The sequence below is a fragment of the Sceloporus occidentalis genome, unplaced genomic scaffold (assembly GCF_023333645.1).
Source record: "Sceloporus occidentalis isolate IW3139 unplaced genomic scaffold, rSceOcc1.0.p SCAF_4, whole genome shotgun sequence".
In the NCBI taxonomy this organism is placed as follows: Eukaryota; Metazoa; Chordata; class Lepidosauria; order Squamata; family Phrynosomatidae; genus Sceloporus; species Sceloporus occidentalis.
This window is the reverse complement of record NW_028316984.1, coordinates 197,765,628-197,887,523: the sequence shown is the minus strand read 5'-3', so window position 1 is coordinate 197,887,523 and position 121,896 is coordinate 197,765,628. Positions and strand designations below refer to the sequence as shown.

General features: G+C 41.6%; 2 protein-coding genes across 4 annotated transcripts; one reads left to right on the top strand and one right to left on the bottom strand.

Annotated features, from left to right (window-relative positions):
- The first annotated feature begins 480 nt into the window (after positions 1-480).
- Positions 481-23,696, top strand: CCDC198 (coiled-coil domain containing 198). Of its 2 annotated transcripts, none has more exons than XM_089523629.1 (6): positions 481-706; positions 7,006-7,088; positions 14,759-14,845; positions 18,922-19,011; positions 21,460-21,622; positions 23,461-23,696. In XM_089523629.1, exons 1-6 carry the CDS (start codon positions 481-483, stop codon positions 23,694-23,696), a joined length of 885 nt encoding a protein of 294 aa, XP_089379755.1. The 2 variants fall into 2 exon arrangements, with proteins under 2 accessions (XP_089379755.1, XP_089379754.1); XM_089523628.1 differs by having other exon boundaries at positions 18,919-19,011.
- An 11,671-nt stretch (positions 23,697-35,367) lies between these two features.
- Positions 35,368-65,816, bottom strand: NAA30 (N-alpha-acetyltransferase 30, NatC catalytic subunit). 2 transcript variants are annotated; one of them, XM_089522839.1, is made up of 5 exons: positions 65,752-65,816; positions 61,668-62,564; positions 51,050-51,173; positions 47,941-47,996; positions 35,368-37,195 (listed from the first exon to the last, which is right to left on the bottom strand). In XM_089522839.1, the coding sequence occupies exons 2-5, from the start codon at positions 62,559-62,561 to the stop codon at positions 37,058-37,060; spliced, it is 1,212 nt and encodes a 403-aa protein (XP_089378965.1). In that variant the 5' UTR covers positions 62,562-62,564; positions 65,752-65,816; the 3' UTR covers positions 35,368-37,057. The 2 variants fall into 2 exon arrangements, with proteins under 2 accessions (XP_089378965.1, XP_089378964.1); XM_089522838.1 differs by lacking the exon at positions 65,752-65,816 and adding an exon at positions 62,749-62,910.
- Positions 65,817-121,896: the final 56,080 nt, after the last annotated feature.

The following is a 121,896-nucleotide window of genomic DNA, read 5'->3' as shown; positions in this document are numbered from 1 at the left end:
AGCCAGATGCCAGTTCTTTCATGTGAGAGAGTTTTGCCAGGCCAGGTGAATGTTTAACTGGTTTTACCAAGTGTGGAAGAGAGGAAAGAAACAGAGGAGTTACCATGGAAATAGAGGCCCATTTGACTCTTGGAATGTGCATGAGAGAAAAATACTATTGGAGAACCTTCTCAGGTTGACTCTAGTTCATTAAGAAGAACTGGCTCTGCAAAATGATAGCAGTCACCTTTTCAAGTCCTGCTTTCCTTGAGGAACATCTTGAGTGTGGACTCTGCATTTTAGATCTCATCTAGGTAGCCTTGCGTCCTTCTGATGGTGCCACCCAGATGCTACTCGGATGGACTGTGTGTTTGCAATGCAGCGCCATTCTGTGAACTAGATATCCCACCTTTTTGAGTCAGAGGATTTCAATAATATATTGTTTTCACCTGTAGAGGATTTCACGTTCCTTTCCTTTGTGACTCAGTGCAACTCAGGAAGATGGGACTGAGTTCTTCGAAGGGTCATCGAAAAGTGACCAAAGTCACCCCAGTGGCATGCAAAGAGGGAAAGCTGACAACTCAGGGGAGTATGGCTGTGTACAATTTCCAAAGTCCTCTGCGACAGACGAGCCCAAACATATTTGTTTCCCCAGCAGGGAGAAACCCAGTAATGGAAGGACAGCTTCCACCACTAAGAGAAGCACGGCATGGAAGATATCCCACAGGTAACTGCACAATTTCTCTTTCTTTGCCTGTTTAGGATCTAACCAAGCCAAATAGAAGAGACATTGATTTTAAGGCACAATTCAATCTTCTGTTGCACACATACAAATGCACACAGTGTTTATTGCTCTTCACTGGAATTGTCTATCCTCTGAACATACTTTGCCAAGAAAACCCCAAGACAGGTTCACCTTACGGCTGCTGTAAGTCAGAAATGACTTGAAGGCACACAACAACAGATGTACCCTAAGGGTACAGCTACAAGTAGAGGGGGAAATGAAGGCACATTCCCTCCAAATAAGAATTCTGTTCCCTCCCACACCATGTTCTTTCAGTCCTCAGATTTCTAGCTTTATTCAAAACTTTGGCTGGGCATTTAGATGTAATAATAATAATAAAATGGTGGTAAGCACCCAAAGAAAAGAGTCAGGCAGATTTCCCCAAGGAATATGAACGGTGCAAATAGCAATGTTCTCGGTACTTTTGATTATCATTATACTTTCACTCTCTACAATGATAAGAACTTGGGAACTGAAGGGAAATTTCATTTTGGGGATAGATTTCTTATTTTGAAGAGCAATTCCTGAATCCTCCCCATTGCTACTTTCCTAGTTCACTGTTGTTATAGTTGTGCAGCTGTCAACGTGTGTCACACTTTTCAGAGTCCTGAATTTGGAATCTGAGACGCTGACAAACCTTTCAAAGATGTTTCTACAGTGGCAATGTTGTTTTGTTGCACTTCAAGGGTTTTTCTTTTTCTTTTTGGTGCCTCAGAATTATTTTCTAAGCTTTTCTTTCACATTCTTTCTTAAATGACTTTCTTAAAGTTGTTCTTTTTTAAAACTTCATAGATATTGTCAAAGTTGATTTTTTTTTCCTTTCTTGTAAGATGGGGCTCAAGTTATGAATTTACATTCTACAATTCAACAATTCCAGAATCATTGCTGAAAAGAGAATAAGGGCCTTGACCCCCCAAATAAGAATTCTGACCCCCAAATGAAAGTCCCCTCCAGTCCCCAAATTTCTAATGTTAATATTTTTTGTAGGTTTTTTGGGCTATGTGGCCATCTTCTAGAACATGGCCACACAGTCCGAAAAAACCCACAAAAAACTATGGATGCCGGCCATGAAAGCCTTCGACTTCACATTCTGATGTTAAGTTGAGCCATTAGAACTGCACTTGAGGCACCCAAAGAAAAGAGGTAGAAGTTACCAAGGGAATGCAAACATAGCAAATAGAAGAGTTCAGTGCCTCATTCTCTGCAATCCTATAAGGCTGAGGAGTGGAGGAAATTTTCAGGGGTGTGTGTGAATTTTTATGGGGGACAACAACAACAACAACAACAAGTGTTTCTTTCTCACCTCTCCTCAAAACCCTTATTCTCCCCATAGCTTTTGTTTCTGGATACCTTCAAAATTTCTGACTTATGATGCCTCTTAGGTGAACCTGTCATGGGGTTTTCTGATCCAGATTTGTTCAGAGGGGGTTTGCCTCTGCCCCCCCTTCTGAGGCTGAGAATGTGTGACTTGCTCAAGGTCACCCAGTGGGTTTCCACGGTTGAACAGGGATTCAAGCCCTGGTCTCCAAAGTCATAGTCAACCACTACGCCATGCTGGCTCTCCTCCAATACAATTCTGTCTTCTCACCCCCAATCCATTTGGTATAAATAAATGGTTTAATGTGCTTTTTGATCTTTTTATTGTACTTCTGATATTTTTATTTCTATAGTTTTAAAATCAGGTTGGCATCCTGACTGGGACCTTGTTGTTGTTGTGTGCTTTCAAGTTGTGTCTGTCTTATGGTGACTCTAAGACAACCCTATCACAGGTTTTTCTGGGGCTGAGAGTGTGTGACTCACCCATAGTCACCCAACAGGTTTCCACAACCAAGCAAGGAATTGAACCCTGATCTCCAGAGTCCAAGTCCTATACTCGAACCACTATGCCAGGCTGGCTCACTGACCTACATCTTCATTTAAAAAAAAAAAAAAAAATTCATCTCCACAAAGTTGAATTGAGTAGTTGATCTGTTCCGGACCCCCCCCCCCCCCCCCGGGTAAGGCAAATTCCGTGTATGCTGGAACCCCATTGAAAATAATTGGGCTTGTGCACGTGCTGCAGTGCATGCACCACAGGCACACACACCATTTCCTGTTTGAAAGCTGTGTGTAGCACCCCAGCATATGATGTGGGCACACTGTATAACATACAAGTGTCTGTTGCTGATTGGTGGATTAACCGATGCACCATGGCCTGATGTGTAGTGTGCACTTATGCACATCGAAGCACTCGCCAGTGCACATCCCAACACTGGCTAGGTAGTGAAGGAGCACAAGAGAAGCACCCAATGTGCATCAGAAAAGCAGAAGAGAAGAATGCTGAGGATACTGTGAACAGTCAAAAAGAAAGCAAGTGGATCCTTGAGCAGATCAAGCTGGAAAAACCCTTAAAAGCCAATATGACTAAATTGAGGCTGTCGTACATTGACCACATCATAAGAAGGAAGGATTCACTAGTAAAGCAATGCTTGGGAAGGTTGAGGGACGAAGAAGGAGAGGAAGACTGCACACGAGATGGCTGCACTCAGTTAGGGAGGTCATTGTGGAAACAACAGGCAGATGAGAAACTTGGTACTAGTGAAGCCAGGAAAAGATGGGAACTGCTCCCAGGAGTGAGTATATAAGAGGGAGAAGCAGATTTGAAAGAGGTTGATGTTTTAGTGTGCCCTGAGGGGTGAAGAGATGTTGAGGCTAGGTTAGGCTGCTGTGAGGGCAGTGAGAAAAGGTTTTAGGTACCCAAGAAAGGGCCGAAGAGTGTCCTTAATTATATTGTTGTAGTGTCCTGCGGGAGACATAGTGTTTGGTGACTAGTGGAGTCACAGATAACCAGAAGGGTTATAAAATACAAAAGTTTAATAAAGATTCCATCAGAACTTAAGTCACTTTGGAAGTGTGCTGTTTAAATGACGCATGTGTCCTAAGAGGCCAGAAGCTGCACCAAAGCCAAGTCCTAAGGTCTGGAGTGCAGCTTTGGCGCAACTTCTGGCCTCTTAAGATACATGTGTCGTATAAACAGCATACCTCCAAAGTGACCCGAAGCAGCTTTATTTTGACCTGTCCGTTTGGGCCCTTAGTCTGTAAGGAAACATATATAAAGTTATAGGGAAACAATTTACAAAGACAAGCTAAAGAAACTGTTAAACTGTGTAATTAATCAAGTATTTATACAGCGTATCCATTTTGGCACCATCCACTAATAGAGACACTACATTCAGCCTGACTTACAAATAAATTTCTTACATTGTTTCAACAAGAAGCTGTCTGAAGTGATTTCAGAAACACATTAAAAATGCTACCAACATTGAGAAAAGTCTTTTAGGCTTGGGACACATTAGATAGTGGGTGTGTGGCTATCAAAGAATAGTTGGTGCCAAGCTGGGGGGAAGATTTGAAACCCAGAGGGCTGACATCTAAAAAGAGCTATAGTGCAGGAGACACTTGAGAGAATTCTGAGTTCGAGTCTCACAGTGAAGAATTGGTGGGATAGTGACCATCACTGTCACATTCATGGGCATGAGTCTGGAGGACTTGAGCAGAGTAGTGGAGGACAGGGAGCCTTGGAGATGTCTCATCCACAGGGTCACCATGAATTGAGGCTGACTAGAGGGCAATTAACAACAACAACAACAAGAAGAAGAAGTGTGAAATATTTTCAGTCTCACTCTGTGGGTTTCATTTGGGAGCAACAATGCCCTCATTTCTCTCCCTGCCTCATAGTTATTTTGATGTTGTTGTTGTTGTGTGCCTTCCAGTCTTTTCTCACTTATGGCAACCCTAACCTATATCTTTGTACAATTCTATTTTCTCTCCTCTCTTCCCAGACACTTTTGCTATAAATAAATGTTTTAATAAATGAAGAAAAGAGGGTGTCAATACTCTAGGGCACCATCAGATCCTGTCTGATTTTGGAAGCAAAGCAGGGTCAGCCCTGGTTAGTTCTTGGATGGAAGACTGCCAATGAATACCAAGTGATGCAGGCTCTGTTTCAGAGGAAGGAACTGTCAGAACCACCTCTGAGCATTCCATGCCTAAAAAACCCCTACAAAATTCATGGGCTCACCATAAGTCAACAGGCGACTTGAAGGCACATGAAGGAAAAATTCATTTTGCACAGCAGAATTCTTATGGGGCAGCAATGCCCTCATTTTGTCGCTCATTGCTATACCCTTGGGGTTACTGCTGTCATATCTCCTCAGAGGCATATTGTCAGCCGCTGAGAGAGACAGGACTGGCTCAACCTCTGGACTGATCCAGCACACTTTTGGATCAGGCACTAGGCTGATCCAGCAGATTTCTTAACATTCCCAAGCATTTACTTGATGGTTGTGCTTCTAGGGATTTAATAGAAAACAAGATTTCCTTCAATTTTTTTAAAAATAACTAATTTAGCTTAGAGGGTCAGGAGATGACTCTCCCTGGATCACCTTGCAGTAATTTACAGTCTTCTGAGCAGGAAAGGAAATTTACCTCCACTTTGAGAGGCGAGGAAGATGCTGCAAGGAATACAAATGAGGCCTGGGCATTTTGGCAACACATCTTGAGCATTTTATGACAGCAGGAGTGCTTACATAAACACCTGGTTTTGGCAAAGATGATACAAAGTGGATCCTGCCAGGTATTTGGAAAATGACATTTCCTTCCTACAACACACACACATTTTTTTCTATTTTTATATAGCCGTTTTCACGCTAATTACTATACCAAAGCAGTTAAATTGTAAAAGCATCTAGTAGTGACTAGTGGCTAAATTAGTCAGTGTGGCAGTGTATCTCTTCTGGGCTTTAGTTTGAATTTTAAAGATATTGTCCAAGTCTGGAAAATCACTATGCAAAGGGATCTTGTAGCTCCTTTGAGAATGTGGCTGCAGCCGCAATGCACAAATAATCCAGCTTGACACCACTTTAACTACCGTGGCTCAATGCTATGAAATTCTGGGAGTTGTAGTTTGTCGCCTTCTCTGTCAGGTAGCTCTGGTTCCACAATGAACTACAATTCCCAGGATTCCATAGGATGGGGCCATGGCAGTTAAAGTGGTGTGGATTGTTTCTGAAGTGCGGATGCAGCCTACTTGCAAGTAAGAAGCTGGCACCCTGAGCTTTCATAGACTTGCTACAAGATCCCTTTGCATTCAGTATTTTTAAAATTTTTATAAACATTAAAAAACACACAACATAAAAAATACAAAACTTTGCTTCTTCACACTCCAGTTATTATAAGCTCATTGCAATGACTATTTGTCATTTTTATCTATCTTATAGCTCCATTAGTACTTCCCCTTGTTTATCTGATTTTTATAAGACATTAGTTCATTTATTATCATCCACTTCTGATTAAATTAGTTTGATTCCACCATTGCCTCCCTAGTCATTAATCACAAATTCATGAATTCTATTGTTTTGGATCTGTTTTAATTTAATTATTCTTGCTTCCTGATCTTTTTCCACAAGTTTTTACAGTAATCTATGGCCAGTGGCCAGTCATTCAGTATTGCAGTTATAGAAGCAGGATACCATTTAGTTACACAGATGTTCTTTAGTTACACAGATGTAACTCTGCAGCCGATGTAGAATAACGGTGATTATTATTGAACACTCTCCAAGGAAAACCATTGTGGGAGAAAATATGAATTAATGGTATGGACAATGGATGGCAATTGTAACCTCAGTCTGATGAAATCAGGGTGACTAGACATCCTCCTTCTCCAGGACATGCTCTACATCTCAGTCTTCTGTCCCAAATGTTCTCCATTTTGAGCATGACAAAGAAGCATAAATTTACATTCATATTGGTGTTTTTAGCTTTTATTTGGTCATGCCCAACATTTTTATTGAAGGGCCTACAATTTGCAATGCCTTGCCCTCCTTTGCAGTTAGGACATCTGGTCACTTTGGATGAAACATGCCTAGAAAATCCAATGATCGGCTTGCCTCAGGGTGGCCATAAGTCAGAAACGACTTGAAGGCACACAACAACAATGGAATGGAATGGAACACATTATCTCCTTAAAATCTCATTTCTTACATGACTTCAATACTCAAACCACTAACCACATGGGCTCTCCAATATAAAATTATGCAATATCATTTTAAAAACTGTACAAAAATATATGAATTCCTTTTGATCAGTCAAAAGGGACAGTAAGGGTTGCTCCACCCTATTTCATGACAGCTGGCTGAAACAGTTGCGCATGTGCATGTCCATACAACTCCTTTTAAAAAGATGTACCCTTCCTCCCCTTCAAGTGCCCCAGACAGCTGCATGTGACCTTTCGACGGAGGGACGAGAAGCAAGCATCATCAAACAACACCCCCCTCGAAGGCTTCAGGTAAGGAATCTTCTTAGCAGCCATTACTAAGGATTCTGCCTTAACAGTGAAAGCCTGTGATGTTCAATCAGTAACTAAGAGGCTGGTTTAGAAAAGTGGCACTAGGGTTGGCATCACCCAGTGCGGTAACTCATAGCGTCACCCCCTGCCCCGAGCTCCCATACAGAATCCTTAATAATATTTTATGTACTAATGTTACTAATAAATTATTTATTTTTAGCCTGCCCAATCACAAGAAATCCAGGTGGGTTACAACAGTAAAAATACATTTAAAATACAAAGCATCCCCAACAGATGCCCATTCAGCCTCTATTTAAAAACTTCTAAAGAAGGATACTCTACCACACTCCAATGCAGCATCTTCCACTGCTGAACAGCTCTTACCATTAGGAAGTTCTTCCTGATGTTTAGGTGGAATCTCTTTTTCTATATCTTGAATCCATTGCTCCATGTTCTAGTCTTTGGAGAAGCAGAAAATAAGCTTGCTCCATCCTCAATATGACATCCCTTCAAATATTTAAAAATGACTATTATGTCACCATACTACTAGCAGAAACAACTACTAAGAAAGCTCAAAGAAGAAAGTGCAAAGGTGGGCTTACTGCTCAACATAAAGAAAACAAAAATAGTGACCACAGAGGATCTACGCAGTTTTAACCTAGACAATGATGAAACTGGAATAGTAAAAGAGTTCCTATACCTTGGGTCAAACATTGATCAGAATGGGGACTGCAGTTAAGAAATCAGAAGACTAGGAATGGGGAGGGCAGCTATGAAAAACTGGACAAAATCCAAAAATGTCAAGACATACAACTGAGTATGAAAGTTAGAATCGTACAAGCCATTGTTTTCCCTATTGCCATGCATGGTTGTGAGAGCTGGACAGTGAGGAAGGCAGATAGGAGGACAATCAATTCATTTGAGATGTGTTGCTGGAGAAGTGTGCTGAGGATACCAGGGACAGCCAAAAAGACAAACAAATGGGTGCTAGAAAAGATCAAGCCTGAAATTTCCCTGGAAGCCAAGTTGATAAAGATGAGGTTGTTGTACTTTGGTCATGTCATGAGAAGGAATGATTCATTAGAAAAGACAATCATGCTAGGAAAGGTGGAGGCATGTAGAAAGAGAGGAAGACCACATACTAGATGGATAGACTCTTTTAAGGAGCTCACAGGCATGAATTTACAGGACCCAAGCAGAGCAGTGGAGGATAAGGGAGCTTGGAGATGTCTCATCCACAGGGTCACCATGAGTTGAGATCGACTTGAAGATGGTTAACAACAACAGCAGCAGCAGCAACAACAACAACAAATCATGTCACCTTTTAATCTTCACTTCTCCAGGCTATTTATGCCAAATTGTCCTGGCCAAGTTGTCCTCCTGCTTTCAGCATCCCCTCTCAGTCGTTGTCCACTCTACAGCCCTATTTGTAATATTCAGACTTCAGCCAACTTGATGATGTTGTTGCGGCTGCATCACTGAAACCAAAGTGAGGCTTCCTTGACAGTTAACTCCCCCACCCCAACAGCAGTGCTATCTGTTCCTTAAACCACCATCAATCTGCTGGGACTGACGTTCACAGGCAGGCATTTCTGCAACATTCTGTCCCTGCAAGGCAGATCATCAACCAATATGGAGCCTGGTGGGAATCTGTTCCCTGGAGGGATCTATGTTGCCGTTTTTCTGACTTGACAAGATCCCTTTGAAGAGTTGTCTCCCTCACCCCCCATCCCACCCCAGGCTCCCTGCCTTTTCTTTGAGATAGTGTGGTGCGTGTCCGCTTTCATGTGAGATTCTGCCAGATGCTTTCATAGCTGGGCTTGTTGATGCCATTTGCTTGGCCTAGTTCTTCTGTGGGCTTTTGAAAATCTCGGCATCGGGAAGATTGAAAATGCACCTTGAGAAATGCTCCTTGTAAGATCTTCAACTCAGAATCCCAGGGAAAATTCCTACAGTTACAAATGACAACATAATTAATGAGTTAGTAGTGATGTCTGTATTTATGTGTTCAGGAACAACCATACCTGAAGGCGGACTTCCTATGGGTATTCTCTTGCTGGCAGGCTGGTTAGCGTGACAGCCTGGGAGGCAGGCCTTTCTTTGTAAAATTAACCTTCCTTCAACAGGTCCCAGTTTAGCTTCATGCAGAGAGACTAACACAGAGGGTTTCATACCCTCCAGTTTGTCCTGATTTGGCAGGGACAGTCCTGATTAATCCTCTGTCTTCCCACTTTTCAGCTGCTATTACAGTGTCCCATTCTTTGCTCTTCCTCCTTCTTTCCCCCATTGTCCTCAGCTTGCTTCAGTTGCTGCAAACTGAGTTCCAAGTCCAAAAGGAGTTTGCACTCAACTAAGGAGTTCATCACACAGCCATTTTTGCCCAGGCATGGGATGGGATTGGGACTGAATGGGGGGAAACAGGTGTTATCACACACAAAAATGTGGACTTTGTCACAGGGCTCCATGAAGCTTTCTGTCCCACAAATCTGCCGGCTAAGTGCAGCTGGGGGATGGCTTGTGGTAGCCCTGCAACAAAGTCTGTGTTTTTGTTCAGTCCCAATCCTGTCCTGTGCCCAGATTGGGCAATAATGGCTGTGTGATAAACTCCTAATTCAGCAGAAGGGAGAAGAAAGGAGGGGGAAGAAGCTTGGACTTCCCTATCAGTTCAGCCAAAAGCCTCCTCCTGCGGCCTCTCCTAGCTGCCTCATTAATAATGTTTGCCATTGCTTGCCCAGATGTCTTCCAGTTTTTATCTGAGAAACGTTGGAAGGTAGGGGTTTGCAAAGTCAAATGAAATGTGTCAAATGAGTGCTTGCTGCATAGGTGTTGAGTTGTTTGTCTCAGCATGGTGTAGCGGTTTGAGCTCTGGAGACCAGGGTTCATATCCTGGCTTGGACATGTAAGCCCACTGTGTGACCATGGGCAAGTCACACTCTCTCAGCTTCAGAGGATGGCAATGGCAACCCCCCTCAAGAAACTTGCCAAGAAATCCCTGTGATAGGTTTGCCTTAGTTTTGCCATACAGTTTGTAATTCAGGGATTTGCAGTATAGGGAGGAACTATAGCTTTCTGGCTATAACCCCTCAGTTGCATAGGATGGAACCATGGCTGTTACAGTGGAATCATAGTGCTATAATTGCATAATGTGAAAGGGCCCCCAAATGAGTGCCTCACAATAGGACTTGAGGTCTATCTATCATGAATTAGACCAGAAGACATCCAGCCAAAGAGCTGCATAACCCCATAACCCTGTGTTATAGCAGGAGTGATAGGAGAAAGAAGGCATAGCCCGCCAAGTAAGAATTCTGCTCCTCCCAATGAAATTTCGATTTAGCAGCCAAGTTTTTTTTAAGCATTGCAGTAATTTTAAATGTCAGCATTTAGAAATACAATTTAGGCAGCCAATGTTCGCTAGGGAATGCAAACACAGCAAATATTAGAGTTTCAGGTGCGGATGGCTTTCACTCTCTGCAATGCTAGAAAGTTTGGGAGAGAAGGAAAAATTAATTTGTGGGGCAGTGCCATCATTTTGCTCCCTTGCAGCTACACCTTTGGCATAGCCCAAGATGTTACACTGCTAGCAAAGCTTCTAACCCCACTTCCACATTCTATATATACTACAGGAAGATCCCCTCTTGATTGGATCCAGCCTGTTCCCACTATGATTTAAGGCGAATCACTGATCAGGTTATATGACTGTCATTCCCACTTGAAACCGGTTTAGACCCTACTTTGATCAATTTCTGTTATGATAAAGTGAGGCAAATGCAAAAAAACCTGTTTTTTTCTAGATTGTAGTTTCCTAGCAGTTCTTTTGAAAAGGATAAATTTCAAAGAGTGTTCAACAAGTGGGAATGACAGATCTGAATCTCAGCATTCTGGAGGGGAGGGACTAATGTTTATCATCCCCCCTCAGTTTTTGGTAGATCCACCATCCCCGCACCTCTCAGCGCTGCCTTTGTGCTTCTGGTGTGACCTATGGGCGCATGATTTTTTTTTTTTTAAAAAATCAAATTGATAGAAGATTTGATTGATTGATTTTGCAACTACTTGCAGTCAGTGAGGCAAGTAGTTGCAAAAGCAATGAATCAAATCTTCTATCAATTATATATATATATATATATATATATATATATATTCCAAGCTAGGCTGCCTGGGTTGCTGCTTACATCACTGATGATGCACAGATAATTGACATGCATTTTGAAGCAGTGCAAACTAGTAGAAACGGCAACCATGTCAAAAAAGAAGTGATTACAAGGGGATAATGAAAAGATCTGCTTTCATAGTGGGAACGACAGACCTTTTGATGTCCTAACCGCAAAGTAGGACAAGGCACTGCAAAATGTAGGATTATCAAGAAAAAAATAGGGCATTACAAAATGAAAGCTAAAAAATTATATAAATATAAATTCATTCCATATGATTTATTTCCAGCTACAGAACATGTGCTGTATTTTATCACATGCTCAGCTGTATTTTTCTGATGAACTTTTCATTAAAATACTTTGTTGGCTTGCAACATATTTATAGAACTCTGAGCAAGACAAATGCTTACTTTGCAACAAACCCTTGACTGACTCTACATTCAAATTATTCCTTCCAATTGTCCATTGTGCTGAAAAGAAAGGGGAAAAACCCCTTTCAGCATTTGTATTGTGTCTCCAAGCAGCCCGTTGCCTAACACATTTGCTGTCATTTTCTCCTTTGAGAAACCAAAGCTCTGGGGTCAAGTCTTGTCTGATGCTGCTCCTGTGAAAAAGAGCTGAGAAGGATCCATCTATCTCCTTATTTGCAGCAAAGACAAGCAGCCATGTTTGCAGGCAGATCTCTTGAAGAGGAACAGCAGACGTTATCCTTCCATACCATCTGAGAACAAAGACAGCAAAATGCAGTCTTATGCCTAATATCTTCAGGTTTTCCCCCCTCCTGTATGGTTTTTAACTCCTTGCCTGATGAAGAAGCCAGTGGAGCTTCGAAAGCTTGCAACATGTACATTGTGCATTTTGGTTGGTGCAATACAAATATCATTGTTTGGATGTTATGGGATTTTCTATATGGCCAACACGGCTACCCCTGGAGGATGGGTTTGTTTTTTTTAGCAAAAGAGGTAAATGTGGTTTGAGTGGGTTTTGTTTTATTTTGCCAATCCCTGTTTTCTGTGCAAATTTTTTGTTTTCTGAACAGAAAGCAGGATTCAGCACACAAACATAAAATCCGTGTGTTTTGCTCTGCAGAATAATTTTTCCATGACACTTTGGGATATCAAATACCAGGAACAAACTGTAAAATTCTTGTTGGTTTTTCTTCCCCACCAGCTTTCCTCAGTATTGAGAAGCCGGTTTTTCAATTTGGGAATAAATAATCATAAATCTTATCTCCATCCTTACCTTGCGAGAGTAAGTTCACCTAATTCCTGCCATGGCCAAAAGGCAGATAGTACATGAGCCTGAAAGATCATTTCTCATTCCATGAGCTTTTCTATGGACCACTTTGCACCCTACATAATCACAATGCTAGATTTGTCTTCAAAGAGTATCATCCCATCTTGTATCCCTCATAGGGAGACCTGCATGAAACACAGGTTTCTAAACACCTGTTTATCTCAGTCACAAGTTCATTTTTAGGTGCAGCTTGCTTGGTGTAGTGGTCAGAGAGTTCAACAGATCCTTGGAAGATCAAATCTTCTCTGAGCCATGAAACACACTTTGAGTTTCTTTGAGCCAGCCACTTTTTCTATGATTCTCATCTACCTCACAGGGCTGTTGTGTAGCTGAAAATGGGAAGGAGGACAACCATGTATGTTTACTTGATCTTATGGGAGGAAAGGCAAAGGCGTCAGAAATAATGAATGCCAGCAGCAATAAAGAGATTTATGCCTGAAAGAAGCTGAAATCAGTACCTAGAGGGTTAAAAAAAGAAGAAGAAAATTATTGTGAGCATTGTTTGAAGAACACTTAACTTTGTAGTGTTACTTGCTGCCACCTAGTGATCATATTTAGCACAGTACCCATTGTTTTAAAATGCTAATATATGGACATATGTACACCAGAATCCTATATGAACTGTTATGTTATTTAACTTTACATATATCTAGCTATGTAGCAGAGGCACCAAGAAAACCTTTACTGAATTGTGAAGCTGAATAATAGGACACTAGCAAGAGCATCTGATGTGCAATCAATATGTAATATGCATTGGTGCATGATGTGCATTGGTGCACAATGTGCACCAATGCTGTTTGTGATGTGCCTTGTGCAGCAATGTGCATTGCACACCAATTGGACAATGTTGTGCAATGTTGTGTTATGTTGTGATATGTTGTGCAAGGGTCCCAAGAGGGCACCCACACTTAATATTCAATAGGAGAATTATATTAGCTCAAATGAAAGCAGCTGAGAGGGCTCATGCAACTAAAGTGGAGATCAAACCTGTGTGTAACAGTTCTGAGAAACAGAACTCCAAAATGCAGGGTCCAAATGTAGTTTTATTTATAGACAACAGGGGCTCACCATTCACGCAAAAGCACACACAAAAACATTCAAGAATTAACAATATTAAAAGGTGGTAGGAGATAGCAACATAAAGGGCTTTGCAAAGGGTGATACAGTACTGATTCCAGATGTGTAGCTCCAATGGGGGAAACTGTAAGATGGAAAATGGCTCCGCAGCTGCCTTACAATCATTTTTGCATGGCCAGATTATCCTGAGGTGTCAGGTGAGATATGGACAGAGTGTTTGTTTAACCTCAAACAAGACCAAATTGAGGGTACCTGGGCAGGCATATTTATAAGGCAAAACATATCACAGGACAGGTTTTGGGATGTGAAAGGCTTACCAGGAGGGAAGAGTGAGCAGGAAAGTTTAGAATGAATGGACTATCAGTGCAGATGTCCTGGGACAAAGGTGTATCACTCCTGGAGGGGAGTGCACTTGAATTTCTGTTCATTTGTAAACACCAGGTCTATCGCTCACCATCACGCCTATCAGTGCCGGGATTGTGCAAATTCTGATCTTTATTGATCTATCCTGTCTAGATGCTCTTGAGCTTCCCCATGTTGAGCCTACTGGATTTCCTTGTACAGCAAGGCAATTTCCTGCACTAGGACACCCTTGCGCTTACATATCATTTCTGATACCAATTTGATTTTGGCACAGAGAAGGGGTGGATGGCTAGACCCTGGGTAACACTACTTTGCTGGTTCTGCTATGTACCAGAAGCCGTGTACTGGATACGGATGTTAATAATATTGTGCAATTCAATTTCTTGCAGACCTAAGTCCACTTACAAAGTGGAAAGGCTCCACTAGGACTCTGATGATAGACTGCAACTCCCAACAGCCCTATTCACCATAGCTAATAGTGGAGAATGCTGGAGGTTGTAGTCTAGCACCATCTGGAGGCCAGATTTTCCACACCGCTGCAAATGTTGCAACTTCTTCCAAGATTTCACCAAAATATTGAGTGAGATTTTGGCAAAAACTCATAAAAGATTGATCACTCTGAGGCAGCATCTCTGTATTACCCTGGCAACTCATGGTATGTACAGGATGCTGGAATCATGGGGAGCAGCACGTTGAGCTCTGCCTCAGGCAGCAAAATGTCTTGACTCATCTCCATGGGAAATCCAAAGAGATGTTCTTCAATATGACTCTTCTTGACTTTTTCAGAAGCTGGAGCCTTTCATTCTGGCAAAAGACGTTCCTCCTGACAAATACTCAAGCCTGCAAAGTGGGTCAGCAACATGCAAAGCAAAGGTAAGTGGTTCAGAGATAACAGGAGAGGGAGGGATAAGGCTGGGATAAATACAGGGCCATCTTAGGATCAGACATGAGGGATAGGAATTGTCAGGATGGATATGGGACAGGGTTTCTACAGCTTTAATAATTAAGATATTGTGGAGCAGGACACGGGACTGTAAAACTCAGTGAAGGTGGAAAAAGGTATGTATTCTTGATCAAGGGAAGTAATAGTACCACTCTGTTCGGCTTTGTTCTGGCCTCACCTGGAATATTCTGTCCAGTTCTGGGTACCACAATTCAAAAAGGATATTGCGAAGATGGGGCGTGTCCAGAGGAGAGAGACCAAAATGGTGGAGGGTCTGGGAATCACAAAGTCTTATGAAGAGCGAGTTATGGAACTGGGTATTTGTAGCTTGGAGAAGAGATGGTTAAGAAGTGATATGATAGCCCTGTTTAAATATTTGAAGGGGTGTCATGTTAAGGAGAGTCTCCTTCTTTGGAGGTCTTTAAACAAAGGCTGGATGGGCGTCTGTCGGGGTGCTTTGGTTCTGTGTTCCTGCATGGCAGGAGGTTGGACTGGATGGCCCTTGGAGGTCTCTTCCAACTCTATGAGTCGATGATTCTATGATTCTCTTACATTCTACCCTCCATTTTTCAGGTACAGTTGTACCCTCCCACCATAGCTCTTGTCTCCTTGGTGGAGAGGAGAGGGCACCGAGGAGTGTCTAGCTCTAGTCCTCTTGTTGGTACCTCTATGCCCTCTTCTTGCTCCCCACCATGAAGCTGTCCCGTTATATAGGCAAACAGCTGAAGGGTATAATCTTGTCTACAGGTATTTATTTATAGGCTGATCATATTTCCTTGAGACAAAAACAGGACATCGGGATGGCAAAAATGGGATGGGGTTATGTCATATTCCGTGTTCATGAAAAAGTAGGACGATAATAAAAGTTTTATTACATAGCATATCGAGCTAACAATTATTTTTCAGTGACAGAAATCATACAAAAATTTAGGTAGATGTAGAGGGGGGTTGTATTTCATCGCATTCATACCTTGAATATTTCTCCAATGAAGTAATCCTATACATCAAATTTTGGTGTTTCAACACCTTATCATAAAACGTCTACACTGCATGACATAATTTTGGTTTTGGGTTTTGTTTGTTTTTGACAACCACAGGGATTTTCAAACCATTTTTGTAACATAACAGGGCATTTTCTTGAAAATGGGACAAAATTGACATTTGTATTAAAACGACAGGACGGTTTGGAAATATGAAAAAAAATGGTACTGTCCCATTAAAAATGGTAGATATGGTCAGCCTATTTATTTATTTATATTAGATGTATATCCTACCTTTCTCTCAAACTGGGGGCAAACAAAGGGCTAATGATGTGATGGTTTTAGGATACATTTATTGGGGAGATAAGTCCCCAATAAGACCGCTTTAACTGGATTATTTCTGCAGTGTGTTTTGGAAATCAGTCAGCATCATGGATCAGCAACAGAGATCATGAGAGACAGTTGCCCAATGAGGTCTGCCGCCACATTGCAGAAATAAAAGAATATGACACCACTTTAACCTCAATGCTATGGGATTTGTAGTTTGGTGGGGGAAGAAGCTAAGGCTAAATATCTCACAAAACTACAGACGCCAGAATTCCACAGCATTGAACCAGGGCAGTTAAAGTGGCATCAAACTGCTGTATTTCTGCAGTGTGGCAGCAGCTGAGGATGACCATCTTGGGGAATAGTGTGGACGTTTTGAGATGCTTTCAAGATGAACGGCTATCAAAGTACCATGATGTGCAAGAGAGACCTGAGACTGGAGAGGCTTTGGGATCGGTGGTCAGGGTTGCTGCTGCCCGTGTGATAGAAATAAAAATAAATACATTTCCTAGCTTCAACCTGTTGCCATTACCCTTGAAGATAAGAGAGTCACATAGAGCTAAATAGTCTTTTGAATTCTGCAAAGCTTTGATTCTCCTTCCCTGCCTCCAGGCCATGTGTACTAAGACAGAGATGAGAAAAGAAACCTCTGATGAGAAACAAACAATTTCCTTTATTATCTGAATGGTTGATCTCGGATTGCAGGCAATTCTGAGGTTCCTGGCAATTTGACATTGCATCCATTAAACTCGCCATCCCCTGCAATAGACAAAGTCAGAACAAAGAAAGCCAATTCCTGGGACAATCCAGGAAGGTTAATATATGGCAAGGATAAAAGGGTATGCTTTGAACTAATAGGATGTCCTTTGATCTAGAGCAGTGATTTCCAAACTCTAGTCCTCCAGGAGTTTTGGACTTCAACTCCCAGAAGCCCCAGCCAACTTGGTCAATAGTCAGGAATTCTGGGAGCTGAAGTCCAAAACATCAAAATTTGGGAACCACTGATCTAGAGGGTTACATTTTTGGCAGTTTTTAATGTGATAAATCACTTGCAAGAAGGTATTTAAGCTGGACTCTGAAACTACCTGGTTGTCGCACTCTTTACCTCTCCAAGTGAACCGATTTCTTTCTTTTTAAAAAATAGTTTTGTTAATTTCAAAACAATTAAAAACAACATTCAACAGTAATTTGCGACATTAGTAACAGAATGACATTGACTTCCTTACCTCTTCTAGTCCATCATGAAGCATCTAATTTATATTGTTCTCTCACTAAATTCATATTTAATTGACACCATATTCTTGTACATTTTACATAATTTCTTAAATTATCCTAATTTATCAAATATTATAAGTAGTACATAAATCATAATTATTAGCACATGTTCAATCTGCTATATTTACACATATTTATTCAATCAGTTTCATCTGTTCTATAGCAAGAGTCATAAATTCACTTTTTTTTCTTTTAAAAAGATAAGCAATGGTTCCCAATCTTTTTAAAATGCTTTTAGTGATTTTTTTTCTTTATCATACATATCATCTTCTCTATTTCCATATATTCGTATAATTTCATAAACCAAATTTCTATGTTTGGCATTTCATTACTTTCCTACCTAGCAGCATATAACATTCTTGCTGCTACAATCATATGAAATAGTAATTTTCCATGTTTTCTCTCCAAACTGTCATCTTCTATCATGTTTAATAGATAGATTTAGAGATCTGTCCTATCTTTAATATCATCTCCAGTCATATTTAGTGTTCTCTTAATCTGGGAATGAATTGTTTTCCAATATTGCTTTGCCTTTTTACATACCCACCAGCAGTGAAAAAAGGCAGGTGAGCCAATTTCTGATCAGAAATAAACTTTTACCTAATTTGGACCCTCTGTGTTGGGCAATGAAAGAATCATGTGCCACATGCCTCACCATCCCTAAGGAAGCTTGGTTGCGGGCTGGAGAAACAGATCCAGACTCCTAGATTCCCATCAACATCCAAAGACTCAGAATATCGTCTGTATCATGAGTAGGAATGTTCAGCTAGTGGCATTAAGGCTTATGTTTCTTCTAACCTTGGCCCAATATGACTTAGACTTCCTTTTTGTAACTTTATACAATCAGCCCTTGGTATCCACAGATTTTTTTTATCCACTGATTCAAGCATCCACAGTTTGAAATATTTTTAGTGCATATATTTCAAAAGGCAATCCTTGTCATTTTGTAGAAGGAACCCCAAATGACTATTCTTCAGTTAAACTCCTGCACTCCTGTCTGTACCTGTCTTCCACTCCACCATAAGCATCTGAAGTAGACTAAAGTCTAGATTAAAAATTTAAAAATATATATTTTAAAAATTCCATACAAATCTTAAAATCTGAATTACACAGCAATTAACAGCCCAATCCTCATCAGTTTGAAAAAAACCTGATGGCACAAGCATGTTTTTACCTGCTGTTGAAAGGAGAACAAGGAGAGATGGGGCCATCCTGGCTGCTCTAGTGCATTCATTCCTGAGCAGATCTGAGTTTTGACAGCTAACATACTGCATTCTTTAGATAGTAAAGATGGTTCTTGTGTGTCAATGACAAATACCCTTTTATGGCTTGATCATAACAGTGATGGATGAAATAGCAATGAGACTGTGAACTTGTTTTCTAACCTATTGGTATGTCTTTTATCCCTTCACCTACCCTAGAAGGAACTAGAGAGGGGACGGCAAGCTGCCATACATCCAAATGGAAGGCGGCAGTATTTACTCCAGATGAAGATGCTAGAAATCAGAAAAGAGGTAATGATGGAGCTGTTGAAAGAGGGATAATGTTGTTTGACTTAAGACAGAGGAAATGTACAATTGTATAAAATGAGGTAGGGCCACTGCATGGAGAAGATGGCATAATGCTAACAGAAGACAGAGAAAAGGCAGAATTACTCAACACCTTCTTTGCCTCAGTCTTCTCACAAAAGGAAAAAGGTGCTCAACCTGAGGATAATGGAGCAGAGGACAGAAAAGGGGAATTTCAGCACAGAATAAATAAAGAAATAGTAGAGGAATACCTTGTTAATCTAAATGAATTTAAGTCTCCAGGACCAGATGAACTACATCCAAGGGTACTAAAAGAACTGGCAAATGTAATATCAGAGCCATTGGCAATAATCTTTAAGAACTCCTGGAGAACAGGAGAAGTGCCAGCAGACTGGAGGAGGGCAAACGTTGTCCCCATCTTCAAAAAGGGGAAGAAAGGGGATCCCAACAATTATCCTCCAGTTAGTCTGACATCAATCCCAGGAAAGATTCTGGAGCAAATCATTAAACAGAGAGTCTGTGAACATCTAGAAGGCAATGCCATAATCACAAAAAGTCAACACAAGTTTCAGAGAAACAAGTCATGCCAGACAAATCTAATTTCTTTCTTTGATAAAATTATTAGCTTGGAAGATGAAGGGAATGCTGTGGATATAGTATATCTTGATATCAGTAAGGCCTTTGACAAGGTTTCCCACGACATTCTTGCAAACAAGCTTGTAAATTCTAGCTAGACAAGGCAACTGTTCCATGGATCTGTAATTGGTTGACCGGCCGAAGCCAAAGGGTGCTCAACAATGGCTCTTTTTCATCCTGGAGAGAAGTGACCAGTGGGGTCCCACAGGGTTCTGTCCTGGCCCAGTGCTGTTCAACATCTTTATCAATGACCTGGATGACAGAATTGGGAGCATACTTATCAAATTTGCAGATGACACCAAATTAGGGGGAATAGCTAATACCCCAGAGGACAGGATCAAGATTCAAAGTGACCTGAATAGACTAGAAAGCTGGGCCACAGCTAACAAAATGAAATTCAACAAGGAGAAATGTAAGGTATTGCACTTAGGGCGGAAAAATAAAATGCACAGATATAGGATGGGAGACACATTGCTGAATGAAACTACATGTGAAAGGGATCTAGGAGTCCAAGTAGACCACAAGCTGAACATGAATGAATAGTGCGATGCGACAGCTAAAAAGGCCAATGCAATTTTAGGCTGCATCAATAAAAGTATAGTGTTTAGATCAAGGGAAGTAATAGTGCCACTATATTCTGCTTTGGTCAGGCCCCATCTGGAATTCTGTGTCCAGTTCTGGGCACCACAATTAAAAAAGGACATTGAGAAACTGGAATGTGTCTAGAGGAGGGCGACTAAAATGGTGAAAGTTCTGGAAACCTTGCCCTATGAGGAACGACTTAGGGAGCTGGGGATGTTTAGCCTGGAGAAGAGAAGATTAAGGGGTGATATGATAGCCCTGTTTAAATATTTGAAAGGATGTCATATTGAGGAGGGAGCAAGCTTATTTTCTGCTGCTCCAGAGAACAGGACCCGGAACAATGGATGCAAGCTGAAGGAAAAGAGATTCCACCTCAACATTAGGAAGAACTTCCTGACAGTAAGGGCTGTTTGACAGTAGAACATACTCCCTTGTAGTGTAGTGGAGTCTCCTTCCTTGGAGGTCTTTAAGCAGAGGCTGGATGGCCATCTGTCGGGGATGCTTTGATTGGGGGTTCCTGCATGGCAGAATGGGGTTGGACTAGATTTAGATGGCCCTTGTAGTCTCTTCCAACTCTACGATTCTATGATTCTATGAGGTAATGTCAGTATTGGAGAGGAAGACAACTACAGGGTTCAGACATATGGTTAGAGTTGATAACATTATCAATATATTCACTGCCATTACTGATAGATCTGCAGTGTTGATTAATCACTTAAATTAGGTTGAAACTCATTAAATGCTTTTAAATTGATTCAACGTATAATTTTCAATCTGTTAAACTGTAATTTAAACAATGCAGCCCAAATCCTGTTGGTGTTCCCAACTAGGGCAAACTCATTGGATCAGTTGCTGAATAGTGAGTCAACACATATGTAAATCCCCTTGATTCAATAAGTCTACGCTATTTAGGATTAACAGTAGGACCTAGCCCTATGCATCTATATTTAGTTAGAACAGGCAATTCGATCTATATTTTTGAGGAAAAAATAACAGAGTCCCAGGGCCCCCCTCAAGCATATCAAGTTGTATTATGGGTGGATATTTATTTATTTATGAATAAGCCGCTTCATCAGCAGCATATGTAATGGAAATTGGATTTTATGCCAGTTTTACTACTGATCCCATGTTCCCCTGGGAAGTGGAGATAACCGTACACACAGTTTTAGGTCTGAATCTTAGCTACATCCCATGATGAGTTCTTTATAAATCCAGGAAGAACTGAGGAGACGCCTGCGTGAAGAGGCAAGACTTCGTAAGCTTCAAACAAGGGATCTTGATATGAGAAGAGCTTTGGGGCACATGCAGGGAAATAACAGCTCTGAGGATGAAGATCTGCTTGCCCAGGACCTTCAGAAAACCTTTAGAAGAAACCAAGGTAAGCAACACCAAGGAATTCATTCCATTCCATTCATTCTTTTCCCTGGGTTATGCTACCTTTCATGGCTTACACTGCTATTAGAGCCCCAGGAGTTAAGAAAGCAGTTTACTCTTCAAGATTTTCAGGTTATTTCCTGTTGTAAAACCTGGAAGTCATCCAGTTCAGCACTTCTTTTGCCTAAAATGGCAAAAAACATTTATGAAAATGTCCTCTACTAAGGTTGATGAGGGAGGAGGCATTTGGAATATTTTTTTAAAACCCCTTTTTTTGCAAGGGTGATGGCCTTCTGAGGATTTCTGAGGGGCTATGTGGCCCCCTCACCTTTGACAGTTGCTAAGCCTGGTCCTAACATATGTGAGAGAGTGTGTGTGACGAAGACTTCTCTTCACCATGTAAAAGCTGATTGTTTTTACATGCCTACACCCTCAGATCCTATCTCCTTTTGCTAAATTCAACAGATTGCAAAGAAATGGCAACAAAAAGCTTTGGGCAGCATGAAGACTGATGAAAATGTTAGTAGTTAAGATGCCACAGGATTCTTTGGCGGCAATATATTAACCAGGCCACCCATCTGAAGAGTGGAATGACTTCCCATTTGCTCCTGGAGAATAACAAAGGTCTTGTCTGTATTTCCTGGCTCCAGAGCTGTCATGACCCTCCCTTATTGCAAAGTGTTGCAATGCCAGGAGGGTGTTTGCATGCGTGTCTCGCTGCGCCACCCAGTGCTGTCACTGCTGCCTTGGGTTGCTCCACTCTGAGGTCAGAATGAGGTGCCCATCCTCAATCACATGGCTGGGCACTTCGTTTTGACCACCAATTTTAGTCAAAAAATTGACCCCAAAAACCTCAGTCGACTAAAATTTCTAGACTTATACATGACTATATACAGTAATTCTGTAGTGTAGCAGCATCTGTACTTGTCTTCTTTTCCTACTGCCTTTCTCTTTATCAAGCACTACCATCTTTTCCAGTGATCAGTGCTATCTCATGAGATGTGCAACATACAATAACCTCAGTTTAGAGATTAAGTGCCTTTACATTATTTTGTCAGTTCTCTAGCTGGGATCCTTTTGGTGCTCCACACTGGTGTACTTGATCCAACACAGGTGCTAGAGGCACTAGGAAAAATCCCACAGCAGCACAGTGGCTGTGAAGAAAATAAGGTGCTGAAGAAGTAGTCTTTTTTGTACTGGCTGATTTTGTCTACCTCCCTTCGTCACCGCTGCATAACCCTGGAAAAAGTGCAGGTGCTGATATAGTGTAGAATAGTATTTTAGCATTTACATTTCTATACTTTATTAGTGAACTCAGCACACTCAAAGCAGTTTAGAATCTGTAATCCAACTGCCCCCAACAAGCTGGGACTCATTTTACCAACCTACAAAAGGATGGAAGGCTGAGTCAACCTTGGAACCCTGGAATCGATCTCACAACTTTGTGGCTGCATTTAACCACTGCAGCACCAGGGCTCCTAATTCCAAGAACATAGATGTGTTATGCTGGAAAATCAATATGGAAAGGGATCTTGCAGCACCTCTGAGCCTAAATGAAAGAGAAAAGTTGGTGGCATGAGTTTTTGTAGACTTGAGCCTACTTTCTCAGATGCAAGCTCAAGTCCACAAAAGCTCATGCTGCCAACTTCTCTCTTTCAGTTAGTCTCAAAGGTGCTGTAAGATCCTTTTGCATCAGAATTCCAGTCCTTGACTCTTGTGAAATTGGGCAAAGCTAGAGAAATCCAAAGGAGCTGATGTAGTGCAATTTCATCACAGCATGACTGTGCTCTCCTGGTGACTGGGTATACAACAACAAAAATTTACTTTTGCTTCTGTTCTTAGGTGATCGGTGGGATGGAGAACTTTTTAAAGAGCCTGGACCATCTGATGCTCACCTCAGTCAGAGGGGCAAAGTGGAAGCATGGCTATTGAAACAGCAGGCAAGGAGAAACTCTTCTTCAGATGCTTCAAGCAGTGACTCTGACAACTGGAAGTACCCTTGCCGGAGACCTGCCTTAGTGAGGACAAAAACAGAGAGGATCACCCTTTTTGATGAGTTTTTTGATAAAGAGTTCTGATCGAACGTTGTCATACAGAAGCTCAGCTTTCAAAACACTGGTGAGACTTTTCTATGGGAGAGAAGAGGCAGGGGGAAAAACCCACCAAGCAACCACCACAACTATTCTAGCAAGAGAATCATGGAATATTAAGAATTGGAAGAGATCACAATGGCCATCTAATCCAACCTCCTGTCAGACAGAAAAACAAAACTAAAGCACTGCTGAAAGATAGCCATCCAACCTATGTTTAAAGATCTCCATGTCTGCCTTGCTGTTGTGATCTGTTCACATTTTACAATCCTTACTAAGCAGAAGCCTTTCTAGTTCCTTGGTCATTCTTTAGCTTTGAATGTATCTGAAACCTCTCTTTTTATTACCCCTTGCTTACATAGCCACTCTCAGCTCATGTTTTAGCTTTTTTAAATACTGTTCCTGTAAGCCTGGGCAACACATCTTGACACTTCCTTGATGATTCATTCTTTCTTCCATTCTTTATTTGTTGTTAGCTGCTCTTGAGTCGATCCCTGTGGATGAGACATCTCCAAGATCCCCCTTCTTCCACTGTTCTGCTCAGGTCCTGCAAATTCAGGCCCATGACCTCCCTATTACGTTTTTCTTTTTCTTTTCACTCACTCCTTGAGTTTGCTGTCTAGTCACATTGGCTTTTTTTTAAAAAAAGATGTTTCCCATTTTTCAATCAGCTTTTCTGAAATCTAATGTCTGACTAGATTCTTCTTTGCCCTGTCATACAATAGTAAATTCTAGCATTACACGGTCACTACTCCTTAAAATATCTACTATATTGATTCCAGTGACTACGAACTCCTTGCTGTTGGTTAGGATCAATTTCAGAATTGCTAATTCCCTTGTTCTTTCCTCTAGTTTTTTCTTCTTCAAGCAAAACATATTCAGTTCCCAAAGCTGTCCTTCATAAGGCTTGGTTTCCAGACCTAGGATAATCTTGGTTGCCCTTCTCTGGATATGTTCTAGCTTGCCAATATCTTTATTGATACTGGTGCCCAGTACTTGACACAGGATTTCAGCTGAGGTTCTGTCAAATAGACTGGTTCAAATATTTTCCTTGATCTGGACACAGTACTCCTGTTGATGCAATGGGAAAGATTGCACCTAACCATTAGGAAGAACTTCTCGATGGTAAAAGCTGTTTGACAGTGGAAGATGCTGCCTTGGAGGGTGGTGGAGTCTCTTTTGGAGGTTTTTAAACAGGCTTGTTGTCCATCTGTCAGGGGTGCTTTGTGTGTTCTTGCATGGCAGGGCGTTAGACTAGATGGCCCTTGGGGTCTCTTCCAGCTCTGTGATTCTATAATGCAGCCCAACATTGCCTTGGCTTTTTCAGCTGCCACAGAGAATAGTAGAATGGCTGAAAGAAAATTGTTAAACGGAAAGCGGAGAAAGGAAGAACCGGGTTTCATTTCAACCAATCAATAAATAAATACCTGATGGCTAAGCTTGAGGAACTGTTTTCTTTCCTTGTAAGAGGTATTAGTAACCAAACACCTACTGAAGGAATAATTCAGGCCTATTATCAGATAGAGAAACCTTAGGCTAAATAGTTTAGATGGCCAAGATGACCGAGACAGGATCCCATATCCAAACTGTGGAAAAGTTACCCTTCTTGTCTTCTTCCTCTCCTATTTTCAGCCCTGTTGTTTGTCAGCACATCTCAAATTATTTTTTTTAAAAATACATTTGGTTGATGTCCTGTGGGTGGGTTTAATCCCACCATCATTCGGTTTCTCTCCCAACAGCCTGAATATTTCTCCTTGCATTTGGCACTGTCAGAAGATTTTTGCCCTAAGAGCCAAGGGAAAATAATGGTTTTGTTAAGTTAAGTGCAAGCCACAATGTTTTCTGGTGCGGTAATTTCTTGGATCCTGCAGAGGGAGAAAGACATGATATAAATAACATGAAAAAAATTAAAAATAAATTCTTAAACACATTTGAAGTCAAGACCCATTTTCAATGTCCAGATTTACCAGGTACCCCCAACTGTCAATAATTCTATGCATCCATCTGTAATATATTTATTTGGACATTCAGAAAGGAAATTCAGACATCCTTCTCTATGTAGCACATCAATTGCATGGAATTTATATTTTCCTGGTAATAAGTTGAAAATTTCATACCTTAAAATTTTCATACTTTCATACCCCTTCAATGTTTGGCACAACTCTCTACTGAGGATCAGACTACTACAAGTGCTATAGCTATATATTCTCTTCTTAGTTCATTTTGAGGATATTTTTTAAAACACATTTTAACAGAATCATAGAATCCATAGAATCCAATCCAACCCACTTCTGTCATGCAGGAAGACACAATCAAAGCACCCCGGAAAGACTCCATCCAGCCTCTGTTTAAAAATCTCCAAAGCTGTTCAACAGTGAAATATACTGTGAGGAAGTTATTCCTAATGTTTACTTTGAATCTCGTTTCCTGTAGCTTGAATCCACTGCTCCATATCCTAGTCTCTAGACCAGCAATAAACAAGATTGCTCCTTCTTACACATGACATCCTTTCAAATATTTAAACATGGCTATCATGTCATCTTTTAACCTTCTCTTCTGCAGGTGAAACATACTCAGTTCTCTAAGCTACTCCTCATAGCATATGGTTTCCAGAACTTTGATCATTTTGGTCACCTTCTTCTGGACATGCTCCAACTTGTCCACAGCCTTCTTGAATTGTGGTGCCCAGAACTGGACACAGTATTCCAAGTGAGGCCTGACCAGAATAAAGTGGCACTGTTACTTCCCTTGATCTAGACACTATACTTCCATTGATGCAGCCTAGAATCACATTGGCATTTTTAGCTGCTGCATCACATTGCTAACTCACGTTCAGCTTGTGGTCCACTAAGATTCCTAGATCCCTTTTCAAATGCATATATTTTGCAGCACAGAGATGTCATACTCTCCACCAGGTTGAGATTAGGAAAAGTCAGAGATAAGGCCATGAGTAGCTACTCACCTTGATGGTTGCATATTATTAAGGTTGCCAGGTATCCCTTATTATAAAAGGATACCCCTTATTGGCGGGCCAGTAAACCTTTCCCTTATAGGGCTCACAGGTATCTCTTATTATACAGAACGATCTCTACTTGAGGTCTGGAACATTTTTCCTTTTATATAGAAAGAAGTACCAAAAGATGCTGTATTTTTGGGTGTGGATCCTTCATAAAGACAGAAATGTGTGCACCATGAAATCTGTGAATGTGGACAATATATTACTGTTACAGAGAAGGGCATGGCTAGGTTAACTGTAGTACATGGCTAGGTTATTTTTGGTCCCTCCAGTCTTTTAAAACACTGTAACTCCCTTCTCAGAGAAATTAGATTGGCAATCTCCCTACTTTCTTTCCACAGACCAGTAAAGACTCTTCTGTTTAGACAGGCATTTGATGAATGATTTATAAGGCCTTTCTTACCTAAACAATGTGCTGGAGCTTGCTAAGAGTTCTGTTAGTGTATATATGGGTGCATGGTTAATGATGTATGTTTCAATCTGGTTTTGATTTTTTTGTTATTCAATCTCTTCTTAATTTCTGTATTTTGTGTATTTTTAACAATATTTTTAAAAAAGTTATTGCAAGCCAATTTGACTCCTAAACTGGGGCCAAAGGGTGGGGGAGAGAAATAAATATGCCACCACCACCCCATGAGGACTCAACCCAGACTGGCCCCACATTGGGGGATTAAATGGGAAAGAGTGTGGCTGGGGAGAGGTTCAAGCAGCCCTTCCTTACATCCCATGGACCCAGTCCAGATCAGTCCCGGCATATATTTATGAGTATAAAAGTACCTTTCTCAGAGTTAGATGCTATCCATTCCACATATTGTCTGGTTTTAACAGCAGGCCAGGGGTGACAGAGGAAATATTGTGAATAGAATTATACAGCGAAAGATAATGTAAATGGTTTTTGGGTGATCTTATGAAATTATTATAATCTTTCACAATAAACAACAGCAACAGAAAATTTTGTACCAAAGGCAGAAACGGCAGAAACAACATCGAAAGTGTAGAGACACACACACAAAAACACACACAGACAAGAAGAGCAGTTCAACATGTTTTGGCAAACTTTGTATTCCAAGGCTGCATCCGCACTGCAGAAATAATCCAGTTTGGACACAATTTTAACCGCCACGGCTCCATGCTATGAAATTCTGAGATTTCTAGTTTTGTTGTGTCACTCTCTGACACAGGCGGCTAAATGTCTCACAAAACTACAGTTCCCAGAAACTTTTTGCATTGAGCCATGGTAGTTAACGTGGTGTCAGGCTGGATTATTTCTGCAGCATAGATACAGTCCAGGTTAACATGCACACATGTGAGCTGGCACTCCTGTTGGTTTGCCCCAACTAGAGTAACCTAGGTCCAAAACACACTGCAAAAATGATCCAGTTTGAGACTGCTTTAACTGCCCTGGCTTAATGCTAGGGAATTCTACGAACTGTGATTTTGTGAAACATTTAGCCTTCTCTGTCAGGGAGCTCTGGTGCCATAATAAACTACAATTCCCAGTATTCCCTAGCACTGGGCCAGGGCAGTTAAAGCGGTCTCAAATTGGATTATTTCTGCAGTGTGTTTTGGACCCTATTCAATCAATTGTTGAATGGGGAGCTAACATATAGGTAAAATCCAATTGATAGAATGGCTCTACTGTAGTCAGCACCAACAACAGGATTTAGGGCATAAAATTGTTATATCATATTTAGATAGCACCATCACTGTAAATACAGGTAAAATAACAATCAAACAGTTTCCTACCCTTGAGCTTACAGTCTAAATTAAGACATGACACAAAAGGAAAAGAGGATGTTAAGTCCAGCAGATACTGCCTCTTCTTCTCTCCCTCCGATGCCAAGGCAGTGGTTGTTGGGATGGAGGGAGGGCCTTTCATCTGCTTCCATGCTTAGGCATGCTCGAGTCTTACCTGCCTCCTCCTCTCCTTTCCCCTTACCAAGTCAGGTAAGCCTTGCATTAAGTCAGCAAGAACATTGTGAACCTTCTAAAGACCACTTGCAGGCTTCCAAAATGAATCCTTGTCCGTTGTGGGTTTATCTTGCCTGTTGTGGGGAGGCACACAGAACTATAGTAGGATCAGCCAGAATCCAGCATTTTCCCCAGTACATTTTATTTATTGCATTATTTATTGCAGAAGCCAGTTTCTCCAGTTCTTTTCCACCATCTTCCTCCTGCCACCAATGCTGCTAAAAATATCTAGCTTGACAGAGGATGAGGAAGAAATGGGGGCTGGGCAGGCTTTAAATGTCTTTGTAAAAAAGAAAAAGAGCTTCATTCTTAAATATTTTGTTAGCTGGGGTACCCCTGTATTACTGTTAATATTACAGGGACAGACCTGGTACAGCCTCTATTTCTGCCAACATTATTTATTTATTTATTTATTTAGGTATTTATATCCCACCCTTCAGCCCTAATGGCTCTCTTTTATGCCACCTTTCTCCCAGAAAGTGACCCAAGGCAGCTCACAAGATTAAAAAAAAAAACCAGGCAGTCTGCAGAACCATTCAGGATCACACTCTATTTCAATGACAAAAGAGGACTGCACTTAACAGCTACAATCCAAGGAATGCGAGACCCCAAGAGTCATGCAGTCCAACCTCTTTCTGCCATGCAGGAACACACAATCCAGGCACTCTCGACAGATGGCCATTCAGCCTCGGTTTAAAGACCTCCAAAGAGACTCCACCATCCTCTGAGGCTGCATATTCCAATATCTAACAGCTCTTGCCATCAGGAAGTTCTTTCTAATGTTGAATGGAATCTCTTTTCCTATAGTTTGCATCCATCGCTCCGTGTCCTAGTCTCTGGAGCAGCAGAGCAAGGAGTTCCAGAGCAAGGGAGCAGGCATTTCCTCACCAGGAGTAGCTGTGATGGTGGTGGATACACAAAAGAACTTCCTCAGAATATCTCAGAACCTTGGGATGGCCCAGTGCAGACCGTTAGAAAGAGCTACAAATCATAAAGGAAAAGTCACAAAAGTAGCCACCACATACAGTCATTACAGCCAGGGTTGTGGATGCTTATTAAATCCAGTGGACCTTCTCCATCCGTATGGAAAGTAAAAACAACAGATGGTCACACCCTATATTATTCAATGGGTGGTGACATGCACGTATACGCATTATCGTGTGCATGTGCCGCCATTGAATAATATGGGGTGTGGTGAGCTGTGGATGCTCCAATGGTAGATTGCTAGTTCAGGGTGACCAGATGTCATTACTGCAAAGGAGGACAAGGACCGCAAAATGTAAGACATTCAAGAAAAATGTAGGACATGACCAAATTAAAAGCTAGAAACACTAATGTAAATGTAAATGCGTGCTTCTTAGTTGTCCTCAAAATGGAGGACCTTTTGGAATTCCTCCTAAACAAAAAGTTGAAATGTAGGTTGAAAGGAGGGCATCTGGTCACCATGCACTAGCTGCCAATACAGCAGGCCCACTGTATATCAAACCAATTCCTGAATAATCTGCAGTCTGTTTATACAAAAACATCTTGTGTTGTAAATACTGATCACTTACAGCTAGCATTGGGTGCTTTTGTTGAAGGCCTAATTACAGGCATGATAGCGAACAGAGAGAGGAATTAACTTCTTTCTTGGTGCTGTGTGCCTTCATGTGATATTTGACTTATGGTGACCCGGCCTAAGGTATACCTATCATGAGGTTTTCTTTTGTTCAAAGGAGGTTTGCCAGTGCCTTTCCCGAGGACTTGCCCAAGGTCACCCAGTGGGTTTCATGGATGAGCTGGGAATCAAACCCTGGTCTCCAGAGTTGGTACTCCAACACTCAAACCACACCACCACACTGGCTCTCCAACTCCTTTTTACTACAGGTGTAATGCAACTGAAGCCCTGTAGAGGAGCATATACTTCACCTCATCCAGTTATTTTCACGCAAAACAGGCCTCTACATTCCAAGAAATGACCATGAAAAACAGAAACCAACATGTCTGTCCAAACATGCCATTCAACAGAAAAATATGTTCTCGTGGGCTTAGGAGCTACAATTTATTATGCCCCCTAAGTTATGAAAGAGTGTGGGACCATTGTTAGCAAACAGCCTTATTATATTCACTTTCTTTGATATGTCAAAGTATGACTGTTCCACTTTTTCTTTGGATATACATGAAAGAATATTTATTTGGAGACACCACTTGTAACAGGTGTTCAAGTCAAGTTCTTACCCTTGTGGGGATTTCTTTATGATGAAATGGCCAAAGCAAGACTACAAGAGCATTTTTGGTCCTTGAAGACAAATCCTTTTTTATTAAAATCTTTTTAAAAATTAGACTGGAGGCAACATTAGAACCTGATGTGTGTAGAGATTCATCATCTTCATATGGGACTCTCCAACTCTTGTGACAACAGCTCTTCAAGCTGCTAAGTGTTTGAAGTGGGCTCCTTCAGAACGTCTTACATGATCTTAGCCAGACAGGAAGATAAACCAACACTACATAAAATGTAGATTCTGTAGCACCTTTGAGACTAACTGAAAGAAAGAAGGTGGCAGCGTGAGCTTTTGTAGACTTAAGTCTACTTCCTCAGATGCATTCCTCAGATCCAAATGTGTCCAAGGAAATAGTAGACTTAGATGCTGCCACCTTCTTTCTTTCAGTTAGGTCCCATTCACACTATGAAAATAATTGGGTGCGAAACTGGGTTACTTTCATGGAGTTTACACTTGCCCCGACTGCACTTGGTGCAGTTTGCGGGGTGTGTGCGTGTGTGTACCAAAAACCCACTTAAGCCAGAACATTTGATACTAGGTTTTTCCCCCGCATCTTTTTTAAAGAGCCGCAATGATCCCCATCTTCGTAGTGTGAGTAAGCTACCAAATCGATACAGATCACACTGCATCGTTCCCAGAAATGGAGGCCACACCATTTTAAACTGAAACAGTGACAAGTGTGAATGGCAACAGGGTTAAAATGCTACGGAGAGATTCGGAAACGGAAAATGTAGTAGGAACACCAATTAGGTATTGCATTACTGTGGAGATCTGCATCTTCTCGGGGCAAAAAAGTGTGAATGCCCCCTTAGTCTCAAAGGTGCTGATAAATCTCTTTACATACTGATTCAGCTATATCTTTGAATTCTACTATATACCATGTTCTGTATGCCTACAAAGCAGCTGCAGTGGTTCTTCCTGGACTAAACAGCTGTACCTGCATAACTAGTTAACAAAGCACTTGACAGTGAAACTCATTTTTACAAAAGTTTTTTACACCTGCCCAGTCCTCCTTTTTCTCCACATCCTCTGTCTAGCCAGAACCTTTTAACACCCTTAGCACTGGTATGATGATGGAAGGTTGGAGAAACATACTTTCTGGTGTTGAATTGCTGCAGGAGGTCTGCAATGAGCAATGCAAGAAACAAAGCTTACATTGGAAAGAGCCAGAATCTCACTGGTCCTACCATAACCAAGTGCACCTGCCTGCAACAGACAAGGTAAACAGTGTCTGCCTCCAGATTATCTTACTGATAATGAGCAAGCAGCAGAACAAAAAAGGGAAGAGTAGGTAAGCGTGTCTCACCACCCACCTCCAGCATATCAAAAAGCATGGATTTTTGCCACTCAAGTAGAAATCATAAGCAAAGCAGAGGCTGGTGAAAGAAAAATAATCTCTGGATGCATTTTGGAAGAAGCCTTTAAATGGTCTCTAGAAGGTTCAAAATGTTTTTGCTTACGCAAGGTTTCCCTGACCTAGTTGTTTCATTTCACAAGCCTAATAGTGTTGTTGTGTGCCTTCATGTAGTTTCTGACTTATGGCAACCCTAAGGCAAACTGATCATGGGTTTTCTTGGCAAGATTTGTTCAGAGGAGGTTTGCCATTGCCTTCCTCAGAGGTTGACAGAGTGTGACTTGTAAGGTCACCCAGTGAATTTACATGGCCAAGCCAGGATTCAAACCTTGGTCCCGAGAGTCACAGTCCAATGTTCAAACCACTACGCCATGCTGGCTCTCGCCCATACTGTTGGTTTTGCATAAGAAGTTTGTTGAAACATACTGAAAACCTATCTCTATTCTTCCCATGTAATTTCTGCCCCTTGCATCAAATCTTGTTTAAAAAGTAATGAACAGTAAAAATCTGCTTCATTAATTGAGGTATAGCTATACCACTTTTCATGGATGGTAAGACTAGCAATATCTGCTATTCACAATGGCTATACATTACCTCTAGTATCACAGGCAGTGAGAGCCAATGTGGCATAGTGGTTTGAGTGTTGGACACCACTCTGAAGACCAGGGTTTGATTCCCTGCTTGGCCATGAAATCCACTGAGCGACCATGGCCAAGTCATAGGCTCTCAACCTCACGGGAAGGCAATGGCAAATCTCTTCTGAACAAATCTGGCCACGAAAAACCCATGATAGGTTTGCCTTAGGGTCACCATACATCAGAAATGACTTGAAGGCACACAACAACAACAACGATAAGCAATATGCCTCTGAACATTCCTTCCCCAGGAACTGGAGTGGGAGGGAGCCACTAACCTCATGCTCTACTTGCAGGGTTGCCACAGGCATTTGATTGACTCCTTGGTGATGAAACACAGGACCAGAAAAGGCTTTGATCTGATCCAGAGTATACATCTTATGTTCATACAACAGCAGAAGAATGAATATACATTTGAATGGTCCTGTTTCTTAAAAAAGAAAATGTCCTGGTATGTAGAAAACCTTCATGTGAGGAAGCAGTCTAGGTCAGTGTAAAGCCAACTTCAGCAAAGCCAAAAGGCTGACTAGAGCAAGGCATAAAATAAATATTCAGGGCAAACCAGTTACAGAACACAAACAAAGAAATTGTTTTCAAGATCAGAACTAAGTTTGTAGTCCATTCAGACAAAAGTCTGTTTCTGCTTCTCCTTCTTCAAGCCTGGTTTATTTCAGTAGCCTAATTAGAATCAAAGAATCATAGAGTTGGAAGAGACTGCAAGGGCCATCCAGTCCAACCCCCTGCCATGTAGGAAATCTAAATCAAAGCATCCCCAACAGAACAGAATCATAGAGTTGGAAGAAAGAGTATTCCATACTGTAGAAGTACAGGTCTATTGGTCTACTGAGACTCACTGAAAAGATCTACCCATTGACCAAACTACTTTCTGTCTATGTGAAGGAAATATAAGACAGACAGACAGACAGACAGACAAACAATCCAAACATACAACCTACAGAAATAAAAGTCTTCAGAGTGCAATACCAGAGACCCCTTAATACAGAGGGTAAAGAATTATAGAGTTTTTCGTAGACAGGTGAGCTTAACCTACCAGCAATACAGTCAATGTCCTAAAGATCTGTACAATCTCCACCCCTTGTTTAGTACCTAGCGGTTTTAACAAAGAACATGGAAACTATACTGACTCACCAGATATGGAAATATCCAATGAGAAAAACTAGGATGCAGTTTAAACATAGAACCTCAGGAGTGGCATCAATTAGGAAACCTTCAGATTCACTTTCTGTAATGTCAGGCATACACATGAGGCAATCACAGCAAAAAGGTATTTTCACATATGTCCCCATAGGCAGGTTGACCAGATGTCCTTTACCAGGACATGTCCTACATTTCAGCCTCCTTTTCCAGGAGATATTCCAAAATGTTCTCCATTCTGAGCATGGATAAGGAGCACACTGAGTAGCACCATGTTTGCTGTTCCCCTTCAAGAGATGGGTCTACTTGGCAGCCTGAACTTGCTGAAAATAGGAGGATAGGATGGATATTTCTAAAGATCTTTTTTTGTAGAAGCAGCAGCAGACAAGACTTGCCCCCAAAGCTGAGGGTGTGTTTGTTTCTTGGAGGAGAAAAGGGCAGCAAAGGTGTTAGGCAATGGGCTGCTTGAGGACACGATGCACACGTTGGGTTTTTTCCTTAAGTTCAGCACAATGGACAAATGAAAGGAATAATTTAAATGTAGATTCATTCAAGGGTTTGCTGCTAGTAAAGTACAATTTTAAGCATCTGTCTTGCTCAGAGTTCTGTAAGTATATTGTAATTCAACAAGGCATTGTAATGATGACAAGTACATCAGAAAAATATAGTTGAGTACATAATAAATGCACTATACGTAATGTGAGCTGCAAATAAACCATATGAAATGAATTTCTATTTATATTAGTATTTTTTATCTTTTATTTTGTAATGTGCTACATTTTTCTTTAATGTCCTACATTTTATGGTGCTTTGTCTTTCTCTACAGTTATGACATCTGATCACTGTGATCACAAGCTTTTCACTGCAGAGTTCAGGATCACTGACCCTGCATCTTTTCCTCTTTATTTGCAGTAGCTAAGCTGGCATACTCTAGTAGCTTTCTTAAGGAGCAAGGATGGACAACTTGTGGCCCTCTAATTGTTGCTGGGAATACAGCTCCCATAATTTCTCAGCACTAACCGTGCTGGACAAAGCTGATGTAAGTTACAGTTCATGAGCATTTGAAGAAGCACAAGTTGTCCATACTCATTTAGAGCTACAGTAGTAAGAATGAAAATACCTTGTGGTAAGTAAGAAGCTAGGTGCTAGTACAAATATGGTGGATAGTTCTCGAAGTGTTCTGAGTTGTAAAGTGGTGCAACTCAGGTTTCATTCAGCTAAGGGAGAGGAGGAGGTGAGCCATACAAATTGTATCTGGAGAGAAGTGCCAGTTTTAAATTAAAATCCTTTATTTGTCCCAAATACAATTCACAACTTATACATAGTGGGGGAGATGCTCAGTCTGTGCAAAATAAGGATGGCCTTCCTTTAAACTTACTAAGCTGTCCAGAATGGGTCTTTTTCTCCAAAGGGTGACTGGAGGTCAGGTCTTCTCAAATGTAGAGTGACTCAAACCATTTTACAAAATGATAGATTGAATCCTTAACATACAACATAGTAAGGCAAAGTTGAATTCTGAAGATTTTTCTCTCAATAGAAGGAAGCATTTTTTCCATGAGCCATCTAGGGTCACTTTTATGCTTTGCTCATATATATTATTATTATTATTATTATATACCAATGCTGTCATTGCTGAACTGCCAAAAAAGAAGTGATTTGCTTTACATATTGCACTGACAGACAGAAGTACACACTGTGTAACTGCTGAAGAAGGATGTTGGTTTTAATAAGCCCATATAGCCTGTTTTTAAAAGGGGGAATGTTTCAATCCAGACTTTGGATACTCTTCTGCCAAAAAAGAAATAGGAAAAAAATAAAATAAAACTGCAAGGGTATTGGCTTATGTAAAACTTTAGAAGAAACCAAGGAGGAGGAAAGCACTTTGTGGTACACTTGGAAACTTGCTTTCAAGATAAAAACTGAAGAATGGAGCATTTTTAGAACACGAAAGCAAAGCAACATGAATCCAAATTAACACTAGGTTGTTCCAACTGCTTTCAAATAATGGTTCTTTACTATTCTAGCAATAATTTTGATTAAATAAAAATCAATCCAATTTACATTAATTTTTTTTTTGTTTTAAAAAAGATCCCTCACTCTTTTTAAAGGAAAAAGTGCATCAGACTCCCTTTAGCAGCTACTCATGTTCTTTTCTTTTAAAAAAAGCTATCTTATAATTCTTGCTAGAAGAGAAGGGCTTTGTAAGACCTCACATGGGAGAAGTATCCAAATTATAAATGAAATAATTTATTATTATCAAATCCAGAATTTAAATAAAAGCCATTCTTGCAAAGACAAAAAAATCAAGAAAAGAAAAGCATGCACTCAAAAATTAGCGGTGGAGACAAATATACGTATCTATACAGGCACTGGCAGACGCAATTTAATTGTTACCGTTACTCGATGTAACACACACCCCACCCTACAATACATTTTTTCATCCACTAATCACTGAGGTACCAATATTTAAGAATGGAAAGTTCAATATTGAAAAATAAAACCTAAAGTTGAAGCTGTTTTCATTTTCCCCAGAAAAAAACTATGGTGAATTTTGTATGAAATGTTAGTATACTTATAGAATTTTACAATCTACATTGGCTTTTCTCTCTCTCTTGAACCAAAAGAAAGTTGTGTTCCACATACACAGGTTCTTAGATCAAATGTTCACCGTTTATATAACAGGAGTCAGTAGACTTGCAAATGAAAAGATAGTATCTTGGCTACCTACTGGCACATCTTCTTGGTTACCAAGAGGATCTGAAGTCTGAAACCTGTCATAAATTCAGAACAAGATGCGCCATGCCACACAGTGCAACGATTTAGGTGCGACGGTCGATGAGACACTCACAGAGAAGAGCTGCATGGAAGTTAAGTCCACTTGCAAAGCAATTCCACATAAATTGCATTGCATGCAAAGGACACCGCTGCCATGTCGGCTGGGAAGAAGGGTTCTCCTATTAACGCAGCCACAGTTTAAGACGCAGTGCATCAACTCCGTTTAAATAGTATCTGAACAGCCTCTTGTCTCGTACAAAGCCAAGGTTTTCATAAAGTTTCAATGCAGACTTGTTTGTGATCTCCGTTTCCAAGACAACCTATAAAGAAAGATATATTTATGAAAAACAGTTGCATTCCTGTGGGACTTCTACAAAGATCAAAATCCAAGCTAGTTTGCAAGAACCTGTGAAGTCATCGAAATGATTCATACCGAAGCAACAACCAACTTTGATAACCAACTTTGGTTGTGAAAGAGAGACTATATTACAGTTCAGTTCCCCATCTTCACAAACAAAACCTTGTGCAGGGGAAGGTCACTATGGGTGTTGGGGCCTGGGGGAGGCATACATCAACAACCCCCCCCCCCCGGCTCTAGATGCACCAGGTCACCAGAGCTACCTCCAACCCCAAGCAAGTCAGTACCCAGCAGAGGCCCCATCCCCATGGCTTAGACCATGTCCTCAGGGACAGCACATGGCCAAAGCCAAACAACCTCCACACAAAAACCTTAAAAAACCCACAAAGAGTGAAGGATATCCCCCACAACACAGTTCACCTTCTGCTCTCTCCTAAGAGGCTGAGCTCCAAGGAGTGAGGATGCAGTTATATAGAACTAGTGGCTGCTAACACTGTCCCCAAGCAAGCAGGTGACTCAGTAAAAATCCCATCTTATACCTGTGACGGAAGGATGGGGGAAGAGTAGGAACAGATACACAGCTGTTCCTACTCTTCCCCCACCCTCCCATGCCTTTAGCTGCCTCTCTGGAGACAGGTAAAGGTCTGGAAGGGCAGGGAAGGGTAGGAACATGTGCATGCTTGTTCCTCTTCTTCCCCTCACCCTCCTGGAAGTCCTGTCCTCAGAAGGCAAAGTCACCCCCCATAAGTCATGTCCCTCCAGATGTCCTGCCCCCTGGCACCAGGTAACACTGGGTGTGGGAACCCCTTTGAGTTTGGGCACTTGGTCTCTAAAAGGTCTGCCATCACTGTCTTATACCATGGGTTCAGGGAGTAAATATAGACCTTTTTTTAAAATATAAAATTGTATGTGATTTTGAATTTACTACAGTCTCCTGTTTTTGCATTATAAGTGAACACCATGAGTCACGCTTACACCGCATTTTGATGCAGATTGGGTATTGACCTAGCCCGCAAGATGCCCTTCAGCCATCCATGTTCTAAATTATCAGTGGAACTCATCTTTGTAAACACAGGTTCACAAATCTAGGCTGGCCTTGGTGGGCAGCCATTATTCATGTGAAGCCAGATCTCTGTCACCATGCTGACTTTTGGAGGCACTCTAACACAGGGAGAAATCTTGCTGCTTCCAAATACCCTCAAAAAACCAAGACAATATGAATGACTGGTCCCAGCTTGTGTCTCACTTTGGGTAGCAGCAGGTGGTTACCAAACTAAAGATACATCATTGCACAAGCAGCAGCATCTGAGGTCCCTTCTCCATAAAGTGTGCATGTATTAATGGTATTCCGTACCATCAACCTAGTGTACATTCTTGTTAGTACCTACACTAACTTCTTGCCATCACTCTGTCAATGCAATCCATAGCACCACTGCTTCCATGTGCAATTCATCAAATGACTGACGGCTTAAGCTGCAACAAGTAATACTGTGAACAACCCCTATGATGATGATGATAATTAAAAGGACAAATACTATGTACACATATTAAAACAATCCACATTTAAAATTCATCATTTAAAAACCATCTGGATAAGCCTGTCTGTTGTGTGCCTTCAAGCTGTTCCTGACTTATGGCGACCTTAAGGCGAACCTCCCACAGGGTTTTCTAGACAAGTTTCTTCAGAGAGGGTTGCCCATTGCCATTGCTGACGAGATCCATCAGATTACCACCTTGGAAACCTTTAAGAAGGCTATTAAGACGGCAGGCCTTTCCAGATTAGGTCCACCTCTATTATCCTGCCTCCCCCCTTCCACTTCTCTCCCCTTTTCTCCATCCTTTTTCCATCCTATCTGATCCCCACTATTAATTTCTTTCTTTTACAAATCTTCCATTGATTTTAACAGTGATTTTATACTACTGTTTTAATATTTGTCTGGTTTAATCTCTTTTTAGTATTAATATGTTTTTATACTGGGGGGGGAGGGATAGGGGTTTTAGAATTTTAACTGTGTCCTCTTTTATTGTTGTAATCCGCTTGGATTCCAAGTGATTAAGCAGAATATAAATTATTATTATTATTATTATTCTCTAAACCTGAAAGACTGTGACTTGCCCAAAGTCATCCACTGGGTTTTTCATGGCTGAGTGGGGATTCGAACCCTGCTCTGCAAAGTCATAATCCAATGCTCAAACCACTGGACCACACTGGTTTTAGGCCTACTCCGTATTCTTAGGATGGGGCAAACCAATCAATCAAACCTCACTTGTGAAAAACCCACTGCAGAAATAATCCAGTTTGAGACCGCTTTAACTGTCCTTGACCAATGCTAGGGAATTCTGGGAAACAATTTTGTGAGACATTTAGCCAACTCTGGTACCACAATAAACTACAATTCCCAGGATTCCCTAGCACTGATCCAGGGCAGTTAAAGCAGTCTCAAATTGGATTATTTCTGCAATGTGTTTTGGACCACGAACATATTTTTCCCCTAGTGATATTTATGCAATCAGTGTCTCTGTCAGGATTCCTTTCCATTCATTTAAGCCTTCAGCTGTGTTTTGATACCTAAAAGACACTGAAAGCTCGTATTTTGTCACATCACTACATCAGGTAGGGGCTGAATGTATGGACCAGCATGACAGCTATCAGCATGATGCAGTAGTTTGAACATCGGACTAGACTATGGAAACCAGGATTTCAATCCATGCTAGGCCATGGAAACTCACTGGATGACCTTGGGCACGTCACATTCTCAGTCTCAGAAGAAGGCAAAATCAAACTACCTCTGAACAAATCTTGCCAAGAAAACCCAGTGAGAAGGTCACCATAAGTCAGAAGCGACCTGAAGGAACACAACTGCTGTGTAAAGGCCTGTCTTGTAAGCACAAAACAGCAGGAGAAACAAATCAAACACCAGAGATAATTTGCAATCACCTGTCTTGCCAAACACCCCAAACCTTTCAATGGAGGCAGTTCACATATTTGTCTGTGAATCAAGCTGCTCAGTGACAAGGAGTACATACACATGCGTGGCTCAGGCCTAAATATAACTGGTTTTAAAAATGTAGCAAGGCAAGAGGAAGCATGCTGAATGATCATATTTCAGCCTTCTAGCTCACTCCGTCCCAGTCTAATAATAGGTGCAAGCTTGAACATATTAATCTAAACAATCCAACATGTTATGAAATGTAAGAAGGGCTTCTACAGAGAAGAGCTCAATTTAAAACAATTCCTTTGATACAACTTGACTTTAACTCTTATTCTAGATCATCTATGCTGGCTGGGAGCCAGCCTCTTGTGTTGGCTTGTGCTAAGCCACATTCACTGACAAATTACCTCCGGAGAGCTTCATTTATTTACTTATCTAACTTTTATCCCTCTTTTCTCCTGAAATAGGGCCCAAGGTGACATACAGCAAAGCAAGATGGAGCTAAACAAGTGATACATTTTAAAAAATATAATAAACAGGCTATCATTTTTTTGAAAAATAAGTATATTATAATAACAGTAAGGGCATAGTGATTTGAGTGTTGGATGACGACTCTGGAGACCAGGGTTTGATTCCCAGCTGAGTCATGAAAATCCACTGGGTGACCTTGGGCAAGTCACATACTCTCAGCCTCAGAGGAAGGCAATGACAAATCTGCTCTTAACAAATCTTGCTAAGAAAAGCCCACCTTAGAGTTGCCATAAGTCAGAAATGACTTGAAGGCACAGAAATACAAAGGATAAAAATACAGTATCCCCCAAAATGACTGTTTTGCACAACCAATTGCTTAATAAAAAAGGACGTCACTTGCCATTGAAAGGAGAGCAGAGCAAGGAGCCAACCTAGCCTTTTGTGGAAGAAAGAGAACTCTACAGCCCAGGAACAGCTCCTAGCCTTCTCACATGTCCTCAACAAATGGGATCAAGAAAAAATTCCGCCCTGCAACTGTAAAATCTGGGCAATGTCATATAGTGATGCTAAGGCAACATTGAGAGCCAGTGCGGCATAGTGTTTGGAGTGCTGGACTACGACTCTGGAGTCCGGAGTTCAATTCCCAACTCAGCCATGAAACCCACTGGCTGTTGTCAGGCAAGTCGCACTCTTTCAGCCTCAAGGGAAAGTAATGGGAAAAAACCTCTTCTGAACAAATCTTGCCAAGAAAACCCTATGACAGGTTTGCCGTAGAGTCACCATAAGTCGGAAATAAACGCACACAAATAACAACAAGACAGCTTCAGGTCTTACTGCTACAATAACAAGAAGCTGAGTTCTGCGTGCAGAGGATTATGTGCTGCCGTGCAATGGGCAAAGCAGCACTTGCTAGGCTTCAAGTATACCCTGAAAAAGCAAAAAGAGTGCGACACCAGGGCTCATGTGCTGGTCTCCATGGTCCTTAGAATCATAGAGTTGGAAGAGACCACAATGTCCATCTAGTCCAACCCCATTCTGTCATGCAGGAACTCTCAATCAAAGCAACACAACAAATGGCCATCCAGCCTCTGCTTAAAGACCTCCAAGGAAGGAGACTCCACCACTTTCCAAGGAAGTGTGTTCCACTGTCGAACAGCCCTTACTGTCAGGAAGTTCCTACTAATGTTGAGCTGGAATCACTTTTCCTGTAGCTTGCATCCATTGCTCCGGGTCCTGTTCTCTGGAGCAGCAGAAAACAAGCTTGCTCTCTTTTCAATATGACATCCCTTCAAATATTTAAACAGGGCCTCATATCACCTCTTAACCTTCTTTTCTTCAGGCTAAACATCCCCTTCAAGGCTTCAGAACATGGCTCAACAATGGGGGGGGGGGGGAGCTCAATACTCTTGGATAGCAAGTTATGATGAGCAGTTGGTTGTACAAAACAGTCATTTTGGGGGAGATACGGTATTTTTATCCACTGTTGTTTAAAGCTGTTCACAGTGGAACAGATTGCTGAGAGGATGGTGAACTCTCCTTCTTCAGAGATCTTTAAACAGAGATTAGGTGTTCACTGGAGTGCTTTAGTTGTATATTCCTCCAGGGAAGACAGTGGGACTAGGTATCCCTTGGTGCCTTTCCAAGTCTTGTGATTTATGACTAACTAGTGGAAGGGAAAAGGGGATGGAAGGACAGGAGAAGGAGAAAAAAAAGATATGTAGAGTTTGGTCTCTTCAGTAATTAGTTGCAAAATCATGAAATTTTATGCCTAAAATACTGTTTTGCTATTTTTATTCTAGCTAGAATTGTTTTGTCCAAACCATGTTTAGTATCCATGATGGAATTTTGTTTATCAACTGAGAATAATTTATATTATTATATTAATATGAAATCAAGCCTAATGTAGACTTAGCTTTGTTGTTTGTGCCTTCAAGTTGTTGTTACATTTGGTTTCTTGACAAGATTTGTTCAGAGGGAGGTTGTTTATGCCTTCCTCTGAGGCCAAGAAAGTGTGGCTTGCCAAAACTCATGCAGTGTGTTTCCAGGGCTGAGTGGGGATCTGAACCCTGATCATCAGAGTTGTAGTCCAATACTCAGATCAAGACATAGATTTAGGTACCTATTGTTATTTTCTGGTGCATGGAAAGTAACTACCTATGATGGGGGGAAAGCCTCTTTAAGCTCCCCTTCCAAACCAATTATGTGCAGTAGGAGCTTTTGAGACAATTACTATTTGATTTTTAGGCCAAAAATTATTTGTTGTGTGTGTTGGTTTTAAAATGGCAGGTGAGACCCTCCAAGGTAATAGGAGGAGCTGGTGTGCCTCCTGCATCTCTTGAAGTTGCCCACTCTATTCTAGGCCTTTGGAGGAAGGATTTCTTAACTGTATTGCTGTTTTAACAGTGTTGCCATCCCACATAACATAAAACAGAGCATCAGTATTTGAACACATGCATGCTGTAAACACCTCTTCTACACTGACATTTGCCACAATCCCAATGACTTGGCATGTGCACGCAATTGCTATCCTTTAAATAGACCTAAACCGACATTTTCAACTTCTGCTCCAGAATTAAGCATGCTTTTGTGAGGTGGTTCATATAAGCTACAGATTTAACCTCTACAGGTTGAGTCTCCCTTATCCAAAATGCCTGGGACCAGAGGTGCTTTGGACTTCAGATAGATGGATACACTGCATCTTGGAATACCTGTATAAGTACACAATGAGATATCTTGGAGATTGGACCAAAGTCTAAACACAAAATTAATTTTATGTTTCATATACACCTTATACACATACAGGACAGAGGCTGTAATTTTATGCAGTATTTCAAAAATAATTTTGTGCATGAATCATCAGAAAGCAAAGGTGTCACTATCTCAGCCACACATGAAAAAAGTTTTGATTTTTGGAATACTTCAGATTTCCAGATAAGGGAGACTCAACCTGTTATCAACTTTTGATACCTGATGACTAGAAATAGATGCATAATACTAAATTGTTCATACTAAACTCCATACTAAAATTCTTTGTTCTATATTTTCAGGATAGAACAAGAAATATGTATTGAGGCAAACATTATGTGGGTCAATGAATGCTTCCAGCATCACCCACTATATTCATCAAGCACTAATTCAGATCTACATTGCTCTGAAATTCTGGATATTTCTGCCAACAACATTAAGTTCTCAGGACATCTGCTCTTCAAGTAGTGATTCAATGTAGAAAGTCAAGCTTACTGACATCCTGAGTACTCTGAGATTCTCTTTTCTGGTTTTTCAGGAAAGCTTGTCAGCAAGCTTTTGACAAAACAAAACAAATGAAAGTAACGATATCTGAATAATTCTGTATAGGTTAATCTTAACAAGTTCCTATTTGGTGTGCTAAAGGTAAGCTTAAAATAAGTAACAGCATGATTTTTAAACATTACACCAATGAAGGAACTCTATGTTACACTTGAACTGGCAAGCCATAATTTGCAATCTGTCAACAAGCCATATGGAAAATCCAGAATCTGAAATGGGCTTGAAAGCCACAGTCTGAGATAACTATCACAGGATGTGACCACTTGGCACTGATCATTCAGAGTTATGATAGTACTGCAATACCTGAAAGGCCACTTTATATGAAGGTAGGAGAACCAAGAAAACAAAAGCGGAGATTATTCTACAGTCCATGGTTTGCACATCTGTACTCTTGAACTATGATCTGAGTTCTTAACAAATGACTAGCACAAACCATAGTTTTAGCATAATATCTGAACTGAGACACATATTTTGGGATTCTTTTGGCCTATCATCTTGGTAGGAGTCAGTTTGCTGGGTTGAATACAGGTAATCAATCACGTAACAGCTTTCAGACAGTGCCATTCTCTGGAGCAGGAAAAAACAATTTTGCTCAGTCCACATAATGGCATCCCTTCAAATGATACACCTGTTTAAATATTTGAAGGGATGTCATATTGAGAATAAGCTTGTTTTCTGCTGCTCCAGAGAATAGGACACAGAACAATGGATGCAAGCTACGGGAAAAGAGGTTCCCCCTCAACATTAGGAAGAACGTAAGAGCTGTTCAGCAGTGGAACACATACATTTTAATATTAAAGCATACAAGCCTATGGGGAAAAGAGACATGATAAGGTATTCTATTTATTTACAAAATAATCCATCCATCAGCAAATAATGATTCCCGGGCAGCATGCCATAGGTCAGCACTGTAGCACAGCAGAGAATTATCCAAGTGACCGGGATCAAGAAAAACTCATTAGGAGGTAGAATAACCTGGCTTTCCCAGTCAATCTCAATTCATGAGCAGGATCCTTAAGAAAAATGCTCCTAAGGTTGTTCAGTTCAAAGTTCTTTAGGGCTTTATGCATCATAACTAGTACCCTTCACTGGAATTAATAACAACTCATTTAGTACTAGTGATCTGTGGTCTCACACAGCTGAAGCTGCCAACATATGGTTGGCTGCACTTTCCTCAAACTCCAGTTTTGTCAGGTGGATTCCAATGCAATTACTAGCTTATGTAGCAAGCTTTTCTTAGCTGCTTCCATATTTAAAAGACACTTAAATCTATTTCTCCGTCTACTGATACATACAGGGGAGAGAACAAAACTGTGGACCCTTTGCAGTCTGGCAATCTATGAATTGCCATGCCTCATATTATTCATAGCATTATAGAGATGGAAGAGACCACAAGGGCCATCCAGTCCAACCCCATTCTGCCATGCTGGAACTCACAATCAAAGCACCCCTGACAGATGGCCATCCAGCCTCTGCTTAAAGACCTCCAAAGAAGGAGACTCCACCACTCTCCGAGGGAGTGTGTTCCACTGCTGAACAGCTCTTATGTTCCTCCTAATGTTGAGGTGGAACCTCAACATTAGCTTGCATCCATTGTTCTGTGTCCTATTCTCTGCCATAAAAATCCTGTGTGGGTTGCCACAAACTGGAAATGACTTGAAGGCACATAACAAGAATAACAACAGTCTCATCTGCAGTTGAAACATTATGATAAATAATATTCTTTTGCAACTGAATCAACAGTAACAAAAAAGATGACCAGTATGATCCTTGATTTATTATTCTCCTCACAACAAATAGGGGTAGTAAGTAAATTAAATGAAACTGCATGATTCAGAATCAACATGCAAGTTTTGAATCCATTCAAACAGAATTGCTGCAGCTTCTTCAAAATCTGTGTTCTTTTAAAACAAGGAGAGAAACTATCCTACAATCTTCTGAAGACTCAAAAAGAAATCCTAACCAGTATTGCACATACTGCTAGAAGGATTCCAGAACCTTTATTTAGAAAGATTCCTCTACATCCAGTATTTTAGAATCATAACAGGAGGATAACCATTGTCATTGCTAAACCTCACTATCATTTAATCTGAGTCAGATGGCACAACCCACTGGTAAATTATAAAATTACCTGTAGTAAATATAGCCAAATGACATCCAAGGACCAGACAAACCAAGGCATTTTCTATGGCGGGATACAAACCGCCGCTTTGCGGCGCTTCCCCGCCGTCGCCGTTTGCTCTGCGCGGGAGCTGCAGCAGTCAAACCGCGCGGCTCCCGCGCGGAGCAAAAAAGAAGCTCCATTTCGGAGCTTCTTCTTGCGGCGCCTCTATGACGTCGCGAGGCGCCTGGCGCGGACGCGCGATGTCATAGGCGCCGCGACATGTCTGGACGCTATGCGTCCAGTACGTAAAGATGGCGGCGCCCATGTAGAAGGGGCGCCGCCATCTTGTACGTATAGGATACGTACTAGGGTTAGGGGGGTGCGGAAGCACCGCCCCTTCCTAACCCTAGTACGTATCCTATACGTACTATATGGCGGTTTGTATCCCGCCTAAGCTTTTCAGTTATTAAATACTGCAGCATAAGAGACTGATATTGAAAAACAAAGTGCTGGATTCCTGCTGTACTCAGAAGGGGATACTCAGTGGAGATAAAAGGAAGCAGTCCCTCTGTACTCAAAAACACAATACAATCTAGCATGCTGAGATACTCACATGCTTGTCTAAAATCAGTGTTAAGCTAGTTTCAATGCTTTGCTAGGACACACATTAGAATCATAGAATAATAGTTGGAAGAGACCGCAAGGGCCATCTAGTCCAACCCCCTGCCATGCAGGAAATCCAAATCAAATCATCCCCGACAGATGGCCATCCAGCCTCTGTTTAAAGACCTCCAAGGAAGGAGACTCCACTACACTCCGAGGGAGTGTGTTCCACTGTCGAACAGCCCTTACTGTCAGGAAGTTCTTCCTAATGTTGAGGTGGAATCTCTTTTCTTGTAGCTTGCATCTATTGCTCCGGTCCTAGTCTCTGGGCCAAGTGAAAACAAGTCAGCTCCCTCCTCAGTATGGCATCCCTTCAAGTATTTAAACAGGGCTATCATATCACCTCTTAACCTTCTCTTCTCCAGGCTAAACATCCCCAGCTCCTTAAGTCGTTTCTCGTAGGACATGGTTTCTAGACCTTTCACTATTTTACTTGCCCTCCTTTGGACACGTTCCAGTTTTTCAACATCCTTTTTGAATTGTGGAGCCCAGAACTAGACACAATATTCCAGGTGGGGCCAATCTGACTAATTAAAATTAAAAAGAACTGCTGTAGTTTTCCCAAAGGGAAACTTAGGCGGGGTACAAACCGCCGCTTTGCGGCGGTCTGCCGCCGCCGCCGGTAGATCCGTGGGGGAGCCGGAGCCTTCAGACGGCGCGGCTCCCGCGCGGACCGAAAAAGAAGCTCCAAAATGGAGCTTCTTTTTCAGTCGCGTTTGTGACGTAGCGAGGCGCCAGGGGCGCACTCGCTACGTCATAAAGGCTGCGACACGTACGGACGCTCAGCGTCCGATACGTAAAGATGGCGGCGCCCATGTGGAAGGGGCACCGCCATCTTGTACATATAGGATACGTACTAGGGTTAGGGGGGTGCGGAAGCACCGCCCCTTCCTAACCCTAGTACGTATCCTATACGTACTAAATGGCGGTATGTATCCCGCCTAAGTCCTGTTACAGACTGCCAAAATAAAGCTGCTTCGGGTCTCTTTGGACGTATGCTATTTAAATTATGCATGGGTCCTAGGAGTACGGAGGTTGCGCCAAAGCCACACTCCATTCCTAAGCACTTCTCCTTCTGTGTCGTGTCTTTCTAGATTGTAAGCCTGAGGGCAGGGAACCGTCCAATTAAAAAGATTGCATGTACAGCGCTGTATAAATTTACATCGCTTTATAAATAAAGGTTAATAATAATAATAATAATAATAATAATAATAATAATAAAAGACCCACCTCATCGCAGTCTCCTTCCACCATGGCATAAATAGCTTTCTTAACCAAATTTGTACCTGGAACAAAGAATAAAAGCAACACATTTCAACTACAGGCACAAATCAATTCAGCACAAATAGCTCCTACTGCAAAGGCTATGATGCTATATAGCAAATGTGCATGACTTAAGCAAAAAAAAATATGTTTATTGTGGATATTGTGCATGACTCAGAAAATAGTCTTTACCTCAGAAGGGGAAAAACATATACATGCCTCTTAGCCTTCTGCATCAACCTGGAGTGGGCCATCATGTTGTTGTCTTACTTAGGATCTTTATTCAGTTTAAACCAAAAACAAACAAACAAGCAGGTCCACAAAAGGCTGTTACACCACCTGTTACATGATAATTAACTTTATGGCCAGAGAAACAGTGGGATGTAGAATGAGATACCAAAATTGTGCATATCATGACACTTAAGTCATCTTAGCATTTAAAGAACCCACTTCTATTGCTTTACTGTTTGCACTTTTAGAGCTTTCTACTGCACAGAAGAAAATGAAATATTACTGACACTCCCTTCTCACTCCCTGAATCCTTTAGTGTGGTTAGTTATCTGTGCCCAGATTTTTTTTTGTCTACCATATAAAATGCATCATAAAAAAAAGCAGCTAACTTAAGAGAACACATTGCCCATTAACAAGGCATTGTGTTAACTGCTATCAAGTCATTTTTGACCTATGGTGACCCTATGAATGAGAAGCCTCCAAAGCACTCTGTTATTAACAACCACGCTAAGTGCTTGAAACTCAGGGTTGTGATTTCTTTAACTCTCGCCACCTGTAATGCAGTCTTCCTCTTTTTCTATTGCCTTCCACTTTATTGGGCATTATCATCTTTTCTAATAAGACATTTCATGATATGTCCAAGTAGAATGTCTCACTTTAGTTATAAACTATTAGAACATTGGGAAAAGAAAGAAGTTCTCCATGTCTTTAAACAAGACATAAAGAGGCCAGTTGTTTCTGAGGTAGGCAGAGCAAATGGAGACTTCACATTAAAGGTCTTAGCATCACTGCAATATCATGTACTAAGAGGTCTGAAGCAGTGGCCTATGAATTCATTTGCTGCCAACTCCAAGTGCCTCTCTACCAACCCTTGCGCCTGTTGAGTTCAAATCCACACGACACCACAGTATCACTGGAGGGGCCAACTCCTTTGTTCATGTGGGGTCAGAGTGAGTTACGAGGATCATTTTGGGTGGCAGTCAAGGTCAACCAGAACATGTGGACATCTAGTCTAACAATACTGCTAGAATTTTCAATTTCTGTAAATAAGCCTACCAATCCTGATGTAAAATGTTATTGAAAATAAAGACTGGGAGAATAGCTCAATGCTGTTGCATGTGAAGTTAATCAATCATTCATGACAAAGGAGCAGCATTCAAAACTGAAAAATGAGCTATTGCTCCCATGACTTTGAATCTGTTGAGTCCAGTAAAATCCAGAGATCATCAACTGGTAATCAGGTTGCATCTAGCTTCATAAGGAAGGCTATCTGCCCACAAAACATGTAGGTGAAGAAACCTGTTTTTTGTACCACAGCCATCAAGGTACATTGTGCCCCAAACTAGAGATATTCTCCAAAATACAGCCATAAAATTTGTAAGGTATTTTACAATGACATAATCTAAAAAGCCCCTGGGAACTATGATGATATGAAGCTATCATCTGGTGATGGACAACTGGTGGCCCCTCACACTCTTGGTTTCATCTTTATCAATGAAATGCTTGCATCTATTTGGGATATAGTATTTTAGGAGTTAGAAGAGTTCTCCTTATTGAGACCCAGCATGACACAGTGGTTTGAGTGTTGGATTAGGACACTGGGTTACCAAGGTTCCAATCTCCACTCAGCCATGGAAACCCGCAGCTAACAAGGACAATGCGATTTTAGGCTGTATCAATAGAAGTATAGTGTCTAGATCAAGTGAAGTAATAGTGCCACTCTATTTTGCTTTGGTCAGGCCCCACCTGGAATACTGTGTTCAGTTCTGGGCACAATTTAAAAAGGATGTTGAGAAACTGGAGCGTGTCCAAAGGAGGGTGACTAAAATGGCAAAGGGTCTGGAAACCATGCCCTATGAGGAACGCCTTAGGGAGCTCGGGATGTTTAGCCTGGAGAAAAGAAGGTTAAGAGGTGATATGATAGCCCTGTTTAAATATTTGAAGGGATGTCATATTGAGGAGTGAGCTAGCTTGTTTTCTGCTGCTCCAAAGACTAGGATCCAGAGCAATGGATGCAAGCTACAGGAAAAGAAATTCCACCTCAACATTAGTAAGAACTTCCTGACAAAAAGGGCTGTTCAACTGTGGAACACTCTTCCTCGGGGTGTAGTGAAGTCTCCTTCCTTGGATGTCTTTAAACAGAGGCTGGATGGCCATCTGTCGGTGATGCTTTGATTGAGATTTCCTGCATGGCAGGGTGTTGGGCTGGATGGCCCTTGGTATCTCTTCCAACTGATTCTATGATTCTAACCCACTGGGTGATCTTGGACAAATCCCATGCTCTCTGCCTCTGGGAAAGGGAACAGCAAACCTCCTCAGAACAAATTTTGCCAAGAAAATCCCTTAATAGGTTTGCATATAAGTTGCATATAATTTTCACCCATTATACGGCACTGTATAAATAATAAAGATAATTACAGTGTGCATATTCTGCCTTTGTTCCATAAAAGAATTTAAAGCAGGTAAAGTTTTTATGCACTGAACAAAATCCATGTTTAGTGTGTCACGTACCTTCAGAACTTTCCTGAGAAATTGAGTGTTTCAGAAATCATGGAAAATGAAGAGTAACAAATCAGTTGCCCTCCAACTTTTATGTGTGCTATAATTATTCCAGAGTCAACTCAGCTGTCAAATTAAATTTGAAACTAATGTACAAGTGAAAGCAGCTATTTCGGAATAATGACTGATGGGCAGCACAGAAGTGGAGGGTGCTGCAAAGGTCATTAATGAGGATCAAAATAATCCATAACAAAAAAGCATTTTTGCTCATATGTTGTTAAAATAGCAACTGGTTGATTTATTACTTTCAGGTACACTTTAAAAAGTACACAATCACTATTCTTACCTATGCCTTTTCTTCTGTATTTGGAATCCACTGCTAACATGGCTATATAACCTCTGCGAAACATCTTTTTGTGCATATCCAACTTGCAGACGATGGCACCTACGCATTCGTCTCCTACCATTGCCTTAAAAAAAGAATCCAAACACATTTTTGTAGGTAAAAAGTAATATACAGTGCTACAAAACCCACAGTCTTATAAGTATATTTATGACAAGACTCCACACAGGAAATTGTTATACAGACAAATGTATCTCCTAGCAACAAATAACATACATTCTGTTGAATGTTAAGTTATAGATAGGGTTTTTCAAAGAAGGAATGTTATACGTATTGGCTTGGATTCTAAGTACCACAAACAAAAGGAAGCTTGCATGAAACTTCTCTGTTTCCTCCAGAGTTCTGTGCTGTCTCACCCACTCCACAGCATGTCATGAGGAGTCTATTAAAACAGCAAGGATGGCTGCTGGGGGAGAGGGGAACTGCCCAGGACCACTGGAGTGAAGTCTGCACAAGATATTCCACCCAATTTTGCAGCCCTCTGCATCTCACCCCATGCTATTATATGTATTTTCCCTGACTACTCCAAGGAAGTGAGACACAGAAAAGTCTCCTTGTACAGTACAAATTTCTTAGAATTCAACCCACTGGTTTCAAGCTTGTTTAACCCAGAATTCCTAAGTTTAACAAAAGGAATACTTCTATAATTCAAATAAGGCATCAAATCAGTACAGGCTGAGTATCCCTTATCTGGAATCCCAAAATCCTAATACTTCACAATCCAAGATACTCTAAAATCCCAAACTGCCCGCATGGATGGCTGGGATAGGGGCACCTTTGCTTTCTGATGGCTCACTGTACACAAACTTTGCTTTATGCATAGAATTGCATAAAATTACCTTCAGGCTTTATGTAGATGTATGCAAAACATAAATGAATTTCATGTTAAGACTTGGGCTCAATCCCCAAGCTATCTCATTATGTATTCCAATATCTGAAAAACTCCAAAATCCAAAACATTTCTGGTCCCAAGCATTTCAGATAAGCGAGACTCAACCTGTACTATATTTTCATGCGCACCTTTCCATTTCATGAGAACCTACAAAAACTCCAAGTTTTGTACATAGCTTCTTATTTAATATGGAAGTATTATTTTAATTAATAACATGGTGGAATTATAGAAATCCTGCTGTCTTCTCATTATCTAACTAAAGTCAAAGAGAAGACTCCAGAGATTATTCTGGAACTAATAATAATAATAATAAAATATACTTTATTTATATACTGCTCTTCCGGGACGATCAAAGCGGTTCACAGGATCTTTAAAAACATACACCATAAAAACACATATCACAACGTATCTATACAGTTAAATATCGGTAAAAGCCAAGCAGCATATAAAATCAAACACATACATGAAATCTATCGATCGTAGTTAGCCATTTCTATCAGAGGAAACTTTCTCTATAAAGAGTCCGGAGGTTATGCTAACCGGAAGAGGTAGGTCTTTAAAGCCTTTTTAAAGGCATCCAAGGTGGAGTTCATCTGAAGCTCTTCTGGAAGTTTATTCCAGTATATTGGTGCAACCGATGTAAATGCTCTCTGGTGAGTTGCTGCCAATCTCACCTTAGGATGTACTAGTAAATTTTCCCCTGATGTTCTGAGAGTGCAGGGTGGACTATATGGAGAGAAGTGTTCCCTCAAGTAACTTGGGCCCAAGCCATATAGAGCTTTATAGGTCATAACCAACACTTTGTATTGAGCCCGGAAACTAATAGGCAGCCAGTGTAAAGATCTTAATACCAGTGTTATACGGTCTGACCTGGAGGTTCCAGTGACCAATCTGGCTGTCGCGTTTTGAACTAGCTGAAGCTTCCGAACCTGGTACAAAGGTAGCCCCATGTAGAGCGCATTACAGAAGTCCAAATGAGAGGTTACCAGTGCATGTACTACAGTTTCAAGGTCCTTTCGGTCCAGACAGGGACACAGTTGGCGTATCAGCTGAAGCTGGTACCAAGCACTCCTGGCCATCGCATCCACTTGAGATGATAACTGCAGAGATGAATCCAGGAGTACTCTCAAACTGCATACTTTGTCCTTTAGGGGAAGCGTGACCCTGTCCAGGACTGGGTGGCAAATTTCCCTGTCCGGACTTGGGGTACCTATCACGAGCACCCCTATTTTCTCTGGATTCAGCTTGAGTTTGGTTTCCCTCATCCAGTCCATTACTGACCCCAGGCAGGCATCCAGAGGAGAGGTGCCATCCTTAGTCGCTGTATCAGTCGGAGACATGGAGAGATAGATCTGGGTATCATCAGCGTACTGATAACACCGAGCTCCATGTTTCCGGATGATCTGTCCCAGCGGCTTCATGTAAATGTTAAATAGCATGGGGGACAGAATGGCGCCTTGGGGGCCGCCAGATGTCAACTCTCTTTTATGAGAGCAGCTGTCCCCCAGCCGCACCATCTGGAACCTTCCCGAGAGGTAGGACCGGAACCACTGAAGCACAGTGCCCCCAATACCCAACTCTCTCAGGCGTTCCAGAAGGATACCATGGTCGATGGTATCGAAGGCCGCTGAGATGTCCAAAAGCACCAGCAGGGTCACACTTCCCCTGTCAATGCCCAGACGAAGATCATCGACTAAGGCGACCATGGCAGTCTCAACTCCGTATCCTGCTCTGAAGCCAGTTAGGGACTGAACAAGAAGGGAAAATGATGTGTACTCTGAAACTAAAGCCATAGCCTACAATACAATTCAGCCAACTCTAAATTAATTGTTATGGATACATTAACATCTTTAAAAAATCTTTGTTAATTTCCCTTTTGACCAGTTCAGCCAATAATCACTCCTTCCTGAATTCAGATATAGTTATAGCTAATCTGCTTTAGTGTCTTTGAGGTTTAAAAATGCCATTCAATGGAAAGTGGACCCAACTATGAAGTACTTCAGTGATACTAGCTGTGCTTTTGATATTTGTTTACAATAAATATTCACATTCATTTATGAAAACCATGTAACTTAAAATCTTGAGACTGGAAAGGAGAAAACTGCGAAAAGGGAAACATTTGCAAACATATACAGTATAAATATATAAACAATACATTATTTTGCACAATTGCATTATATATACTGAAACATATGGAATGTAGAGAAATTTATCTCAAGGGTAGAAGGTCTGCTATAGACACTCTTTTCCTCTTGCATGCCATTCTGTACCTACATATCTGCTAGAATGTCCCTGAGCAAAACAACAACAGAGATGCCCCCAAAACAAAACACCCCCCCAAAAACCCTGGATTTAGAATTCAATCTCATCATTATGTTTTCTTAATTCATATCTAGCACAATTGGTCTCTAAAAGTTGCAGATATAACAACTTAATCACCAACAGTAAGCTATGGAAAAGCTGAAAGAACTTTTATGTACAGAGCAGCTAAACTGCATTACGATGCAGCCTGATGCATTGTTAAAAAATGTGAACAGTAAAAGTGCATGTTCTCTTGGTTAAGCAGGCTTTCTGGACCAGCACCAGAACCCAATAAGAATTAAGCACTCCTAGGCCCCATCAACCTTAACAGTACCAGAGATATTGGGTGGAAAATTTTCTGATTTTATTTTAATTTTGTGGAAAAATTTCCACACTATATGGATCTATGTTCACCTATAGCTGCCCGGGTCACTGAACTGCATCTGTCACATCAAATAAGATACATACAGAATATGAAATCCTTGTTATACTAAGGAGACAAGTATTGACAAATCCCAGTGTTCAAAGGAACAGACTAATGAACGAACACAATGCTAAGATGGTTTCTATTTCACAAAATATCCTGCCTGTCACAGAATCTCCTACCTATCAATCAGTCACAAATACAGACAGTCAAGACAACATGCGGCAAGTTGCCTGTGCCCACAACTCCCATGCGCTTTTAGTGAAATAAATGTTCCACGTGTTGTACTGAATCAGTTTCTTTCTCACCTTGAAATGGAACAAATGAAGGTGAAAGTACTACAGTTCTATTTCAGAAAAAAACACATATAACAACTATGCCAATAAAATAATTTCAGTTTAAAGCTTTGAATGTATTTGACATGTTAAATCATGCAGCTTTATTTAGACCACTTTAAATGTTCCTCATCCTACTTTTTCCAGAAAACGGCCTTCACTGAATAGGACAGAAAGAAGCAGGGTTTTTTTTAACTCTCTCACTGAAATCAATGTGGCATCTTTTCCTGACAAGCCTCTTGCAGGAAGAGTATTCCTGTAATGAGTCCAAGGGCACCCCACATGCAGCATACAATAGGCTCACTTGTCTTGCCAAATGACAGTGTTTGCTCAGCAGGGTGAACACAACTGGTTGTCTGATCTTTAAAATGCTTAGGCTGGCATATAACATACACATTTTGTACCCTCACAGTGGCACAGCTGTTCTCTTATATTCTGTTCTTACTCCATGGGAATAAAAAGTTGTATGACTGGAAGGCAAACAGAGATGATTTTATTGTGCAGCAGATTTTGCCACACAATAAGTGATATTTGAAACTGCCATCTTTAATATTCTATCCATGCATAAAAAGCACAGTTGTTATCAAAATCCAGGATTCACTTATTTTTAAAGAAGAAAACATTTCCTTATTGTTAAAGGGCATACCAATTTATCAAGAACAGAAGCTAGGCCAAAATAGTAAAGGTAAGGCATCTAGATTTGAAAAGTACTTCAATAAGAATTTTAAGAAGCAAGCACCAAGTTATCCTGTTGGACTGGACTTAGGATGCAGCTACAAGGCATTTCTGAGTGGCACGGGGCATGTTCAAATATTATAACAAGCCAACAATCTAAGGAATTCTCAATTGTTGTGGGCAAATCTGTGTCATCTTGCAGGCTGGCTGGCTGTTCTGAGGTAAACAAACCACAAACCTTCTGTCCATGGCCTGTTTAGCATTTTGCTCGAACCTGGTTCAATCCAATACTCTGGCTTGTGTCTGCACTGACAGCAACAAGAACAACTCCAAGACAAATTCTATAATAGTGTCAACACATAACTGTGCAGATACACAACTAAAAACAGATGCCGAAGCACACAATCTTGCAAACATGGATTCTCCTCTCTGTGTCTTATTTACACATGGATTTCTGCCTGCTCTATTTGGAAACAAGAAATTTCTATCTTTATCTTTGCAAAGGAAGCTAAATGCACAGAACTTTAATTTACTTTAGAGGGTGTTTTCATATACCTGTGCCTAATTCATACTCCACACTGGCTCAGTTATAAACTACTGTTTATATATGCAATAGGCTTATACCTGCACCTGCTTCTCAGATGTAAAAATGCTTGCTTGCTTCCATGCTCTGCCCAGCCTATCTGAAAGATCACACCTACCTATATGATCATTAAAATATTAAGAGGAAGGTTTTCTCTCGCTCCCTCCACAGTCACAGGTCTGTTTGGTGGGGCCATGGGAAGGGGCTGTCTCAGGGGCTGCTCCCAGGCTGTGGAACTGCCTTCCCTGACAGGAGGGAGGCTGGCCTCCTCTCTGCTCTCCTTCTGCCAGCAGCTGAAGACCTTTTATTTAAACAGGCATTTGATAATTACTTGGTTGTTTCTTTCTTTTACCAGTTTTTCAATGAGCTCCTTATCTTTCAATTTTTAACTTAAGGTACTTATGTTCACAATTGGTTGTTTTACCATTAAAGAAAGAAAGGAAAGGTAGTACAAGGTAAAGGGAGACTGGAGAAAAATTCCAAAGAACTGTAGACAGGACATATTGAATGGAGGATGAATGATAAAATGAATGAAGGGATAAAAGGTTTTTAAGTGAGGTGGAGTACGTGGGCTGTAGAATTGGGTTTATATGGAAGATGAAGAATGACTGAAGAATGGAATGGAAAACAAACACATGGAAAATCATCTACAAGGAAGACTGTAATATAAATATAAGAAATTAATAGTGCAAAGCTGGATGTCTAGTAATTGATTGCATTTGTATATGTACTCTTTATATATTCTTTATATTCAAATTACCTAAAAAACTCTCATATATATAATTACTTGGTTGTGCAGGAAAGACGTTTTATGGAGAGGGGTTGCTGTATTTTTCTCTTTGTTGCTCTTTTTAAATGTTATGATTTTTTAAAAACAGTTTTCTGATTGCTCTTAAAATTATATTTAAATTTTTAAAACTCTGATCTTGTTTTTAGCCTTATTGTAAGATGTGTTGGGTCCCACGTCAGGAGGAAGGTGGAATACAAATTAAATATATATTAATACATTGCTTGGAAGCTGCTGTAAGCAGCATTAGATACTGTTTGCTGTGACATATAAAACAGAAACTGGGGGAAAGGGCGAATCCACCAAAGGAGAGGGAGACAGGAGAATGCAACCAAATTGGACCTTTATAGAACTACTAACAACATTTTGATTCTCAGTTGAATGCAGTCTCATTCAGGCAATTTCAAAGTTTATATTTATTTACTCCCAGAAAAAAAATGCCCAGCATTTACAAGGATCCATATTACTAGACATATGAATTCAAACAAGAGAGAATCATGGCATATACCAGTCATTTAAAATTTTGAGCAAGGAGTTTAGTTAATACAGAGAAGTGAAGTACTTCTTCTTGGCATTTCATCATGATGCTGGCTGCTATCAAGAAGGCACTGGAGAGATATTAATTCTGTTTGAGGCTAACTACTGAGTTGTATTAAACATCTTGAAGCACTGTCAGTTTGACTCTGAAGAGCAGAAGTCATCTAGATTTAGGAAGAACCTCTTCACTATTAGAGGTGATGAGACACCCTAAGAAACAGTGCTAGAACCCCTTCAGTACCAGTTTGCCTTTGTGCAGTTTTCTGGACAACCAACCTTGCAAATAAGTACTTAGAAGCAAGCCTCACAAGTGCCAGAAGCTGTGCCGAATAACGATACTGGCTGACTCAAGCTGAAATGCTTAATCACTTTTCTTAAAAGCAGATGTCTGTGAACATCCTGAGCCCTTATGTAGCATGAAGTCAGCAATATACTAAAACATGATGTTCAGTTTTGTTGCTGAGCTTTTAAAGTCACATGTGCAATAAATGAAGTTATTCAAGATCTGCTGCTGTACCCAAGGATTGTGTGATTCCAAAAGAGAATCACACAAAAGAGCCACCAAAAGAAAAAAGTGATGAGCACTTATCAGTGTTGTGAACTGATACACCTGGAAGATTTCTCAAGCCATCATGTATTCCTGATGCAATCAACCATTCACACTTGTCTATCAGTGGGAGTCCTGCCAGTGTCTGTACACATTTCAAACCCTTAAAAAGCTCTGACTTACCAGTGGCTGGAACAAAATCCACAGGTGATTCTTTCTCTTGGAAAGACCATGGGAAGAGCTTACTTGACTCTCACAAAGCTTGCTCCAAATGCATCACGTTATAGCAGTGGTTCCCAAACACTGGTCCTCCCCCACCAGTTTGGCCAACAGCCAGGAATTCTGGGAGATGAAGTTCAAAACATCTGGTGGACCAAAGTTTGGGAACCACTGTGTTAAATGTACAACCAAACAAGACACTTGCACACAGCAATCCCACATTAAAGAACAAACCAATGAATCCGATTATTATAAACTCCATGCTTCCTTTTTACACTGAAATATATTAGAAAAAATTGCTTTCCACTGAACACCGTCTATTCCTACTTTTCTGTGGCTCATCTTTCATAACAGCATAGCTTTAATCCTGAAGTTTTGTTTATGCTTCCATTAAGTTAAACATGAGAAGGACTGGCAAATTCAAGGTATATATGCAGACCACTAGCCAGTCTGACTGTTAGTCTGTAGTAAAATGAAATACTATCCCTTAGGGATAAACAAGTTTAACATACATATCTCACTACCCTCTCTTTAAAGTTACACTTCAAAGAAAAATCCCCCCAAGGCTATACTCACTGAGCTACCTGGATGGACCAAGTGGAGCTATGCGTGTTACAGAAAAACCTGACAAACCCATCAAGTGTGCAATTTGCTGCCATTTCTACTTCCACTTCCTGAAACATTCTTCAGCCTTAATACTGTGTCAGTTTTCACACACCATGAAATAAGAATGCAATCCTTAAAAAGAAAAACCAAAAGTGAAAGAACTCACACAATAAAGAATCATGCTTAAAATGAGGACTAAGAAGGGAACAAAATGTTCAGACCTTTAAAAATATGAGTAACTGAACAAATTTCATTTGGGAGAGTAAGAACTTTTTACAACGCAGGAGACTGCACAGTGACCAAGACAACTGTACATAAATGGTTCTGTGACTACTATGCAACACCAGTTTTAGAGGTTCTAACCATTTTAAATGCTTTTAAGCAATAACACTGGTTGATATTAACCCTAGGATGCAAGAAAATGGGACTAGACAATGTACAGATTAAAATGTTACTACTACAGGAGAATCTACTTTATGTATAGGAGTGCAAATCCATGACACAGCATCTCTTTTATACTGTACTTCTATTTCTCATTTTTACTAAGCTAAAGTTGGGTGAGAAAATACTAAAAACCAAACCAAAAGAAAGTAGTAATGAGTATTAAGGAACAACCATCTGAACAGCCCAAAAACCTTTTAAAAATCAGTACTGCTATGTGTGACTGAATGCCTTGTAACCTGAGAGTTAAAGCAGGCAGAGGAAACTTATTTCCTATTGCATGAGCTCCCACTACAAACATGAAAGCTTTTGAGCTACACAGAACTCCTGTGTTTTAAATTAAACAGAAGGGAAAGATTTACAGTCTTATGCCAAATCAATTGAACCATATGGTTGTATTTTAAGTCTTGTAAGCCGCTCTGATTGTTTTTAACAAAAAGCGGGATATAAATAAAACCTTTAGTATTTATTTATTTAAGCCTTTGGCATTTCATTTACCTTTTTTTAAAAAGTGACCAATACTTTTCATTAATCCTTTAAAAAGTGACCCAACAAGTGAGGTCCAAAACAGACTGCAGAAATAACCCAGTTTGAGCTCAATGCTAAGGAATTTTGGGAACTGTAGTTCTGTGAGACATTTAGCCTTCTCTGTCAAAGAGAGCTCTGGGGCCACAATAAACTACTTTCCAGGATTTCCTAGCACTGAGCCAGGGCAGTTAAAGCGGTCTCAAACTGGATTATTTCTGCAGTGTGTTTTAGACCTTAGAGTGTCTGGCTTACTCTGCAACCTTACTTTTGACCCTACCCACAATTCCCCAACCTATAACCATCAAATCCATCCCCCCCCCGGCTTCTCAACCCACCACTACATACTGATTTTTAAAATAATTTTGTTTTATTTTCCCTTTTATTTTCACACATTTGGATCCAAAACACACTGCATAAATAATCCACTTTGCAACCGCTTTTAACTGCCCTGGCTCAATGCTAGGGAATGCTGGGAATTGTAGTTTTGTGAGACATTTAACCTCCTCTGTCAGGGAGATCTGTTGCTACAATAAACTACAATTCCCAGGATTCCCTAGCTTTGACCCAGGGCAGTTAAAGCGGTCTCAAACTGGATTATTTCTGCAGAGTGTTTTGGTCCATACATGTGACAAACAAGGTATATCACCTTCATAACATGAGCTTCTGTGTCGCACACCGTTTAAACAAAACCAACTGTCTTCTGAATATCATAACCTCAAGATATTTTCGGACAATCTCTAACTTTACATCATTAACAACTTCTGAAGAGGACAGATTAAAATTGAATTTTTATATGCTCAAGGGCAGAGAATTATAGTGCTGAGATATTGAGAGCAAGGGTCACCCGGACGACAGAAATTAGGCCAGGTCAAATCCTCTGCTCTGGAATGTACAAAACCCCGCAATGGCTCCTGATTCAAGCTGTTACTCCAAATAAGAAGATATAATGCAGAGACAGTAAAAAGGGAAACACAGAGATAACATTTTGATTGATGGGTACCCACAAGGGATGGAGAAATGTGTATTTGGTATCCAATGAGTGTAAAGGGGTGTATATGTTTAACTTATGTACACTCATCCCTCTATATTTGCAACTTTGATATTTGCAGCTTTGATTATTCACAGATTTGATTTATATGTTCTCTCTAGGAATATCTAGGTCCTTCAGTGCAACTCTATAACTACAAGTTGCACTGAAAGGCCTAGAGATGCCTAGAGAGAATACTCTACTAAGCATGTGTAGCTCCTCCAGTGCAACTCTATGGTCAGTGTCTGTCGGATGTTAACCACAGAGTTGAACTGGAGGATCTAGAGATTCCTAGAGAGGTGTCCTCTCAGGGAAAAACATGATTTGAGGTTTTTCCATATTCACAGGAGTCTTGTGCCCCTAACCCTAGTGAATATGGAGGGACAAGTGTATATCCAATGAATGTAATTTGTAGTTTTCTTCATTCAAAGTACTATAAAAGACTGGGTCACTTGTAAATCAGGGCTCCAGGGTTTGGATGCTTTCTTCTGGAGACTGCTGCAGCAAATAAACTCTGTTTCCTTTTCAATTGTGCTCCTGGGTCTCCCTGGTTCTAAAAGAAACCTGCTACACTTCCACTCTATAAACCTTTGCACTGAGACCGCCACCATTGCACCATACTTTTGCCAAGGGCTCCTATCCACCACCCCCAGACTTACCAAAAAGCAAAGCTGAGGCCAGTTGTGGATAAAATACCTATATGTGTAAATGGAGTAGGGTTCGGACAGATCTTTGGTGATCAGTCTCATGATATCTGGCATCTGCAGCTCGGACTCGTAGCGGACGTATCCTATCGTGGGGTCCTCCGACTCCTCCTCTTCCGTCCGCTGGCGTTGCTGCTGCTGCTGCTGCCTCCTCCGCCGCTGCTGCCGCGGGGGCCAGGAAGAGTCTACGGGGGCACCTGCGGCGCAGGGCTTCAAGCTGCAAGCGGAGGCCAAAGACCTGGAGAGGAGGAGCAGGGACTCCTCTTCCTCCTCACCTTCTTCCTCCTCCTCCTCCTCCTCAGCTCCTCCATCCAGCCCATTCCTGTCCCCGGCCGAGGGGTCAGAGGGGGCCTCCGTGTGGTGCTGGTGGGGCTGAGCAGTCCTTCCCTGATGGAGGGAGACCTGGTGGTGGTTGCTGAGGGAGGGAGGTGGGAGAGGATGCTCCTGGCCCCTTCCTTCCTGCTCCTCTTCCTCCTCTTGAGGGGGCTCCTGCCCGTGTCCCATTGCCTTGCCAGGGAAGGTGGTGTTGCTGGGAGGAGGGCACTGCTTCTGGTTGCTGCTGCTGCTGTTCTGGCTCAAGGCCTGGCCCTTTTTGAGGGAGCCCCGCAAGTGGGGCCCCGTGGCGAGGATGAGGCCGTTGAGCTGGTGGTTGCGGCGGTGGGGGCGGCGGAGGCAGCCTGCATCCCCGGCCTCCTCTTCCTCCAAGGGCCTCCCTCCTCCAACTCTTCTTCCTTCTTCCTCCTCTTCCTCCTCTTCTTCCTCTCCAGGGAAAGGGGAGAGCAGAGAGGCGTTGGTGGCGGCTCCTGGCGGGGCGAGGAGGCTGCTAGGCCCCGGCGGTACCTCGGCCATGTCCTGCCAGAGAGACACCGAAGAGAAGAAGGGAAGCGTGAGAGAGGGGCGAGAGCCACAGCCAGGACCACAGCCACCCCCCTCCGACCCCGAGCCCCGCTTCTCAATCCTCTCCCCAGCCTTATTTTCGCCCCAAAGGCACCCGGCTCTCCTCCGCCCTCCTCCTCCTCCTCCTCCTCCTCCTCACCCCGAAGTCCCCTCAGCCCTGGCCCGCTCGCCGTCTCCGCTCCGCCTCATCCAGCGGCCGTAAAGCGAGGCCGGGTTTCCTGTCAGGCCCAAAGCCGTTCCCACAAGGCGAGAACAGGGGAGAAAGTCTGCGACGTTTTACGACATTTCGCTTCGCGCTTTACGGCCGGCGCTCTAAGAGACGAGAGAAGGGAAGGAAGGAGGGGAAAGGGGAGGGGAAGGGGCGTGGCTTCGTTCCTTTCGCTCCTCTTATCTCCCTCCCTCAACGTTGGCAGAGCACGATAATTTGCGACATTTTCGCTTCACGCTTTACGGCCCCCTTGAGGAAAGGGCTCTGAGGAGAGAGGAATGAAAGAGGAGGGGGCGTGGCTTCGGTCCTTTCGCTCCTCTTGTCTCCCTCCCTCGACGTTGGCAGAGCGCGACACTTTGCAACTGTTTCGCTTCGCGCTTTACGGCCTATTGAGGAAAGGGCTTTGAGAGAGAAGGGAAGGAAGGAGGAGAGAGAGGAGGAGGGGGCGTGGCTTCGTTCCTTTCTCTCCTCTTCGGTCCCCCTTTCCTCGACGTTGTCATGGCACGCGCGCTCGCTTTACGGCCAACCGTGGAGAACTGTTTCCCTCCCCATCACCCACGCACATCTTTTGTTGTTGTGGTTTCCATTCCTTTTGCGGAGGGGGGAAGGGGAGCTTGCTTTATGGCTAACCCTGAAGAAATGTACCCTTTTTGTTGTTATGGAAAGGGGGGTCGTAAAAGGAGAGCGCGCGCGCTGGCTCCCAACAGTTTTGACTGTTTTAATAACGTCCGTCCTTGTGGGGGGGTCTCGTTCCGCCGCGCATGCGCAGTTAGCCATTTAGGAGAAACGGAGAGGGGGAGGGGGAAAAAGCGGGAAAGATTCCTGAGGGGAAAATAAGAGCGGCGAATAAACACGTGTACGACATTCACACGTGCGCTCGCGTGTTTCACGGGATATATTATATTTTTTGGCTTAATTTTTTTAGATCTCGTTCCTTCCCCATGAATTAAACCTAGAATAAGGATGCCAAGCCTCCCTTTTTATATGGGATGATGCCACTCACTTGAGGGTTTGGAAAGCTCGTCCCTTTATCTATAGGATATATTTATTTATTTATTGGGTTTACAGTAGTTATTTGTTTTTTTATTTAATTTTTACCCCGCCTTCCTCCTCAGTTGGGACCCAAGGCGGCTCACAACAGATACAAACACGTTAAAACACTTTAAAAACAATTAAAATAATCCAATTAAAACAGTAAAAAAGTTTTTTTTAAAGTACAACATGCAAAATTTAAAATGTAGAACATATATATATATATATATATATATGTTGTGAATCAAGGCGGGTCACAACATATAAATATATATATAAATGTATTAAAACAACACCTTTAAAAAAACCCAGTCCAATTAAAACAGTAAAAAGTTGTTTTTAAAAATACAACGTACAAATTTTTAAAAACAGACAAGGTTAAAATTAATTTAAAAATCAACCCTCTCCTTTAAATACAATAACACCAGTCCTGCATGATTTTAAAATTGCTACAAACTACATTATATCTTGCTTTTCTCCTAAAATGGGCTTTAGGGTGGCTTATAAATCCCCTTCAGGGGAAGGCAATGGCAAGGAAACCCCATGATAGCTTTCCCTTAGAGTCTCCATAACAACCTGAAGCACAAATAAGAGCAATATTTCTTGGGGGAGCCGGCATGGCTTAGAGGTCTGAGCCTTGGGCTATGGCTCTGGAGACCAGGTTCAGTTCCCAGCTCAGCCATGAAATCCACTGGGGACCTTGGGCAAGAAGTCACTCTCTCTCAGCCTCAGGGGAAGGCAATGGCAAACCTCCTCTGAACAAATCTTGCCAGGAAAACCCCATGATATGTTCGCCTGAGGGTCGCCATAAGTCAGAAACGACTTGCAGACACACAACAGAAGGAGACGCACTCCTATTCACATTTATGATTGTGCCACTATTGCCATGAGTGCAAATGGCCCTGGAATCCACCTTCAAAGTCTATCAGACATCCTAAATGATAGAGCTCTGTGGTCCTGGCAAACGGGCGTTGCAGGATGGCGTATGATCAATCCCTTCCTGCCATTGAATGCCAGTGTGGGGAGCAGAATCATAGAGTTGGAAGAGACCCCAAGGGCCATCCAGTCCAACCCCTTGCCATGCAGGAACCCTCACTCAAAGCATCCCCATCGACAGATGGCCATCCAGCCTCTATTTAAAGACTTCTAAAGGAGACTCCACCACACTCCGAGGGAGTTTGTTCCACTGTCAAACAGCCCTTACTGTCAGGAAGTGCCTCCTAATGTTAAGACGGAGTCTCTTTTCCTGTACCTGGCATCTGTTGTTCCATGTCCTATTCTCTGGGGCAGCAGAAAACAAGCTTGGAGATGTTATGTGCCTTCAAATGGTTTCCATCTCATGGCGACCCTAAGTGACCCTATCACAGGGTTTTCTTTACAAGATTTGTTCAAAGGAGGTTTGCCATTGCCTTCCCTTGAAGCTGAGAGCATTGCCCAAGATCACTGAGTGGGTTTCCATGGCCAAGCCAGGATTCGGACCCTGGTCTCCCTGTGCCCTATCATAGGTATATCTCTGATGTAAGATCTTGGCCATGATTTTATTTTATTTTAATACTTATTTGGAGTATTCATACTCACTCTTCAGCCATAAAGGCTCTCAGGACAATTTGACTGTTTCCTCCCCTTAGGCTTACAGTCTAAAAAGACATGACACAAAAGGAGAAGGGAATGGCAGCCGGGAAGGAGATCAGGTCCAGCAGATCCTGCCGGTTCTCCTCTCCCTCCAAGGCCAGGGTGGTGGCAAAAAGCATATTAAACCAATTAACAAGTTAAAAAGGCAGAAACCTGTACAAATAGTCTGAAACTAAAACCATGTTCAGGCAAGGGGTTGAGTAAACCAGGTTTTACCTTCTTACAGCCCTTCACTGCCTTCCATATATGCTGTACTACACTTGCCATCACCTCACTTGTCCTGTTGGGGTGATGGATGCTGTAGTCCAATATATCCGAAAGGCATCAAGTTGGGGATGGGTGTTAAGCTACCTGTTTGTTGTTCAGTGGAGTTTTCCATCTTTGGGGACCGGCCTTCTCCGGGTGCTATCCAAATGGTCTGTGCATCATTGAGACTGAACAAACTGTTGCCTGTTTTCTACTAAGCCACACATAGTGCAGCGTTCCACAAGGAGCCTCATCTGAAGGAACCCGTTTGAGTCTGCAGAGGTCATGTTCTCTCCGATTGAAGTCATAAAGCTGCTCATTATGTCAGAACTGTCAGCTCTTGGCAGAAGACTACATGTGAAAGGGATCTAGGAACCCTAGTATGCCACAGGTTGAACATGAGTCAACAGTGTGATGCGGTTCTGGGGCCATTTACACTCATGGCAATGGTGCTACAATCATAAATGTGAATGTGAGTGGAACTCCCTGTGTTGTTGTGTGTCTTCAAGTCGTTTCTGACTTATGGCGACCCGCAAGCGAAGCTATCATGGTGTTTTCTTGGCAAGATTTGTTTAGAGGAGGTTTGCCATTGCTCCACCTGGAATATTGTGTCTGGTTCTGGGCACCACAATTCAAAAAGGATGTTGAGAAACTGGAGTGTGTCCAGAAGAGGGTGACCAAAATGGTCAAGGGTCTGGAAACTATGCCCTATGAGGAGTGATTTAGGAAGCTGGGTATGTTTAGTTAAGGCAGTCTCAAACTGGATTATTTCTGCAGTGTGTTTTGGACCACAGTGAATTGGTCTGATTTGGACCAGCTCTAGAGGTTACTGGATTGCCCCAATTCAGTTCCGGAGTGGAATGGCAGAGTCCACAGTGTTTTAGTCCAATTGTATCAAAAGTGAGTGAGAAAAAATTAGATTGATTTTCCAACATGGCCATACATGAAAGACATAAAAGTGATATGATGTATCGGGCAACGAAAGGCAGCTAGGTCCCTGTTAAAAATGGCATAGGGCAGCACCAGCGGTGGCAGCAGATAATCAGTGAATAATCAAATCTGCAACAGTCAGACATGCAAATGTAGAAGGCTGACTGTAGTCGGTCTGCAGCATTTCTTTATCATGTGTCAGCAGCAAATAATGAAAGAGCTGTAGTGGGAGATAGGCGTTTGTTGGTTTTAATGAGTCTTTCTTTAATTGCCGTGTTGAATAATCTACCTTAATCTTATGTTTGGCTTTCTTGTTAACTTGTCTGTATGTGTAATAGGAAAGCTTATTCACCCCACCCCACCTGCCCCTAGCTGTTGTTACTTAGGTGTTACTTAGATGAAAGGCAGGCTATCAGAGTCACTACAAAAGACAGAGCTTTGGGACCATTTAATGGGGGAGAAGATCTCAGGATTGCTATCTCTTTTCATTGTAGGCAGTAGATGAGTCAGGATAAACAACATTACAGCTTCCGCCACCTGGTGCATCTTCAGATATGTTACAATGGGTCTGAACAGACAGGCCAAAATAAAGCTGCTTCTGGTCACATTGGAGGTATGCTGTTTAAATGCTGCATGCGTCCTAAGAGGCCAGAAGCCATGCCAAAGCCACACTCCAGTCCTAAGGTCTGGAGCGCAGCTTTGGTTCAACTTCTAGCTTCTTAAGATGCATGTGTCATTTAAACAGCATACCTCCAATGTGACCCGAAGCAGCTTTATTTTGGCCTGTCTGTTCAGGCCAAAAATGTCCTTGTTTGGGACAGAGGCAGAGGAAAAGTCAAAATAATATAGCAGCAGGGGCAAGACCTGCAGGGCAGAAACAAAGTGTGATAAGAGTAACTGTTAGCAAAAAGTACTTCCTCCTCAGGTACATTGTCATTGTTATTATAACTCTAATATGTTCTAGCCACCCTGTAATAGCGAGAAGCTGACTGATGCTTTAGGAAGTTAGTGCAATGACAAAAGCAGTGTGAAATGAATTGCCAAGATGGAGCAGTCAGTGACAGTTTTTAAAATTTGAGTTTGCTTTTACAAAAGCAGCAAATGTACAAAAACCCCTGTGGAGATTTGTTCATCTGGTTCCAAAATCTCAATTTGGATTTAGTATCCAGATCAAAATGTGTAAGTCTCTGTTTGATGTGATCCAAACTGAACCCAGATCCAAATTATGCAGGGCCTTAAGCTGCTTCCACACTGCAGAAATAAAGCGTTTCGACACCACTTTAAGGTCCATGGCTCAATGCAATGGGATTCTGGGATTTGTAGTTTAGGTGGGGCACCAGAGCTCTTTGACAGGGAAGGCTAAATATCTCACAAAGGTATCATCTATATAATATGATTTTTGCTTTGAGGTGGTTTTTGTCCCTATAGCCAATGTTTGCACTGCTTAAGCAGTTAGGACTCTGCACTTGGATTTTGGAGTCCTGGGAAGATAGTGTGTTAACAAATAGGTATCACTAGAGGGCAATGTTGGATAGCAATCTCCTTTATCAAGTTTCTGGCGCAATAGCAGAAATCAAACACAGCTGATTGACAGGATTAGTTCTGCTGAGATCACTCCAAGCGGCTCTTCCTATTCCACTTTTCCATCTGTCCTGAAGTTGGTATGAATGTTACAAATGTGTTTGCAAAAGATGTCTCAAGCAGGTACTCTCATTAGGGAGATAAGATGAACGGCAATTCTTCGATGGTTGAATGTTTCATGCGAAACCTAGGTCTGCTCTGTCTCATGTGTGAATCAGCCTGTTTAAGAAAGAAATTAGTGCCCCTTTGAATGATGTCCCAAAAGGAGAAAAAGAAGGAACTGAAGATACAACTACTTCCAAGAAAGGTAGAACTGTTGCATTGGACTACAATTGGCAAATTTTATGTATACAGTACCTTACGTTTTCCCAGATGTAACAATATAGACTGCTTGAGAAATTCCCACGGTACCACTGGATATGGTGAGCCTTTCATCGTGTTCTATCTGCAGCCAAGACACTATGCAGCAAACACTTGAAAACTGGAATACTTGTGGCCTGGTAACATCACTCTGTGGTCAAGATGACAAAACCTATGAATGAAGAGCACACATGCTAGGAGAGGCTGCAGCAGTTTGCTTTTGCCTGAGCCTACTGGGAAGAGCGATATTCTATCCTTCCTCTCCTCTTCCCCCTTGCTGAGTTGATTGAGTCTGAACTCCTTTTGCACTTTGAATTCAGTTTGCAACAATTGATGTAAGCTGAGGACAAAGGGGTGAATGTAGGGGGGAGGAGAAGAAAACTTTTAAAAGCAGTTGAAAAGTGGTATGGTGGAGGATTATTTGGGACTGTCCCTGCCAAACCAGTTGGTGGTATGACGCAGCTACCACTATAAGATAATGCAGCAAACCTATTTCATACAAGTACGGTTTACCATACGGGTGCATTGTAGAATTGGGATTAGCTGTAATTCTCCATCAACCATGGCATTTATTGCATTGGCTTTCCTCCTGCGATAGACATGGGATGTAACTTTAAGAAAGCGGATTTTATCGCATTTCCTTGTCTCCGAGAAGTATGCAGCCTGTTTGCAACCCGCTTTTGCTGCACTGTCTTGAAAAGATGAGGGAGGTGCCTGGAGAAGCCTGGATTGCAAGCGGGCTGTGCACTTCCTGGCAATGAGGAAATGCGATAAGATCTGCTTTCATAAAGTTATATCCTGCGTCTATCATGGGAGCAAAGCCAATGCGATAAACTCCCATTGGTTGTTTTTGTTGTTAACTGCCTCCGAGTTGACCCCAGCTCATGGTAACCCTGTCAATGAGACACCTCCAAGAACCGCTATCTTCCACTTCTCTGCTTAGTTCTGGCAATCTCAGGCCCATATCCCCCTTGATTGAGCCAATCCATCTGGCATGTGGTCTTCCTTTTCTTCTTCTGCCCTCTCCCTTTCCTAACTTTATTGTCTTTTCCAGTGTTCCATGCCTTCTCATTATATGGCCAAAGTACATCAGCCTCAGCTTAATCATCTTGGCATCAAATGAGATCTCTGTCTTGATCTGTTCCAAGACCCATCTGTTTGTCTTTTTGGCTGTCCACGGTGTCCAAAGCACTCTTCTCCAGCACCACATCTCAAATGAGTTGATTTTTCTTCTGTCTGCTTCCTTGACTGTCCAGCTCTCCCATCCACTCACAGTGATGGAGGATACGATGGCCTTGAACAAGTCTAACTTTTGTGCTAAGTGGTATATCTTCAGCAGTTTTTCTAGTTCTTTCATAGCTGTCCTTCCTGTTCTCAGTCTTCTTCTTATTTCTTCTAGTGTAGTGGGAAACCTGGATTTCGTGCATGTTAAGGTGCAAGATGGCTGTAAGAGAAGCCAAATTAGTGTTGTTAAGATGGGTGTCAGAGCATGCAAATTTCATCTTACTTGATAATGTTGTGAAACTTGGCAGCCTGCTTATTCTTATACCAACAGAGAAATACACAGCAATACCTTTTTAAGCTCTATTACCTTACATCTCTGAGTTTCCTTTCCATCACTGAAAACTCCCTGGATATCACATCGTAAAAATGAATTGAGAACACAGAAGGGACGCATTTGGCTTATACCTCTGTTTTGTTTCTATGGCAATGCAATACAAGCAACCAGGATCTGCTGTGACTTTTTAAAAAAAGCTATTTATTTATTTTTGAATGAGATCCAGACTTATTCCAGCTGTGCATAAGTGATTACGCTTTCTGTGAGCAAGAGAAACAGTTAGTCTGTATTCGCATTCTGTGAGCAAACGGCAGGTTCGCGTATCATGCTGGCCTGTGTTCTAATGCCTTTTCATTTTGATATAATACACCTCCTGGCTGACTGGAGAACCCCAAGAGCAAAGTAAAAGGACACCATCCAACTGGGACAACTCACTGATGGTGGATGAACAGCATATATTGGGACTCTTGGGTTGTCATCTGCAGTTCTTAGTTACAAAATAAGCAAAACTGCAGACCATTGTGGCATGTCCTCCAATATCTCACAGAGGAAAAGTTGGACACATATGACCAAGCAACATCAGAGAGTTGTCAAGATTACAAAAGTTATTAATGAGGAAGAACAGAAAAAATTAGGAGAGGCTGCAGCAGTTTGCTTTTGCCTGAGCCTACCAGGAAGGACAAGATTCTGCTCCCTTTTCCTCTCTGCTGAGTTGAGTACAACCTTCTTTTGCACTTTGAACTCAGTTTGCAGTGGTTTAGAGGGCTCTAAACCAACCTAGCTAGCCTGCTGTATACTACAAGCTGACCTCATGTATAAATTGAGGACAGGTTCTTGGGTCAAAATTGTGGATTTTTATATGATTTGTGGTTAAGTTGAGGGTAAAACTTAGGGGGCATGTCCCAAAAGATGTAAAGGATGAAGCAAAGGAAAATGATGGCAAAAAACTTACAAAGTCCTGGCAGGCATTTAACTGTTTGTATTCACCCTAAAGGCTGGATAGATGAGGAGGGAACTTTGGTAAATGGTGGCTGTGAGTTGTACAAGGGAAGCAACAAGGCACAAGTGGGGCTAACAAATGCACACATGTCAAAAAGGATGAAAAAGCAAAGTAAAAAAAAAAATGGCAACTGCGTTAGCAGTGATTACAACCTTTAACTTTAATGTTATAACTTTGCCTGATTTTAACCCAGAAAGAATGACAAACATACATAAATGTCTTATTTAAATCCTTCAAAGCCCAATTCTTATGTGTGCTCCTTTGAGGGGAAATGCCAAAGAGCTGCTGCTGCTGCTGCCGTTTTGGGCATTCAAAAAGGTCAGAAGCGGCACCATGGTGGAGAAAGCAGAGGGGGTGTTGCTTCTTTTAGGTGTTCCTAGGATGAACTAAGCTCTTGCGTTTGCTGCTGTACTCAGAGAAGAGGATGGCTCCTTTTTTTGGGATAAGAGTTAAAGTATAGAGAGCCAGTGTGGCATAGCGACTTGAGTGTTGGACTGCGACTCTGGAGACCAGGGTTCAATTCCCAATTCAGCCATGGGAACACAATGGATGACCCTGGAAGTCACATTCTCTCAGCTTCAGGGGAAGGCAGTGGCAAACCTCTGAAGAAATCTTGCCAAGAAAACTCCATGACAAGGTCACCTTATGGTCACCATAAGTTGGAAATGATTTGAAGGCGCGCGCGCGCATGCACGCACGCGCACACACACACACACACACACACACTACTTACATTGACCCATGGATAAGTTGACCCAGGTTTTTTGGGTTGATTTTTTTGACTAAAATTTCTAGTTTTATGCATGGGTATACACTTGTCCCTCCACATTCACGGCTTTGACTTTTGTAGATTTGATTATTCATGCATTATTATTGTTGTTGTTGTTGTTGTTGTATTATTAATGCATTCCCTCTAGGAATATCTAGGTCTTCCAGCACAACTCTCTACCAAAAGCCACACTGGAGGATGTAGAGATTCCTAGAGGAATCTAGGCTTTTTTGTCGGTTTGCCAGCCATGAAAGCCTTCAACTTCACTCCTCTAGGCATTGGTAGCTCCTCCAGCGCAGTCCTAAGGTTCATGTTTGGCAGATGTTGACCACAGTTGCACTGGAGGACCTAGAGATTCCTAAAGAGGTGTTCTCTCGGGTAAAAGCATAGTGTTTTTGTTGTTTGAGGTTTTTCCACATTCACGGGGATCCTGGGCCCTAACCCTAGCAAAGGTGGAGGGACCAGTGTATACAGTAATTAATTAAATATTTTCTTTTTTAAGCACACTGATCCTTTGTCACTCCTGCTTTAATCTCTGATGTTCAGAAGGGTGCAGTGCCTCAGACTCCTGCTCTTCAGAGTCCACAAGATGGACAAGATGGACCAGATTCTACTTCCAAGACATTACCGGCCACTATGTGGTTTTGAGTGGAACTTGCCATCTGGAAGAGGCTTCCAGATTCCAGCTTCTTCCTCTTCCTCATTAGAGGAAGCCTCTTCCATGTAGGACATGACACTGAGCTTAGAAAAAATTAATTGGAAGCAATGTGTTACTCCTTAGATGACAAGGACTAGACAAGGCTAAATCATTATTGCTTTTTTAGCATAAGAACTAACAATTTCTTGTTACTTCATAACCTTGGCTGACATCCTGTTTGTGGCTAACCCAGGTGTGGCAGAGACCTCCCAAAAAGGGAGGCCTGCTGGCACCTGTTTTTCTTTTGCAGGGAAGCTGCAGCCGCCAAACAGCGTGGCTTCCCTGCGGAGGAAAAAGAACTTGCAAAAGGTGGGTTCTTTTTTCCCCGCAGGGTGGACGTTGCGAGTGTGCCAATGGAGCACTTGTGATGTCACACGTGGCTTGACATGCAGACGCTATGCGTTTGTGACATCACAATAGCAGTGCTCGTACACATGGGGCGCCGCCATTGTTATGGTGCCGTGCCATACTAGGGTTAGGGACTGTGGGGTTGCTGTGCGGTCTTTTAACCCTAGTATGGTGCCAGCACGGGACTTTAGCACCATGTGTATAACACCTAAGTTTCCTTATGCATGTAGTTGTGGGGTTATGTCACATCTGCATTCAGTTGCAGGTGGTGGAAGTAGAATTGCATGTGCAGTGCCATTGTACATGTGGAGTCATTATGCATTACACATGCAGATGCTCATTGGGCATTGAGGATTGCAAAATCCAGATGTACAGTGTGCACTGAACACATGCATTTCACATTTGGTTGCACATTCACTGCAGTGTTGCAATTTGCTGATGCATATTCGCTGCACTGTCTCCTTAATGCAGCATCTTGGCCCTTATTTTAGGGAATCATTTTGGGAGATATTTATATTTTAAACAACTTTCAAAAAAACATTAAAAGTAATGCATTAAGCATGTATTATTAAAGTGTAATGTTATTTGCTCCTTGCTGTCATGAACGGCAAGCAACAAATCACTTTAAAAAGCAAGAACCCAACAATTGTAAAACTCACGTATTAGATTTTATAAGAATGTTTCCAGGCTCTCTCTGTGTTTCTGAGTTTGTGATATTGTTTTCAATTGTTCTCAAAACATATACTTAAGGTCTACATTTCCAAAAGTCTCAGTAGCTTGCAAAAGATGCCATTTCAGAGAAGATACAAGACTTTCAGCATCTCCTGCCGCTTATCATCATTTTATTTTCCTGCTAGTGGGAAACATGCCATATTTGCATTTTTGAGCCTGAATAGTTCTAATTTCCCATTTTTTAATTGCAGAAGCTCAAGAGGAACATTTACTTTGTTTTCACTGAGCAGTTATACAATTATTCCTTTTCAGATACTATGTGAACCATGAACCCTAATAGGCTAGGCTTTGTTAATGCAATTTGGCAGAGGTATTTACATGAAAACAGAAATCTAATGAATTTTTCAAATGAGTACATTGGTAACATATCATAATTACTTTTTCTGATGGAGGGGGAGTTTGGAGAGACCCAAAATTCATTAAACTTTTTCTCAATTAGTAAAGATTGTTGCAAAACATGCTGGGGAAGAAAAGAATAATGTTTTGTTATAAATACTTTACATTTTCCTCCTCCCTGCCTACTGTCCTGTGCAATTGTCTTTAAAGAACAGGGATGGCCCAAGATATTCTGCTGCCTGAGATAAAACGAACCCATATCTTCAAGAAGCATAACATCAAAGTTCAGTCAAGTGATTTTGGCTCCTGAGAGAGAAAAACCCCACAAGCGCTTCTCCACATCCCTGGCAGGAAAGAATATAACAACAACACATTAAATATCTACTGATTTTCTTTGCTTTTGCACAATACCCTAAATCAGTTGCTTGAGTCAGTTGGCTCCCTTGGCCTAATGACAGGGCAGGATCTCTGGCTGCATGCTGGGATTTATAGTTTTGTGAGCTATTTATCTTTCTCTGTTAGAGAACTCTGGTGCCACAACAAACTACAAATCCTAGAATTCCTTAGCACTGAGCCATGGAAATTAAAGTGACGTCAAACTGCATTATTTCTGCAGTGTAGATGCAAATACAGCCAAAGTCTGATAGCAAAATTCTTTTGGCCTGATGCAGCAGAGCCCTGGAAAGGATTCACAAGGAACTGGGAGGATCAGTGCATGATGACATGACCTCCAGCACTTCACAGATAAAAGCTGGGACATGTTTGGCCAAGCAAGATCAGAGTGTGTTTAAGAGAAAATGGGCCAAAATAGACCGACTTAAGGGGCAGCATGATGCCTCACCTTTGAGTGGCAGATTGGGCCTGTGGTAACTGCATGCTGCGGCCCTGATCTGGCCTTTTCCTGGCACAAAAAGAATTGGCAAAATGCCTCTCCTTTTTGCACCAGAAAAAGGGGCACCCTTTCTGCCACCGCCACAGCTTTTTGGTGTTCCGAAATGCCATGCTGCCAGAGTGCCGGAAAGTTACCACCATGTAAATGGCTGGGTGGCTTCATGGCAGCCACCCAGATCAGTAGATTATCATCAAACTCATGATTGAGGAAGGAAAAGTTATATCATTGCTCCCTGAATACAGGTATACCTCAGTTAACAAACTAGATGTGGTGTGAAACTGCATTATTTCTACAATGTAGACAGATGCGATCATCATTATTTCAGGATAAAAGGTCTGTCAAAACATGCAGACCTGATATTCTGTGACGTAGGTATCTTTCCCTATTCTTTCCATGGTATTTCTGTGCGTCAGTAGCCATTTTCTTAACTCGGAAAACTCCTGGATCCAAAAAGAGCCACAAGAAGTGCTCCTGGAAGCAGGTATGCACCCAGGCTGTATTTGGGCAGCAAATTCGGCAGCAAAAACCTTCTGATAACATCAGGATGTTGCCTGAATAAGCTTTAAGACAGATATAGGTAAATCAATTTAGTAAGCCATGGGTAAGCCATGCTAAAAACCCTCCAGCTAGACAGAGAACAATCAGGTCAAAGAAGGGTTAGATGAATGTAGAAAGACTTTGTAAAAAGGAGCAGCTTTCTCAGAGGCCTTCTTAACCGAACTATGCCTGTACTGCAGTTCGAATTAAAATCATGGGTTCTCCAACACCTAATTTAAATGGAATATATCTCTGTTGTCTCTCTGCAAGCTCAGGTCAAACTAGTTTTGCAGGTTTTGCGCATGTTATGAGGTAGAACTCATGCAACCAAATTCTTCCTCCTCAGATGTAAAGCTTGATTCTATAGAGGTAAAATGGTTTCTTATAGAAGTACTTACAAAATCTGGGAGTGGCAGGTACCATTTTATGAGCGTCATTCCTCTTTGACATTTGGGGCAACATTGTTTACGAGAGGAGTTGGACGGGGTAGCCGTGGGAGTCCTTTCCAACCCTAAGTATCTATGATCTCAGATAGGAACCAAGCCCAAGACCTGTATACTTTTTGCATAATATAAATATACGCCAGCATAGTGAATACTGGGCCCCTACATTTGCCCATCTAATCAATCAATGAGTGCCATGGTCTTGATGCTATCTACTATGCAAGGGTTGAATAGATCCACACACACCAAACCAAAAATGAGAGCAAGGGCTATGTATATGCTTCTGAAGTGATAGTATTAGGGATCACATGTATGCAGCCTCTGAGAAAGTGCAACGGCTTGTGCAACTTTTTCTATGCTAGTGTAAAAATATCACATGCTGTGATAAACAGATGCTTTTCACCACTTGAGGGAGCACTTCTTCTAAAAATGTGCTAAGTGTATATCAGTCAATCCTCCCTATCCACAGATTCTTTATCCATGGATTCATGCATCCGTGGCTTGGAAATATTAAAAAAATATGTAAATTCCAGAAAGCAAATCTTGATTTTGCTATTTTATGTAAAGGACACCATTTTACTGTGCCACTGTATTTAATGGGACGTGAGCATCCACAGATTTTGGTATCCACGGGGGTGCCTGGAACTGTATTTAACTTCACTTTTAGTTGGATTAAGGAGCTTTTGGTTGGCTAGTACTCTTGTCTTCCCTTCTTCAGAGCAAAAATAGTTCAGAAAAAATCCTCTGTACCCCCTCTAAAAACTAGGTGTTTACAGAACAATGTCTAGAGAAATACAGAAATATATGGAGAGAAATGGATTCAGTGCTTTTTGACAATCTGCTCTTTCAACACTATTAAATTATTACCAGAGCCCATTTATTCGATATGTGGTCCACTGTTTCAACAAATATAAGCACAAATATAAGTATGAATATTTGTACAGTGCTGTATTGCAGACAACGACTTAAACAATGTCTAAAGTAAACAGTACACAGACTAAATGAAAAGATGGTGCTGAATTGGGGGGGGGGGAGAGCTGAGAGTGGACTCAAAAGCACTGTGCAAAGTACCATCTTTTCATTCAGTCTGGGAACTGTACAAGTATTAATACTTATATTTGTGCTTCTTACCTGCTGGATGAGAACTAAACCTACTTGGTTAAGGTTCATGCTGAAACATGAGCTTTATATCTACACCAGAACAATCATTTTTGAAGTGGAACTGCTGTACTTCTTTAACTAAAAAGGATTTGGGGAAGATACCTTTTTGCGCTGGATCCCAATTTAGTCATACTTGCAGCAGACCTAATAAAATGAGTGAGACATCAGTTAGTCATTATTTATTTATGTCTAGTTGATTTTGTGGATCATCTAAGCATAAGCAAGTCTGGAAACGACCCATATACATACACACACCACTGGGAAAAAATAGTGATTCTGGGGGAATACTCCCTGCATAAAACTGAAGCTGAAAATACTGGATTTGAAAATAATTAAGGCTGGAGACGTTCTAAAAATGAAGGAATCCCATTCTACATATTATAGTCCTGTCCACTGACTACCTTCTTCTGGAAGGAGGAAATGAAGTGTTTTTATCTTTCTATTAGGGAACTTTGTTGGTGTTATTCTGCCTTTCTCCCAAAATTGGGACTCAAGGTAACTTAAAATTTGAAAAAAAACAATACAGGCTGAGTCTCCCTTATCTGAAAGGCTTGGGACCAGAAGTGTTTTGGGCTTTGGATCCCCCGCTCCAGATTTTGTAATATTTGAATATACAGTCAGCACTCTGTATCCATGGATGCTCCATCCATGGCTTCAAAATATTCCAATCTCCCCCTCCCCCCAAAAGTAAATTTTGATTTTGTCATTTTATGTAAGGGACACCATTTTACTATGCCATTATATATAGTGGGACTTGGACATCCATGGATTTTGCTCTTCATGGGGGATCTTGGAGCCAAACCCCAGTGGATACCAAGGACCCACTGTACATATTACATAATGAGATATCTTGGAAATGGGACCCAAGTGTAAACATGAAATTCATTTATGTTTTTTATACACCTTACAAATATAGTCTGAAAGTAATTTTATAAATATTTTAAATAATTTTGTGCATGAAACACAGTTTGTGCACACTGAATCACCAGAAAGCACAAGTGTCACTATCTCAGCCACCCACATGGACAATCTTGGATTCTGGAATATTTTGGATTTTGAAATTCTGCGTAAGAGATACTCAACCTGAACAAGTAAAAGTATGCAAAGGGTGAGTATTAAAATGGAATTCAGCTATTCACAATTTTTAAAAACTATACTTTCAAAAAAGAAAGAAAATGCAATTAAAAGATAAAAAGATAAGAGAGTAGGAATCGGGGATGACAAAATGGATTGTTCCATATTTTTTCTGAAGCAGTGCAATAGGGTTTTTTTTTTTAATGCAATTAATATTTCCCCCATTGGTCCTACTGAGTATTCTTGAAAGAAATGTGGTATTATCTCATAGCAAACACAGACATGATACAAAACTAACTGTTTTGCACAGAAGTGCCTGGTGCTTATCAGGATCACCTGATGTGAACTTGTGCATTAGAAGCATCTGATGTGCACCAGAAAACTCTTGCAGTTCCCGGGATGTGCATCTTCGCAATTCACTAACCGCCCCATAGCTGCAGATCTATAAAGTTACAAAACATAGATGTAGAATCAGCAAACACAAAGCACAGTCCAAAAGCAGATACCTAATTAGGGTAATAATCTCTGAGGAGTTGTTAGTGAATAGTTGAAAAGAAAAGAGGGACCAGAAGAGGGTTTAATGGACCATGCTGTCAAGCGTATGTCAGATTTTTCTACTTCCAAAAATTAGAACTTTCTCACCAACCTGCTGTACTGCCACAGTCGCACTATTTTAAGCATACCGCTTTGGCATCATTTCTTATCACACTTTCCCCATGGTAGTGCTTTGGTGATCTATGGTTGCATGACATGTTTTTACACTGTGAAACACCACCTTCCGGAAGGAAGGGTGGGAGTGAGCGACTGCAGCTGCAAACTGCCTTCTGAAGCTGGCTGCTGTATGAATGTGCATGTAGCATCTGGCTCTGGGAAGCTGTTGGAGAGAAAAGAGGAGAAGAGGAACAGAATCATCCCCGTTCACACTACATGACTGCCCAAGAAGTGTAACTGTAGTGGAAGGGACCTATAGGACAAAGGCAGTAATGGAATCATAGCAGGATTGAGAGCCCATAGACAGGTTTTGTCAATCAATGAAAAGGTGCACTACAGTAATGAATGCAATGCAAAGCAGCAGCAGGACAGACATGACCCTATGTGACAAGGACCAGCCAAAGATGCATTTATGCTGTTACAATTCTGCTTTTCTAGATTTGTGTGATATAGTCTTTAATATCCCTGTGACCATCTATGAAGTATCACCTTTTGAATCTGAGAAGCAAACCTGATGGTGTACTGGCAAGGATTAATGTTTTCCTAATGGGATTTCGTATGAGATATGTAGTTCATTCCAACTCAGCCATGGAAACCTACTGGGTGACCTTGGGTAAGTCACACTCTCTCACCCTCAGAAGATGGGAATGGCAAATCCCTCTTGCAAAGAAAACTTGATAGGTGTTTAGGGTTGCTTAAGGGTTGCCATAAGTCAGAAATGATTTGAAGGTACACAACAACAACAACAACAACAACAACAACAACATTTGGTTCATCAATCAGATTTACACATTAATTCTATGTTCACTATCTAGTGACCAAAAACAGAACAAAGCATGCTAACTGCATGTTACATAGATGAGGAAAAACCACATGCTATGACCAAATGATTTTTTGGTGGTTTTTACCACTCTATTGACTAATTTGACCCTCAGATTTTAGGATGCTAGTTACATAACAACCATTTAAAATTGGCCTTTTGTTTCTTTTCCTCCTTGCTTGTTGGTATACTTCTTCCTATCAGTTTCCCATGAAATTTGAACTTGGAAAACTACACCAGCAAAGAAAGTCCAGCTAACTGTTCCCCTAAAAATGAGAAATAATTGCTCATCAACAGGCCTTTAATGCAACTCTCCAAAGCTTCAGAGCTTTAGAGACAGCAAAATAGTTGGCATTTCATTTGTGCTCACCCTGTGGATTGTTTCTTTCAAAATCTTTATCCTTTGGAACTAGTCGCTGCATATTAAGACTAGCATACTTGGGAATGTACATCTTCATAAGTGGGCTTAAACATACAGAAAAGAAAACTGAGCAGTTTTGTAACATCTGTGTTCACTTAGGGGCTGCTGTGACCTTACAAAGTGCAAGCATCTATTGCACAATGATAGCCAGTAGTGTGAATGATGCACCAGAGTCTGATGCAAAATGGTGACCAATGTGCCTCAGGTTGCTCCACTGCTTTGGAAGTGCCAGACTACAATGAGAGTGCCCAGTGATGTGCATCAGAAATGCCCAATGCACACTGAAGCACTTTTGCCAGTGCCCAGGTACGCACCAGCATTTGCAATTCACAAACAGATTTCCATCGTGTTTCTGTAGTGTAGTTACAGATACGCAAAGTTACGCAGCACTGGCCACAATGTAGAATCTCAGCCTCAAAAAATCAAATAAAGAAGGCTTTCAACAGAAAGCCTGTTTGGTGGCTCATGATGTATGGAGTTAAAATATATAGCTTTGGAGAGGTCTCCTTATTTTCATACTCTGCCTATGACCTACTAAAGGTTGCATTAAGAAGGAATGTGTGTATGTCTCTGGGACTCTTTCTTTCTTTCTTTCTTTCTTTCTTTCTTTCTTTCTTTCTCGTTTAATTCTTTCATTAGGTTAGAGGGGGTGCCCATCAGAAGGGCTAATTGTCAGAATCTTTAATTGTTACCCTATGACCCTGGCTTCCCTCGTGTGATAGTGGCACACCCTTGAGGCTAATAGTGAGAAAATTTGACTGTTGCTCCGGCTAATGGAACACTTTCCTCCCATTTTCTCCTTAGGGTGGCTGTAGGAGTGCAACCTTATAATTGTTGCTCTTACGGTAATTGGAGGTAGTAGGAGTACGGGTAATTCCATTGTCTTTCCTATAAGGGGGTAGGTTTATTTATGACCTATTTGACGCCTCCTAGCTGGCGGTAGAAACACTGTGAGTTTTGCATTAGCTTTGCTTTCTGGTTGAGCAAGGGCGACCCGAAAGCTATTATTAACTTGGTGGGGGGGACAACCAAAAAAATAAAAAATAAAAAAATCCTACTAGAGATGTAAGTCTGGAGCAAACATTAACAATGCTAGGTGCAAAAGAAGGTGCTCTTGTATCTAAAGCATTTGGGGGCTGCAACGGCAAAGCTGTAGTGCGGTTGCACCAAATATCTCTCACTGTATTGATTTTGGTTGTTTTTAAAAAACAATGCTTCCAAAAGGTGAAATAATTTCTGGCTGTGGCAGGGGAGAAAATAAACAGTACAAACCTTGACATTGTTTTTTTTTAAAAAGTCCTGTTTGCTGCCATTGTTTGTCCTGCTTATAGTGTCATAGAATCAGAATTGGAAGAGACCACAAGGGCCATCCAGTCCAACCCTCTGCCATGCAGGAACTCTTGAACACCTTGTGGGGTTTCTTCCTGAAAAAGAAGAATGAGTAATGATCCCAACTTGGTTAATCCCAGCCAAATGGGGATGGTGCCATGATGCCAGGCAGCCAATCCACCTGGTCTTGGAAATGGCAGCAAATGCAAAAGGCAGCAGCAGAACTGCTGCCTATCCCAAGCCATTTAGAGCTCTAAATGTTTCACCAACACCTGGAATTCAGTCCAGAAGTGTATTGGCAGCCAGGGCCTGAAACTGTAAATTTACAGCGCTTCATAAATAAAGGATAATAATAATAATAATAATAATAATAATAATAATAATAATACAACTATATAATGTGTTTTAAAGGAATTGCACTGGCTGCTAATACACATTTGGACTGAATTCTAGGTGTTGGTGAAAACATTTAGGGGCATATTTAATTTGTTAAGCGAGGTATACTTGCATATGTCTGCTTGAGAACTAAGGGCTATTGGAGGGGCCCTCCGTTGTGTCCTACTGGTAGGGTAACATATTAACCTCCCCCCCTGGCTTAGCTGGCACCAATGCTTTTATGATTTCAGCACTCAGTGAAAACTTGGCTCTTTATTAAAGTCTTTGGGCTTATAAGCCAGCTTACCTCTTCTGGCTTCAGTTCTGGACCTGAGATGCCCCTGGATGTTATCATACCTAAATCGTCACTGATCTAGCTGGGATGCCACCCCCCAGATGCATCCTGAGTTGAAGCCTCGCTTATTCAGCCAATTTTTGTAGTTGGAAACTCCCTGACTTTGAAAAAGTGCTGGCTGAGTGAGGCTTCGACCTGGGATGCATCTGGGTGGCAGCATCCCAGCTAGATCAGTGGCGATTTAGATATGATAACATCCGGGGGCATCCCGGATCCAGAATTAAAGTCAGAACAAGTAAGCCGGTTAATTTGCCCAAGTGATAAGCTCCTTAGATGAATGGTTCCCAACCTGTGGGTCGGGACACCTTTGGGGGTCGATTGACCCTTTCATGGGGGTCGCCTAAGACCATTGGAAAACACCTATTTAATTACAGTTATGAAGTAGCAATGAAAATAATTTCATGGGTTTGGGTCACCACAACATGAAGAACTGTATTAAGGGGTCGTGGCATTAGGAAGGTCGGGCACCACTGCCTTAGATAGTTCTAAATACTGTATATACTCATGTATAAGTCTAGAAATTTCAGTTAAAGAATTGACCCCCAAAAACTGAGTCATCCTATCTTCAGGTCAATGTAAATACCACACTTTAACTCTTATTTAAAAAGGAACTATCCCCTGGTGAAAGGCAAGATTGTAATCTGTCCTGGAAGCACTGACCCTCCTCTCTATTTTCTCATCCATCTAGCCTTTAGGGTAAGGACAAACAGTTGTTCCTGCCAGAATTTTGTAAGTCCATTGGCATCACTTTCCTTTGCTTCACCCTTTACTTCATTTGTTACATGCCCCCAAGTCTTAACCTCAATTTATGCATGCGTCATATCAAAATCAATAATTCTGGCCCTAAAATCTGCCCTCGGTTTATACGTGAGGTCAGTTTATAGTCGACTATATACAGTAGTTTTAAATTGTATGGATTATAACTGAGGAGACCCTGTTGCATGTTCCAACATCTTGTGAAGTTAGGTGGGTACAGATAACAAGGCTTTCTCTTTAGCAGTGCCTCAGTTGTAGAACTCCTTGCGCAAGGAAGTTAGGATGGGATCTCAGAATAGTATTGTTCTCTATGGGATTCAATCAGCGACGTAGCCAAAGGGGGGGGTTCTTGGGATCCGGAACCCCCCTTCCATTAGAAAAATGAATGGTACGTGCTGCTGCGCCACCGCACTCAAGCCCCATTATAATGGTGGCACTTAATCTGGACCCCCCCTTCCTAAAATCCTAGCTACGTCCCTGATTCAGTGTTTGAAACCACTGTTTTAATTGTTTCAAAACTGGATTCTAGAATTGTGTTTCAACTGCTTTTAGGAGTCGTTAAAGAATATTTTAATGTGATTTCAAAATGTTTTAATCTCTGTACAGGTTCAGTATTCCTTATCCGAAATGCTTGAGACCATATATTTTTTGGGATTTTGGATTTCTTTGGATTTTGGAATACATCCAGCCCTCCACATTTATGGCTGTGGCTTTTACAGATTTGATTAGTATGTTCTCTCTAGGAATCTCTACGTTCTCTAGCGCAACTTTGCTGGAAACTGACCATAGAGTTGTTCTGGAGGACTTAGAGGTCAGTAGAAAAAATGCTTCTCTAGGCATTTGTGGGTCCTCCAGTGTGATGCAGTGGTCAACATTCTGGCAGATGTTTCCATAGAGTTGCAGTGGAGGACCCAGAGATTTCTAGAGAGGTGTTCTCTTGGGTAGAAACATAGTGGTTTTTTATTTGTGTTTTTTCCACATTCACAGGGGCCCTATGCCCTTAATCACAGAGACTGTGGAGGGCCCACTGTACATATATTTGCATATATGTACATATTGAGATATCTTGGAGATGGGACAAAATTCATTTATGTTTCATACATACCTTATGAACATAGCATATAATATCTTTTAAATAATTTTGTGCACGGAACAAAGTTTGTGTACATTGACTCATCAGAAAGCGGAGGTGTCCCTGTCTCAGCTACCAATGAAAAAAGTTTTGGTTTTCAGAATATTTTGGATTTTGGGCTTCCATATCAGGGAGACTTGACCTGTATTGTTTTAATTGGTTTTTGTTTGTTCATCGCCTCTGGAGCTCTTGTGGGCTGGGAGGCAATGCAGAAGTACTGTAAATAAATAAACTGATAAATGATTTAAAATTCTAGTTATTATTTATTAGTTTAAACTGATTTACTGTAAGCTGCCCTGAGATCTTTGGATATAGGAGGAGTATAAGTATATAACTAAGTACCTAACTGTCAATTGACACAGAAAAAGCCAATAAAGAGTGAAGGCAATGTCTTGAATTCAGTTGCTAGTCTGAGCTGGAGTGGGTCTGAGGGGGTCAATGGAATGTCAATAAACATTGGCTTACCATTCAGCAGTTGAATCAATGGATCTACTAGAAACTGGATTTAATCTAAATCCTCCTGAACTTTTAAAGTTCTTTCTCACTAGTCAACAAGCATGTCAAAAAGGAGTGAGTATTAGATGCTATTGAAAACACTGAGAAAACACCTCACTTTTGACTAGGTCCTCCCAGGACTGGTGGCGAGTGGACATGGGGGACTGGAGAAGCACCTGACTGTATCAAGCTCTGAGGTGTCTGGAGGACCCCAGCGCAGATCTCAACAGAAGATGCCCTCCATCTGCATCTGGATATGGGAAATCTTGCCCTCCCTGGTTGGGTCAGACAAAAGCAATCTGCAGCAACCTCTCTGAGCTTTTCTGCTCGTCCTTGTTTATAACTTTTGCCATCTCAACCACATCATGATGTTGCTTGGTCGCATGTGTCTAGGGTTGCCATTTGTCCCAGTAGACTTGGGATTGAAGGGACTAAAAGAATGTCCCGGCCGACTGGCCAGCTGAAGCAGTAAATCCTGGATTTCTCCTTTGTCCGTTGTCACAGGCCAATGGATAGGTTAAAATGTGGCAGTGATGATGAAGCAGGAAACCTTGCATGATGAACTCTGCAGGCTCCAGTTGCTACTGCACAGGCGTAGCATTGCCACATCATTTTTCCATTCTCTCCCTCTTTTCTGGATGCCTGGATATAAGGGAATGGAATGTGACAACCCTACATGTATCCCAGTTTTGATCTGTGAAAGATTGGAGTATATGAAGTGGTTTAAGTGTTGGACTGGAACACTGGGAGACCAGAGTTCAAATCCCTGCTCAGCCATGCAAACCCATTGGGTGACCTTGGGCAAATCATATTCTCTCAGCCCTCAGAGGAAGGCAATGGTGGCAATCCTCCTCTGAACAAACTCTGCCAAGAAAACCCTATGATAGGGCCACCTGAGGGTTGCCACACATCAGAAATGACTTGAAGGCACACAGCAATGACAACAACAACAATGTGAATGAACCAGATCTTTCTCGCAGTATTGCGGGTACAGAAGCCACATTCTCACAGCATCTTTGCATATCTCCACACAGATGTCACTTTATAGCAAGGCATTGGGTTGTCCAGCTAGAAGCCTGAAGGTTTTCAAGCCACAAGCTTCATCTCTAAATGCAAAACCTGCCAAGTTTGTGTCAGTAATATACATGAAATGCAAATATCTATTCTTCCTTTCACTTTATCTTATCCTCCCCCCACCCCCTGTTTTGCTAAGTGGAGAATCTGGGTCATCTTGTTTCTCTCCCTCCGCTTCTCTGCATTCTCTTGTTTGCTTCTAAATCCATGGAACGGAAGGAGGGGGTAGAAAGAAAAGATTGGCTTTCTATGTATGTTACTCCATTTTACACTTTCTGCTTTGGTGGCAGGGGAATGCCTTAATTTCCCTTTACCTTGAAAAGGCGATGAAGAGGAGGCCGTAATTTTCAAAGGGTGGACAAGGAACCCAAAATACTAGATGTTGTTCTCCAAACTGGCTTTTTTTCCCCTGCCAAAAGACATGAAGCTGGATTTGCATTGCTGTGTATTCCAACAAGGTGGATGCAATTATCTACCTTTCAGCCTAAACATTTTATCCTCCAAATCACCCGAGACAGTAGACTGGGGTTAAAAAAATGTTAGAAAAAGAGATTGCTTCTTCTTTATAGTATATCACTTCCCAGAGCTCAGAAAAAATAGTTTTTGGACTACTGTTTCCTGCCCTGCTTGATAATGGATGTTGAGAATTGGACTTCATCTATTCATTCTGTCATTCAATTTATTTCTCACCTTTTGATGGCATAGGAGCTTACAATACAGAATAGGACCAAGTGTCACTAAAAAAACCCCTACAAATTAAACAGTTTTAACAATTTTTTAAAAAGCAATGCTTTTAAGAACACTAATTGAAAAACATAATTGAAAAGATAAAAGTACAGCTTGTTGTTTATTGTTGTTCGGTGCCTTCTAGTCATTTCTGACTTATGGTGACCTTAAGGTAACCATATCATGGGCTTTTCTTAGTAAGATTTGTTCAGACGGGGTTTGCCATTGCCTTCCCCTGAGGCTGAGAGAGTGTGACTTGCCCAAGGTCCCCCAGTGGGTTTCAAGGCTGAGCTGGAAATCAAACCCTGATCTCCAGTGTTGTGGTACAGCACACAAACCACTGTGACACCCATCATTGAATTTTTCTCCTGCCACAATTACTTTAACAGCCAAAAGCCTATGTAAATACTATTTTTACCCCCCAAAAGCGACTACCTCCAGAGATATTGTAGGAACCTGTTAGAATTCTAAGATCTTCAAGAGTGGCCCGTCTCTCTCCATCATTATCTTCTCTGCTCCTTTGGTGGGAACAAAGAGAGAGCCATCTTAGTGGCTGCTCCAGACTCTGGAACTTCCTCCCTTGGGATACTAGGATGGCTCTTGCTCTCCTTCTGCTGGCATGTCCAATCATCCTTATTCTATCAGACCTTAAGAAACTGACTGTGATGGGTTTTTAAAGGTGTACTGTGCTATTGTCACAGAATCATAGAATCCTAGAGTTGGAAGAGACCCCAAGAGATTCCACCTCAACATTAGGAAGTGCTTCCTGACAGTAAGAGCTGTTTGACAGTGGAACACACTCCCTCAGAGGATGGTAGAGCCTCCTTCTTTGGAGGCCTTTAAGCAGAGGCTGGATGGCCATCTGTCAGGGATGGTTTGATTGTGAGTTCCTGCATGGCAGGGGTTGAACTGAATAGTCCTTGTGGTCTCTTCCAACTCTCTGATTCTAGGATTCTATGACCATCCAGTACAAACCATGCAGGAAGACACAATCAAAGCATCCCGACAGATGGCCATCCAGCCTCTGTTTAAAAACCTCCAAAAAAGGGGAATCCACCACACTCCCAGGCAGTGTATTACACTGTTGAATAATTCTTACTATCAGCAGATTCTTCCTACTGTGGAATCTCTTTTCCTGTAGACTGAATCCACAGAAAACAAGCTTGATTCATCCTCAACATGACATCACTTCAAATATTTAAACATGATTGTCTTGTCACCTCTTAAACTTTTATTCTCTAAGCTAAACATCCCCAGCTCCCTGAGCCACTCCTCATAGGTCTTGGTGGTTTCCAGACCTTTCACCGTTTTGGTCACCCTCCTCTGGACATGCTCCAGCTTGTCAATGTCCTTTTTGAATTATGGTGCCCAGAATTGGATACAATATTCCAGGTGAGATATAGCCAAAGCAAACAGAGTGGCACTATCTCTTCCCTTGATCTGTGTTGGCTTCTAAAATATTGCATTTTAATGATGACTTTTAATGGTTTTAAGTATTATTTGTTTTTTAAATACTCTATACTTATACTTGTTTACAGATGTTTTTGCATGATTTCTAATCTGTGCTCTTTTTAATAGGCTGAAGGCCATTTTGAGTTCCAATACTGGGGTAAAGGTTGTGAATAAAAGAAATATATAAGTTTTTATATCATTTGAGAAACCTGCTTGACCAGAAATTGTAATGGGTTGAAAGAATAGTCTGCAAAATCACGGCAAGCAAAACTTTTCTGAAGCGATTTTCAACTCTTTGAAAGGAGAAGAGATATGTAATATTCAAAAGAGCACTGACAGAATAGCTGTGCACTATAAATAAGCCTGGCTTCTTTCTGACTTGGCAACATGAAATAACAGGCAGATAAAGCAGCAAATCCAATTCTGCCTCAGTTACCCTTTTACTTCAAGGGGGGCTGTCAGTCTTTTTGGATTATTTATAATAATCATCACCTTATGGATATCTTTCTGCAAGCAGGTAAAAAACCTTAAAAAAATTCTTGCAGGCCTTGTATAAGGTATAAGGACTTTTAGCTGTCGTCAAGTGTGTTGTTTCAGTTTATTTTAAAAGGTTTCAAATTTTATACTGGTTTAATTGATTTTAAGCATTGGTTGTTGTTGTTAACCACCCTTGAGTCAGTCTGGATTCATGGTGACCCTGTGGGTGAGACATCCCCAAGACTCTCTGTCTTCCACTGCTCTGCTTAGGTCCTATAAATTCATACTGGTGAGCTCCTTAACAGAAGCCATCCATCTAGCATGTGGTCATCCTCTCTTTCTACATCCCTCCACCTTTCCTAGCATTGTTGTCTTTCCCAATGATTCCTTGTCATGACATGATGAAAGTATGACAGCCTCAGCTTTATCATATTGGCTTTCAGGGAGATTTAAGGCTTGATCAGAATCCATTTGCTTGTCTTTTTGGCTGACCATGGGATGGATCCTCAACTTTCTTCTCCAGCACTACATCTCAAATGGATTGATTTTCCTCCTTCCTCCTAGGGAAAACAATGGCCTGTATGATTTTAATTTTCGTGCTTGGCTGTATGTCTTTAAATTTTAGGATCTTTTCTAATTCTTTCATAGCTGCCTTCCCCATTCCTTGTCTTCTTCTTATTTCTTCGCTGCAGTCGCCGTTCTGTTCAATGTTTACCCAAGGAATGGGAACTCTTTCAATACTGCAATTTCCTCATTGCCTAGGCTGAATCTGTGTAGTTCTTCCATGGTCATTATTTTTTCTTTACGTTAAGCCTACCTTTGCACTTTCATCTTTGAACTTTCTTTTAAGCATTTGCACACTGTTAATTTTTTAAAACTATGTTTGTTTTTATGGTTGTAAGCCTTCTTGAGTTCCAAACTGGGAAACGGCAAGATGGATGATGATGATGATGATGATGATGATATAAATTAAACAGACACTCCCCTCCCCCTCAAAATGGCAAAACTACTCAAGGAAATAGAAGACTTTTCTGGGTAAGATCACTGGCACTTACCAGTCAGTACTGTTCTTGCTTGGCATTTGCCTCTCCAGCCCTACAGAACCTGGCTGCTGGTTTTTTTATCTTTCGGATTTTGAGACACAACAGAAATGACATGCTTCTGGACAAAATGTATTGAAGTGGACCGCCATACCAGTTTCACTGTTTTAAAAGTGCTAGGACCAAGATTGTACATTGGCGTTATGTAGCAGAAATCACCACATGTGGAGTTACGCATTGTGCCATGCATTCCTTATGTTGAATGACAATGTTGCTCAACTGGATGCACTCTTGAATGTGCAACCACATGCACATCTCATGCTCAGTGGCATCACATGTGTAATTCTGCTTCCACAAACAGAATGTAGACCTTTTGTGCAGGACAAAAATATCCAGGCACTTCTATAGGGTAAAGTACCAGCAGGATTCTGGTTGAGATGTGCTTTTACCCTTCAAAGCCATCGATTACCTTCACCCAGTGATCTGTAGGTAAACTAGTCAGTGGGGTTACTTGGCCCAAAGCCCAGAATCTCTCAGTGATTCTAGCATTTATTTTTTTTCTAAAGAAAGTATCCAGAGATAATGCTGAAATATCTTGGCTAGATCCAGGCAGTGGTGTGACTCTCTTTTCTGGGTGAACTAGCCACAATAAGCACTTTTTGAGCACTTAGGAAAACATGATATAAATAAACACTGCACAGTAATAAGGGCATCAGCGGCACGGTGCATTGTGTTATTGTCCATGTTTTCTGTTTTTAATCCCCTTAGTGTCTGGATTAGCTCTACTGGCACCAGGCTCGAGCGCAAGAATGATAGGAAGACATTTGTAATGGAAGGACTCGAACGAAAATGACAGAGGGAGAGGATGAAACAGCATACGAGCAAATATATCTCACAAACACAGATCTATTCCTGGCTGCTCTTGCAACATGCCCTAATCTGAGGAGAGCTCATAGGTGTGAAAGAGGCATTTCAAGCAAAATATTGCATATTCACATCACTAACTCCCTTAACTTCGATTTCTTGTCTGTGGCATTTGGCATCTTCTGTGCCAGTGGGTTGGTGAATCTGCTTTGAAGTTGATGCCAAATTTTAAAGGATCTGTCCAAGGTGCTAACCTATCTGAGAGAGGAGAGCACTTTGTACAGCTTTTTGAAAAGTCAGAGCAAATTCACCGCCCCCTTGGCATTGAAGCCAACAGTCACTGCAGCTTCCAGTCTCCCTGGGAGGCTGTATTTACCTTGCAGAGGAAGACAAGCTTCTGTCTATGGCTGTGAAAGCTGGACAGTGGTAGAAGCTGACAGGCAGAAAATAGACTCATTTGAAAGGTGGTTCTGGAGGAGAATTCTGTGGATACCGTGGACTGCAAATGGATCTGAAAGTACAGTGGGCCCTCAGTTTCCACTCTTGCTAGAAGTCAAGATGATCAAACTAATAATACTTTTTGCCACCTTCATGACACTCTGATGTTGCTTGGTCACACATGTCCCAGTTTTTATCTGCAAAATGTTGGGGGGGGGGGGGTTCTGATTTCAGAGATTTCACACCTCTGAGTGTGGTCAAGATTGAAAAGGTATTAATTACTTTTATTAAAGTTATTATTAAATGTTGAGAGTCAGTGTGGTGTAGTGGTTTGAGTGTTGGACTATGATCCTGGAGACTAGGGTTTGATTCCCCGCTCGGCCATGGAAACTCACAGGGTAACCTTGGTAAGTCACACACGCTCAGCCCTCCAAACCCCATGATAGTTCGCCTTAGAGTTGCCATAAGTTGGAAACGACTTCACGGTACACAACAACAACAAATTAAAAGTTATTAAAGCTAGCAGAGGCTACAATAGGTAGTTTCTTCCTGCCTCCTCCTCTCTTGTCCCTGCACTGAGTTAAATGGAGTGTGCACTCCATTTGTACTTTGAACTCACTTTGCAGGAATTGAAATAAGATGAGGACAAAAGGGGAAAATGAGAGATGAGAGAAACTGGGACACTTTAAAAGCAGCTGAAAAAGTAAGATAACAGAGGTTTAATTGGGACTGTCCCTGGCTAATTGGGACAGTTGTAGTATATGTAGTGATTAAGGCAGATTAAATAGCAATATGTTCCTTATTTGAGGTTCACAATGTTGGAAGCAAAGAGGCACCAACACTTGTATAAAGTGATTAGTGGAAAAGAGGAGACTAGATAATGCCTGAAAGTAAAAAGAGGCTGATTTTGTCCACTTTCTCTGCGGGTTAATGTTCTAGTCCTCGATGCATCTGAAAACGATCTTGCTTTTGCGGCATATTCCCGGAATTTAAATCCAGTTTCTGTATGGCATTTGGGTACTTAGGGGCTGTGCACACCGACAGGAAAGACTGGGTTGGGGGTGGAATTGGGGCGTAGCATCCATATAATGCATGCTCCAGCTCTGTCCTCAGGGCAGCACTACATGGTACGTGGCATCATGGTGCTCCTGTGGTGCTGTTTTCCCAGCTTCCCGGGTGATAAACTCCTTTGTTTTCACCTGTCTGTATCTTTCTTTGGTCTATGTACTCAACCCTTTTGCTTCCATCTTACCTGCAGAAGTCACTTCCACCTCAATGCAGTTTTAGCCCTCTCCACTTCGTCTCTTTTATTCCCCTTTGTCTGTAAGGAGGATCAATCCATGAGACTCCATCCCTAAGAACTGATCCCAGCTTACACCTGCAAATGAGAGCCATCTTTTAGGGGCTCTTGTAATGAAGAAACGGGGACATTTTAAAAGCAGCCTAAAAAGCAGAATCATAGATTCCTGTAATTTGAACCTGTTGCTCTGGGTCCTAGTCTCTGAGAGCTGCAGAAAACAAATTTGCTCCATTTTCAGTATGACATCCTTTCAAATATTTAAATGGCTATCATATCACCTCTTAACCTTTCTTTCTCCAGTAAAGTAGGAAGTAGGAAGGCAGAGAATTAATCAGGGCTGTCCCTGTCAGACTGGGATTGCATCGGCATTGTACCAACAATGCAGTTTGACACTGCTTTAATTGCCATATAGTTGAATGCTATGGAATCCTGGGATTTGCAGTTTTGTGAGCTATTCAGCCTTCTCTGTCAGAGACCTCTGGTGCCACAGCAACCAATCCCAGACTTCCATAGCATTGAGCCATGGCAGTTAAAACAGTATCAAGCTGCATTATTTCTGTAGTGTGGATGCAGCCTGGTACAGTTGGAGGTTATGCAAACCTGCTGGAGCAAATGTGTTGAGTTGATTTGGAAAGTATAACACCCGGGTGGTATGCCATGATGACGAAGTGGAGAGGGCTAACATTGTAGAGGGCTGGCCAAGATGGGAGGAAGAGGAGGAGGAACATGTACATGAACATGGCAGCAGGGGTACCCAGCCCACACCTGGGCTCCTGTCTTGGCATTTTACATTAGCAAAGCCACATCGGCTGGGTTCTTGGCTTTGGCTTCTTCTAGTGGCTCGTGAAGTAATTTCTGAGCCAGTGAGCACTACAGGGTAAATCTGACTTCTACTTTTAACCCCGTTAAGAGATAAGAAATGATTATTCTCCTAATTGCCGTGCCGCTACTTTATTGGTTAAATTAACATTCAATCGCAGGGGGTTTACTGTGCAATATACAATATTATTTTGCCTACTGTGCGCTCAAAGTCTCCTTGTCACAGCAACAGCACGCCAGCAGGAGAAATCCTTTTAACAAATAGGTAAATATAAGCCTTGGGGGGAGAAATAAGGGGGAAAGAGGGGTAATTATTTCAGCTATGTTAGTGGGTGAAGGGAAAGAAGGTGGCTAAAAATAAGTCCAAAAAATGGTGAAAAAAATATTAAGCATAGTCCGCAGAAAATGTGGCTGCGATTCGAGAAGCATCACAGAGGTTAGAACTTAAGAATATAAGAAGAATGCTGCTGGATTGAACAGAAAAATCTGTTGTACTCAGAATCCTGTTTGAAGAGGGGACAACCAGAGACTTCAGAAAAGGAAGGCAGGACAGAGAAGCAGAGGGCAGAATCCCTTTTAAGCATGTGTGAAATGTGGTGATGCAGGTTGAGGGATTTGGGGGGTTGCAGTCCAAAAAAGCAACTTTCCCCAGGTCTAGATGTATACTCCCAGTACCTGCCATTGTGGGATGTGTCCTCTTTAACTATGGAGGTTCTGTTTAGACATCATGTCCAAGACTAATATCCTCCCCGTCCTTAAATGTATTTCATCTCTCTTTCGTGCCACCTGAAATATTGGCTGTTGCTGTATCTTGTAACACCAAGTCCCTTAGGCTGAGATATGCATCGTTTCTTTCATTGGTCCTGAATCCATGACTCTGACCTTCTCCAGTCTGGGACCCTTCCAGTGTGCTGGATTATTACCCTCACCATCTTCAACCAGCATGGCCATTCGTCAAAGGTGGGGATGATGGAAGTTGTAGTCCAACATGTCCAGAAGGTGTCAGGTTTACCATACCTGATTGATTCCATTGGTTCTAGTGTTCCATGGATGGGTTTACACCATCAGTTTCCATTGAGGCCTCTTCCCGGTTAGTCAGAAGCAGTGTAAATTCATGTGATATTTTGTTGTTGTTGTATGCTTTCAAATTGTTTCCAATTAATAGTGACCCTAAGGGTGAACCTATCATGGGTTTTTCTTGGAAATATTATTCAGAGAGGCTTGGTATTGCTTTCCTCTGAGGGTGAGAGAGAGGGATTTGCCCAAAGTCACACGGTGGTTTTTTTTGGCCGACCGGGGATTCAAACCCTAGTGTCTCAAAGTCCCTAGTCCAGCACTCAAACCACTATACCTTGTTGACTCTTGCAGGGTTTCTAGGCAAGATTTGTTCAAAGGAGGTTTGCTTTTGCCTTCCTCTGAAGCTGAGAGTGTGTGACTTGCCCAGGGTCACCTGGTGGGTTTCCATGGCTGAGTGGGAATTCGAACCCTGGTCTCCCAGAGTCATAATCCAACACTAAAACCACCACACTATGGTGATTAATTTATGATATAGCACCTTGGTTTTTGTTAGGCTTGACTGGTTAGCATTCTATTCTTTTCGGAGCTGTCTGGAACACTTTCTCAGCTCTGCATTTGGGCTCTTTCAAAGATTTCTTCAAACAGTCCAATGCTGAAGAGCAAATTGCTACATCATAGTGGTCTGTCAATGTCTGGAATCTTGCTGGTGTAAGTTCCCCTGTGGGGACTTGTGTAGAATAGGTTCCGCTATGGAAGTAGTTGGACGTCTTTGTGTAATGCAGAATATGCACATTCATTTCCAGGTTGCAGAATAGTAGTTGAACATGTGGTGCCACTGTACATTGATGCATATATTGTATGAATGCTCAGGAGCATTTGGCTGGGTTTTTGCCCATCCAATCTCTGTTTAAAGACCTACAAACATAGAGAGTCAACCATCCTCCCAAACAGTCCATTCCAGTGTTGAACAGCTCTTACCTTAAAAAATAAAATAAAAACAATCTTCCTAACCTTTTGGTGGACTCTCTTGTAATTTGAATCCATTTGTTCATGCTCTAGCTTTTGGAGTAGCAGCAAAGCTTGCTTTCACCTTCTACATGACATCCATTCAGACATTTAAAGATGGTTGTCATTTCTCCTCTCAGTATGCAAAGGGATCTTGTTGCACCTATAAGACTAACTGAACAAAAGATGCTGTAGCATAAACTTGGTCTACTTCCTCAGATGCATGGAGTGAAGTGGTGCTCAGACTACTGTCAACCCTCCTTATCCATGGATTTTTTATCCATGGATTCAAGCATCCAGTTTGAAAATATATTTTTTAAAAAGTATAAATCCCAAATAGCAAACCTTGATTCTCCATTTTATATAGGGATACTATTTTACTACCCACTTGTATTTAATAGGATGGAATTTGGTATCCATGGGGAGTCCTGGAACCAAACCCCAGCAGATAACAAGGGACCACTGTATATGAATAGCCATAAAAATGCTAAAATTGTGGGTATGATGATAAAGTGACCAATTCAGTTTTAACTATAATTGAGGGAGAAAGACAGGAGTAAAGATGTTGCTTAAGGCCAGGGTGAGACTATATGAACAGTGGAAGGACTTTTGGAATGTGATGTGTGCAGAATGGGGATGTCACCTCTCAGTCTTCTCTTCACCAAACCAAACCTACCCAGCTCCCTAAATCTTTCAGACCTTTGATAAATTTGGGCCTCATTCCCACTATAGTTTAAACCGGATCATGATTCCATATGATCCAATTTAAACCACCATGGTTCCCAATTAATTTGAATCGTTGAAGTGATTCAGAAAGGGAAGCCATGGTTTTTACCCATTTTTACCCATTTAACCTGCACCAAAAAGACGCTGGTAAAATGGGGTGTTTTTTGGACTGAATTGATTTATTTGGAAATTGATTCAGCCCAAGTGGGAACCAGGCGGATTTGAATCGGATTCCTTGGCCTCCTGGCCATACTTCTATGCCTGCTCTGTCCTCCTGGCCTGCCTCTCCCCTTCTGCTCTGGCCTTTCCGCCACCCCCGGAGAATGGAGGGAGGCATGGCAGGGAAGCCACGGCTGTTGCTTCCTGCACCGATTCTTGAAACTGGCGCAAACATAGTGAGAACACTCTGTTTGCTGAACCGAATTCAGGAATCGGTTCAGGAATCAAATCAAGAGGTAAGTGGAAATGAGGCCTTGATCATCCTTCTATGGAAATGTTCCAGCTGGTCAATACCCTTCTTGAACTATGGTGCCCAACACTAGACACAGTATCGCAGATGAGGTCTGACCAAAGCAGAATAAAGTGGCACTACTATTTCCCTCAGTCTGGACGCTATATTCCTATTGATACAGGCCAGAATTGCATTCGCCTTTTTGGCTGCTGCACCATACTGTTGACTCATGTTTAGCTTGTGATCTACTGAGACTTCTAGATACTTTTAACTTGTACTGCTTTCAAGCCAGGTATCACTTGTCCTGTATTTGTGGGTGACTGTGCAATGCTGCCATTCAACACAAGTGTTGTGTAGTGCAATCAATACATAATTATACACATACAGAAATTGCACTACAACCATAATGTTCCTTCACTTTCTGATAATTTGAATTGATCATTTATACTTTTTGGGAGCTGATGACCAAAGGCATATTTAAGAAAAGCTGAATTATAAGTTTATTGCCAGCATCAGTGCTCAGAGCTATTTAGTGGTTTAGCTTGAGAACATAAAGATGCATTTCACAGGGGGTTCCATGCCTAGAATGGATGCATTTTTTTTGCTCCAAGAATGCTGCCTTTGTTCAGGCCAAGCTTCGCTGTTTCTACCCTTCCAACCTCTGACTCTCAGGAGCAGCTCCCTTCAAGCTGGTGGTGAAAGGATTTTTCAACGCACTTTGCTTGTTCCAATTTGCTCTTCAAGGTGGACAATCAGGACTGCGAGGGAAGGCTGTAAAAGGATCTCGTTCTATTAATTTAGCCTGGTCATTTCTCTTGTTCGAGTCAGATTTAGTTTCCCCAGCAGTTCCACTTGGTGAGCTCACTGAATCGAGAGGACCGTCGCCCGGTCCCATGTGTGGGTTTACGGTTTCAGGCTCAGGCCTGAGCTCGGTTCTGGGGCGACAACAGATACACTGCACCTGTTGAAAAGGTGAGGAAAAGTAGCAAAAGCTATTTCAGGGGACTCTTCTATTCTGTTTCATAGCTGCAGATTTTTCAATCTTTTTGAGAAGAATGGCCATCTTTTCCTTTCCAAAACAGACATGGGATTGTACTCAAAGAACCCAGTACTTCCAAACATTTCTGGTGTTATGTGCCTTCAAGTTGATTCTGATTTTATTTGGCAAGATTTTTTCAGAGGAGGTTTGCTATTGCCTTCTTGATAGTGTGTAACTTAGCCAAGGTGACTCAATGGGATTCCACAGCTAAGCTGGAATTTATACCCTGCTCTCCCAGAGTCTTAGCCCAACACTCAAACCACTATAACATGCTGACTCTCTTTCATGTGTTGAATAAAATTGTATGTGCACGTGCGCACGCGCACACACACACACACACACATATATATAAATATGTTAAATGTTGTATGCCTTCATTTCTGATGCATGGCAACCCTAAAGCAACCCTATAACAGTGCTTTCTTGGCAAGATTTGTTAAGAAGGGGGTTTGCCACTGCTCTCCTCTAAATCTGACAGTTTCCATTGCTGCACAAAGATCTGAACTTTGATTTCTCAGTGTCCTAATTCATCTCTCAGATCACTGTGCCACACTGACTCCAAATATTACTGACTTAATACTAAGGGAGCCCTAGTGACGCAGTGATTAAATGCCAGCACTGTTGCCACAAGATTGTTAATTCGATCCTAGATGAGGGTTCCAAGGTCCACTCAGCCTTCCATCCTTTTGTAGGTCAGTATATGGAGTACCCAGCTTGTTGGGGACAATTGGCTTACACATTGTAAACCACTTGGGGGGTGCTAGTTCACTAATAAGCAGTATAGAAATGTACTTGCTATTGCTATTGCTATTGTTATATTACTAATGCATTATGGGGAAGGGGGCAGAAGTTGACTTCCAGCCAGTTCCAGTTTCATTTTTTCTGAGGAGATGGAACCCATGGTAGGTTAAGGAATGGGTAACTAGCCCATGGAAATTATACATCCCTGCTTTGACTTTGTTAGGTGCTTTCAAGTTGATTCTGAGCCATGGAGACTCTTTGTTGTTAACTGCCATCGAGTCAACTTCAACACATGGAGACCCACATCTCCCTATATTCCACCACACTGCTCAGGTCTTGCAGACTCACTATGGTTTCCTTGGTTGAATTTATCCACCTGTAATGGGGTCTCCCTCTTTTCCTGTTGCCTTCTACCATGCCAAGCATTACTGTCATTGCTAGTGAGTCTTATTTTCCCGTGATCTACCCAAAGTATAGCCAAAGTTTAGTCACCTTGGTTTCTAGGAAGAGTTCAGGGATGATTGCTCTAGGACCCATTTGTTTGTCTCTTTAGCAGTCTACATGATCTGCAAAACTTTTCCAGCTGTCCTTGGGAAAATTCATTCAGAAGTCTTTGCCTTCCTCTGAGGCTGAGAGAGAGTGACTTGTCCAAGGTCAGCCAATGGTTTTCCATAGCTGAGCAGTGATTCAAACCCTGGTCTAGAGTTCTAGTCCAACTCTCAAACCACTACATCATGTTGTTGTTGTTTGCCTTCAAATGTTTTCTGAGTTAAAACAACTCTAAGGTGACCCTATCACTACCAGTCGTGTGCTGATCTTCAGTTCAGAGCTCAGTTTAATACTGTTTCACCCATACATTTTAATAGAACTGTTGAGTAATTGGTTTTTAACTTTTGTAAAATAACATTTTACCTATGCATTTATTTTAAACTACCATAAGGCACCTTGGATTTCTTTACAGGAGAAAGGCAGAATATAAATTACATGAATGAATGAATAAATGAATGAATGTGGCCCCAATCTATTTTTGCAGACTTTAGAAGCCCACACCACATATGGAAGAATGCATTCTTCCCTTCAACCCTTTCCATGGGATTTGGTTTGTTAAAAATAAGCAAAACACCAAAACAATTTTAAAACCTAGATATAAACTTCTGGCCACTTCTGTACCGAGAAGGGATGGTTTGGCCCATGAGGGCCCTGTCTTTCCAAATAAAATTCGAAATAAAACATTACAAATAAAATGATCTTTAAATATCTGAAGGAATATAATGTTGAGGGAAGATAAGGAATGGGAAGGGCAGCTGTGAAAGAACTAGACAAAATTCTAAAGTGTAAAGACATACAGTTGAACACTAAAGTTAGATTCGTTCAAGTCATTGTATTCCCTATTACCATGCATGGCTGTGAGAGCTGGACATTGAAGAAAGCAGATAGGAAGAAAATTAATTCATTTGAGATGTGGTGCTGGAGAAGACTCCTGAGGATACCATGGATGGCCAAAAAGACAAACAACTTGGTCCTAGAACAGAACAAGCCTGAGCTGTCCTTTGAAGCCAAAATGACTAAATTGAGGTTGTCTTACTTAGGCCACATCATTAGAAGGCAGGGCTCATTAGAAAAGGCAATAAAGCTAGGAATGGTAGAGGGCAGTAGAAATAGAGGAAGACCAAATGACAGATGGATAGAATCAATAAGGGAGACCATGACCCCAAGCTTACAGATCTGAGCAGAGAGGATTGGTGGTTTGGAGACGTCTCATTCACAAGGTCACCATGTGTTGAGGTCAACTTGACAGCAGCTAACAACAAAAACATATCAAGGATGGAGCAAGCTTATTTTCTGCTGCTCCAGAGACTAGGACACAGAGCAATGGATTCAAATGACAGGAAAAGAGATTCTGCTAAAATATTAGGAAGAATTTCCTGGCAGTAAGAGATGTCCAACAGTAGAATATGCTGCATCAAAGGGTGGTGGAGTCTCTTTCTTTGGAGGCTGTAAAACAGGTTGGATGGCCATCTGTCAGAGGCACTTGGATTGTGTCTTTCTGCATGGCAGAAGAAGGTTGTACTGGATGCCCTTGGTGTCTCCTCCAACTCTATGCGTCTATGAATCCCAGCAGAATTACAAATGACCACAAGCACAAATTATTACATCGTTAAAATTCGTATTGCTTAAAAAGTCAACAGATGTAGACATTTTTGTTTCAACATGTCTTTGACAACTGCATGTTCAAGGCTTGCTCTGCCTAAGCAACGTGCAGGATTTCCCATTTGTCATTTTTCTTGTGCTTTTGGGCTTTTAATGGTTTGGTTTTAATTGGTTTTAACTTATTTTGATAGTTTAATCACTTTTCAACTTTTGTATTTGTTTTGTGAAATTTTAACTGTTTTTAAAGAATCTGTTGTAAGCTGCTTTGAGTCCCAGACTGGGATAAACCTGGGATAAAATTGATGATGATGATGATGATGATGATGATGATGATGATGAGAGAATCCTCTACTCACCATGGCTGCTCTTGGTTCCTGAGTATAATTGACCCAAAAGGTGATCTTTTCAAGGTCTGGAGCAGAAACAACAGGGCACACTGGCCAACATTCTGCACCATTTCAGCACAGCATAAATATTTGCTTGCACAATTATGTAACTCCTTAACAGAATAATAACATAGGGAAAGGTAAGTGGATAAGTGATCAGTGTACGTGGCTGGCAGCCCATTGTACAAATGCAGTGTACAGTCTACAATGGGCACAGACCATGCACATTCACACACTATGTTGAGTGCTTTCATGCACTACTGTATGGTCAGTGGTCCCACATGTCCAACTCTGCTTCTGCCACTATCAGCTCAATACGGCTATCGTGCATTATTAACAAATTTAACCCCCTCTCCATCCAGAACAGGTCTTTTGTAAAGCTAATGGGTCTTAATTTTTCTTTTTTCCCCTCCCAAAAGTTAGTTTATTTCATTTTTCTTTAGTTAGCCTTCTATTGCCACTGAGTAGGTTCAGTAGTCCTGTATAAGACCCACTGAAAATACTCTATATTACCACAGGGATAGCTCATAACATAGAATCCTAGGAACCAAAGATACTCCAAGTGCCATCCAGTCCTACCACATTCTGCCATACAGGAATGCATAATCCAAGCACCCCTAACAAGTGGACATCCAGCCTCTGTTGAAAAACCTTGAAAGAAGGAGACTCCACCACACTGGTTTCAATGCAAAGTTTCCATGGTTTCAGAGCAGAATAGAGTAGTACTATTACTGTACATGAATCAACAGCGTGATGCAGTGGCTAAAAAAGTCAATGCAATTCTAGTCTGCATTGATAGGAGCACAGTGTCTAGATTGAGGAAAATTACAGAATCACTCTATTCTACTTTGGTCAGACTTCAACAAGAACACTGTGTCCATTTCTGGGCACCACAATTCAAGAAGGATGTAGACAAGCTGGAGCTTGTCCAGAGAAGGGTGCCCAAAACGGTAAAAGATCTGCAAACCACAATACTCCATGAGGAGAAATTTAGGGAGCTAAGTATGTTTAGCCTGGAGAAGAGAAGGTTAAGGGATGATATAATAGCCATGTTTACATCCAGTCCAACCCCCTGCCCTGCAGGAACTCGCAATCAAAGTACCCCCAACTGATGGCCATCCATCCTCTGTTTAAAAACCTCAGAAGAAGGAGATCCCACCACTCTCTACGCCAGCATCTTGCACTGTCAAACACTCCTTACTTTCAAGAGATTCCTCCTAATGTTGAGATGGAATCTCTTTTCCTGTAGCTTGCATCCATTGTTCTGGGTCCTAGCCCCTGGAGCAGCAGAAAACAAGCTTGTCTCAAAGTTTGTAAACAAGTTAATGATAATAATAATAATATTTATTTATATTCTGCTTAATCACTTGGAATCCAAGTAGATTACAACAATAAAACAAGATACAGTTAAAATTCTAAAAACCACTATCCCTCCCCCCAGTATAAAAACACAGTAATACTAAAAAGAGATTAAACCAGAAAGATATTAAAACAATAGTATTAAATCACAGTTAAAATCAGTGGAAGATTTGTAAAAAATAAATGTATAGCGGGGACCAGATAGGATGGAAAAAGGGATGGAGAAAAGGAGAGAGAAGTGTAGGGAGGGGAGGCAGAAAATAAAGATGGACCTAGTCTGGAAAGGCCTGCTGGAAGAGATCTGTCTTAATAGCCTTCTTAAAGGTTTCCAAGGTGGTAATCTGATGGATCTCATTCAGCAGGTCGTTCCAGAGCCTAGGAGCAGCTGCTGAAAAGGATCGCTGGGTCACTGCTGAGAATCTAGTCCTCTTTGGTTGAAGCAGATTCTTCCCAGCCGAACGAAGAGTGCGGGGAGGATGATATGGGAGAAGGCGTTCCACAAGAAGTCGGGACCCAAGCCATGTAGAGCTTTAAAGGTTAAAACCAACACTTTGTATCTTGCCTGGAAATGAACAGGCTGCCAGTGAAGGGATTTTAAAACTGGTGTAATGTGGACAAATCTAGATGTACCAGTAACCAGCCTGGCTGCCATATTCTGTACCATTGAAGTTTCCCAACTTGACACAGAGGTAGCCCCATGTAGAGCGCATTACAAAAGTCAAGCCGAGAGGTTACCAGTGCATGTACTACTGTTTCAATGTCTTCCCACTCCAGGAAGGGGCGCAGTTGGCATATCAGCCAAAGATGAAAGCAAGTGCTCCAGACCGTTGCATCCACCTGAGCCGTCAAATGGAGAGACGAGTCTAGGAGCACCCCCAGACTGCAAACAGAGTCCTTCAGGGGAAGTGTGACCCCATCCAGAACTGGCTGACATAACTCCATTCCCAGATTGGGAGACCTTATTACTAGTACCTCTGTCTTACCTGGATTCAACTTGAGTTTGTTTTCCCTCATCCAGTCCATTACCGATTCAAGACAGGCATTCAGAGGAGAGATGCCTTCCTTAGTCACTGCATCAGTCTGAGACATAGAGAAATATATTTGGGTGTCATCAGTGTACTAATAACACCCTGCCCCATGTCTCCGGATGATCTCGCCCAGCAGCTTCATGTAAATGTTGAACAGCATTAGGGACAGAATTGCGCCTTGAGGGATGTCCAACTTGAGCTCCCTCTTGGCCAAATAACTGTCCCCAAGCGATACCATCTGGAATCTACCTGAGTGGTAGGACCGGAACCACTGCAAACAGAGCCTCCGATTCCCAACTCTCTCAGGCATTCCAGAAGGATACCATGGTCGATGGTATCGAAGGCTGCTGAGAGGTCCAAGAGCACCAGCAGGGTCACACTTCCCCTGTTGGTGCCCAGACGGAGATCATCGACTAAGGCGACCAAGGCCATCTCGACTCTATAGCCTGCCCTAAAACCAGTTTGAAATGGATTTAGATAACCCGTTTCATCCAAGATTGCTTGGAGTTGAATGGTGACTGCTCTTTCATTTACCTTTCCCAAAAGTGGTAACAATGAAACAGGCCTATAATTATTTCTGTCCAGGGGGTCAAGGGTAGGCTTCTTTAGAAGTGGTTTAACCACTGCCTGCTTAAGGCAAGATGGAAGACAGCCTTTCCTAAAGGATGCATTGATTATGTTCCTTAATAGTAACCTAATGGCATCACCCCTCTGGATGGCCAGCCAAGACGGGCAAGAGTTGAAAGAACAAGTCATCTTTATCCCACAACCAAGAAACTTGTCCACATCTTCGGTACTGACAAACTCAAATTGATCCAGAATAACATTATAGGCGGAGTCTCAAAGCACTTGTAGCACCTTGTAGTCTCAAAGGTGCTACAAGATCTCTCTACATTCTTTCCCAGTCCTAGTCTTCTCCTGATTTCTTGACTGCAATTTCCGTTCTGATCTACGATTGATCCAAAGTATGGGAAATCTTTAGCTATTTCCATTTCCTCATCATCTAGATTGGATTTACATACATATTCCGTGGTCATTATTTTTTTTCCTTAATGTTCAACATCAAGCCTGTCTCATCGCACTCTTTTTTGGCTTTAGTAATTGTTCCAAGTCTTTGTTGTTTTCTGTTAGTAATATGGTGCAATCTGCGTATCTTAGAATGTTGATATTCTTTCCTCCAATCTTTACTCCTCCTTCTTGCTCTGAGTATCATATTTTCTCATACAAGTTGAACAAGGAGAATGATAAAATGCAACCTTTTGCGGATTGGGAACAATTTTGTTTCTTTCTATTCTGTCCTAATGGTAGCCTCTTATCCAGAGTATAGACTGTGTTTCAGGACAATCAATTGTAGTGGCACTCCCATTCCTTTAAGTATAAGCCAAAGCTTTTCATGATCTATACAGTCAAAGGCCTTTGCTGTAATCTATATCCTTCTATGTACCTTTTTTATTTGTATATGTATGATTAAACAAGAAAGTTACTTTTTTGGATAACAAGTCTCAGAATGCCACAGCCAACAAGGCCAATAGACATTTTTTGTGGGTTTTTGGGGCTGTGTGGCTATGTTCTAGAAGAGTTTATTCCTGATGTTTCACTAGCATCTGTGGCTGACATCTTCAGAGAATACTCGGAAGATGCCAGCCACAGATGCTGGTGAAACGTCAGGAACATAAACTCTTCTAGAACATGGCCACATAGCCCCCCAAACCCACAAAAAGCTATGGATGCCGGCCATGAAAGCCTTCAACTTCACAAGACTAATAGAATTCTAGGAGCTGTAGTCCAAACAAGTAACTTTCCCATCCTCTGTTATTTTAGCTACTGAAGCTACGCCATTCTCACCCTGCACTTTGGAAAACAATATACATTAGCATCCAAAATCCACAAAACAGTGATATCTTTAATCAGCCCACCAAAATGCAGCTACATTTTGGTTGGCCGATTAAAGGTATCACTGTTTTGTGGGGTTTGGCTGTTACTGTACTTTGCTCTATGGCCAGCACTGCTACCCCTGATTGTGTGTTATTGTGTTTTTGGAAAGCAAGTTATTTTGGAAAGCAAGGAAAGCTGGGTATCCTGTGACCACCAGGGGGCAGGCATGGCCTTTTGAACAAGGCGCTCACTCAACTGTAAACGGTGCCCAGTCCCTATGATAGCCCCCTGCTTCTTTAATGCTGCAGTTTTCTAAGTCATTAGGTGAACCTATTATGGTCTGTGAGGGAGGCTGTGGGAAGGAATGGGATCTGCTTTGGCTTTAAAACCAGGACACACATGATTTTTACCATGCTGCTTAAAACAGCTTCCCTCGGAGTAATTGGTCCTGCGTCTCTACAGTATCAGTGGGTGCAAAGACTGTGGATTTGGGCCTCTTCTGTACTGTAGTGTGAAATGACAGGAACAACTGCCATTAGTGTAATTTGGGAGATTATCATCGCACTGACAAAAAAGATGGGAGCATAGCGGTATGCTCCCGTCATTATTTTGCGATAACACAATGGTTATCACATGATATGACGATTATCCTGCAATTATCCCATGAATAAAGAGGAATTCTAGCACCACTTTTTATTCAAGGGAAATGCCTGTGAATAAGAAGCGGCACTAGAATTACTCTTTATTCACAGGATAATCATGATATCACGCAATGTCATGTGATAATCTTTACATTATTGCACAATATTGACAGGAACATACCACTATGCTCCCATCTTTTTTGCTGGTGTGATTATCTCCATAGACAAGGACACACAACAGGCATCAAATGCCATATTCTACCTTGTCACATTAAATGATTGTGTGATGTTTCCAACTATGGTTAGTTCTGACTGATAAAAGCCTGCTGATTAGCTTGCCCTGAGGCTTTGGCTGGGCAGCATACCCTGCTGAATGGCAACCTTCCAAGTCCTCATTGTCCCTGTGTTAGTAGCCTAACACAGTAAACCACACTACAGCCATACTACTGTATATATTATCTGGTTTATATGTATAGTCTGGCTTAATGAGACTATGTGTGAAAGGGATCTAGGAGTCCTAGTAAACCACAAGTTGAATATGAGTCAACAGTGTGATGAGGCAGCTAAAACAGCCCATGAAATTCTAGGCTGTATCAATAGAAGTATAGTGTCTGGACAGAGAGAAGTAATAGCACCACTCCATTCTGCTTTGGTCAGTCCTCAGCTGGAATATTGTGTCAAATTCTGGCCACCACAACTCAAACAGGACATTGAGAAGCTGGAGCAGGTCCAGAAGAGGGCGACCAAATGGTGAAGGGTCTGGAAATCACCAAGACCTATGGGGAGTGGCTTAGGGAGCTGGATGTTTTAGCCTGGAGAAGAAAAGTTTAAGAGGTGACACAATAGCCATGTTTAAATATTCAAAGTGATGTCATGTTGCGCATGAAGCAAGCTTGTTCTCTGCTGCTCCAGAGAACAGGACATGGATCAATAGATTCAAGCTATAGGCAAATAGATTCCACCTGAACATTAGGAAGAACCTCCTGACAATAAGAGCTATTCAACAGTGTAATACACTGCCTGGGAGTGTAGCGGAGTCTCCTTCCTTGGAGGTCTTTAAGCAGAGGCTGGATGGCCATAAGTCAGGGATGCTTTGACTGAGAGTTCCTGCATCGCAGGGGGGTTGGACTGGAGGGCCCTTGCGGTCTCTTCTAACTCTATGATTCTATGATTCTAACAACAACAACAACATCATCATCATACCTATGCTCTATCTCCTTACCCGACCTCTGAAACTCACCTTAAAAGCTGGTCAGCCATCTTGGTATGTGGAAAGCTTTCCAGAGAAGGTGCCATTTTTATTACATTTGTTGTAGCCAAAACCAAATCAAACCAAGCCCAAACCAAACCCACAGAAGAGACTTGCCATACTTTGAGGTTTCCTCCCATTACATTTCCATTTATTGCCATGGGACAGAAGCCCAGCAGCTGGACATGGCCGGCTAGCAAGGCAAGTCCTCCTTGAAAGCTGACTCATCCTGAACATCTTGATTTGAATGCCGGGAATATTTGTAGACAACCCTTTCCTCGGTCTCTCTTAGCAGCGGCTGCTTCTCTCTTTCGACCAAGTGTCACATAACTCCAGATTTGGCCATTTCTTAAAAGGGGATTTGTTTGCAAAGCCCACTACACTGTAATAGGGCTTAAGCTGTTTCTGTCGAGGCCGTAAATCCTTCTTAGTTTATGTATTATTGACCCAATAGACGGCAAGGGGGGCTGCCGCGGTCCTTCTCCAACTTACTGCGTCAATCCAAAGGCTATCCAGCTACTCAGGGGGGAGTCCTTGGGAGGATTGCAAGGAGACCTGAAGTGGTGGGACCTGCTGTGCAAGGTTGGTGTTAACAGGGCTGCAGAGCTTTAAAAAAGTTAATTTGTGGACTACATCTCCCTCTTTCCCCCAGCTCTTCACTGTGCAAGAACTGTAAGAAACTGCCTTAGAGAACTAGCCCATGAAATATATTGATAGGTAGCCAGGACGCGTGTCACTCTTTTTGCAGAACTGAGCCATGCAAACCTATCCTGTCTATTCTGACTGGCAGAGCCTCTCCAGCATATTGGGCTGAAAGAGACTTTTCCTCATCCTCTGCGATCTTATCCTGATCGCCGGGAATTAAATGGGGAACTATTCTACCTGCAATGTGCCAAGTCTGGATATCTGTCCAGCCTGACATTGTCAACTGGGACTGTCCATAACTCTCTGGGGTTTCAGATGGAGAGAGACATCCCCTATCCTCTGCCACCTGCTTCTTTTAAATTCCAGAACCAAACTGGGCTCCTTTGCACTGAAGACACATTCTGTTTGAGGCTGTTGGAGGTTGCTATGTCAAGTGGAGTAGTGAATCCACTCTGGGGTTTTAGTCTCAACTATAGTGGAACTATCTAACATGCTGAGCCTATTTTGGGATATGTGGAAGGTGGCTTTGCTTCCCTGAGCAGCATGAGAAACCTTTAAACTGGGATTTCCCACCCAGCAATCTTGGCAGCAGACACCACATCCCCAATTGCATGGGAGCGATGGCAGGGTGAATGGCTGGAATCCTGCTGATGTCTTCCTCGTGTGTAATCTCCATGATAGAAGCGGCTGGGTATTTTTGCCCCATTTGCATTCAGTTCAAGGATGTGGAAGTGAAGTCACACATGCAAGTATGCCATTGTGCATGCAGATATAGACATGCATGGCCATGGAGATGAGCCAGCGCATGTGGTCGTGCATTCGGCAGCACATTCAACACAAATTTCCATTTACAGAGATTTGTGCCAACTTAGCCCTGGCCAATATTTATCTATCTTGGTATATGTTGGTATTAGGGGTGGAGAAAAAAAAATGAAAATATATATTTTTTAAATGGTTGGAGATCATGACTTTTTGAGCATTGAGAATCTCTGAAAAGAGGAATCCTGGACTGACAAGACTCTTCACAGTTTGGGAGTGATATCCTATGTGAGATTTGCAGGTGGCTGGTCTGCACAAAAAGCAGTATTTTCTGTGCAAGAAGCAGCCTTTCCTGTGTAGAAATATTATTTCCTGCATAGAAAATGCTGTTTCATCTGCAGAAAACACTCTTTTCCGTGCAAAGCAACATGTGCAATGGCACAACCTGTTCAACTCTTCTTCAACAACGTTCAACCTGAATACAAACATGACCAAAAAGGTACAGCCACACACATAAGGGTATAGCCACATGCGGAAGGGAATTAACCACATACTCAAGTCACTAACAGGATGGTACCCTCCATCTCCTAATGGAGGCAAACCATGAGACTTTCTTTTTTTAAAAAGGGGAAAACAAATGTGTGAGAAAGTGAAATGGCCAGATTTACCCACCCAGCCAGCGGGCTTTTAGTGCTTTGTTGTTAAAAGCCAGGCTTTATGTTCCAGTGCATTTAATCACATTTGACCTGTTGACTTAGGGATAGCACCTCTTTATTTTTCCCAACAAACTCCTTATTTTTTAAAAACATCATGAACAACTATAAGTTGGGAGTAACTGTGCCATTTGCAGAGGGCTGAGAATTATGTTTCCTTTTTAAAACCAAAACCCAAAAAATAAGAACTTTCCAAAACTGGAAGAATTTTTGGAAATTTGCAATCCTCCCCCCAAATTTTTTTTGGAAATAACATTTTTTAAAATGAATTGGTGATAAAGTGGAACTGATATTTATCCGTCCCTATCAGAAGCCCAACTGAGAGAGGCTAGATGAATATTAGATGCTTCTTAATTATGAGGCTCTATCCATGACACTGCTAAGCACTCTCTGCTCCTGAAAAACTGCCTTCAGTCAAAGCCTTTGTGCAATGCTTTCTCCCTCATGCGGAAGTCCTAGGTGCAGAAAAACACACTCAGCACTTTGATTCCTCCCCTGTTAATGCCAATTTATGAGATCATTGAGGGTGGCTTTTAAATATTCAAAACCTCATTGAAGAATTTTATTTTTTTATTGTATTAAAATTACATTTTTAATATTATCGTGCTCCATATTCTGTAAACTGCTTTGAGACCATTGCTGGGAAATTTCACTCATAGCAATAGGACCGAACCGAGAAGGGAACAAAACAAAACAAAAACAAACAAAAAGGGAAGGGAATTGTCTACTGATTTGCAAAATGGAATCAGTGCTGTAAAAACAACTGGTTGGCATATTGTGTCAAATAAAATGTTTGCAAACATTGTGATATATATATATATATATATATATATAGAGAGAGAGAGAGAGAGAGAGAGAGGCTGCTTCAAACATTTACTAACATTCTCATCCTTGCTGAGAAGGGTGTCATGACACACTGAAATACTCCCCTGAAAAAAGCTGAACTTCCCCTAGATCTTTTTGTCCTTGACAAAGACCAAAAAATGCTCTTATTTCATTTCATTTATTTTATTTTATGTTGTGCTTTTTAAAAAACTAAAAAAACACTGCATTTTAGTAATAATTTTCTGTTGCATTTCCCCTTAAAAAAAAAATATCTCCCAAGATGAAAATATTTTTGTGCAAACAGAATTTTCGCAAAATATGTCCCAAAATACAAAAACGGAACAAAATTGGTACAAAGCACCTGATAATCTCTTCCACTGAGGAAGAAACTTGACACACACACACACACACACACACACACACACACACACATTTCATTTCTTGCTTCTAAGAATCGGCTAGGTAAAGATTTGCCTTTCGACTCTCCGCAAAGCTGGTGCTCGGTGGTGTTGCTACGATGTCATTTTTTCCAGCGTTGTACAAAGATGAGGAACGGCTAAGTTGGCCTTAATAAAACAAAGCTTCCAACACTGCCACCCGCTCGCCCTCCCCGCTGGCATAGCCTGTCTCTTGAATGTGAGCCAAACTTCATTGGCTATTCAGTTGACTTTCTAACTCAGAAGCCATCTTCAAATAGTGCAATCAGACAGCATTCTGGGCTCCTTTCTTGTGTTGGTGATGGAGGGGAAGGTTTAGGGGCATGAAACGCATTGCACACCCTTGTTGCATCCTGGTTGTCCCCCCATCCTTCGCCACCGACAGACCCCCCCCCCGTAATCTCAGTTGCACTTTGTCAGAACGAGGTAACTGCTAGTTAAGTGAAATACCCTAGATCAAAGGGGGATTAATCACCAACTGAATCCGTGCTGAATAAACCTGCCATTCAAGAAAATTATTTCCAGTGAACTTAGCCGGCGGATTGGAGACATTTGCATAACAGGGGCCCAAGCATGCTCCAGCCAGGTTAAAAGGTTCCGAATCCATCCAGCGGTTGGGCATTCTTTGCCTCCCTTTTCCCTTTCAGCAGCCGCCTACAATGGGGGTCCTCTTAATCTGATCAGGCCGCTCCCTATCTCCATGATGTCAGGAGGGCCCAAGTATTGCAAAGTTTGGATGAGGGATGGATCAATTTCAGTTTCAGTAACTCCTAAATCTGATTTGTTGGAATTTAAGATGTAATCCTTAAAAAGAAGAAGAAGAAAGCACTTTAAACCCAAAGGCTGTTTATTAACAACCCTCCCCCTCCCTTTTCTTTCTTTCTTTCTTTCTTTCTTTCTTTCTTTCTTTCTTTCGTCTGTCTTTCTTTCCCCCCCTTTCCTATTTATTTATTTTTTTATTTATTTTCTCCTATTTAACCTTTGTCTTATAAACAGTGGTTCTGGATCTGCGGTTCCCCCGCCATTCTGCCACGGTCACATTCAAAGACACATTTCTTTAAAAGGATAGCTAGGAAACAAGGACATTTCGGTAGGTACATATATTTTGGGGGTTAAGGGAAAAGGCTGCTCGATTGTAACCAAATGAGGTGGCCTGACTTCAGCAGGAAATTTATGTGTGTGTGTGTGTGTGTTGACTGTTACAGGACAGCAAAATGTCTGGTGTTTGTTGTGATAGGATGTGTCCAAACTGATTGAAAAGTCCCATATTTTGTTCCTGTTCTTTCAGATTTCATACTGGGTTAAAATAAGCCACCCTGGGGAGTTGGTATAAAAAGTCCAATCGTACCAAGTCCTGATGGAAACTGTTCTGGAATAAACAAAATGTGTATGGATCTCCAAAATAAAATTGAAAAGAACAGGAACAAAATCTGGTTTTTTGTTTTTTTTTAAAATCCAGTCTGGATGTGACCATAATTGTAACCCATGTATTTTCATTTACATAGTGATGGGAAATGCTTTGTTTTGTCATATATATGTGTGTGTGTGTGTGTGTGTGTGTGTGTGTGTGTGTGTGTGTGTATATATATATATATATATATATATGCCACCTGAAGTCCTGGTGTATGAGTAAAGATGTTGATGGTTTTCTGTGTTGGTTGTAAAACCAAATGTTGCTTGTTATCTTGTTTTATGACCAACAAGACCTGCTGGAATCAGTTCTTCTACACAACTATTAAAGGTACAGGAACCCGCTCCATTTTTAATTCTGGTAACATTGGATATGAGGCTAGGATCTAGAACAGCTTTTCTCAATCTTTTTTTACCCCAAAGGAACCCTTGAAATAATTTTCAGGTCTCAGGGAATCCCTGTATAAAAATTATTATATGTAAACCCCCCCCCCCCCCCCGTATATCTATTGTTGTTCTTGTTGTGTACATTCAAGTCACTTCCAACTTATGGCAACCCTAAGGCAAACCTATCATGGGGCTTTCTTGGCACGTTTCTTCAGAGGGGGTTTGCCATTGCCACCCTCTGAGGCTGAGAGAGTGGGACTTGTCCAAGGTCACCCAGTGGCTTTCCATGGCCTAGACAGGATTTGAAACCTGTCCAACATTCAGACCACTACACCATGTTGGCTCCTATCAATATCTATCTATCTATCTATCTATCTATCTATCTATCTATCTAGTTCACCACAGTGCATCAGTATTATTATTATTATTATTATTATTATTATTATTATTAACTTTTATTTATCAAGCGCTGTAAATTTACACAGCACTGTACATGCAATCTCTTTAATTAGACAGTTCCCTGCCCTCGGGCTTACAATCTAAAAAGACATGATACAAAAGGAGAAGTGAGTGGTGGTGGGGAAGGGGATGAGGTCCAGCAGTTCTTCTCTACCTCTGAGGCCTGGACCAAGGCAGATGGACTGGAGGGAGGACTTGGCTTCTTGGAGCTAGCCTGCCTCTGTCTCCCTCAAGAGGGAGGATGAAGGGAGGGCTTTTCTTCTTCCAGGCAGCCAGTAATATTCTCCAGACTAAAAAGATTATTATTATTATTATTATTATTATTATTATTATAGTTTATTTCTATAGTGTTGTAAATGTACAAAGATTCTGCTTTGTTTTATTTTCAAGCTTTGCCTGGCAGCATAAGCAGCTCTGCAGAGGCGTGCCAACTCATTTGGGCCCAGCTACTGGCATCAGTATCTGTCTTTGTCTGATTGGTGACAATTTATTTTCACTGTTTAAACTTTTCAAGGGGTGGACAGGTTTCATGTTCCCAGTTCTTGGAAGCAACACGTTACAGCTATTTAATTATTCATTCATTCAATCTATTCCTCTATCTTTGTCTTGACCTGGCACCCAAGGCACTGCACAATAATTTAAATTAAAAGTCCAGCAAAAATGTTACACTACAAAATTTTAAAAAAGACCAGTTAAACAACAGCTCTGTTTAAAGCACATAGTAAACAAGATAAAAATCCAGTGCACAGCTTTCAACTGTTGTTCTGCTGTTCCAAGGTTGACTCAGCCTTCCATCCTTTCATAGGTTGGTAAAATGAGTACCCGGCTTGTTAAGGGCAATTGGATTACAGACTGTAAACCACTTAGAGAGTGCTGAGTTCACTATTAAGCAGTATAAAAATGTCAATGCTATTGCCATTATTTAAAATCAAGGCTCTTTGCCTGCTGGCAGAAAAGGAACAGGAAGGAAAGTAACCAGATCTGCAGTGGAAGGCAGTTCCTCAGCCGGGAAGCAGCTACCAAGAAGACTCTCTCTGGAGTTTTCACCAACTGCACCTTTCAAGGTGATGGGACTGAGAGAAAGCCCTTCCATTAAGGTCTTAAAACTTGGACTTCTTAATTCTAGGAGATATTATCTTTTAGATCAGTGTTTTTCCAATCTTTGGTCACCAAGATGTTTTGGACTTCAATTCCTGAGCATTGGCCAAGCTGGCTGGGAATCCTGAGAACTGTTGTCCAAAACACCAGGAGGACCAAAGTTTGGGAACCACTCTTTCAGGAGGTTATCACACGTGGGGAAAATCAGGGGTTTAAACAGTCACTTTCCTGAGAAAGTTGCATGATGACCGTGAATATTTTCACACACATCATGATTAGAGAGGACTTTTCTCAGGAATAACCAGGGACTAACCAGCAACAAATCAATCATGGGATTTCCCCATGAATGATTTGTTGTTGGTTATTCCTAGGATAAGTCCTTTTTAATCACAACATCATGTGAAAATCTTCACCATGATCATGCAACTCTCCCAGGAAAATGACTGTTTAAATCCCCGATTTCCCCTGCTTTTCCCCATGTGATAAAGCCCTTACAGTTTGGATCCAAGCTGTGTAAAGCTTTAACAGTCATAATCAGCACTTTGAATTCTGCACAGAAATGGCAGCGAGGTTCTTTCAACAGAGGAGGTACATGATCCTTGTAATCAGACCCAGACACATTTTGGACCCACCAAAGTTTCTGAAGAGTTTCCAAAGGCATCTCTATGTAGAGGGCATTACAGTATTTTTAATCTGGATGCAGTCAAGGCATGTGTCACCATGTTGTTGTTGTTGCATGCCTTCAGGTTGTTTCCAACGTACAGGGACCCTAAAGTGAATCTATCATGGGCTTCTCTTGGCAAGATTTGTTCAGAGGAGATTTGCTGAGAGACTGGGACTTGCCCAAGGTCACCCAGTGGTTTGAATCCTGGTCTCCCAGAGTCATAATGCAATGCTGAAACCACTACACCATAGTCAGATCTAATTTCTCCAGGAATGGACATAGTTGTGCATTAGATTTAAGTGTGCAAATCCACTTCTAGTCACCACTGAAATATGGGCATATGGGCTCACATCTGAATCCAAGTAACTTATACCAAGTTAGAATCATAGAATCATAGAGTTGGAAGAGACCCCAAGGGCCATGCAGTTGAATCCCCTGCCATGCAAGAATACACAATCAAATCACTCCTGACATCCAGCCAGCCTCTGTTTAAAAACCTCCAAAGGAGACTTCTCCACACTCCAAGGCAGTGTTTTCCACTGTCCAGCAGCTCTTACCATCAGGAAGTTCTTCTTAATGTTGAGGTGGAATCTCTTTTCCTGTAGCTTGAATCCGTTGATCCATCTCCTAGTCTCTGGAGCAGCAGAAAAAAGCTCACTTCTTTTTCAATATGACATCTGTTCAAATATTTAAACATGGCTTGTCTGTCATGTTTTTTTCCCTCTTGGCAATCTTTGTATAACAAAGTTACAAAATGAAAAGCAATGCAATGGCTAGAATCCTGTTGATAAGTCACAACTAGAGTAGACCCATTGACTCAAAGCTTGATTAGTGAGCCAATATGATGGTAAATCCAATTTCAGTATTTCTGCTGTAGTTGAGACTAACAGTATGATTTAGTCCAATGTATGGGATGATGATAGGATGACATGGAGGTCTGTCTTTCATATGGTCTGCATAGTAGTCAAGGTCAACAAATGGGGAGGAAGTTAGTTTTGCTTGTAATTAGTTACCTTACTAGTTACCTTCAAATTTATATTTTAAAGGGTGTTTAAGATTTATTTGACATGCATACAACCCTGAGATTTTGTGGTATAGAATGGAATATAGGGATAGTCTACTGGGGAATCTTCCTCTGTGACCCACTGATGAAACCAACAAACTGTGCAAAGACACAGAACAGGGCCTTCTTAGCTTTGGCATCCAAATTGTGGAATATCTTACCCCTGGATCGGTAGTAATTCTGGTTTCATTTAGGCACCAAGCAGAAAATAGAGAGCCAGCATGTTGTGGTGGTTTGAACATTTGAGTATGACTCTGAAGCCCAGACTCTCAAGCCATAAAAACCCATTGGGGGATGCTGGGCAAGTCACACATTCTCAGCCTCAGAGGAAGGCAAAGACAAATTACCTCTGAAGAAATATTGCCAAGAAAACCCTGTGACAGGTTCACCTTAGGGTTGCCATGAGTCAGAAATGACTTGAAGGCACACAACAACAACAACAACAGAAGACAACGGTATTTATTAAAACCTTTGTGCCTCACTGATTTGCTTCAGATGCTATGTACAGCTTTTAAAACTTTTAATTTCTTGGGCCTGTTTTAGTTTGTTAACTGTATTACATTTTTAGTTTATTTACATTATTGCTGTTGTTTTAAACTGTTTCAGTATTGTTTTGGATTTACCTGACTGCTGCTCTGAGATCTTTTGATATCGGGTGGGACAGAAATATTTTAATAAATAAATAGAAATATTTTAAACAAGTCTCCAAAACAAATTTGGAGATATTCTGATGAGAAATTTCCCATTTATACCAAACCCTTATCAACCATGCTGTTTTTTTGCAAGCAAAAAAAGGAATTAAGAGCAGTAACCAACAGAATGTGCTAATTTGCCCCAACATTTTTGTGACCTTGACACTTGCCAAATGCTAGAATGATATCAAGTATAAAGACATATGAACAGAAACCAAAGTCAGGATCATCTATGCCACAGTGTTTCTGATTTCTGAGAGGAAGAAAACCAGCTCATTTGAAATGTGGTGCTGGAGGAAGAGAGTTCAAATGGATGGGTCTAAAAGCAAATCAGGCCTGAACTTTCCCTGCTAGAAGGAAAGATGGCTCATTTGAGTTTAAACATTACTTTCTGGATTTTATGGCCCTTTGTCTCCTAGAACCCCCAAGACCAAAAAAAGGAAAGGCCTCTGCTTAAATGGCTTTCCCTCTCTACCAGTTTAACTGAGAACAATAAAAAACAATATAGTGACAAAATGTAGGACTGTGATTCCAACATCCTTATTTCCCCTTCCTCTTTCTCCTGTATGATTTTTAACACCTTTGCTTGATGAAGAAGCCAGTGGCACTTCAAAAGTTTGCATCATGTATTTTGTGCATTTTGGTTGGTCCAATAAACATATTGCTGTTTTATGGATTTGGGATGTTATTGTACATTGTTGTATGGCCTACGCCCATGGATGCATAAACCGAGGCTATCATACTTTGGACTAATTGGAAAAAATAGTAAAGCTTACCAAAATGAGAAGAAGTAGGAAAGGGAGAGGATGGACTGCTGGTGGACTGATTCAATCAAGGAAGCCATGGGCCTGAATTTGCAAGACCTAAGCAGGACAGTTGAGAAAAGGGGAGATTATCATACTGGGACAGGACATGGTTGGGATCGCTCCCCCATCCTTATCCCATCCGTGACTGCAATCACACAAAAGCCTTTCATACATGTAGCACTGATCCTGTCATTATCTTGTCATTGAAGTGGAATTGTATTAACGCAAACTCCCGTTAATACAAAATGCCAGGACAATTCCACTTCAATGATGGGACAGTGACAGGATCAGCACAACATCATATAAAAGTCTTTCACACGATTACTGTCATTTAAGCTTCCTGGACAGGACAATGTCCTGATCAGCACGATATTGTGTGAAAGCCCTTACCAAGATTGTGTGGGAAGGATGGGAAAAGGATGGAACAAGGACGTCCTTTTCCCATCTGATAATCTCCAGGGTGACTTGGAAGTCTCTCATTCATGGGTTTACCTTCAGCTGAAGCCAACTTCGTAGCAAAGGAGAGGAAAGCAATGAAGGAGAAGGAGAAGAATGAAAAATGGGACTCAACCACTTTTTTTTTTTAGAATAACTTCCCAAATATTTGGTTTATCCTTTACAAACAAAACACTGCAGTACAAAAGCAACTTTAATCTCTTTGCCTCTCTCTAATGGGCAAATGATTTGGAATTTGGGCAGAGGGCGAATGCTGTCCCTCTTCCAGACTTTGGGCTTGGACGGATGTTGGCACTCCTGTTCCGGAGGTGCGGAGACTTGGCTAATCTCCTTTCAAATTGGGACCTCACCTTTCTGGGATATAGTCTTGGTTCAGATTTTCCATGACTTAAATGTGCCCCTTAATCCATGTCCTACACATGTCCTGTTAGGACACATCCCACGTCTCTGGAGGCAAAACAAAACATCAGAAAGAATCAGTTTCTCTCGGCTGCAAAAGGATTAGGCCTGCTGTGTTGCAAAGCCTAGCTCTGATCCAGGGACTGAGCAGTGGACCCGAGATTAGATTGTCTTGGCTGCCGAAAAAGAGAGTACACTAGCCACCTGAAGCCAGAATGTCTGGAACAATGTCAACATATTTAATAGGAATTCCTTAACCCATTTCAAGATAAATAACACCTTCAACATGCTAAGGAAATTCACAGTGACTTATATGGAAGAGGGGGTTGTTTTCTTTCTTTCTTTCTTTCTTTCTTTCTTTCTTTCTTTCTTTCATTCTTTCTGTTATGCTATGTTTACTTGGCTTCACTACTCTTCTTACTCCAAATTTCATTGCTGTTGTTCTTGCTGCCCTTGAGTCAACTTTGACTCATGGTGATCGTGTTGTGGATGCGACGTCTCCAAGACCCCCATCTTCCATTGCTCTGCTTAGGTCCTGCAAACTCATACCCGTGACCTCCCTAAATCGAGTCTGTCCATCTAACACGTGGTCTTCTTCTCTTTCTGCTTCCCTCTACCTTTTGTAGCTTTATTGTCTTTTCTAATGATTCATGCCTTCTCATCATGTGGCCAAAATACAACAGCCTCAATTTAGTCATTACATACTCTTCAACAATTCACAGATGACAATTGGGGACATATGTGGCCAAGCAATATCAGAATGCACTCAAAAAGAAACTTACATCCCTGTTTGAAGTAGAGCATTTTAAGAACTTGGAGAATTCATTTTCAGGAAGGCAATGGACACGTACTTTTCGCATAGCGTTTGGTCTTGTGCAAAATTTTAGACATGAAACCAGTGTTTTCGCTAATTGAAAAAACCACCACTTACCTTTCAGATGTTGACTTTCTAAACTCAGCTTATGAAAGTAAACCTGTGATCATAATTGGTCTAGGTGAATTTTAAAATTCTACGAAATAAATATTTAAGCCTCAGTTTATGAACACACACGTCTGATCTGACAGTATCCAGACCTTGTATGTTTAGAGTCAGGATAGGAAATCAGGGAGAATAAAATGAATGGCCTTTTCCAAATAAATATGAGGTGAGAAAGCTCCCCAGTTTGCACTTGCTGGGCCTACTATGGAATCCTGGGATTTGCAGTGTGTCGTGGCACCAGAGCTCTCTGAGAGAAAAGGCAAAATATCTCACAAGACTACAAATCCTGGGTTTCCATAGCATTGCACCATGGCAGTTAAAGCGATGTCCAACTGCATTAATTCTGAAGTAGCCGAGAGGCTCTCTGCTCAGCAGGACATGATGGACGCCAAAGAAGTCCTCCATCTTTTGAAATCTGTAGACCAGAGAAGAAACACCATTGTAGAAGTCAACCTCTATTAAATAGGAAATGATGAGCTATCAGCACTTGGCGTCTGGGATTCTTGACTGGCTACATTTAACATCCCCTTGTCTTCCTTTTTCAGGATTATCGGCACAACTGGCTTTGCATCACAGATTCTGGACCAAATGAGACCTTGCTTTTCCCCTTCTTTTCATCTTCCAATAACTGCCCAGGATTACCTGGGCATGACCTGCACTGGCTTGGTTTACGTGTAGTTGCTTCCCTTATGATACTCTATCTCTCTGGGCACCTCTACAGATGGGACACCATGGGCCTGAACAGGTGACTTTGGAGGTATGCTGTTTAAATGATGCATGTGTCTGGAAGCATGTGTCTGCAAAGCTGTGCTCCTAAAGACTGGAGCGCAGCTTTGGTGCAGCTTCTGACCTCTTAAGATGCGTGTGTCATTTAAACAGCATACCTCCAAAGTGGCCCAAAGCAGCTTTATTTTGGCCTGTCTGTTTGGGCCCCATGTCCCCAACTATCTGTTGACATGGCTCTCATGTGCAGGCTTATGAGTGTGGTTACCAAAGACATCTATAAGAGTGGTTTGGACTGTAATTGCTGGCAGCTTCCTTGCTCTTACATACATTAAGTACTGTATAACTCGATTCTTTTCTCAACTGATACAGATTTACAGAGACATCTTCCTTCTTCAATACTGAAACTGATCTATAGCCATCCTGACTACTAGTGACCACTGATGGCCCCATCCTCTATGAAATCAGTCTAGTTTCCTTACAAAGCTATGAAAGCTAGGGATGATTTTGTGACAGCAAGTTCCACAGTTTATTGCCCTGAGTGAAGAACATTTTCCGTTTAACTGTCCAGAATCTCTCACCATCCATCTTCAGTGGAGGAACTGGGATTATAGTATTATCAAAGGAAGAGAATTTGTTATTCTGAGATGGTAAATTTTAGGTTTTAATTCTTACAAGTCAAGTTTCTAGACCCTCTGACAACAAAGAGAGGTCTCAAATTATGCAGGATGTGAGGAACCTTTTGTACAATCTGCACAAGCCAGGAAAGCTTGGGTGGAATTTCCACAAGCTACAGAAGTTGTGTTTTCCCTAAAGCACTAAATTCCTTATCATTGCTACAGCAGAATAAAACTTTAGTGTTACATATACTTATGACAGTGAGACCAGTTTGTTTTTTTTTTTGGGGGGGGGGTGGAGAGAGAAAGAGAATCACATTTCCTACCTACTGAAGAAATAAATATTGTAAATGATACACATGGCACCTAATCTGCATTGTATATACATGTCAGAAATTCAATTTTCCTTAACAGAGGTTTCTATTACATTTTATCATGCTGAATATTAACACGGCATTACTTGATTGATAACAGCATCTCAGAATGGATGCTTCTGCAAAGCTATGAAACTGCTTCATTTCCTCCCCTCTGTCTCTCATATTTTAACACATTCCTAGAATTATGAACATCTTCACTGTGAGAGCCATGAGGCTTAGGAAACTTTTATTTATTTTGAAATCTGCTATTTGCATTAATATGAGTCAGCATGGCATAGTGGTTTGAGCATTGAACTATGACTCTGGAGACCAGGGTTCAATTCCCTGCTCAGCCATGAAACCCATTGGCTGACCTTGGGCAAGTCACACTCTCTCAACCTCTGGGGAAGGCAATGGCAAACCCCCTCTTTAGGGTCACCTTCTTCAGATGCTTAAGAGCATTAGGGTCATCATACTGTAAGTCAGAAACAACTTGAAGGCACACAACAACAACAACAATTTGCATTAATAGGGTTCTTTCCTTCCCTATAGCTACTTGTGGTGGTGATGGTAGGAAAATTGTCAGGATCTTAGTGGTGCCAGAAGGCTGAAATCTCCTCTCCCTGGTGTTTCAACAAAAACCTGGAGGAGTAGCACCTTTAATATTTAATTTGATTGACTGATTGATTGATATTTTTAAAACTGTAATGTCACTGCCGGCAACTCATTTAACGTAGCCTGTCCTTAGAAGTTCATTTGGCATTGTGCTAAGGGCATGTGTTGGCTATATTAGTCTTGATTTGCTGTTGTTTTAAATAAATACCACTGTATCTGTCATGGCTCCCTCACATGGGATTTGCAGCTTGGTGAGGGATTCAAAGCACCCCTGACAGATGGCCATCCAGCTTCTGTTTAAACACCTACAAGGTAGGAGACTCCACCGCACTCCAAGGCAGTGTACTCCACTGTTGTACAGCCTTTACCATCAGGACGTTCGTCCTAATGTTTAGGTGAAATCTCTTCTTCTGTAGCTTGAATCCATTGTTCCGGGTCCTGTTCTCTGGAGCAACAGAAAACAATCTTGCAACATCCTCAATATAGCATCCCTTCAAATATTTAAACATGGCTATCATATCACCTCTTAACCTTCTCTTTTCCAGGGTAAAGATACCCAGCTTCCTAAGTCTCTCCTCATAAGACATGGTTTCTAAACCCTTCACCATTTTAGTTGCCCTCCTCTGGACACACTCCAGCTTCTCAAAATCCTTCTTGAACTGAGTTGACCAGAACTGGACACAGTATTCCATGTGAGGTCTGACTAAAGCAGAATAGAACAGTACTATTACTCCCTTCTATCTAGACCTTGTACTTTTATTAATGCAGCCTAAAATTGCATTGGCTTTCTTACCTGATATATCACATTTTGGACTCATAGAAGTTTATCGCATGGGGGTTGAACCGCTCCCCAGCGCGTTCTAACGGGGGCGAGAGGGGGCGCGCATGGAACGCGATGGGCACCGGATGGGGCCCAAAACGCGACTTTATCGCACGGGGGGACGCCGCCGCTGCGCGTTCCCATCACGTCCCAATTCGGTTCCAGAGGGCGCCATTTCTGGGAACTATTTCAAAGCGTCCCCAGAAATGGTGCCCTCTGGAACTGAATTGGGACGCAATGGGAACGTGCGTCGTCGTTGTCGTCGTCCCCCCGTGCGATAAAGTCGTGTTTTGGGCCCCATCCGGTGCCCATCGCGTTCCATGCGCGCCCCCACTCGCCCCCGTTAGAACGCGCTGGGGAGCGGTTTAACCCCCATGCGATAAACTCTATTATGTAGAGACATCTTGTAGCACCTTTGAGACTAGCAGCCTAGACAGAACAGCACTAAAGAGTGGGGGCATGGCATCCGCATAAGGCACACTCTGACTCCACCTCCATGCCAGTGTGACGCCATGTGCCCCACCAGTGGCTATGGTGCCCTTTCCACATTGCAAAAAGGCCAGATTGGGGATGCAG

Bases quoted from the DNA above. Each gene is read 5' to 3' on its own strand.
- CCDC198 (XM_089523628.1), top strand. From the start codon at position 481: ATGGGACTGAGTTCTTCGAAGGGTCATCGAAAAGTGACCAAAGTCACC. The intron at 14,846-18,918 runs GTAAGTGGTTCA...CACCTACCCTAG, and splicing joins CAGCAACATGCAAAGCAAAG to AAGGAACTAGAGAGGGGACG. The intron at 19,012-21,459 runs GTAATGATGGAG...TTATAAATCCAG, and splicing joins TGCTAGAAATCAGAAAAGAG to GAAGAACTGAGGAGACGCCT.
- NAA30 (XM_089522839.1), bottom strand. From the start codon at position 62,561: ATGGCCGAGGTACCGCCGGGGCCTAGCAGCCTCCTCGCCCCGCCAGGA. The intron at 51,174-61,667 runs GTAAGTCTGGGG...TCTTTTTTTAAG, and splicing joins GGCCTCAGCTTTGCTTTTTG to GCAATGGTAGGAGACGAATG. The intron at 37,196-47,940 runs GTGGGTCTTTTA...CTTTCTTTATAG, and splicing joins TGGAAGGAGACTGCGATGAG to GTTGTCTTGGAAACGGAGAT.